This window comes from Ambystoma mexicanum, chromosome 10 (assembly GCF_040938575.1).
Source record: "Ambystoma mexicanum isolate Mex_15411 chromosome 10, UKY_AmexF1_1, whole genome shotgun sequence".
Lineage (NCBI taxonomy): Eukaryota > Metazoa > Chordata > Amphibia > Caudata > Ambystomatidae > Ambystoma > Ambystoma mexicanum.
Window position 1 is genome coordinate 422611271 of NC_090932.1, and position 144179 is coordinate 422755449.

Consider the following 144179-nt stretch of genomic DNA (forward strand, 5'->3'; position numbering starts at 1 on the left):
CCACAATTAGCAGTGAAGGACTACAGGTCATTGGGGGCTAGACTATTTGTATGCCATTGTAGCAACATGGTCATGAAAACAAAATGCTGTTAAAGCACTGTATTAAGTGGATCCATATCACTGAAGCTGACCGAGCCGCCTTTGAGGTGTGGGGGCTTTTTTACCTCTGTGTAGCTGAGGCGGTGAGCAGACATGGCGCTGCAGTCCGCACAACCATTGGCAACCGAGATGGCACTTATGGGGGTGATTAAGGAGCTCTGCTCTCTTCAGCGGCATAACCATAATGATGACGTCGAGGAGGCCCTGTGTGATGATGTGATGGCTGGCGAACATCAGAATTCTAGGTACCTCTTTATTAGGGAACCCCGACCCTCCAAAGAAATTATTGTCTTCTGTTGGATACACATTTCTTAACATTGGGGCCGATTTACAGAGGCATTTTACAATGGCGCATTCCCATTTAAAAACACTTTGTAAATCAGTCCCATTGTGTTCGTTTCTACGCTTTGAAGTATTCCAAAGTCTCTCAAAGTGCTTGGAAGCACACATAAGTCAAAATATTAGTGGTTTAAAAAGTATAAAAACAAATTACTCCATATTTTGGTAGCAAATGTTTCCAATGATTATACAGTTCCTAGTTGCAAGCAGAGTATTAAAGTGCCATCCACCGTTTTTTTCTGTAGGCAGGACATGAAAGGCAAGAGCAATTTGCCCCAGGGTGGAATTAAGCAGAGGTGTCAAGGGTGGGGTCCTCTTCCCATTTATTTCTAGGCCTGCTTTGGACTACAACTATCGATTCTGATTTTCTGGGCAAACCTCAGTGAAGTAGACCTTAAACCAGAAGGAGTGTTTGGGCAGGGGGATGAGAGTTTGTATGTCATCAAATGATCCTGGTTCTAAGGTATCTCTATTTTGTATATCTTCTCATGTCATGCTGGGAATATCACTGGACATCTATACCCCTCAATCTCGAATATATCATTTGGGGCATGCTACCTTTGCAGTGCTGTTATTTTATTTATTTATGGGACATGAATATGGCACCTATACACACGTGTCTCTAGGCACAAGACACGCAGGGGGGGCAGAGGGGCCTGGGATAATGTTTGTGCCCTCCCCATCTTTGACTTGCAAAAGAATAAAACAAACACAGCCTTGACGGGGAATAAGGCAAAGAGAGCAGGCTGCGAGAGTTCAAGAAACGGTTTTATCTGATGAATAATATTCAAGAGATATCTGAGAGCGCTGCACAAGTTATCATTACATTACGTTTTTATAGGGTAAATGACGCAACTAACAGAGGATACTATGTTGGTCCCGGATTGTCCAGTTCACTCGATGTCTCAGGTAGGATGGCATCTCTTCATCCGGGTTGGTCGCTTGGTTGGCAGGAGGATTGATGTCAGTCATCTGTGCTCCGCATGGGTGAAGGTCAGGTCGCTGGGGTGCAGGATGGTCACTATCTAAGCTAACATAATATATTCTCAAAAAATGCATGCACTAAATAATAATTGTTCAAAAGACGTTCAGTAGTTTATCATGTCTCTATAAAAGTCACACATATATCTATACTATCAATAACATAGGATTATACAATTCTTAGGTTAAGGGTCTTGACCGCTATAATACACTGGTTGAAGCAAAGGTCTGCACTCATAAGAATCTCTGGTATGTGGCATTTGTTAGTGGTTGGCAACAATACATTGCAGCAGGGGTCTAATGTTAGTTGGGGATCTGCTGGGTGGGCATCATGGCATGGCCAGTGGTCTGGTACATGAAAGGAATATCTTGCAGGGACACAGGGTCACAATGGCAGTAGGTTTCCACTAGCGAGGGTGCAGGAGGGGCAACGACATGTTTGTGGAGATGGAAGAGATATGTGCTTAGCTCATGCTGGTTCACATGCAGGACAGTGATCTCAGAGGAAGAGCGATGTGTTACATTTATTATGTGTTGCAAGCATCTCCGGCTTCAGCGTGAGAATGGACCCGCAAAGTTTTCCAGTCAGAGTGAAAACAAGGGTGGGGGCCCTGTGCCCTGCGCGCTCGGCCGTGCTGCTGCAAGAAAAGGGAGGAGAAGCTTGTTTGTACTATCGCAGTGAGGCCTAGTCACCAAGATGGAGTCAAAAGGGGGTACAAAAATGTATGCCCTGTGTCCTGCTCAGTGGTCCCATCTACGCAAAAGTCAACCAAAGTTAACATTGCATAAGGGCAAGGGGCGGACCCTCTACTGGAGGCACTTGGTCCGAATTTTGTACTGAGAAGTAGAGGACGCGAGGGGCCTGATGGCCCCTCGCTCCCACACAATATCATAAGAAAACAACAACAGGAAAACAAAAACGTTTATATTGGCCTTGTGACAATCCTTCAGGAAATAAGTGCAAGGGGGTGTCAATAATTTCTATCATCTCTGAATACTTTTCTTGATTTTCTCGACTTCATCATGATGTTTTTTAATGATCTCATCTAGTGTTCTGAAGTTCTTCCTAGTGGCTTCAGGTGCCACCATCCAAGTAATGTATTGCTCTACTAATTCATTTTCTTTTCTATGGTGTTCCCCCTCTGCATGTTCCACTCGGAGTTGGGGATAATTGTTTTGGAGATATTATTTAGGCTATCCTCCCATTGCTCAACTAGATCTGAATCTAGTTGTTAAAGTTTCTCTCAGTAGTTGTACCTTGTCTAAATAATAATGCATGGTTGCTCTCTCATAATATTTGTTTATTTCTTTATGTGATGGCCATACTAGTCTTACAAATGTCTGTGTCAATGTTTCCTGACTTGCGATATTGGTTCTGAAAGCATTACTTGTACTTCCTCTGGGTGAAAATCTAGATTTTAGCAAGGTGTTCCAAATCAAAATTAATTGGCACCTCATGACAATGTGAACTTTACAGATTAAATAATCATTTTGTTCACATCTGCACATAAATTGATATTACTGAAGTTAATGATTATTCCCGAGGTTATGAATAAGTGCACACCTATGCCATCACAGTCTATGACCGAAATGTCAAATGTGCAACTAATTTAATCAGTTTGACAATAATGAGGTCATTTCAGGCTTAATGACTCAAGAATATAGCAGGTAGGTATAAAGTAGTTCAAATGGGAAGAACAGTTGTTGGCTAAAAGAATAAATCCACCTTATGTGTTATTTTACCAGATGATGCATTAATTAGGACATTTCAGGACAAGGTGAGGGAACAAATCTGTGTGATGAAAATTAAGAAAAATCACAATGGGCTCTGACAGCGTTAATGAGAGGCAACAGCTTGCAAATGTAACTAGAGAAGAACCAATTGCAATTAAGCCTTATTAAGCCTTATGATCAAGGTACTGGTGTTGTGATCTTTGGCAAATGGAGGGAATGTGTCCCTGCTCCCCAAGGGCGAGCCTCTCCCTTTGAGGCTAGGAAGGTGAGCCTGCTCTACAAGACCATCCCTAGGCATCTGGGCCAGTGGGACTTCACTAAGATAGACTTGGGCTTAGGGAACAATGACTCCCGTTTTGATGAGGATCTCCCTACGCCATTCCTGTGATGTCATACATGTCACAATCTGATATGGAAAGCATGAACACATTCGGAACATTGGCTGATTATGAGAATAAAGTATGTCCTTGTCATCAGGAGAAAGGCTTTGTCACTTTACAAAAAAAACCTCCAATTAACTGAAATAAGGAGATTAAACAGAGAGGACATGCCGAATGAGGAAGAATAAGAGTAATGCATACGCCAGCAGAGGAGATCCCCTATAAGCGTAACATTTGATGGAGGCAGAGTCGAGCAGAGCTAAGGAGCTCTAGAACAGACCCCAGAAAACCAGCATGTGAAGGCGGAGGGTAGAGAGAAGGCAAACTCAGGTATCAGGTGTGACCACAGCAAATTCGTGATGGGCAGGCTGCCTGATCAATGATGCCAACACCACCGATTGAGAGTGGAGAAACCAGTCCCGGTAGCAAAAGGAATACTGAAATGTCCAGTGGAATGAGAAATGGATGTCGGCGAGAGGGAGCCGACACAGAAGTGGAAGGAAGAGAATGTTTCAGAGCGACTGCAGGACCTGGAGATGTTCCCCCATAAGGATAAAGGTAACGGGAAGAATGGGAGGATTGGGAGGCCTCATGCGAAAGTGAAAGTGATGAAACCCTGAATATAAAATTGGAGGAAAGTTGTACCAGTACTGCTGACCAAACACTAAATGTAAAATTGATGAATTTGAACTCTAATAATCTGAGAAGGAGAACCTTGAATACACCAGGGAATAAGTACATTAACTATGGGGTAACACTTACATGGGAAGAGAGAAATTCCACAAAGTGAAGGCAAGATAAGCCTATGAGTTAAACACATTTGAGATACCGCTGCTGAGAAGGGGAAACACTAGTTATCCCAAAGTGATACCCCATCCAAGAGTGTAGAACTTTATAGGATACCCAATGCCGAACAGTCTGGATCAAAGGATCAAACAAAGTTCAAGAAAGGACTTCTGGAGGACAGTCCACAAAGATAGGGGAAAAGCCAAAACCCCTATGAGAGAGTTACATGATTTGATACAGAAGGTGACTAGACACTATCTAAACATTGGCTATTTAGAGGATCTCTATAAAGAAAAACAGCACACCATGAGGAGAAGGGAGTCATTCTCCTGACCATAGTCTGTTAGATTAGTGGTAGAGTCAGTTAGGGTTAGACTTTTGGACACCAAACTTTTTCTTTTGGACATTTCGTCATGACTGATGAGCACCTTAGTTATTCATATAGGTATGGAGCACCCCATAGTATTAGGGAAAGATAGCCCTTATTCCTATTATTGAACAAACACATATTGGAAATGTCATCACAGTGCCTGTGTCCTTCTTCTGACCCGCCACAAATCCTTAGTAAAATAGATTGCAGATAGAAGGCAGAAAGAGCCAGTTATCAGAACCTACAATTTATGAGAGACTAGATGTCAGTTCCACAACTCAATTTAAGAAAAACAAATTGACATATTCTCAAAAGAGCGGCAACATCAGATATGTGGTTAATCGTTTAATGTTCTGCCAGGAACAAGAAACCAATTGAAAGTGTATTTGACCAGGATATGGGATGCAAACCATAGCAGTCATGCCTAAACAACAACCCCTTATCCTGACTGCGCATTAATTAAGCCTGTGAATCGAAAGGCTGTGGGTAAATATAAAAAGGTAGCAAACATAATGCATGACACCCTCTAAACTTAACAGACTATTCAATCTACCTTAATTATGTAATATAACTACAAAGAAAGTCAGGTATAACGATGATGTACGTTTTCCTATGACAATGCTGATGTGTGGATACCTAGGCTTATTGTCTTGTTTTTTAGTTGAAGTTATAATCTGGCTGTTGATGCTTTTCCCCTGTACAAGGAAAATCATGATTAAAGCTTTTAAAAAATACAGATTCTAAAAAAGAAAATGTAATGAGCATTGTTTTCCTGTTTAGGCTAAGAAGAGAGTTCCATACATGTAGACTTTCGAGCGTTGCCCATGTTGTACTCTTTGCCCAAGGGAAATAGAACTATATTGAATCAATCAGGTGGACCATTGTTTCATCGTTGGGCTCCTTCATTCAAAATATGGATGCTTTTTCAAATATCTTTTGGTCTTTGCCACCATAGAATCAAAACACTAAAGATTTGCCAAATTCATTATCTGACATACATGGGAACCTCATGATTGCTTGAACATTAAGGATATGTTGTATTGTTCACCATCGTTTGACTGGAAGATTATGCCAACTCACCTGCCAAGAAACGAATCCCCTGGTTTTGTGATGGGCACATGATGCCCTAGGGCTCTGAAGCATTGCGTTTTTGCTCGTAGCCCCTGTACAAAGCAAATAAATAAAAAGTAAACTCCCTATATTTTGAATGACAGGGTTTCCTCTCCTTCGGAGCGCAGACACAAACATGCACACACATTGCACACAAACACGCACACACTTCTACTCATAGCAACATTTATTTCATAGAGCACTTACCTTTTGTTTGATTTTGGAAAGTACTATCTTCAAACCAAGGTGATTTCTATTGCTTCTTGTTTTCAGCCACAAGTTAAGCTAAACATTCAATTAAATTCAGTTGATTACGTGTTGATTTCATATAATGCATCCATACAATATGCACATATTTAATTGAATCCATTTAAAATCTTAAAGAAGAAAAATGTATGCATAACATTAAAATGCAAATCAGTCATTCAAATTCGACTATTAATGAAAGATAGTCAAAATCAATTTGTAGACCCAACGTGATTTAGTCACAATATTGACTCAAAACATCAATAATGCATTTTCAATTTCACATTCCAAACAGTGATACAGTATTCTATTCATATTTATAATTTATCAGTAAGTTGCACCCAAAGGTATTTGCCCCTATATTTCTCATATTTCCCATATCACCATGTGACAGAATATATCAAGATTACCACACATTGTTTGTGTTCAATTATAATTTGGACCAATGTAGCTATGATTGATTTTTTGAACACTTAGGAGGTCATTACAACCTTGGTGCTAAGTGCACCAACTTTACCACCATGGTGTAAACTACGTTTACACCATGGTGGATGGCGGATTTACCGCCCCATTCCAAGGTGAATGGGGCGGTAAATCCCCATTTCCCATTTTCCCTTCCCCATTCCCATTTTTGCCCCATAGGGCATAATTGGAGTGGGGAAGGCACTAATTACGCCGCCGTAAATTACGGCGGCGTAATTAGCACCATGGCGGGTTAGCGCCATGGACTTTAACGCCTGCCAAAAGCAGGCGTTAAAGTGGGAATCCGGCGTTAAGGGTTAACGCCGTCGTTAACCCTTAACGCCGGGGTTGTAATGACCTCCTTAAAGTCACAAATTAATTATAAAAAAATATTAATTAACTGTTGATGGTTTTTTTTCTTCTTTTAAAGCTTTAAGTAGTTGGACACAACATATATGACAACATGTTGTTGGGTTGAACAGCAAGTGGCAAGCTCTTCTGACATGCTCTTCACACCTACAGTTAGAAAAAAACTGTTGCTAACCATGCATAATGCAGGGACTTATAAAAAGGACACAACAGAAAAAATGAAGGGTATCATTCTTAGTTGTGGGGCTAAAAGGGCACCAGCTTTCTAATTTGAAGAAGCGGGTGCTGGAGGTAGTATAAGCTGCCCAATCCTAGTATTACAAATAGAACTTTTACAAAAATGATTCCATTTTTGCCAGGATAATTCTCTAATCCTATCTTGGCTTTATAGAGCATATATTCACTTCATAGTGTGCTTTGTGTAGACATCATCAATATAGCGTCCGAGATCAAAGGCAGTTTTCACAATCCCTTTAATGATTTGCAAATCAAAAGAAAGTTACCCCAAATACAACTCATCCATTTTGCTCGAGAAAGGGTTCTAGTTTCTCTGAACCATGGTAATTAAGAAATACCTTGGATGCTAAACACATTGAGCGATAATCACAACAATGATGGGAGCACCAATAATTGGGCTACTTATTTTATTTCACAGAAGCCTTTTATAGATAGAACGTTCTGTTATCCAAACTATGTCATTTTGTCCTGCCCCCATAATGTTGACCCCTATGAGGTTGCTGGGATGGGCTGAGCATGGCAAACTTCCAAGACAGGAACAATCAACGCCCCCTCCCATATTGCATGGAAACATTATTGTCACACAACCATGAAGGTTCAGTGTTTAGTTCCTCTTTTTCTCCTGGGTATGCCATGAGCTATCAAAAAAATAAATAAACCTAGTGCACTAATGACCCCCCGAAAATGCATCTTTTTGTATTTTAGACCATGGAGAAAAAAGATCCAGCTGGGGTGGATCCTAGTATGGAGTGCCATGCACCTAGTTCTAAAAGCAGTAATCTCAAGTCTCTTGACATTTCAAATATGACTAAATAATTTGAAAAGGGGCTGTGAGCACTCAGGGAATGTTGATGCTAAAACAGCATCATCTGTTAATAGTAAGATTGAATATCTAATAACATTACAGACTGGAAGCATCTGCATCTAAAGTTGTGAACTATTCCACCATTTTGTTTCAATATAGTGAGAAAAGGAGCAAGACTATGAATCAACATTGCCGAACAACATTTACTACGGGCAAAGAATTGATTCTTTCTGTATCCCATCTCACCTTAGCATAACCTCCCTGGCTTTAGTTGCAATTCTTATGGATGATGGGTGTGTCCTTTTTCTTACTGCTGATCATAAGTTGCCTTTTTGTACTGCATTGAACACAGTTTTCAGATCCAGAAAGGTGACATGTAGTGGTTGATTCTACAGCAATACACACGTTTGTATCAGAAAACTATAGTGGAATGCCTGGCTAGCTGTTCCCACCACTTTGTGAAAGCCAGCTTGCAATCTATAATTATATTGCTTTCTGTGCACCCGTTATCTCATCTATTGAGTATCATTTTCCCATAAGTCTTAGTAAGGGGTTGATTAATGAAACAGGTATATCGTTGACTGAGGAACATTTGTGACATTATCCCATCATGTACAATTACTTCAGAGCTCTATGAATCTGGAAATGCTAAATCATGATGGAATTTTCAGAATAATCTATGAATAAATGAGACCTATATATGAGCATCTTCTTTAAATAGATTGATTGGTAGTGGACCAACCCCATGGGATTTCCAAGGTCTTTGATTCTCCAAGGCTCTACTTATCTCACGCTGGGTAAAGTTCAAATGATCCTTAGACTGATCCTTTATTTAATAGTCATGCATATCCTTGGGAGTGGTGTATTGTTTTCTATAGATCTTTAAAACCATTTTGCAACAGGTTCACTGATTTGTGTTGGTTATTACAGCTAGTAGTTGGTCCTTCGCACTGGTGATCAGACTATTCCCCTTTCTTCTTAGTGATAGTGTTTGTACGCACCCTTAAGAGTACAGGTCTGTATACCACCTGTAATTCCCAGTCTCTTGCGGGTTTTCAACAATATCACATTATTTCACTGCATTCTTTATCAAATCAAGTTTTCTCAGTTTTAACCTATTTCTTCAAGATTGCATTTTATTTAGTAATATAAGCTCTCACGTTTGCAACGAGGCATCATGTACTGTTTCAAAGTCACTTGCACTATCCTTGGCATTAAATATAGTAGTGAGGAGTGGGGCTAAGTCATGATAAAGAGGCCAAAGTACCTTTTCATGATTGAGAGATGATCACACTCGTGTATGGCTATTGTTGGAAGATATTGGGGTGTGTTAGAAGGAAATCAACTTCCCTACAAAAGCTATTTGATATCTAATATAAATCATTAATATATTTAAGTTAACCTTTGTGACAAAGTCACATTAGACACTCCTCTGAATGGGAATAGAGTGAGCTAAAGGCTAATTATGCTTGCCATGACGTAGCACTTAAGGACGCCCCTGGGTCGCTGTCCTTCTTCTGGCATGCGCCCAAAGATATATTCAATGTAAAGACTCCAGTACGGAGGATTACCTTCTCTGGAAGTGAGCTTGTTTTCCCCCCTCTCTGGTGCATAGGTGAGGTGCTAGAACATCCTCAGACCCAGACAGGACTTCCCATGACCCAGTCACGCTGCAGGAGAATCTATTTCCCTCTACTGCAGTATTGAGCAGCGTCCAACTCCATTGATTTAAATGAGACCATTGGACCCGCTCCCCAGAGGCAAGAGGCAAGGTACGCCAAGCACCAGTCAGATGCAAATGAACACACATCCGAGCATGCCCTCATGCATTAATTGGACCTTCCCTCATTGAACCAGAGCAGCAAGGTGGGGAACCTCACTCCCACAATAAGCAGCAGGGCTTGTACATACACAATTGTATGAAGATGTCATACTGGAAATCTCCATTCGACATTTCCATGAGAAAAGAAGCAATTTGGTCCCTGAAATTTGAAACACTATTTCCCTAAATCCTAGCAAACAAACAACAAAAGTAAATGGCAACTCTGTCCTCTTATTCTTTGTGTGCATTAGAATTTTGGTATGTATATTTATCTCTCTATTTTTCATTCCTAATAACCCAACATGTTTGCTGTCCTTGAGGCCTGGAGTTCAACAACCCAGCTTAACCACGTTAATGAACACCATGCCACACAAGCGCCTATTTCAATCAATCAATCAATCAATAAAAATAACTTTATTTTGGGATACAGTCCCATAAAATACAACAAATAACTACTTTACAACCAACACATTAAGAATCACAAAATATAAAATATATAAAAGTGTAATCAGCTAAAACAGATCGTCCTAAAAAAAGATGCGTACAACCAAGACAAAATTGAGTGCAATGTAACACACGTGTACATTAGTAAATGCAAAATGAAAAAAAACAAAATACAATTGCATTTGATTTGATTTTTTCTTTGATTTTTGGGGGATTTGTAACGCAAACAGAACAGAATAAACTGTATAATGGCGCAGATGACACTCAAAGGAGATATAACAAGTCATACCAATCCATCATCCTATAGGCAAATGTCTATTTGACCGTAAGGTTACAATGCTTCTTTCATATATTTTAAAGGACTCCATGGGCCTCATTACGACCAAGGCGGTAAGTTACCGCCTGGGTCGTACCTTTAACACCATGGCGTAAACTACGTTTACGCCATGGTGGTTGGCGGACTTACCGCCCCATTCTGAGGTTGGCGGGGCGGTAAGTCCCCAATCCCCATTTACCCTTCCCCATTCCCATTTTTGCCCCATAGGGCATAATGGGAGTGGGGAAGGCGTTAATTACGCCACCGTAAATTACGGTGGCGTAATTAACATCAAGGTCCCTTAGCGCCATGGATTTTAACACCTGCTAAAAGCAGGTGTTAAAAGCTCCATGGCGCTAAGGGACCTCGGAATCAGGCGGTAAGGGTCGGCGCTGTTTACGCTGCCGTAAACCCCTTACCGCCTGAGTCGTAATGAGGCCCCATGTAAGGCTGGGGCAGCTAATTTGAACTTGCTCTTTCTGAGTAGTGGGGCTCTTGCACTTTCAGAAAAATTAGAAATGCCTGGCATTTAACTTTAAGTTAGTAAGGGTAATCCTGCGATGGACCAGGAGCTCTCTCTCCCTAGAGAAATGTTTGACCTTGGCTTCACTTCACCGATGACGCCCAAGAAGGAAGAAGTGTGTTACTGAGGTTAGTCTTTTCTAGAGGAGAATTGCCAGCACGTCATTGCTGCACTGTCCTCCTGAGTTGGGGCAGCCAGACCCAGGGGTATCAGAGTGCTGTGTAATATAATAACATATTCAATAAATACAAAATGAAAGGGAAGGGAGACGATGCCTAGAGGGAGGTAACACGTTCCCGACACGCTTGGAGAGAATAGCGAGAAGGGGTGAAATGGGAAACATCAGTATGCTGAAGAGGCACAGATTTGCAGCCAAAAGGCAAACAGAGTGAAATGTTAATGGATATTTCCCCGCTCCCATCGCGCAGAGAAACAAAGCCTGATTGTGTCTTGACACTTCTGAGTGGGCACCATCTCCTACAGCAAAGCATTTGTCCATGTTTATTCTCAGTCGGGGATATCATGTTTTTGACCAATGTTGGAATGATGGGTTCTCACCTGAAGTTAGCCTGGGTGACTCAGATCACTGGGTACCTCTTGATCAAAGTGACTAGAGAGATTCTGCAACACAAATGCTCTTCACTGACTATTCCCAACCAGGGGTACACGTATGCCTATGTTCATGTCGTACGCCTTTAGAAGGGAGAGTTGACTTATACTACTAATATGCAAAGGGAACCCTTGATGGCAGACCTTCCTGAGTGTGCACCTTACTATAGGTCAGAGTATTTGTGTTTGTTCATTATCAGTAAAGAGGCAATCATAGATTTATTCTACTTATTACAAAAGTGTAAGCACCATATTTGTAGTTATGTATAGTGTTCACAGTGCCAGCAGGCTGGGTCAGAACCTTTAATTATTATTGTAACAACCTTTTTTTTCATTCAAGAAGTACACGCATACGTTGAAGCCCCACAATTAAAAATATAATGCTTAAAATAATTGTACAGCTTCCCTAAAAATCTTTTGTGCATACCATTTTAAATGTATTAAAATTCTAAAAGGTTTTCCAGTTTCCGATCATAACAAATGCTTGAGAGAAAAAAAGACAAACTGCATCGTCATTGTAGGTAAATCATCAGTCGCCTAGAAAAAGTATATTCTTAATACTACAATTTCAAGTTATTCTTGTATATTATTCGGTGAATGAAACCGGAATGTCCTTAAATGATTGTACATTCCTATGCCTTAAACACTACAGTGTTCTCATTAAACACCTTCACACTTGGAGCAAGAATCCAGTCTTCCACAGAAAGTTTACTGCTGGTCTTTCAGGCAGATTCAAAATGTCCTCCTTTGAAAATGTGAATTAGGAGGTATTGCCTGACAAGGCGGTCTGATCCTGTCAGGTAAACTTACCATCAGTCATTGGAAAAGCACTGCTCTTGGCTATATGGTCTGTTTTCAGACATAAACAACACTTACCGTGGATTCCAGGCAAGAGGAGGGCTGTTCCTGTTGCAAATGTCTGTTTCTTTTTTTCATTTTATTAGTGAATAAAAACGACTTCAGCACTTGTGTTTTGCATTCCGGGGCCCGGATGAGAGGACTGTAGAAGTAACAGGGAATGTCGAAGCAGTGGCACCGGGGTCACCATGCCCTACCTAGGAGAGTCACATCATTGGTTTTTCCCCCTCACCACACCAGGAAAAAATTGTGCTTTTGGAGGGGAGTTGGTTCCTGGTTACCTTAAACAGACTACAGCTACCACAATTCCTTGAGACCTATTGAGACAAATTTCAAACACCTGAAAAGACAGCCTCCCTGATGATTGTTAGAGACTTGAAAGCGCTTGGAGGAGAACATCAACTTGAAATGCAGCAGGTATCTAACACTGGGAACCAGAGTGCGCGCCTCACCCACCCTCTGTTTTTCTACAAAATTGGTTCAGAAGTCCCAGGCTTTAGAGGCAGTGGTTAGAAGCAGCGGCACCGGGGTCACCATGCCCTACCTAGGAGAGCCACATCATTGGTTTTCCTCCCTACCAACACCAGGAAAAAATTGTGCTTTTGGAGGGGAGTTGGTTCCTGGTTACCTTAAACAGACTACAGCTACCACAATTCCTTGAGACCTATTGAGACAAATTTGAAACACCTGAAAAGACAGCCTCCCTGATGATTGTTAGAGACATGAAAGCGCTTGGAGGAGAACAGCAACTTGAAATGCAGCAGGTATCTAACACTGGGAACCAGAGTGCCCGCCTCACCCACCCTCTGTTTTTCTACAAAATTGGTTCAGAAGTCCCGGGCTTTAGAGGCAGAGGTTAGAATCTATTTAGGGATTGTCTGTCCCCAGAGGAGGTCACCCCAGTGGGATCCCACTTTCCCTGTCCCGTAGGCTTATCTGGCTCACCTGCCCAGTCCCACAGGGGATGGCTCCCCCTTGGGGAAAGGGGACGATTACCCTGGATTTGTCAAATTAAGCATTTCTGAGGTTGCTCAGAACGCAGGCTTGTGTCATTGATTGTCATTGTATCACCAAACCAAAAACAACATGCATAGGAGACAAGCTCAACATGCAGGTTGGTCGATTTGCAGCATGAGGAGCGTGTGCCACCAGATACATGGAGCTAGGTCTGCTGGTGTGCTTGTCAAGACTGCTTTGTTGATGATACATGCAGTCTTGACTAGTATCCAGGCCTGGAGAGGAAGTCAATATAGTATGCATTGGACAGTGTCATTCGGTCACATTTCCAGGAACCAATACTAAGACATGCTGCAGCATGGTGGACTGCTTTTAGAGGAGCGAAGGGCAAGGAGGGCGAGAAGGATGCAATAGTCGATAATGTCAAATGGAGCTGATAGGTCATGGAGGGTGAGGAGGCATGAGTCACCCTTATGCATAATTTGGAGAGCATCATCCACCACCTTGTTGGCGGCTGTCTTGACGCTACACTTGATGTGGAACCCTGACTGATTTAGGAGGTGAAGTTGTTTGATTAGGGCAAGTAGTTGTATCGCGACTACTTTTTCAAAGATTTTACCAATAAATGGGAGGTACGTAATGGGCCATCAGTTGTACATATAAATACAGATCTTGTATTTACTTTTTCAAAAGAGGTTGTAGGAGACCAGCCTTGAGCATGTCCAGGAAGGGCCCTTCTGCGAGTGAGGCATTAATGATGCTGTGGAGCGCGTTGAGCGCAGCATCCTTAAATTGTTTAAATTGTTTAATGATGGAAGTCGGGATGGTGTCATCAGAGTAATGAGTAGGTTTGAGGGAGGCAATCATTTTTAGGAGATCCGGGGGAGAGAAGTGGTAAATTCAGTCCAGAGGGGCAGTGTGTGTGCCGGGGTGAGAGAGGGGCTAATGCTGTGGGAGGTTTATTCTATGGTCTCTTGGATTTTGTCTATTTTTTTCGATAGAAAAAGTGTTGATTCTGTTGCATTTACTATTTCAAAGATGGCTTTGCTCCTGTTAGATACTACCACAATGGTGGTTAAGTAGTAAGCAGCTCTGGCATCAGAAATCATAATCCTATGGGTGGGGCAGAGATATTTAAGGTTGGTGTGGAGCTACTTTTTTTGCCACCATTTCTCTAGGGATCTGATTAAACGTTTGTTGGAGGTGAGCTCTGGGTTGTACCAAGATGGTTTTTGTCTTAGCATGGCGGGTGTTTAGGTGGGTATGAGTATGAGTGTCCGCCAGTTTCAAAGCAGAGTTATTGGATAATTGTAGGAGGCCTGAGACATTCACTGTGATGGGAGAGTCAGCAAAGTGTGTTTGCAGCTCATCGACTGGTAAGGCTTTTCAGTGAGTGGCGGTGAGTGAGGGGGCATTTAGCCTGACCTTTGTGGGCCATAGTGGGTGACCGATAGTGGACAGGGCATGGTCAGACCAGTTGCGTGGGATAGGGTCTGCTCAGGTGATGAGGGGTGATGATGTGCTTCCAATGCAATTTACCGGAAAGGTTTATTTCAACAAGACACTTCCTCTATTGGAGGGCTTTTTTACGGCAACATTCTCTTTAACACACCAGAGACATAGTTGAGACATGGTACTATGCTTTCAATTTTCTATAGATTAACCATTTACTTTTACATGACTCCTAATGCATGCTCCTGTTAAAGACATTCCATTTTAACAAACTTTTCAATTAAAAAATGTATATTATGAAGACAACTTTGGCATTTAAACCAGAAAAGATAAATAGACATTTAAATTACTATTAAGTACAATTTCTATTTCATCACCAAAATTCCAAAATGTGCATTGTTACTACCACTATATGATAATAGCCTTTCAGAGCTAGGATGGGGTCATTATCACTTCACTAATGGCCCTTCTACAATTTATGGCCCGGGGCCATATCAATATTCGGCACACGCTGTGCTTTTCTTGATAGTACTTGACACAGTCTTGGGAAAAGATCTATCTTTTGATGTTAGGGTATCTAATCTGAATGTGTTTACTGTTTCCTTTAAAGATGTTACCTTGTTGGTGTCTTTAAGACATTTTACATTGTAATGCATGTGACACAGTATCAAGGGTTTAGTGTGCTTTTAAAATTCTATTCTATATGCAAGAGGTTCCACCCACACTCTGCTCTTGTACCATCACCCTCAAAAGATGCACCCCCACACTTCATGAATTAGCTTTAACTTCTTTGAGACATGAGTGGGACAAGGCATTACACACCTACGAAATTAAGTAAAATAACCATTTATTTGTTTTAATACCCCCAATAATGTCAGCTTTCAACATGCTATGTCATCATTATATCTCGGCATGGTAGATTTTCATGTTCCTGTATCTCTAATACTTTAACACAAAGGCATTTAAAACCACCTGTAGCCCATGTTAGCTTGCACACATTCTTCAAAAGGATTATTTGACAATGGTAAGATTTCATTTTTATTAAGAATTCACTTTATCTCCCCATACGTTCTCATATTCATCGATAAGGCTTACAAGTAGATTTACACTGGACTATGCATTTGGAATCAGGTCCATCATATCTACAAAGGCAACATGATTTCTGTTTGCCTCCTCCCCACCTTTAATTGTTTTTGTAAATGGATCCTGTTTTATTGCTGTCAACAGGGTTTCACATCCTAAACTAAATAAAATCTGGTCAAAATCAACCACTGCCCAGTTACTTGCTCTCATTAATTCTTCTCTGTCATTGTAGCCAGATGTTTGTAGATTCAGAACCATGGCCCTAAACAATCTTTAAAAAAAACTGTTTTCACAAATAAAACTTCCTTAAAGTGTGTACTGGATACTGTGGATTTCCACAAACTGTCTATTTTGTGCTACTAAATTCTTCTAAAAATCTTTGTATAAAGACACAGAGCTAGCAAATGAATGTGTTTACTATTTAGAAATACCTCTTTTATAAATCTAGTTTGAGAATAATGTATCAAATTCCTGATGGCTAGCGAGATATCATATTCCATGATAAAATGGAACCTGACCTATCAGAATGATCCCTGTCTGCTTTGGGATTAGGGTAAGTAGTGTTGTGTGCACTGTTCCACTGATGTTTCCCCTTACTCAAATGGTGGACTGGTGTATGTATATGCACTTTTAGCTGTTGGGGACACCATTTACTCATGTGGATGCACTGTGTGATGCTGGCAGCAAGGCCTCTGATAGGAACAGTAGCCAGGATGAGATGAAACTTACGCAAAACATAATTCATGAAGTACTTAAACGCTGCTGGAGCGTTACACAGCCCAAAGGGCATCACTAGATATTCAAAAAGACTGAATTTGGTGCAGAAAGCTGTCTTCCACTCATCCCCGCTTTTGACACGCACCAGATGGTAGCCCCCCTAAGGTTTAGTTTCGTACAGATACAAGCGTCTTTATCCTGGTCCAGAAGCAATAGGATAAGTGGTAATGGGTAACAGTTCTTGATTGTGATTTGGTTCGATGAACGATAGTCAATGCAAGTTCTTAGTTCACCTCCTTCTTTGGCACAAAGAAGAGGGGCGATGCCGCAGGGGATCTAGAGGGTCGACAAAAACCATTAGCCTAGTATTGGTTCAGATATGTTTTAAGATGGGGGTTCTACTGCTCGGTAAGGGCATATACCCGACTGCATGGTACTTGAGAGCCATGTATGAGGTCTATTTGACAGTCATAAGGGCAGTGTGGAGGAAATGTATTTGCCTGCACCTTATGGAACACATCTTGGTACTCTGAAATACTCAGGGGGTAACGTTCCCACCATACCTAACATGGACGCTGTCTTCTTTCTTCCTGACACAACCAAAGGGTCTTTCACAGATGTGGAGTCAGTGTTATAGCATGCATGCCTGCAAATGCCAATAAAGAAATTTGAAAATAAATAGCATGCATGCCTGAAACTCTTGGAAAAACTCAAAGTCCTGGCGCACAAGTCAATGCGGGATTGTGAGACTCCAGCCAGGGCATTCCTAAGATGAGCTAAAACTGGGGGCTCCTATCAGATCATTTGAAATATTTTTACAACGCCATCCTGACAGAGTAGCACTAGCTCCTCCAAGCATTGGGTCACTGGGCCCGACAGCAGTTGTGAACAATCCACAGCAGTGATAGTTTCCGCAAAAGGCTTAGGCCGAGAAGGGATCCCAATCCCACAGGCCATGTCATGGTCCATGTAGTTGCCCACTGCTCCTCTATTCACGTATGCTTCCAAAGTATACATCTGTGAGGATTGTTGGTGGCAAATGAGTACCACGGGAATGACCAAATGTGAGGCCAAGGTTGTCTTTTTCTTGCTCAGCAAGCTGACCTCTAAACCTTTTGGGCATTGGAGTTTACCAGCTGGTATTCCCTAGTGGCTAGATTCGAGTCCATAGAACCTACAGTCTTTCCAGGGGGTTTCAGAGGGCAGTCACGGAGAAAGTGGCCTACTTTCCTGCAATACAAACATAATTGTAATTGTCTTCTCTTTTACCTTTCGTCCTTGTTGAGGGAACCTTGGACGTCTCCCAGTTGCATAGGTTCCAGATGGTTATCAGTGGGACCTGCAGACTTTCCTTTGGGCGAATGTAGAAGGATCGTCCCTCAGAGCGGTTGCGATCTGACCTTCAGTGCTGTAACCGATGATCCAGCTGCAAAACCAAGTCGATATATTTGGAAACATCCCTCAGGCAGGTTCACTACTTGAGCCAGGACACCTTTCAGTTCTCTCCAGAGGCCACAGTAGAACAGCATAGTTTGCATTTTCCTCTGGCCAGTTTGACTTTGCCATCGGCCTGTTGAAAGTTGTGATGTGAGCCAGTAGATCCTGGTTTTGCTGCCCCAATGAGAGCAGTTAATTGTTGAGAGCCTACCCTGCTGCTGATGACCAAACAGCTTTTCCAACTCCCGCTGGAACTCTTGATAGTTGCACAGAAGAGGGTCATCTTGGTTTACCAGCGGGATGGAACAATTGGCCATGTGTCCCCCTAGATATGACAGAACGAAAGCCACCTGAAACTGATCAGTATGGAATACCCAAGGTCTGCAAAGGAAATGGAGCCGGCACTGATTCATAAAAACAGTGAATTTATGGGGATCCCCTGTGAAGCGTTCGGCGGAGCTAATGGAACTGTCCCGGGAACCACTACTTGAACTGGAGGCAGAGGTGCGACAGGGGACCTGGTGCTGAAGTTAGGCTTTCCCTGCTTGTGCCTGAAGCAACTGCCTGGCTAACTCCTCTGTGCGATCCTTATTCACTATCAACTCCCACTGTAAAGAGTGCACTTCCGCCCTAAATTCACCCAGGAGTTGTGACAACTGGTCCATTTCCAAAGAGTCCATGATGCTCGGGCAGAGTAAAACCGCAAACTTCATGTTCTGTTACGCTTACCTTGGACTCTGCCGGAGCACCTGGTCTCGCAGCACACTTGCTGGGAAATGTAGTGCAGTGTTGTGTCAACTGAACCTCTGGGTCTCATGCAGCTGCAGCTGCAGTGGCTTGGGAATTGGGATTATACCTAGGACAAGATCATATGTGTCAAGAGTGTGTGGATGACTACTCATACATTGCAGTACCAGCTCACCTCCCCAAGTAAACTACCCTCACCTTTGATTCTGTTTTATGGTGCTCTCCTTCCTGCTGTCTAACGCAGGGGACTGTAGTTTCCGTTTCCGTTTGTGTGTTTCTACAGTTACTTCACTGGAGATGCCCAGTTCAGCTGTGGCTTGTGCTTCCTTCTCCTTTCTAGTGTTTAAACCAGGTCCTTTCTTCTTATTTTTCAGTTTACATGCTTGCCTTTATTGCACTGTGATGAGAGAAGTATGAAGCATAATTGTCTTTGATGTTCTTCTGCTTCTGAATGATCTGACTGGCTGTTTATATTTCTGCGGTCTTTCGCGATTGCATTAAAGTACTCAAAATGTCTTTAGGACTTGCTAACGTGGAATCAATGCTGCTGATCACCTTAATGTCTCTGGATTGTATGCGCGATTCTACCAATCACAATGATGTCTGTAGAATGCATGCAAAATGCTTTCTGTCACTTTATTGTTTTTAGAATATATGCGCAATGCTTTTGATCGCTTTGATGTCTTTAGATTATATGTTCGATGCTTCCAATCTCATTCATTTCTTTGAATATGCGCGCTATGCTGCCGAACATAAGTACAGCTGACCTTGTATTTTCCTTTCTTTCATCTTTCGTAGATCCGGAACCGAGTTCCCTGGAGCCAGAGACGTAAGCAGGCTTGGAGCTACATTCACTGCAAAGCTGAACAGGGCTGCTGGCGACATCAAACAGGTAAGTCTGTAGAATGGTTTTCCATACACTGGGTGGATGAAGCCTGGAGCCGACGATAAGCATTCTGCTGCAGAATGCAGTAAAACATGAAGTGAGGCTGCATACATGGGTGTGGCTTAAATAGGAGGCCCACCCATGAGAGCTAGACAGCCTCTCAACCGTAACATTAATGGCCCAACTATCAGCCCTGTTGGTAGGCCAATAGTGTCCTCAGTGGTGGCCATCTTGGAGGGGCCCTCTTATGTAAAAGACTGGGCTGATGGATCTCTAGAGCACCAAATATGCCATAGAGAGGTCCAGCCTAAATGTTTCTTAACCTTTTTCAACCTGGCTGTTGTTTGCATGTGAGACTTGTGTATGCACGTGTGTATATTCCCACAAGCCACCCTGGTAACCATGACACTATGTGAAAAAAGTAGTGGTGGAAAGAAGTAACTTGAAATTATTCTGAATATTTGCAATAGTAGAAGGTGACCGTGTAGAACCATGCTCATTCTGTTTGTTAAAATGATAGGTGTTGTTGAATTGGAAGGGCACACAGAGGTGCACTTTGCAATTTGGACAGCAGAGGGCAACCCAACTCTCTTAAATTGCATCAGCTGAGTACAGAAATATGTCTAAGCCTTTCACATTTTTAGATAATCTGCAGTTTCTATTGGCAAAAACAATTTCACTAAAACAGTGGGCTATCTTTACTCTCCCTGAAAACTTGGAAATACTAACAGTTTTGTTTAACTTAATCAGATGTAAAACTAATTTTGAATGGCTCTGCACTCTTAGCAATGCTGGCAGTCTTACAGCACAACCCACTTTTCAGAACAAACACTTTTTATTTATATCTGAAACCTTTTTTCTTTCGCCATTATGCAAGCCAAAATCACTTTTCTCTCATGAGCCACTTTCGCATATTTAGTAAAAGGTCTGCTTGTAAATTAATGTCTCCACTCTGTTTAATTTTGGGAGGACACTGTTCTGTCCCAGCACATAAATCCCAGATATTCAGTTGATCATGTGGAACCCCTTTGCTTAAAGGCAGAGTTCAGGGGAATGTTTTTAATGCACTGCTCCCTTTATGGAATTTCGGGTTTGGCAAAAATAAATAGGAGTACTTGAGTATTTTACAGACTATATTAAAATACAAACTGGAAGCAAAGGTTGTGAATTTTAACAAAATCACTCAGTGTAATTTGACTATGTGGGAATTAATTAAATTATTGTTAAGTAATAAATACTAAGGATCTACTTTGTGTGCCCACCCAATCAATACTGGGAAAAGTATTCCCCAACAGACTTGGTTTGGTTGGACAAGTTTATGTATATAAACATCTTGGTTTGCATTCGGGGAAATCGACATCAGGTCTCAGGTCATCTTTCATGTACAGCACAGGGACCAGCAGAATCCAAAATCAGTCATGGATATTCCCCAGGCTAAAAACCCTCTGGTTTGACTCTCCTTGATCACACGTTGCAGCCTTTGTCACCTCTCCTGGTTTCCTCCAGCAATCTTATCAGCAGTTCCAAACCAGATAATTTCAGGCAGTCTCCTTGATTTTCATTGTGCATCTGCGTATAACACCTCAACCACATCCCAAAAATGGCTAAATTATGAGATGCCAGTTTATTGGCTCTTGATAGGGATTGGACAACTATTTTCCATCCCCTTATTCAATGCCAAACCTCTTTTCTGTGATTGGCCATTTCAGTTGCCAAGCCCTAGTTTTGGGAGGGATAAGGCCACCCACTTGAATTTACATTTTTACATATTTCAATTTTGCACCTAAACCCTGCAACTTGGCAAATGTTTTTGTTTTACAATTAATGATAACAATGTATATTTGCCTGAAACGCACCGCCCATCCTGGACCTAAGGAAATAAGTCCCATGACTGCATCAGTTTGCAGGTTTCGAACTAGGGTTTTTCTTGATTTATTCAAACATTATAACAGTTATCAACCCAATCCTTTCTCTACAGATATCTAATTCAATAAGCTACCATCTCCTAAAATCACTCCTTCGTAAAACTTTCAGGGAATCAAAAACACAGTGTCCACGGTCAAATTGTTATGAGAGTTACATCAGCTGATAGGCCTGTTCATATGTTTTTATTTTTAAATGATACTTGAACCATTGAGTTGTGATTTGTGGTTCATGAGAAAATGAAAAAGATATGATTTTTCATCTACACTAATGGCAATCTCTAATCATATATGCATATTTTAACTTCAATTACACATTCAGTTTCATTTCCTCACTTCAAATGAGATCTGGACATCAGCTTTTTTTGTTTGTTTTGCCTGCAATTAATCCATTAGAATTATTTCTCCCACGGTTAATGGATCATTTGCTGCTTATCTTGGAGAGCAGTCCCCAACCCACCATAAATTACTCCTTGGTCACTGCTGTGGCTTCAAAAGATGACATAGATAGATAGATAAGGAGAAGGTCCCTGTTTCAGTGTTCTGAACAGCAACTGATGCATGTTCTCCTGAACCGAAACTGAAGCTCTTTCTCTGAAACAAAAACTGATGAGAATTCTCCTGAACAGAAACTGTTCATTTTACATATTACATTTCTTTACACAGGTTTTTTAATACTTGACCTCAAATCATAAAACGATTTCTCCTGTATCATGCCATCAGTGTTGATCTTTAAATTGCACTTTATATTAAACTGGCACAGGCATTAGAGTTTCACTGGTAAACAATTCTTTTCAATCCAAGAGGCACATGCCTTTATTTTCCCATGCTGCTTTTTGTGTGTGAAAAGTGTCTTTAATGTGTTCATACTGTAGGGAAAGGTAGGCTTCTGATTTTAGTTCTTTGTCATTTACACATATGGCACGCTTAATTTTAGTCTTCCTTCATACAGTTTTGTTCATAACATTTGTGACAATCCACCCATTGCCTTAAATATGCCTTTCATTTACTTCTGCAGAGTTGTTTCATTTCCCATGTTCCTGGTTTCAAGCTGCAGAATGCGTTTGGCAGTCATTCCTGTGTCTTTTCAACGCTCTTCATTTTAGGCACAACATAGCCCAATACAGTTTCCTTTTTGTCTGGGGGCTGCCTTTGAATCCCACACATACAATTGTTGTTTATTCTTACATCGTAGCCGGTGTGAAAGGGCAGGGGAGATTTGTTTCTCTAATCAAATTCTTCAATGGAGCATGCCCAGCTCTCTTTTCCTCTTCTGGGAATGGGCGGTCTAGTCTCCACCTCCTGATTTCTTGTGCTCCAGGGGTACAGATGGGAGTCTTCTACGTTTTAGTTTTCTTGGTTCCTTTCCAGAATCCCTGGGTTCCTCCCAAGTCTCCACTTCTTCCGGCCCTCAGGCTGAAAGAAATGATCTTAATATTTCTAAAGAGAGGAGTAAAAAGTGTTGTTAAGTGTTTTTGGTTAGACATTTTTTCCCACACATTGATTGTATTTCACACTTCCATGAACACTTTTCCATTTTCTAATAAACTAATTTAATTAATATGCATATTTAAATTAATTACTCAGCTGTTATGTATATTTTAGTTTCTATCAGATGGTCCCTCGGCTTTAACTTCAGCGGACGCCTCAATCACTCGTAAATCTAGTCTGGGATGCCAACTTTTTCAATGATTGATTTGATCCATTTCTCTTCTGTCTGTTCTCCTTTTGGGATGTGGATCAGGTGATATTTTGTCTACAATTTCAAAAATACCGCGCCAAGGCGGAAGACATTTCCATTCCTTGGTCTGGTTTGTCTGCAAATTGTACATATGAACATTGTCACCTACCTCATACTCCTTGTTTGTGGTCTTTAGGGTGTAGTATTTATCATTCATTCCGCAGACTTTTCTAAGTTGCGATGCGCATAAGCAAAAACATGCTGGTGATTTTTTGTCAGGTTGTCAATGTACTCATGAGTGGTGGACGTATTTATGAGCATCTGCACTTGAGTTCTATAAAGCAGATGGTGAGATAACATTATTTTTCATCTGGTCATAATAAACTCAAATGCACACATTTTAGTTGCAAAAGATGTTGCAGCCCAATTAAAAACAAAGAGGTGATGGCTGGAAGGTTTAGATTGAATCTTAACCACTGGCATTGCTCGGGTCAACCCTCCAGACCATCGTTCTTCGCCTGCCAAGCCATTACAGAAGGGGAAAGACCATGTGCAAATCAGGCTTGGCCCCACCCCAAAAGGGGAAGTCCAGCCCGAACTCCTAGGTCACATCCCTTCTGCACGAGACCACAAGCATCCCCAAACATGTTTCACCCTTGTTGGGGCTCATCAGTGAGGAGTAGCTTGGGTCTCTAAGCCCAGCAGGCACGGGACCCACGTCTGGGCATACCCATCCCATCAGCACAAGAAGTAATCAAATGTCCCAACTGGGTCCATAGTAAGCCACAAACTGCTTGAGTATGTTCACAATTGTTTTATTACATCTATTAACCCCTCTTCTTGATGCCGAGCATTGGGCAATGTGGAGTTTTCTATGTACCCCTAGCTTCTCCGACATCTTGGTCATTACTTCACTGGTAAAATGACTATCCCGGTCCAACTCAATCCTTTGCGGGAGGCCAAAATGAAAGTGGAAGTGGTTGATCATTAGTGTGGCAGCCATCTCTGCCTTACAATTCAGGGTAGGAGGGCATTCTACCCACTTGGTAAACAAGCATGCTACAGTCAACATGTACTTGGGTCCTATAGAGGAGCAAATCTCTGTACGATGAAATCGACTTGAAAATGTGACCAAGGATGTGACATTCCTCTTTATTGTAAGGGAGCTCTCTGTGCTCTCTGTGTGGTGGAATTCGGATTAAAGCGGACAAAGCTTTGCTTGCATAATAGATAACCTTGTTGACCTTGTTGCGCTTTTGGTACAATACTGCTGTTAGGCAGGTATCTAGAAACCTGGTATCCTAAAGGAACTCAATATTCTTGGTGGGATAAGCCAAACAATGAACTTGAGAAAGGATTCTTTTCAGTTGTGCAACTGCCTCAGATTGTTCTGGTACTCACTCCCACTTGTCTACGGCCTTCAATAAATGGACTAATGGTCAAGAGACCTCTATGTAGTCTTCAATGAACTTTCGACTATAATTAGTGAGTCTGAAAAAGCATATCAATTCTCACAGAGCAGTAGGGTCTTTGAATGTCATTAAGGCTTTCACTTTCTTTGTCTGGGGGTTGAGACCCTCTGGAGTGATTTCATGTCCTAGAAAGGTCACTCTGGTCTTACAACACAGTGCCTTCTGAAAGGACAGTTTTGCTCCTGGATTTCTGCAACTGAGCCAGAACATAGCAAATTTTTGCAATTATGTTCTTCCTCTGTTGAGCTCTTGATCAATGCATCCTCTATGTAGGCCAGGTTTCCTCTTTCGCCCGAATCGAGCATGGCCTTATGCAGGAAGATATTGAACTCATTTGTGGAGTTTGTATATCCAAAGGGTGTTCTGGTCCACGTGTGTAGCAGCACCCCAAAGGTAAAGGCAAATATGTATTGGTCTTCCTGGTACCATCCAGTAAATGTTGGTCAAATCAATGGCTGTGTACACTTTTGACCCTTGGATCTGTGCCAGTCCTTGATCGATGCAGGAAAGTGGCCATTTTGACATGTGGAACTATTTGTTCAACCCCTCAGGACCACATAAAATCTACATTGCCCAATTGGTTTTAGTATACCTAGTACCGGGTTATTAAAGGTACTGTGCATTGTTTGATTTATCCCACGAAATTCCAAGTTCTTGATAATCTCTGTGAGTGACTGCATGGAAACAAGAGGTAACTAGTATTGTTTCACAAATACTGGAGCCATCTTTGGGTTAGTGGGTATTGTGATTGAATGGATAGATCTACAGAAAAGATAGTTTGGAAGTCCGGGAACCCCTGTTTCAGCTTCTGTCTTTGCTCCTCAGTCTCACTGGCATCAGCAAAATTGATCCATTCCTCGACCATCTGTCCATCCTCCAGTTGAGTGAGCAGATATCTTTTTATGTCATTCACTTGGACACAAAGTTCCATGGATTTGGGGTAGTTGTTAACTCTAAATACCACCTTGTCCTTCTTGATATCACAAGTTACCTCTTCCATCCCATAAGGGCATGAAGAGTACATCAAGACATCCCCCCATGAGGAGTACAAATCTTTTCTGGAGGAATACCATCACTGATGTCGAAACACTAGTGAGGAATTGGCCCACTAATGATTTCATTACTTTATGAAACAGAATAATGTTGGGCATCAACCGCTATTCCAATAGAGGTGTCCGCACCCAAAGTGATGCTTTGAGGGTTGCTGCTATCCACGAATATTCCAATGGTGATGCGCTCTAGATCCACTAAGGGGTTGGATGGAAATATAGACCTTGCTGATGGAGGTAAGAGTTCAAGTTTATATAGGCACCCTTATATCTGAGGTTTGTCTTTGCTTAATTTTAAGGGGATTGGTGAATTGTCACATCTCTCCTGGGATGGTGACCTCTTGCTCACTTGGAATTCAACAAAATATGGCAGCAATTGAGCTGACTGCAATATTTTTTCATGGTTTTGAAAGCCCACGGGGTTACCCCCCAGTCTTGACCATGCTTTGTTTTTCATCAAATCTAGACCAAATTTGGAAGCAAATGTAGACCACATTTGGATGCACCAAATCAGCTGCCACCACCAAGCTGGGAGGCAAAGCCGGCCCAACTCAAAGGTCTCGCCTGTCTTTGCCTGTGATGTGGTAAGCACTGCTGGGAATCATCCCATCCTTTTTCTACTAAGTGCACTTACAATGTCCACAACTCTGCCCGACCAGAAGTGGCCTGCAAACCTGACCACCATGGAGACCGACACTCCATACACCCTCTACAGTGCCCAGGAGGGCCTGCCGTGATGCTGTGATCCGATTGGTTTTTGGAAGCACCAAATAAACTGCCCCGACTGAGCCGGGAGGCAAAGCCGGCCCAACTCAAAGGCCTGGCTTCAAGAACAGTATTGCATGTCTTTGCCTGCCCTTGCATGGACTTCAATGGCCTGCTCCCTACCTTCAATGATCGTTGCCCCCCCGATGTAAGCAACGGCCTGCCCCTCCAATCACCTGTTCCAACCAGACCACTCATGATGCAATCAGCACTTCCTCAACACAAGGTAAGAAGAGATACTCCTCTTTAACACAAGATGACTGTGTATTTGATGTTCTGCTCAGCTGTAATGCTCTCACCTATCATGAAAATCAATTCCCTGGGCCAATAAACACCCTTCTGTCCCACAAACGACCCAGATGCAAATGTCTTGTTTGTGAGCATATCAGGCCCTCTCTCTGCAGTAATGCCCGGGCACGTTACTATCCTCCTCTCAGTTCCAACCATACGCAGCCCTCACCCCCCTCCTTGCCTCCAATCCACATATATGCCACCCAGCTGGCTGCCACAGAGATACCTCCTTCGTCTTCTCATGAGCTCCCCGTCCTCTTCACCTCACACAGCCTGCTAGCACATCAAGCCAACCTTGTACCTCCAAGCTCAAGCTGTCCTCGTGACACAGCCACCCCTTCAACGATGACAAATTCTCACTTTGCCCATCTTCTGCCCCCACCCACCCCATTCCCCCTGCATTTCACCCCTTCATCACCACCTCATCCAGCCAACACAGTTTGACTGAAGACACTCCCCTCTCCAGACACACACTGTCAGCCAACATCAACTAGAACAACCCAAATACTCACATCACCCTCCCACCTTGGTTTGATTGGTTTCATGGTAACACACTTGCACCTGTACACACCAGTACCTCCACTCACAAGCCCAAGATAACTAACACTGCCAATCCCATGCCCAAGCTCACCAGCACCATAACTCATGCACCCAAGCCCATCAGTGCCCCCACTCATGCACCCAAGATCACCATTGCTGCCACTCATATGCCCAAGCCCACCATTGCCGCCAATCCCATGCCTAAGCCCATCAGTGCCTCCTCTCATGCACCCGAATCCATCAGCACCTCCTCTCAGGAGCACAAGCCCAACAGACCCTCCTCTCAGGTGCCCAAGCCCTCCAGGGTCTCCTCTCATGCAACCAAGCCCACCAGTGCATCCTATCATGTGCCCGAGGCCACAAGTGCCACCATTATTGTTCCCAGGCACATCAGTGCCACCACTTATGCGCACAAGCCCACCAGCGCCTTCTCTCATGTGCACAACATCTCCTGCACCATCACTCATACACCTGGTGCCCACCAGTACCTCCTTTCATGCACCCAAACCCACCAGTGCCACCAATCTAATTCCCAAGGCCACCAGCGCCTCCTCTCACACACCCAAGGTCACCAGTGCTGTCACTCATGTGCTCAAGAACACAGTGCCATCACTCATGCGCCCAAGATCACCATTGTCTCCTCTCATTTGCCCAAGGCCACCAGCACCTCCTCTCATATGCCCAAGATCACCATTGTCTCCCCTTAAGCACCCAAGTCCACCAGCAGCTCTTCCCATGCTCCCAAGCCAGGCATTGCTGTCACTCATGTGCCCAAGATCACCATCACCACCACTCACGCATCCAAGCCCACCAGTGCTGCCACTCATGCACCTAAGCTCACAAGTGCTGCCCAATATCACCATCAGCTCCTCTCATGTGCCTAAGCCCACCATCACCTCCTCTCATGTACCCAATCGCACCAGTGCCTCTTCTCATGTGCTCAGATTCACCAGCACCTCCTCTCATGCGCCCACATCCCACCAGTGCCTCTTCTCATGTGCTCAGGTCCACCAGCACCTCCTCTCATGCGCCCAAATCCACCAGTGCAAACACCTTTGCACCTAAGCTTACCTTCAAACACCTCCCCGAGCACCAGCTTTCAAAACACTTTACTGCACCTCTGCATCCAAACACACCACCCCCACTCCAAATCCATCTACAGCTCTCCCTGCTTCAACCAAAAAAAGCCTCAACCCCCAGACCCCCACCCCTTTGAAATGCACTCTGATCAATGCCAGATCGGTCACTGAACATGCACTGGACATCCAGGAGCTAATAACCTCCAACAGCATCGACATAGGGGCAACTACTGAAACAATGCCTCTGCCCTTCTGCCAGCCCTGCACTTTCTAATGCCACCCCCCCTAGGCAATTCTCTACTCAGAGAAGACAGAACAGACAGCAGAGGTGGAGGGGTAGCATTCATATAAATGAATACTATGCCAGTCTGCCAAATCTCCATCTCCCCTCTTCAATCCTGCGAAACATTAGATATCAAACTCACAGGCTCTCCTGATCATTCCATATCATTGTACCTTCTGTACTGTCCCACAGGTTTGCGTTCCACCTTCGAAGAGAATTTTCTCCAAGGTATAAATGTCACCCTCAAACCTAACACCCAGCTCATAATCCTGGGAGGCTTCAACTTGGGCTATGACAACCCTTCAGACACCACCGCCACATACTTGGCCAAAGCCTGCTCCTCCCCCTAGGCTGCACCCACTGGATTGTAGATCCCACACACTCCCATGGTCGCACACTCGATTGGCTACTTGACCATAACTGTAACACTTCAATCACTTCCAATGTCCCCCACCCATGGACAGACCACCACACTGTTTCTTTTGTGCCAATAATCCCACAGGAGAATACCACCCAAGCACCTCGCCTACCCCCCACTCTCTCACAAAGCACTTAACCTCACAAAGGAACAACTTCTCACAATACTAATGACCAATGCACCTACAGACCACAATGTTGATTCCTTAGCGGAACAGTACAACTCCCTAGTCTCAAATGCAGTGGAATCCCTGTCACCCCTTAAGCCTTGCAAAGAAAAGAATGCCAACCATAATAATACATGGTTCACCGTACATCTCTAATCCTTATGAGCAAATAAAAGAGCTGCTGAAGCTACATGGCAGAAGAATCCAAATGCATCTAACAAGGCACTATTCTCAAAACAATCCAACGTATATAAACAATCTGTCTTCACCATCAAGGCAGCCTCCTCCTACAACAGCAGGATTTCAGAAGCCTCCTCAAGCTCACATGAACTGTTTATCATTCTGCATGAACTCAAAACCCCTACCACACTGCCTTCAACCATCACCAAAGATGACATTTTGTATAGCAACATCCAAAACGCCTGTAGCATAACAATAATACAACTACGATTGAATATCCACACCAAAGTGCTCAACTTAGCCATCAGCCCACCACAAACCCACCCAAAGGGCCACCTAAGATGTCTCCTGCACACCTACAACCTTTCCAGTACTCTCCCATCGCTGAATCCGACCTAGCCTACCTAGTGAATGGCCTCAAACCTTCAAGGTGCAAACGGGACACCTGCCCCGACTTCTTGGTTAAAGAATGCCTTACACCGCTCACCCCTCTCATCACCGCCATTGTTAAGGCCTCTTTCTCCTCCAATTCTGTCCATGCCTGCCTCAACGAATCCCAGATCACCCCCTTGCTAGAAAAACAGCCCTTGACCCCACTATACTAATCTAATTATCGACCCATCATCACCGTCCCAATCTAATTGAAAATCCTAGATAGAATTGCCTATACCCAAATACAGGCTTTCCTGGAAACGCATTGCATCCTCAGCCCCTGCCAATCTGGCTTTCGCCCAGGTCATGGCATAGAAACGGTCCTCCTTGACCTCAAGAATCAACTGGATGATGCCAATGATGCTCGAAATCTCTCACTCCTGATGCTACTTGATCTTTCTGCAGCCTTTCACTTAGTGGACCAAAACATCCTCTGCCACCACCTAACATCAGTGGAATTCTTTTCCCCAGAAGCAGCACGCTGGGTCACTTCCTTCCTCGAAAACAGAACCTCACAAGTCTTTGCTGGTAAAGCAACAGCTCTGCCTACTCCCATGCCATGCAGAGTCCAACAAGGCTCCTGCCTCTCCCCTACACTCTACAATATCTGTTCAAACCTCTGTTTGACCACCTACATTCCATTGTATCCCCTTAACCAACTACGTGGATGACGCGCAAATGCTCACCCCCCTGACAGGCTCTTACATCCAGGACTGTACCGCAGTGAATGCAATCTATGATACCATCCAAACCTGTATGGCCCAACATAGCCTATGTCTCAATGACGAGAAGACCAAACTGCTTCTATCTGGCCCTTCAACCCATCTATCAAACCTCGATTCAGCATACTGACACTTACACAAAGATGGTTACCTACATTCCTCTCTCTGCGTTCATCAAAACATTGGACAGCTGCCTTGATGCTACTGCCCCCTCTCCCCTTGATTGAATTTTCCTTCATGTGCCCCCTGTGACTACTATGCACCCCACCTCACTCCTGCTTCTCCATACACCACCATCTGCCCCTGATGCCCTAACCAGGCTTGGCCCCACGTCACCTCTTTACTATTCTCAACCACCCTCTAAACAAAACCTGTACATCAGTACAAGCACTGCACCAGCATATGCACTCACTTCATGCTATTTGCATGGTAAAGTAACTTATCAAACTCTCACATATGGGCCAAAAATGCGGCCCACCTTGACCAAAAGAACTGGCCCACACTACCATTTTGTGTTTTTGGTTCAATCATTGTCCTATCGCCCTACAGGCCAGTCCCAGCCTGGTTGGTCTTAGAACACTGCAAGGAGTACATGGTCAGACGAGGCACTGAACTACCCATAGAGGAGGTACAACAGTTGTTGGGAGATCACACCATTACTGTGATGGATATCATTGGCATAGAGGAAATAGAAGAAGTAATGGCTCGGTTTGAAGATGGGTAGAAAGGATGCAGCAATTATGTGATTTGCAAAGTGTGTGCGAGTGAATACAATGTTGCCAATGATACAACAAAGTACAACATCTTAAGTCAACACCCAATCAGCCAGTCACCAACTGCTATGGCCATGCAACCTCACCAGTGCATTCTTGCGAAAGACAGGTCCCACCGGTTTCCCCAGAGAGAGCTTGGGACAACTTCTGCCAAATGGCATTATGAATGGCGATCACTCAAGGCGTGATGTACATCACGTGAACCGTGAACTGGAAACAAGTCTAAATGCCTCCAGCCATGTACACATGAAGTAGCATGGACCAGCTGACATGTTGCCTTCTTAGAAAAGCTAATTCTATCCATATAAATAGTATATATTCATGCCAGCATGAACATCCCATACTGCTGTAAAGACTTATTTGTTATGGGCACATGGAATGTGAGTAACGAAACCCTGTATATATTTTCATGCCTCTGCTCCAATGCACCCAATGTTCACCAGCGCCACATCGTCAAAAAATATGTGGAACTATTTCACCTCTTACATGCATGTTTTAATTCATGCATAAACACTCCAGAAATTAGAAAGGGATTCCTCATGTATCTAACAGAGGTATAGTATATGTGTGCATGCACGGTGTGGTGAGTATGGGGACTTGGAATGGGAAACTGAACGCACAGAAATAATACCATGACTTACTTAACAAAAGTATACATTCCCTCTGAGCTGGTGTACTATGTGTCCCCAGCAAGCATTCACTCTCCTGTGTGGACACATCAACATGATTGCAGAGATCCGCCCATAACCTCACAACATTATGGCCTCAAACAACCATATGTAAAGATTGATGTGACTGTGTTGCAGCGTGAAATGGGTTGGGGAAAACGTAAAAATTGGCTCAATAATCTCCAGTAAACATGCCTACGGAAACACAAGTTCGATGACTATAGCAAACCGTGGCATAGATCACTGGGGCAGACAGGGAAGGAGATCAAAACAACATAGCAGCAGTTCAAGTGCAAATGCCAGTTTCTCCTAAAATCGAAGAAGGTTTGTCCAGTCAGGAATTCTAGCGCTCCAAAAATGTAACAATTGTGTCCACAATTCAAACAGTTGTTAACTGTGAAAGAAAGATTTTCATGCAGCCAATTTGTTGTGAAAAAAAACAAAGCATTTTATTATGGCCTTATTTAACTGATTTGTGTTTGTCTTGTGCTCAGGACAGTTCCCCTGGACACGTGTTTCCCCACAGTGCGTATGGTTCTTCAGGAGGGTTTGTAAAATTGATTATGAATCTCAAAGTGATGTACAAAAAACAATTGTTTAAAGAATGAAAATATGGGAAATGAATAAACAAATAGATAAAATTAATAACCGAGTTAGAGGCAGAGTGCAATTAAACAATGGGCCATATTACATCGATCATTAATTGCTTTGTAATTGGTGCTCATTCTAATAAGAGATGACCATATCTCAATTTATCAGCCGTTGCAAATGGATTGGATGCAGGAAATAACGTGATTCATCAACTTACTATTTATATATGGTTGTGAGTAACTCGATTCCTTCAATTTTATGTATATGTTGGTAGAAGTTCTCCTAGATGTTATAGATTCACGAAATCCAAATGCATCTAGAAACACAATATCGTGTTGGAATTATTACCAGCATATTAATCTGGCATATATAGTCGCATTTGAAGTAACAGTATTTACTGACGATTCTACAATTCATTTCCACAGTTACGTGTAGATGTTGATTCCGGCTATATATAATGATCAAATATGCAGGCCTTATGTTTACCGAAATGTAACCAAAGATTGTATTTAGAAAATGAATAATCCTATGTGTTTCAAATCTAGGATGCGGTTGCTCACCTTGTTTAGCAGATTACAGAATTCAAATAAAAGTTCCTTTCGGTGCAGTCTGAATTGTTTATTCGGAGAACCTCAGTCATTCAAAATGGCCGCTTTAAATAATACGGCATAACATTCATCACATGATAATTCCGCATCGGCGCAAGGATCTCCATGTTGTAACGGTAACGGATGCGTGTACAAACCGTTGGGTGCGTGTTGTACCCAATTTGGACCTTTTTTTATACCAAAGAGTAATGTGATTGAATCGCTATATTTTCTCACGTTGAATACAATCAATATTTGTTCTAGCATTTACTACCTGTTATAAGCCATGTATATATCCAAAAACACTTACGTAATTTGCTGCAATGGTATGACACTCTACATACCATGAGTGCACATTATACTCAATTTGGGATTCTGTTGCTCGGGAGACAAAAATAAATTTACAGAGATTGCTTTGGTTGCCAACAATTGATGTGATCAATATGCATTCTAACAATCTGTGCCTCTTATAGGCTATGAGCATATCCAAGATACATACGTGATTTGCTGCAACATTACATCACTCTACATGTTCATGATTCAACGCTGAATAATGATTTTAAATGTCCAAAATACAACTCAAAGTTCAAAATACTTTTTCTCATGGATCTTCAAGAAAGTACCCTTAGGAAACAGTCATTTTCACTACGACAAATAACTTTCAATTTTCTGATTTGCACTATTCACCACTGTACTGTTGGTTACCAGTCATGATATTGTTTTAAAGAAAGTGTCCCAATTCTGTGTTGGAATTGAGACCCGAGTTACAACAGTCTGTGGAACAAATCCAGTATGCCTCTCTTTGTCTCAAGGTTTTTCCTCTGTTGCCTCCTCTGGAAGCTGTTTCTATTTTCTCCAGTCCATAGAATTTTATCTTGTCCATTTGTGTTTCTGTGTGTTCCATAAGGAAATGATGCCCCAATGGGTATCTGAAGTCTTTATTAATATTTTTTTTTGTATTTATTTAATAATGTGAGACAGTTTCAATATAAACTTTACACATATGTACAATAATAAAAGAATAGAATATTAAGCAAACAATAGAGGGGGAATAAAATAATAAGAAGAATTAAACTGTATAAAAAGAAACAAAAATCAGGAAGGATCAGGCAAAATTGAGAAGGCAAAGACCTCTTTTGAAACTGATTATTCTTGATGTGAAATTTCCAGGGATAAAGAGTCAATCTACATAGCAATATTATCATTATGACGCTACTGCAACGAAAAACAAAACAAACGGGCAATAGGTACCCTTAGTGGTCCTATCCATGCATCATATACATACACTTCTTTATATATTTTTTTCCCCTTCTGGGATCAAGCCTTCTCTTCCCTCAATCATTGTAGCTGTAAATACATTAAGTTAATTTCATAGGTTCAGGCATCATACCCCAGTAACCCTCAAAGATGATAATGAACTCTACAGATCATAAGGTAGGGGGCATAGCCTGTTAGCCCAGTATACTGTGATGAAATTGAGATGTTGGATGGGCTAGATGGTAATAGCCAGGGATTTCTCAATATTCAGCCATATGCTATACATAGCTATGTGGGTTGTTATGGAAGTCGAGTTCAGGCTATGGTACCAGAACCATGGTTCTTCTATGTGCTCCAGATTATGGAACACTTCCCCATAGCGCAGTTCATAGGTTTTGAGCATGGTCGGACAGGCTGTTGGAAGGTGTATAGCTGTTTCATTAATGGAGACGTTCTTGCAGATACAACAATGTCTTTTTTTTAATTTTTTTATTTTTTATTTTCATTTAGTTTATACAAACTTTAGAAAATCTTTTTATATCAAAACTTATACATTATACAATATACAATGTCCAATTGCCTCCTCAGCTCTATCCGAGGCTCAAATTTTTCTCTTAAAATTTCTCTATTTATAATGCTTCGTCCTCATTTCTCAATGTCTCGTTTATCAAACATTTGATCGACGCTGCAGTCTCTTGGAGAATCCATACTCAGTGGTTCTTTTGTATACGAATTATGTCTGTGTTTGTTCCTCCATTTTTCCCCACATGATTTCTATTTGTTTCAAGAACAGTGTGAGTGCCACCGCCAGTTTTTTGTTGTTACTGCAGTGTAGCCTTCCCCACCATTCTTCCTCACTATACGTGGAGACTAATTTTCTTTCCGTTGCCAGGTATTTTGTTCTTAATTAAAGAGTTCGCTGCAATAAAGTATCAAATGTTTTAGTGATTCTGACTCTATTCGACAGAAACGGCATGTTGTCTCTTCGTTTGGCCATTTCCTGTTATAGATTTGGGCTTCTTTAGTTTCATATAGATTCAATCTGAATCGCAGATATGCCCTCCTTAGGACTTTACATGGAAACAATTCAAGGTATTGGGTTAGCTGCATTCTCCCTTTTGCTTCTCCAGGATGGTTCTTCATACATTTGTGTGAATTTCTTTTTTCTATTGTTTTAATCCAGTCAAGATCCATTAGTTTTTTTTTCACTCCATTTGGGTTGTTGACAAGCTGTTTCTCGTCTACTTCTATCTCTTTCAGAATCCTTTTACAGTTTGATCTCCATTGCTGGAGGATCGAGTGGGGCTGTATACTGTTCCGTTCTGCCAAGATTTCGAATTGGGGGACACAATGTCTTTCATGCAAGAGTAGATGGTTATCTATCCATTTGTTGGCTAGTACAGGTAAGCAGTCAAGACACAGCAAAAGAAGGAAGTGTCTAAGTTTACTGGAGGGGCTCAGATTAAAGTACAGCTGTGGTTTCAGATAGGTGTAAAGTCTATGCTGTACGAATTGATACTTCGTAAGTTTGCTCAGATGATCGTAGTTCTCGAGCCAGTCACATAGATCTATTCATTTAGAAAGAGCCTTCTTCGATGCATCACTTGTGTCCCTCAATGCTGGAATCCAACCAATCTCCTTATACAGGTTTTCCATACAGGCTTTTAGGTGATAGAGAGTCGCCTCCTTAGAAATTTCTCATTGCAATGATCTTACTAAGGGGTTCAGTGGTTGGTTGGTCATCCTAGAGTAGTTCTCAGCTCTTCTTTTAAGTACAGCAGCTTTAAGGGAAGCTAGCCCCAGTTCCAGTCTTAGTATCACCATTGGGATACATTGGGGGAGGCCCAATATCCGTCTCCAGAATTTTCCTTCTATGACTTGGAGCCAACTTAAGTTGATGTGTAGTAGTGCCTCTAATCCATAAGTAAACATAGGGACCAAGATCTGCTAATAGAGCTGGCACACACCCCACATATTATAGCCACAATATTTTATTGCAAAGCGATGTATTAATGCAGTTAGTTGTGCAGCTCTGGTGATTGAAGTTTGTATGCACTTAGTGTATTCTCCTGCAACATCCGCCTCCACCACCAGATATTTATTAATAATTGTCCTGATGTGTTCTGCAATTCTTGTCTTGAGGGTACGGATAGTGCTTCCCACATATATTTTGGATCATTGACATTTCAGAATGAATACTATGAATTTTGATTTGCAGTTTATGAAATCTTTGAGTCTGTATTCATAACCATTAGGTAGTTTTATCTTTGTGAGACCATTCTCAGAATATTGGCACATTCCACACATTCCACATTTGAAGTTGCCAGTCAGTTTATTGGTATTCCAAAGTTGTGTCAATCCTCTCGATTTCCTATGAGGTTCAAAAAAGTGATGGACTTATGATTTGTTTGAGAGTTTTGGCCGTTCAATAGGTAATTTCGGGTTGCTCCTCTAGATGCGGCACAAGATCAGAATACATTTTTTGAAGGTGCTAATGTTTGTGCAGTATGTGCAGTATACCAAATATTTGGTTTCCGAATTGTAAGTTGTAAGAAATCTTATTTTGTGATTGGTATTCATATCGCTTGTCTTGATTTTGTTTTAAAGTAGATCAGTTCTTGATCTTTCTTTAGTTCTTGCTTGTGCTTTCTTCAGCAATGTCATTGAATAGCCTCTTTGTAAAAATGTGGGCATTTCTGATGCTGCTGTACAATTACGTTTGATTCTCAAGTATTCACCATATGGGATATTGTTTATGGTGTGTGCTGGATGGTTACTTCTATCATGTAGTATGCTGTTGCCTGATGATGGTTTCACATATAGTGTGGATTGTATTTGGTTGTCTTTAATGTACCATTCTAAGTCCAAGAATTGAATTCTTTCATTAATTTTGTCCATGGTTAGTGTCAAATTGAATGAAATGTTGTTTAAATACTTATGATATTCTTTCAATGCCTTTTTGTTTCCTTTCCAGATTACCAAAATGTCATCTATGTACCTTAGCCAATAGATCATTTGATTGTGTACAGTAAATGAGCTTTGTTTCCATGTGTGTTGCAATTCAAATGCACCCATATAATGATTGGCATAGGATGGGGTGAACTTTGCGCCCATGGCAGTTCCTTGCTTCTGTCTATAGAGTTGTTGATTGAATAAAAATATATTGTTGGTCAATGTGAATTAAAGCATCTTGCATATCACTTCATTCTGATGTAGGTATGATATTGATCTGGTTTGTAAAAAGGTTTGTGCTGTTTGTATACCTTTTTCGTGTAGAATACTAGTATATAGTGCAGTGACATCAAAAGTCACTAGTATGAAATCAGATTCCCAGTTGGTGAGTGTTAGTTGCTGAATTACATCCTTGGTGTCTTTAATATGTGATGATAAACCTTGGACTGATGGCTGTATGTACTCAGATATGGATTCAGTTTAGATGCTGTTTATTATTGGCCTGCTTTTGGATAAAGTGTCAAATTGTTTATTTATTTTCGGGAGAACATAGATGCTTGATGTGATAGGATGTTGTTTCATGAAATCGTATTCTTCTTCAGAAATGAGCTCTTCATCTTGCCACTGTTTGCTTATCATTGTCCATTAATACTGCACAAGTAGGTTCTCTTAAAATCGGTTTTAAATACAATTGTTTCAGATTTCTGAGATATTTACAGAACAGAAAAAAGAGAAAGAGTATTTCTCTGTCATTTCCACACACAGGACAGGTATCAGATGCTGAAGGGCCCCACGCATGTGTAAGCGTTGCTACTGGAAAAATGCCCAAACGTAAGTAGAGAGATCTCTGGAAGGGTGGGCTAATTTCATCTAAATATTGCTTAAACCCAAACTCTAGGATATTTGCAGCATATACACGGCAAAGGTTATTTTTAGAGGTGTCATTCCATGGCTCTGTGCCTTGCAGATAGTTTACCTTTAATAAAAACAGAGCGGGAACTGCCCCTTAGGTTATACCGCTTCTCCCTTAACCCCAAGTCATTAAGCGATAATTGAATATTGGCCATCCATTTGAGGCTTTTGCCTCTATTTATGGACATACAGTGCAGCAATGCCTCCCTGGACTTTTCCAACCCTTGCCAAACCCTTAACCAGAGAAAAACTGGATTAAACATGGCCCGAGAGACAATGGGTATAGTATCACGTTCCAGGTGAGTAGCTGCAGTGGGAGCACTATTGTGGAGAAGTAGAAGTTGTTTTAAAAATGTGTTTTCTTTAATGTTTAATTGACTCATCTTTACGTGGCCCCAAAGCTCCGACCCATATAATACAGCTAGAAGAACTTGTTTATCATAAAGGTCCAGGGCAGTGGACATGGCTCTACTACCATAACTAAGGTAAAACTTGTTTATCATAAAGGCCAAGGGCAGGGGACACGGCTCCATTACCATAACTAAGGTAAAAATACCTTGTGGCACAACATAGCTTTTCTAGGTTTATTGCTGCCTTGTCGACTGGAGCCCCCCATCATGGGTACTCCTGCAACCTTACCCCAAGATAGTCATGTTTATGTTTATGTTTATTGTGTTTATATAGCGCTTTACGCCAATGCGCTTTACATTATAACAACACGGATACAATAAAAGCAGTAGAAGCAAATACAAAATATGAATCAAACCAGTAGAACAATTTGCAAGTGAAGATAAGCGAGGGAAGAGGGGGTGGAGAAGGGGAAGGAAGTGGGAAACAGGAAGTGGAATAAGCTGAGGGAGAGAGAGGACAAGAGGGCACTTAAGAGGAATGGAGCAGCGAGAGAGAGGTAAGAGGAAGAGGGTAAAAAAGGGGGGAAAGGGGAAGGTGGAAGGAGGGGATAAGAGTATCAGGGGAGTGGAGAAGAAGAGATTTCCTGGAGACACGAAAGGAGGAATAGGGGGGATGGAACGGATAGAGAGAGGAAGGGAGTTCCAGTGGAGGGGGGGCAAGGAGCTGAAAGGAGAGAACAAGAGGAGGAACCTGGGGACTGGGGAACAGAGAGAAGGAAGAGGTCTGCAGATCGGGTAGAGCGGGAGAGAGTGTAGAATGAGATAGTTATAGTGAGACACTTGTTTTATTAGCACACCCCCAACTTTCAGGCAAACCAATTTGTGTTTAAAAGGAGAAGGGCTAAAGACCATTGATTAATTTTACCAACATTCATTTTTAAACAGAGAATAAAGGATTTGGACAAGAAAATGGTAAGTGTTTTTTCTAGGTCCTGAGGGTTAGTCGACATTAAAACCGCATCATCAGCATAAACAAACGCACTGGGTTATTGCAAGAAGACAATTTCGGGCAACCCTGAGCCCCTCTCAATAAACCATCAATTATTTCCTGAATATACATTTCTAAAAGGAGTGGGGCAAGGACACAACCTTGTCAAATGCCCCTGAGAATTTCAAATTGATCAGAAGTCTCTACCGAGTTCATAATGGACACAGGCAGTTGAGTTTGAGTACAGCTGGGCTAAAAAATGGATCAAATTCGGAGGCACCCCTCATCTTGACAGAATTTGCCACAGAATTCCCTTTGAGACAGAATCGAAAGCATTATTAAGGCAAGAAAAAGCACATATAAATTCATTTTCAGGAGGGCTGTGTACTTTTGAATGAGCAAAGAAAAAATTCAACACTGGCCAATCATGCTCCTATTTTTTTCTAAAACCTGTCTGTATGTCTGATATGATGTCGTTAGTATCCACCCACCCTTGAAGATTGTTTAGAATGACCTTACCAAATAGCTTCCCCATGGCATCTAACAAGGAGATTGGGTGGTTATGTGCGGCATTGTCCCTAAATCCCTTTTAAAGATTGGGGCAATTACCACTTTTGACCCATGGTCAGGAGTGAATCCCCACAGAAAGGATGGCATTACAAACTTTAGTTAGGACTGGCTCCCAGATTTTGCTCTGATTTTTAAATATATCTATAGGTATTGAGTCTAGGCCCGGTTGCTTGCCACCCTTGGATTAAGCCAATGACTTATCTACCCAGTTAACAGTGATGATCAGGGGGCCTAAATCCCTCAAATGAGAGGGAACACCAGGAAGTGTTCTTTTAAAAAATACTATAAGATACCCAAGGGCAAACCAACAGGTTTAGCATTACCAACTCAGATGGAGGGTTGTACACTAGAAATTACTTTCCAAACTACAAATCAGGCCTGTTGACCTTTATATGCTTACATTGGGAGTTACAGGAGCCAACTGGAACACCATTGTATTCTTATAGTAGATTTAAATAACAGCCAGATCTATACTACGCTTCTTTGTGTACAAAAGCGTGTTTTAGGCATAATGAGCAAACAGTCCAATAATATGAAAAATTGGAATAAACATCTAATCAGTAATGCATGAATGTACACATTCATAAATATGCCTACAAACCAATTGATTATCTTAGATAACTGCTCTTTAATCACCGGAATGGGCAGCTATAACAATCCACTACACCACACCAATATGGCAAATCGCTAGATAAGCCTTCCTAGGACCAATCGGCGATAGGCAAAGAACATGTGATCACTCGAGTCATGTATAAATGACTTGCGCTTTGTTTTTCTTCCTAGTCCGTCTTGGATCGGCTTCCTGAATGTATCAGAGATGAGGATGGGTATCTTAACCGTCACCATATTGTAAGTAGAGGGGATGGGGTTAAGTGGAAATCTTATTTTGCATCAAAGGGAAGATCAGGCACAAAGATACACATGTGCTCTACATTGGGGCACAATAATATGTTATAAATCAAGTGTGAAGTATAAGTAACCTGGAAAAAGACTGCACCAAATCTTTGCAGAGTAAATTTATTGCTCAAAAAGAGATTGTCCTTATAACTGATGACACGTGTTTCGGTCTTCCAAGGACCTTTTTCAAATCAGAGCTGTTGATTTGTCTTAACATCATATAGTCATAAAACAAATGAAAACATAACAAAATAATCACATTGGTAGACATGTGTATATATAAAAAATAAAACGACTAAGTGAGATTGAATATGCATCCAAAAGAAGAGTGTAAGTACATGAAACAAATAAGTACATGGATGTCAAAAATAAAAAAAACAGACAAAAATGGGGTGGGGAATAAGGGGGCGGAGAAAGCAGGGGTGAGATTAGGAGAGAGGTAGATACAAAGCAATTGTTAGTTATGATGCATTTAAAGAAGTATAAGCATTATTATATTCATTCATGTCAAAAAATGTATGAAAAACGTATTATCTTGTAGTCATGTAAAGTGCCCCTGTCACATAATGTGAAAAATAAGCTTCCATATATTGAACGGGTAAGTCCCTGTAATTGTAAAATAGATTCATAAACAAATTGTTGTATTACTTAATTATAGAATCTTGATAGTAAAAAAGCACTTTGTACTAGGTTTCAAACTCGAAAATAAGTGTAGTGCACATTTAACTTGTGCCAAGATGCACGTATTCTTAGGTTTCATAGTCTGTTAAGTAAAAGTTGCACGTTCGCGTGTGAGAGAGTACACGTAATAATGTGTAATAATGTGTTTCCACATCTAATGACTCGAAATGCACTTGGCGTGAGGAAAAATACACGTATTATTGCAGTGGCTGGTCTAATCGGTAAAAAACGCACATACGCGTGCGCGAAAATTACACGTAATCATAAGCTAACGAGATCCAAATAAGTTATAGCGACCGGTAAGTATAAACGCACGTTCGCGTGCGCAGACTAATGGGTTTCCAAATGTAGTCCATAAAAGCGCATCTTAGCTAATCGCGTGAAAGAGTAATCGCGTGAAAGCGTATTAGTGGGTTGCCAAGTACCATTGGCTGGAAGCGCACAATCGCGTACGCGATATTACATATTATAGCGAGTAAGAGACTCTATGCAAGTGACAAACGCACGTTCGCGTGCGCGAAACTACACGTATCTTAGGATGCGGCAGGCCATGAAAAGTCAGACGCTCTCTTACCTGCTGTTCACAATAAAAGGGTCCGATCGCAAAGTTGCTAAGAATCTTGAGGGGACGCCATTAAGCGTCCTCTCTGTAATTATATCTGTTGCTAAGGTAGCAGGAACCACGATCTGTCCTTCCTCCATGTTTATTCGCGTGCTCACTGGCGGCCATATTGTAATGGAGTCGAAGTGACATAAACAAGTATAGTGGGTTACAAAAAGTGAAATAGTAAGTTTAAATAGAGATCTGCAAATTAAGTATGTTAATGTATTCGGAATGTAAGGGAAAGGGGAATTGAAATAAATTATTTGGTGTGGACATATCAATTGTTGTTATTCTACTCTAAGTCCTAATAATAATAAGCGGAGAGGCCTCAATGCATAGTGTGAATGAGATAGTAAGCATATTTACAAACAAAGTAGGCACAGCTGAATTATTAGACCAATTCTTATAAAAAGGACACCATTTCATTATCTGTGTTGAGGCCAAGTAATGTGGAGTTAAATTTACAAATTATTTTCGCCTCTGTTTGTCTGAGTTTCTTTTCTCTGTAACCTCCACGTCTTCCAAGGGGCACTCTTTGAAGACCAATGAACTGGATATCTGCTTTATTATCCATTTGATGTTTCTCTTGCCAATGACAAGCAAGAGGAAGTCTAGGGTCCTGGCTTCCAATTTTAGCAAGATGTTCACGCACCCTGGTCCTGAGTTCCCTGATGGTGCTCCCAATGTAGACCAGATTGCATACACATATTATCGCGTAAACCACATATTTCGTCCTACAGTTTATGGGTTGTTTGATTTTTAGAGTCTTGTTATTGCTGCTCTTGAAACAATATGTTTTTTCATGTGCATGTTTGCACATGGTGCAGGTCCCACATTTCCTAAAACCATTAGTGGATTGTAACTAATTGGATGTTCCCTCTGTTAGATCTGGTAAATCCAAAGGACTTAGTTTGTTCTTTAGTGTATGTGCTCTCTTAAAAATGATCGTGGGTTTGTCGTCAATAAACTTCGAAATGTGGTCATCCAATTTCAAAAGATGCCGGTGTTTGGCCAAAATCTTTCTAACATGTTTGTGATTGTTGCCAAATTTTGTGATGAAACCTATAGTGGGTGACTCCAAAGTCTTGTTCCTTATAGCCAGAGTTTGTTCCTGCGTTAATTGCAAACTTTTATCCAAAGCCTTGGTAACGCATTTCTTTGAATATCCTCTTGACAGAAATCTTGATTGTAAAAGCCTGCATTCTTTCTCAAAGTGTTCTTTGGTCTGACAGATTCTTCTTGCTCTTATAAATTCTCCTGATGGTATGTTGAGAATCGTTGTTCGATGATGGCAACTGGTAGCATGTAAGGTAGGTTGACCTCCGTAGGTTTACGAAATGTGCATGTTCTGATCTGGTTCTGTTCAATATATATTGTGAGGTCCAAAAAATCAATACTGTTTGCATCGCAGACACCAGTAAATTGAATACCCATTTCGTTAACATTGATTCTGTTTAGGAAGGCTGTGAACTCCAATTCTGTGCCTTTCCATAGTATCAACACATCGTCAATATACCTTGACCAATATACAAGTTCCTTCTGATAAGCTTTATCCTGGTAGATAACTGTATCCTCAAAAAGGCCCATAAAAAGGTTTGCTAGGGACTCCACTAATACGTGTATTTTTCCTCATGCCAAGTGCATTTCGAGTCATTAGATGTGGAAACACATTATTACACATTATTACGTGTATTCTCTCGCACGCGAATGTGCAACTTTTACTTAACAGACTATGAAACCTAAGAATACGTGCATTTTGGCACACGTTAAATGGGCACTACACTTATTTTCGAGTTTGAAACCTAGTACAAAGTGTATTTTTACTATCAAGATTCTATAATTAAGTAATACAACAATTTGTTTATGAATCTATTTTACAATTTCAGGGACTTACCCGTTCAATATATGGAAGCTTATTTTTCACATTATGTGACAGGGGCACTTTACATGACTACAAGGTAATACTTTTTTCAAACATTTTTTGACATGAACAAACATAAATGAATATAACAATGCTTATACTTCTTTAAATGCATCATAACTAACAATTGCTTTGTATCTACCTCTCTCCTAATTCCACCCCTGCTTTTTCCGCCCCCTTATTCCCCACCCTATTTTTGTCTGTTTTTTTATTTTTGACATCCATGTACTTATTTGTTTCATGTACTTTTATTTTTGATATATACACATGTCTATCAATGTGATTATTTTGTTATGTTTTCATTTTTTTATGACTATATGAGGTTAAGACAAATCAATAGCCCTGATTTGAAAAAGGTCCTTGGAGGACCGAAACACGTGTCATCAGTTATAAGGGCAATCTCTTTTTGAGCAATAAATTTACTCTGCAAAGATTTGGCGCAGTCTTTTTCCAGGTTACTTATACTTCACACTATCTTTCAAGGGGTCTTGTACTTGGCTAAACCCTATACCTGGTGAGACGCGACTCAATGGACTCAATGTATTGATTGAATCAACTTCTTTTTTCAGTACTATAAGATGTCGCCAAGTTAGACCAAACCTTCCAAGCCAAGAATTTCTTTTTTTTTTGGGGATGTTATAAATCAATGCTGCATTTCAGTACTAGAATAGAATGTTAATAGTTATCAAGAGGGTTAGTCAAAGAGGGACAATAAAATTTACAAAACTGAGCCATAACAAGGCTTTTCAGCAGCAGCATAAACTAGACGTGGTGATCTCATCTTAACTCATAACCAGAAAACAGCAAAATTGAGCACCCCGTTTTTTAAAAATACAATCATGTACCACCATTGTGTGCATATAATAGGAAACGTTATATTCAAATGTTATATTCCAAGCTACGGAACTGCTTTCGCAGATACTCAATGAACAAGGGTTATAAACTAGACGCAGTGATCCCATCTTAAAAAAATTGCAAAAGGGAGCACTGTGTGTTATAAAATGCAATCATGTGCCCCAGTTCTATGCCTATACCAGGAAACTTTGAGTTCCAAACTACGGAACTGCCTTAGTAGATAGTCAAGAAACAAGGTCTAGTAAGTCATTAACAAAATGAGAGGAACTAATAATCGACCTAGCAGTTAAGCAAGTGTTTTTGAAAATGTACAATGCAAGGAATTTTGTATTTTCTAACAATGACATAGCACGCTGACCAGAGTAGTTAGATCACCAGCAATGTGCAAAAGAGAGTTCTGACTACAGAACTACAAACTAACATCACTTTAATTATGTCCATACAAATATAGATTTGAAGCAGATTACTGCAGGATACTAACAATGCCAGCACAGAACATTACAAGAACATTCCAAATTTAAAAGATACAAGATGATTCTAATACTTAATCACACTAAGCAGGTGTAACAGTAAAGCGAAGAGAAGCGTATATATATATATATATATATTAATGGCAATGTGTAACTTTAACAGGTCATTGAACTTCAACTAGACTTAAAATAATAAGCACGGAAATGCTAAGAACATACCAGTTCTATTCAATGAAGGACTAGCGGGTAATTTTGCAATCCATCTAGTATAACCACTTGCTAAGCACAATCCAACCAATGAGGCAGAAACAAACTCTGGGCGCCAATAGAGCTGCATGAGAACAAAGATTCACCATTTGGATACACTATACCTGAACCTGATCTGACAAACCTTAATAAATTGGTCACCTACAATTTAACCTCACACAAATTTGACCTGATTCACCTTCCACCTGCAAAGCATGCAGACCTGTTGGGATTGCCCTATGCCTATCCTTTTATTACAACATTGAAAAAGGACCCTTTATGGTTCACAAAGGATCCCTAGATGAAAACTAAAAATACTAACATTAATTATGATTTCTCTCTTTAATGTTTGTCTTTTTTATAATGTTTGTGTTATCATTCCTATTCCTTTCCACACATTTTCATTACCATTTTAAGGATGAAAACTGACCAAATTATGAACCCCTATTTTTGTATAACTTATATAATTGACTAATATCCATCACTGTATGTAAATGCTGATTCCTCTAACTGCTTGGACTCCCCCTACCTGTATCCTTGGAGATTTATTATTTTTAAACCGCCTTGAGAAAGCACAATTGAACCCGCCTTGAGAAACATTTTGGCCATAAGAGTTGGCGGCACTGAACTAACATGTCAGGATGACAAGGCCACAAATCTACTAACCCACTGCAATTTGTAATGTAACAAAGCGCAATTTGCATACAAATCTGAACAATATATAAACTGCATAACATACTTTATGGTAACCAGTGATTTTACTGAAGATTATTTATTCAAGGTATTTTTTACCAAAACATTTACAGATTAAAAAAAATAAAATATATATATATATATATATAGTAAATATATATTACATGGCCACGCTAGTGGCCATGTAGTTATGGTTAAGTTGCTGTTTCCATAGGAAGAGCACTTTTTGGGTGGCTTATAACTTCGCTCTCCCTGGACAGATCCTCACCAAACTTTGCAAAAACAGTATTTGGGTCACTCTGAATTGTTTTGCATAGTTTGGTGAGGATTCGTCCAGGGGGGGCAAAGTTATAGGGGGGGTCCCAAAACTTTTTTTTTCCCCATAGACTGAATGGGAAAAAAATGTTGCTCGCGCCTACAGCCCAAACCGCTGGACGGATTTCCACCAAATTTGGACCAGGAGCAGCGGCTTGGTCCCGAAAGCGTGCTTTTGCAAATTTGGTGAAAATCCGTCCAGTAGTTTTTTTTTTAAATGACCAAAAAGTAGGTAAAAAAATATTAGTGATATCTGTGTTCGGTTCGCGGACACACTTCCCTGTTCGCTCCGTGGACAGTGTCCAGATTGGCCAATTGTCTTGCGTGATGTTCGCGGACATGCATCGTGTTCGCTGATTGGACGGCGTGGAGCGTGAAGCGCGTCACATTTTTCAGTAGCGCCCGCCATCTTGGATTCGCAGACATCCGCGGACAGCGCAGTGAAACTTTGTTCAAAATGTGTATTTTGTAGAGTGTGTTGGTGTGTAGGAGTGTTTGGGGAGGGTGGGAGTGTATGAGATAGAATGAAAGTTGTGTTTTTTATGTGTTAGACTTTTTTTTGTGTTCGATTTGTTTGCGGACATCACGGGTGTTCTGAAATGTTCTAAATAAACTGACTGGGGGTGTTCTAAGGACTCAATATGTGTACGTTTTGTCCACAAGCAAAGTGAAACTGTTCTAAGAACACTTGCAGTGTCTGGGGAGTGTTCGTAGGGGGTGTCCTGAGGACGCTGTCCGTATTGTTCTCTGTCAAGTTGAATGTGTTCTAAGAACACCCGCGGTGCCCTGAAATGTTCGCAAATAAACAAAATGGGGGTGTTCTGAAGACGTTTTTGAGAACACTCCCGGTGTCCTGAAATGTTCGTAGGGGGTGTCCTGAGGACGCTGTCCGTATTGTTCTCTGTCAAGTTGAATGTGTTCTAAGAACACCCGCGGTGTCCTAAAATGTTCGCAAATAAACAAAATGGGGGTGTTCTGAAGACGCTTCTAAGAACACTTGCGGTGTCCGGGGAGTGTTCGTAGGGGTGTCCTGAGGACGCTGTCCGTATTGTTCTCTGTCAAGTTGAATGTGTCCTAGAACACTCGCGGTGTCCTGAAATGTTCGCAAATAAACAAAATGGGGGTGTTCTGAAGACGCTTCTAAGAACACTCGCGGTGTCCGGGGAGTGTTCGTAGGGGGTGTCCTGAGGACGCTGTCCGTATTGTTCTCTGTCAAGTTGAATGTGTCCTAAGAACACTCGCGGTGTCCTGAAATGTTCGCAAATAAACAAGATGGTGGTGTTCTGAAGACGCTTCTAAGAACACTCCCGGTGTCCTGGAATGTTCGTAGGGGGTGTCCTGAGGACGCTGTCTGTATTGTTCTCTGTCAAGTTGAATGTGTTCTAAGAACACCTGCGGTGTCCTGAAATGTTCGCAAATAAACAAGATGGTGGTGTTCTGAAGACGCTTCTAAGAACACTCCCGGTGTCCTGGAATGTTCGTAGGGGGTGTCCTGAGGACGCCGTCCGTATTGTTCTCTGTCAAGTTGAATGTGTCCTAAGAACACTTGCGGTTTCCTGAAATGTTCGCAAATAAACAAGATGGTGGTGTTCTGAAGACGCTTCTAAGAACACTTGCGGTGTCCGGGGAGTGTTCGTAGGGGGTGTCCTGAGGACGCAGTCTGTATTGTTCTCTGTCAAGTTGAATGTGTTCTAAGAACACCCGCGGTGTCCTGAAATGTTCGCAAATAAACAAAATGGGGGTGTTCTGAAGACGTTTTTGAGAACACTCCAGGTGCCCTGGAATGTTCGTAGGGGGTGTCCTTAGGACGCTGTCCGTATTGTTCGTTGTTAAGTTGAAAGTGTTCTAAGAACTATCGCGTTGTTCTGAAATGTTCGTAGGGGGTGTCCTGAAAACAGTGTCCGTATTGTTCGCTGGCAAGTTCAAAGTGTTCTAAGAACACTCACATTGTTTGCCGACATTAAAAGTTTCCCATAGATCATAGTTGAAATGTTTGACTCTATGGATGTGATATGCTGCGGTGGTTGTTGCCAGGGCACACAGTCTTGGGTGCATGGCCATTTGGCCATGCACCCAAGACTGTATGCCCTGGCAACAACCACCGCAGCATATCACATTCATATTTGCTTATAACTTTGAGTGAAAAACAAATGTATAAGGAACAAATGTATTAGATACTATGGATGTGATATGCTGCTATGGTTGTCCTTATTATTGTATACTTACTGTTTGGTCTAGTAATGGGAGTCCATGTTTTTCTTCTTCATTTCTGTGATAAAAGAAAATAGCATGTTAGTATTAGTATTTTGTAATGACTTATTACATTGTATAAGCAATATACTTTTATTTTTTTTCGACCCTCATATTTAGTAGAGTACAAATTAGAGTACTGTGCAATTTGCTCAGTTTCTGTATTTGTTGCTAAAATCATTGGGTCTGTGGGAGAAAAAAAAATCCATGTTGGATTAAAAAAAAATGTTTCTGTTATGCTACAGTTTATTTGTTTGTTTGTTTTCAGTGTTCACTTGTTGTTTCTGGCTAATGCTTTATACTTTGCTTTGTTGTATTTTTTTTGGAGCAGTAACAGATTCTACATTTGTTTTGATATTATAAAATTTTGGAGCAGTTAGATACCAATTGGCGTATTCTAACTGTCAATTTTTTAAATATATTTTAGTGGTTTTGATTTATCTATTTGGATATTGTTAAATTTTGGGACAGTTAGATACCAATTGGCGTATTCTAACTGTGTATTTCTTGGCCTAATTTAGTGGTATTCATTTATCTGATTAGTTGTTGTAGAATCTTTGAGCTGTTAGATAGCTTTTGGAGTATTCTAACAGTTTATATTATTTTAACACAAATTTATAATTTTGGGACAGTTAGATACCAATTGGCGTATTCTAACTGTGTATTTTTTGGTCTAATTTAGTGGTATTCATTTATCTGATAACTTGTTGTAGAATCTTTGAGCAGTTAGATAGCTTTTGGAGTATTCTAACAGTTTATATTTTTTTAACACAAATTTACTTAAATGTTTAAATACAGTTTATTTATCAAATTTTGGTTTTAAGAACATCAAATAAGCGTTTGTAAGATTTGCTGGTAATCTCTGCTTTAGAGTAATGGTACTATCATTACATTCAAACCATCCACATTTCTTTTTTATATATGCCGTGTAGTGCCCTGAATTGGTTGTGGCTCCTGCGTGGTAGATTATACCTATTGTTGTGAAGGTTTTCTTACCAAGTGATATTTGACTACGTGTGAATCCAGTCAGCTTGCAGTTGTTTTTGGTACCATCTGCATTGTAACGTAGAAGCATTAGTATTACGTATTTACTATGTGTTTGTATTACTAACGTGCAGCGATTATCTGAATTGCAGGTAGAGCATAATCTACCATGGTTTGCATTTTGTACAAGTTGCTGAAATGGAATGGATTCACAATTTGGTATTGATATATATATGAAGCGTTCATTGGGAATTTCTTCTTGTGTCACATTGTTGCACAGAGTGCATGTATGTTTCCACATGTATGAAATCTGGAAGATTTCATTTATAGGTATGTTTTTGTTTTCCAGTACTAATAGTAAGTACATTAGAAATTCTTGCAGATCTTCCTGTGAGTTTATAGTGAATTTCACCATTCCAGCACAGTAGTCCAATTGTCGTCTTATTCCAAAAACACTATGGCCCTCATTACGACCCTGGCGGAAAGTAACTGACCTGACCGCCATAGCGTAAATAGCGTTTCCGCCATTGCACGATGGAGTAAAGTGCGGCTAATTCTGACCCATCGGGCACGAGCATTACGCCATGGCGGAAGTGCAAAGTCCGCGATGGCGGAAATGTCCCCAAAACGCCCCTCACCGCCGTCGTACGGCGCCCTAGGTGCAATTCCGCCACCCATCATAGCGGTCACCGTAATGAGCGGTAATCGCAAAATACGGTGACCGTAAATATACGGGGGGGAACGGGAAACAGCACGCCGTACACCTATAAAATCAGAATCCCAACACAACCATTAAAAATCCGACCCTGAGACACATCCCAACCCGTTAGCCACCCTAGTTAAAACAATCAAAATGGGAAAAGTTGCTAAAAAAGCGTGCGACCGCAAGCGGCAGGTCCACTTCTCCCATGAGGAACTCACCGTGCTCACAGAGACCCTCCAGGCGAATGCTGCCGTCGTCTTCTCGACGCAAATGACCAGGACGGCACTTGCGAACAAGAAGGCCATATGGGCCCTGGTGGCACAGCGGGTAAGTGCGGTGGGGACCGCACCCCGCAACCCACAGCAATGCAGAAAGCGATGGGACGACTTGCGGATACGCGTACGGAGCATACTATCAGCCAACCGTAACATTGCCACAGCTACCGGGGGAGGATCGGAATCACCCATCAAGTTGACCCCCTGGGAAGAAATCTGTGCCTCCACCATTGGAATGGAGAGTATAGAGGGAGTCGGAGGGATGGAGAAAGGAGTGCAGACAACCGAAGAATCAGGTAGGTGGGCCAAATAAAACAATGCTAAATCCACAATGTCCAATCATGTGAAGTACCATGTGTCCACATAGTGCAACAGAAACACATGTCCAGGAGAACGTCCACATACATTGGCCTGATAGCGCACTTTAAAAGTCACATTAAATACATAAATAATTAAAAATCCTAAAAACACCCTCTACACGTGCAGCATGCACACCCTAACTGCAGGCTGCAAAACAACTGCATCCTCAATCCACACAAAAATGAAACCACCTCCAAGGCCCTGACCCAAATCACCCTCAGGTACCACCCCAATGCATGTGATACATTGCCATTCCAATTTCCACAGACCCATAAATATCCCTCGCCCTCCTTTACTCCACCACAGGGTCCAATTCAAACGACGAGCTTCAGGACACCCCTACCAGCACACCTGCAAAGAGGGCCAAGACCAACGGCCAAAGACCCTCCACCTCAGCTGCACGGATCAAGACACGGCAGCAGCACAAATCAAGTGGCAGCACACAAGAGGGGACTTCAACAGGCACCCCAGCAGCCAGCATGCCCACAACAGCAGCACCACAGGTCCCCCCAATGGATGCCACAGAAGGCACTGCTTCTGGTGGCAGCAGCACCATAGGTGACACTGCATTAATGCCAGCATGCTCCGACACAGAAAACGGTGCTGTCCATGTAGGACCCATCCATGACCTGTCTCAATCCCCCTGTTTGTTTCATCCCGTACACCATGAGGATACCACGCAGGGGCACCCACAAGATGACGACTGGCCATCCCCCACAAGCCCTGTGGCAAGGCAACATGAGGTGATCAGCCCCTCTGTGACACCACCGCAAATGGGCATGGCCCAGCAGAGGCAACAGTCCCTCGACCAGGTGATCGTGCAACAGCAGCAACTGGCCACGCTCCTCAAGGAGCATGCTGATGAATGTGGGGGTTCTAAGGCAGCCATAGAAACATCTACTGAGACACTTAGGGCACAAATGGAGCGAAGTACAGAGACACTAAGGGTACAAATGGAGAGAAGTACAGAGACACTAAGGGTACAAATGGAGAGAAGTACAGAGACACTAAGGGTACAAATGGAGAGAAGCACCGAGAGCCTGAGGGGGGAACTGCATGCGACGTCCAAAGACGTATGTGGTGAACTTGCCGCTGTGCGCCGTGTGCTCACTGAGCTCTCACAAACCCTTAGGGACATGCATGGACGTGAGCAGGCAGAGACATCATCCGTTGCAAGTTCCGTCCAGGGCAGCCCCCAACGTAGATCTGGGAGGAACCTGCGCTCCACAGGCAGGGGTGCCCCTGATACCCGGAGAGGGGGCTTGCAATAGCGTCTGCCCACTGACAATGAGCATCTTTGGACACTGGTGTTCGGGGGGGAGGTAGGAGGGTGGAGGGGGGGTGTTGGGCTTTCTTGGGTGGCGGGTCGATGGGGTGTGTAATATAATTTCACATATGCTATAAACATTTCATAATCATCCAATGAGATGTGTGGACATTGATCTTTGTGTACGAGGCCTTTATAGGCGTACAGTCCACTTTGTGCATGTTCCAGACACACACAGTGCCACAAGTCACGTGTCCATGTATCAGCCACCAGGCGTGAGTGCTAGAAGCATGAATCTATGATATTCTGTCGAATTTCACGGGCCTCCTGTGCCTCGCGGACTCCTTGAGGTGCTGCCACATCCCCACCCTCATCATGACCATCTTCAGGTGCTTGCAGTTCTGCGTCAGGGGGCATGGGCACATTTCTACGTACGCACATGTTGTGTAGCATGACACATGCCATGACCATCTTTGCAACCTTCTCATGGCGGTACAGGAGTGCCCCGCCAGACCTGCTGAGGCAGCGGAAACGAGCCTTCAGTAGGCCGAATGCCTGTTCTATGACTACACGGGTACGTGAGTGGGCATGGTTGTAGTCCTCCTCATGCTGGTTCTGTGGGTTCCGGAGTGGTGTAAGGAGCCATCTCTTCAGTGGATACCCGGCATCACCTGTATGTGGACAATAAAGGATGTTTGTGGAATGACATTGCTACGTACGCATCCCCCCCCTTCCAGCCAGGTCATTGGCGCATCACATACCCCACATTATCATGCATGAAATGAGACTCACCGAGTAGCCAGGATCTGTTCCCTGCGTGTCGCTCCATGTAGCGTGGTATTGTAGAGTTCCTCAAGACCATAGAATCATGGGTTGATCCAGGAAATCGGGCACAACAATGTGTAAAGATCCTGTTGGAGTCACACACCATTTGTACATTAAGAGAATGATATTGTTTCCGGTTGCGGTACTGGACCTCCATGGCATGTGGGACAACCAATTCCACATGGGTGCAGTCGATGGCACCAATGCAACCCGGTATGCCGGCAAGTGCATGGAATCCCACTTTTGTGTTTGTAATCTCCTGCTCCGAGCGTGGTAAAGAGATGTAGTCGTCTGCGTGCTTCAGGAGGGCATCGAGCACTTGCAATAGTGTCCGTGACAACAGTGGCTGTGAAATGCCATGCAACTGTCCGACTGTGTGCTGGTAGGTGCCTGTGGCCAGGAAGTGGAGTACAGACACCACCTTCAGTAGGGGTGGGATGGCGGTTGGGCTATCTATCATGCTGACAAGGTCAGCGTGTGTCATGTTCACAATGGCGGTTATGGTGTCCCGGTCCAAACGGTAGAGGGTGTGGATCTGCTCAGCAGTGAGGTTGAACGGATGAGCTCGGAGGCGTGGGATTGCGGGCTGCCTGCGTGGTGGTAGTGGCTGTGCTGGTGGGCCTTGCTGGCCCTGCCTTGCCCTCCTCCTCCTCCTGCGTCTCCTCTGTGCGGCCGGTTGTTGTAGTAGTTGGTGTTCGTCTTCTTCTTGAAGTTGGAGTACTTGCAGTGCTATCAGGTCCCCCAGGGCCAACATCGCTAGTCCTGCCGGTAGCATTTTGGAGTGGGTGTGGTTGTGGGAGGGGGTTGGGTGTGCAATTTATGTGTTTTCAGGCTGTATAGCCTCCACCTGTGGTGATTCATTCCACCTGTGCCAGCTGCAATCCCCTTTGGGCGAGCACGTCCCGCACACAACGCTGCAATGTGACGCATGGCATCTTGCTATTACAATCATGTATTTAATCCCGATGGCAGTGAAATATTGGTTCATATGTTCATTCTGCTATGGTCCTATTGTTTCACATACTATCTTTGCAGTCGCGAACAAACTTGTGAAGGGTCAGTGGAATGTAGTACTCGATTAACGGTGGACCCTCATGCAGCACTGTACCGAGGTTCACCGACGGGCGGGGCGTCCCATTTGTGAGTGAAGCCAGTTGCCATTTTCACACACTGCCGCACTACATGGATGAATTTGTGATTTCAAGCGGTCACAGATGCCTTTTCGACGTGATGTTGCAAATGAGGAGTTCGAAGGACAGCGCTTTCGGTTTTCAGCTAGCGGCGAGGAGACGCCCACAGGTCTGACTGCAAATATAACGTTCTATTGTTTAATGTCCTTGGGACAGGGGCCATGGCGAGAATGCAATGATTGATATGAATAGTATGGGATGCGCAATAGCGTAGTGGACGATAAGGCAGGACGTTCCCAAATACATGTTACTTCACAACACTAGAATTCCGGGCTGGAGCACAGTGGATTTTGCAGACTGCATTACGCACAGACTCAATGGAAATTTCAAATGTTATGTGAGTAAATAATCAGGCGTTTTTATACCGGGATGAGGGAATGATGTATGGATGCATGGACAGATGATTTAATTGAGAGTTTGCCATGTACATGGCTTTTTGGAATCTATCCCCTTCCCCTGCGCTATGTGATGCAGAGCTGCCATAGTGGGACCATCGTCTATCTGCCCTTGTTGAACCCTCCCTGTCTTGACGTGCCTTCAAACACTTGTGTCTATGCACGTTACTAATCCCATCTAATGGATTCTGTTTTAACAGACGCATGCACACAAACACTCGTTTGTAATAGTGTTTTCACCTCGATTTATATAGTTATGATTCGCAAGTGATTTTTGGGTGGAAATAATCCTTTTGAGTGGGCTAGCATGCATATGGCTGTAGATTTAGTGTGATCATTGAAGTGAGTAATACAAATGAAGTTCTGATGCCCATACTATTCTTTTTCATTTCATTTGGGTGACAGGTATCTCCTCCCCTTTTGCCGCTGCCATCTGTATGCCACTCCTGCAGATGGCTTTTACTCCCGACACCTGCTGCTTCGAGTTAATCAGTGGAGCACCATTACGATCTTATGGGACGATCTCCAATGGGCCACATGCCCTTACGCAGTACTAGTGGCTAGGAGCAACATATCAACCTTTCAGCTGGACTAGTGCCTACCTAATGGGACGGCCCTGCGGTTCTAGGCGCTTCCATGTTGCCTTTTTGAACGTGAATGTAGCCCCTGTGTACCATGAAGGAACAGGGCGTCACACAAGAAGAAGCTGGTCATTTATTGCGGATGCAGCCCACAGTAATGAAAAATATTTTGGAGTTTATGACCTAATAGCTGTATGGGCTTGGTGAATTTGATGTGCATTAAAATTTTATTCTGATATTAACCGTGTAGCGTTATTCTTTGCAAGTAATGTAGCATATTCCTATTTGTGGAGCGATGTATTGTGAGAAGATCTGCATTGGGTTCCGGCTTCTGAGTATAGTTGCGTGGTACTGTACTGGCCGCGTTTGCCTACGAAGCCCAGTAAGGTCAGGGATAGGGGCTGCCATTATGACTGTTTTAATGATGTCATGCTCAGGGGCGGGGGATTAGCTTTTGTGTAACAGATGCCGGTCAGCCAGGTGGATTGGTGGAATGATGTGATTATCAGAAAATGGCTGGTCACAGGTGCCTGTGTTTGCGTGCGTTTCTTGGAGGGAGACTGAGGTCATGTCCATTGGAATAGCTTCTGTATTCGTGCCATCTGTGCCCTGCAGCTCCCATTGGCCCCTCTTGAGATGAGCCTGGCTGCTCAGTCACTCTGCCAACTTGTGTGGTACATGCTTATGCTGATGGTTGGTTTGTTTACTGGCAAGAGTACAGGGCTGGTGCAGTCTCCCTCAGGATACTGCTTTGAATGTTGCCTTACACTGGTGTCAAGCGATGGGGGCCTGTTGTTGTTTTGTCTCATATGTCAGTTCATATTGCTGTACTTGAACCTTCACATGCCTGTGCTGCATCAGTACGGCAATGGTGACATGCCAAATATGGATGGCCACTCACAAGGCACTTGGAGCCCCTACATTCATTTGTTCGTTGGCATGCATGGGTGACTTGTACATTTCACTGGTTGCATTGTGTAACTTCATTGCACCTACGAGGAGTTGTGCAATGTGGGCAGGGAGTGGTGTACAGGCACTCAGTAGGGCCATTTACGGTTGGTTCACGATGCCGTAATTCTCACCATGGCGGAATGGTACTTTCCGCCATGCTTGATGGCGTTAAGTAAATGTCCGCTAGGGTCAGAATTCGCGTACCGTTGCGCCATGGTGGTAATTACGGTTTTGCATGGCGCGCGTGCGCGTACTTGGTGCAGTTAGCGTTGGCGTTCACTACGGTGTCGCTAATGGCATCGTACTTTACGGTGACGGGTCATAATCGCACCGAGCGGTATTCGATGGCGGTAGTACATTTCCGCCATCGTTTTTCGATTTCCGCCAGGGTCGTAATGAGGGCCTATATGTGTTGTCAGGATTGTTTGCTGCATTTCTGTGAAGTACTAACATTTGCAAACACAAAGGGTCTGTACTGTGTAAGTAAATGTTGTCAACAATTGGTGGTAATTGAAATAGAATATTCATTGCTACATTTGCATAGCAACTTACACCAACTATATTTGACAATTTAAATGGTCCAGGTAGTTCTGTATCTAACTGCTTTTTTTGGAGTTTGTCTTCCTTCTTTAAAGAAGTACCTGGTTTACTTTCTCTAATTGATTCTTTTTTGTTTGTGGTACTTGATGAAGTATTAGTTTCTTTTACTCTCTTTGGAGGATTTGCAGTGACATCCTGTTGCATTTCTGTTTGATTTAGTTTTCTTTTACAACGTTTTAGTTTTTGTGGAACAGAATATGTGTTTAGATGGGGAGTGTATAGTGAGCGAAGTCTATTATATTCTAAAATGCAAGGAATATCAGCGTTTACTTTACTTGCATCAAAGTTGATTAGAAATAGACCGTCAAGTGTACGTAAGCGTGATAGTGCTACGTAGCTCATGCCTTCTTTAAAGACTGTGTTACCAATATCTATCATTGCTTTGTCTAGGGTAAGACCTTGTGATTTATGAATCGTGACTGCGTAAGCAAGAGTTAGAGAAAATTGTTCTCTGCGTACATACATATCTTTGAAGAGAAGGAATCTAGCTGTTGAGCGTCCTATCCGTTTTACTCCTGAAAGTTTGTCAAAGAATATATTGACAAACTGAATTTTGTTGTCACGTGGGTATGTTTGAAAGCCAACAACTGTACCCAGTGCTCCATTAACTAGTCCTTGGTCCACGTCAAGGTTACGTTTAAGCATTGCACTGCAATTTAAGGATAATTTTAACATCTTTTCTAAGCCTGCTGTGTTTGAGATTGATTTTTCTAAATTATTTAGTCTTGTTTTGGCTTGGTCACACATGGGTAGTGTCATACCATGCACATCTAGTTTGTCTGTGGCGCTAATTTCCATTATTGGTTGCATTTCTTTACTTAACATTATTTCATTGAATTTGAGACAGCTTGCAAGAGTTGGCATTAAGGCCATACAATTGACATTTTTGTGGGCTAATTGTTCCATAACATCTGTAGCACATGCATTATCGCCATTATGTGCATTAATGTGCCGCGTTTTCAATGTTGCTTCTGCTTCTTTAGAAAGTATACCAACTTTCAAACTTTTTAAAATGTTGCCATAAGTTAGATCTGCAGATTGGCGCATGTTTTCTGTTAATTCTCTGTATTGGAAATGTTGCCAAAGGTTGACATTTCCAATGCTGCCAACAGTTTTACGGCAGAGTTTGTGCCCTAATGTTTTAAAAATAGGTTCACCTTTTACTGGTGTTAATTGAAGCAGATCTCCAAAAACAATAATGTGTTTTCCTGCAAAGAGCTCTTCATAGTCTGTTTTGAGTACTTCTTGTAATCTGAAGTGAATCAAAGCTAACATCAGGTTGGAGACCATGCTCACTTCATATATTCGTAGCATTTTCATTTGTTTCAATACTCTGCGTAATTCCATTGCAGCTTCTGCAGAAAGTTTGTAATAGTATAATTTGTTCTGGTATTCTACTGGTAATAGTAGTAATCAGTGTAATGTAACACCACCTATGTTGTAGGAAGCTAAACCTGTGGGGGCAGTGACAACAGCTGACAGTTTGTTGTTTGTCAATTGTTGAAGGAACTTACTAATGATTTTGATGAGGAATGTTTTGCCAGAACCAGCTTCACCACTGACGTACAGTAGTATAGGTTTATAATTATGGCAGGAACATTCTTCATTTTCATGTTTTACACCATGAGCAATTTGTTTTGTTACTTCTTGAAAAATGCTACTTTGCTCATTGTTTAGTTTTGATTGTAGTATAGTTAAGTCTTCCTTATCTTCATACTGACACATGGTGTTTTCTACTTCTATCATAGCTAATTCTGCCTCATTTGTTATTAGTGGTTCTCCCAGTGGTTCTTGGCTTCCTGTTACAGAAGGTTGACTACTGTCAGGAGTATCCTTATCTAGTTGGGCTTGGAGTTCTTCTTCATGTTGCTGTTCACTGTGCAACATTGTTTTGTACTGTGTAAAGTTTACATCAGTTATAGTGCTTTCATTTGCTTTGAAAGCATCCTCATATGAGTCATAGTTATCTGGTAATTGTTCTTCTTTTCTCCATGGTTTGAAGAGTTGTAGCAGGGACATGTAATATACTTCTTTATGTTGAGGAGTCTTCAATGACAATTTGATATGATTAATTACATTTGGTTTAGTGAGTTTAACTAAGCTGCCTTCACAGTCTGTCACTCTATATTTACCTTTTTTTTCATCAGGTTTCATATTATTTTTGTATGTGTAGTTTTGGGCTATTTGGTATAGACGCATGTTTTCCAAAGTATTACTTCTGTTTGGGTAGTATGTGTCCAATAAATTGTTTTTTAAAATGTCTTGGCTGTTGGGATCATGTTTCGCTATTGTTTCTATATCTTCATATGATTTTAGAACTCTTTTTCTAGATTTAGCTGGACCAAGACTTAGCCATACTATCTTTTCAGATTTACCATACAATGAAGTACCAGTTAAACGATCAGCTGCTTCATAAGATCCACATTCTCTACGGGTGAGCATTTTTATGCCCAAGCTGTATAATTTCTGAGATACTGTTTTATCTGATGACAGGTCATTCCAGAGGTCTTGGAGCTCTGTCTTTTCTGCTTTAGTTAAGTATGCTGTGACATATCGTGCAACTGCAGTAGAATTATCTGCAATGTACTGCACATCTATGTTTGCATTCCATAAGTGGGCAATGATTGCATTATAATCATTGATATATTTTTCTTCTTATTTTCTTTTTATGTAATATGTATTTTTAGGTGACTTACCTTTAACACTATGTCTAACTGAAGACATGAGGTTGTTTACTTGACCTGCATTTGTAACTGGACTAGGGAAACCAAATCGGCATTTGGTGTAGTATTTGCCTTTGTTTTTGTATTTGCGACGACAATATTTTACACATTTGTGTCTTTGAAATTGTAAAATTTGTGCATGAAGATCACTATTTGTGGCTTCTGATGGAATTTCACAAGTGACATATTTTTCAATAAACTGTAAAACAGTGGCATCACTGTCTTGACCAAATTTAGGAGCATCTTTAATCCATAAAAGCATGTGGATATCTGGTGCTCCTCTGGCTTGGTATTCTTTTCTCCAAAAGAAGTGTTGCACTTCTCCAAGGGGAGGAACAGTTTTATTACAAATAAAATCTAGCATAGCAATGAAGCGATGGTGAAAATATCTTGAAACATTAACAGGATCCAAAGAACAAAGTTCTCCAGGTGTTAGAATATCTATGTTTGTTTTGTTTTTATTTGATATGCGTAGGAAATCATGTAAATCTTCCCATGCATATTCTGCACAACTTAATGTAACAAACCAAGTGGGTGGGCCAAGGTTTCTGATCATACAACGTACATCTCCATGACGTCGAAACGAATACTCTTTAGTACCACGCATATTTGCTAATAGATTTGTAATATTTGATTGTAAAACCTCATCCTTTTGTTGCACTTTCTCTAATAATTGTGTAGCTGTCATATTTTGAAAGTGTGATCCTGATTTTAATATGTGTGCAACTCCGTAACATAAAGTTGCTAGTTCACTTTCAAAGAGTAGGTGGAATATGTATTCCACATTTTGTCTAAATCTGGGATCTTCAGAATACATCCGTAATGAGCGGTATTCTGAAGCTGATATTTGAATAGGTCTATCATCATACCTTCCTCCTTTGTCAGTAGGAAAGAGTAGAGGAAAAGCATGTGCTTCTATACTTTTTTCCCATATACTGATTGGCGATCCTTTTGTTTGACGCATTTGGTAAGTTTCCAGTACATCTTGTACGGTGTCATTACAGTGCAAAGGATGAATTGTATAATGGTCTAAAGTATTTGATATTGTAGCAGGATCTAGTAGCTCAAATTGACCAGCTTCTTGTGTTTCTTGAATTATTTCAGTTGTATCTTTCAAGTTTTCTTCAATATTAATTTCTTTGTAATATTCATTATTCTCTTTAAGATATTGGAAGGCTTGTCTAACTTTATATACATCTACCAGCTGTTGCCATATTTTTTTGTCTTTTGTAGGTACTCCATTTACTAATATAATTAAAGATTGCTGCATTGGACGTTGCACTCCTAGAGTATGCACATTTTCTTTTAGATTTAATGGTAAATAAACTACTTTTCCACTAATGCCTTTTACCAATTCAGAAGGAGGTAATTTTGGTGTTTTTGGTTGAAGGCGTATTATTGCTTGAAATGGGTGTACTGTTTGAATTATGATGCTCTCATATAAATTAAGTTGTTGTAGAGGTTTCTGGGTATAATTCCAAATTATTTGTGATAGAACGTGAAGGAGTTTGGTTGTTGTCAAGTTTTGTAGTGCAATAACTGCAAAGTATTAAGGGCTCAGTTATTTCATATTTGTTTTCTGCTACAAGGTAGAGAGCTAATTCAAACCATTTAGAATCTTCATTGTCTTCTATTTTGTATGATAGGTCCACAGTTTTTGTGTTACTTTTATAAAAAATTCTACGGCAACATACACATACATGGTTTGGTACTTCAGCTGATATACTTTTAAATGTTAGTATTTATTTTTTGTATGTGTTTAGCAAAAGGTTGTCATGTGTAGAATTGTTGCTTAATTGGTTTAAAGCTATTTCATCTGTAAATGGCTTTCACTTCCAAAATATTTTTTCTGGATATAGTGAATTTCTTCAAGTAGGTCTTTTGCTGTACCATGTAGAAGGATGTTATTTAACTTTGCTAGTGCTAAAGCAGGACTTTTAGCATAGTACAGTTTATAGACTAGATTTCTTATAGTTGAATGATGTGTTGATATCCTTTTGATATCATGGAAAGTGGTTTTACAAGTAGGTCCTGTAATGCAGGCCAATGAATGTCCTTGTAGTCCTGTGTACTTGCGCACTGGACAGGTATCTATATTTTGCAGTAATTTAATTTTGATTTTGTCTTTGCTTTTTACATATTTATTGAGGAATTGGCGTAAAGATTTGAAACATTGTTTGGGAATGTTACACATTGACGTGCATGGCCATTTGTACACTAGACGTTCTGATTCAGTTGAATGGAGGGGTAATTCTAGGTTTTCAGGGCATATTGCTGTAAGAAGTACTTCTTGTTCCATTATGGTATTATTCACTTTTTCATAACCTCGACCACTGCTATGTATGGCAATTGTATTTGTTTGCTTTTGTTTGTACGCTTCTTCATTAAAATAAGGTTCTGTGCTTGTAGTGTAATTCCATTCACCTCCGCTGATACTTAAGAAGTTCTTTCTGTTGATATTTCGCTTATTGAGAAGTCTTTTTTGTAATTTAGTTATTAGTTTTGTTAGTGGTTTCATTTTGTTTAACAGTAAAATAAATACATTTCTTTTGAGAAGAATTGCACTGTCCATCAATGCTTCTAAGATTAATTTCCTACGATAGGTTTTAAGCTTTGAACCTGATTTCTTTCCTGTTTTATAAGATTTTGAAGGACTTTGTGACGGTATATTTTGGCTAAAATACTTTTCTTGGTATGCTTACTTTGCACTATATTAAAATCTGAAGAAGTAGTTTTATTTGTACTGATAGCTGATTTTCTGTTAATTGTTTTTTGGTTTGTTTTACATTTTGATAGAGGAAGCGAAGTTGTTGTACTTGAAACTTCTTGTGTTTCACTAAATGATTTTATTAGCTGTTTTGTTTCAACTTTTTTTACAAATTCTGCTAGAGATGGATGTTTATGTTGGACACCTTTATTTTCATTTGCTCTACGTTTGCGTTGCTTTCTACGGACTTGACTTTTGGTAGGCATTCTTTAGGGTCTGTTGAAAAAAATAAAGAAGATATGGGTTGGGGTGTTCTGGAATGTATGTGTGCTGTGTGCATGAGTGTTTGAGTAAGATGATAAAGATGTATGTAATGGTGTGTGATTGTGCATTGGGAACTAAAACTAGTAGGGGTAGGTATTCTTGAATTTATGTGTTACTAAACTGGGGTTCAGATGACAAAAAAAAGTAAGCTAGTGGTGTGGAAAAGTACAAATAGTAAATCTAATGTATACAATTAAAACAGTTGTTTGTTCTATAATATGAAAATTGTAGTGGTTCAGTTGGGTAATTTGTGTGTCCAAAAATAGAAATTTGGCTGTAAATCGCTGTTTAAGACATGGACATTTTTGGACAAAATGGTACAAAATCTCTATTTTTAGAAACCGAAATAGCTCGTATTAACGTTATAGTATATTTGATTAATAATACAAATATTATGGTGATATTTTACTTACTTTTTTTTTTTAAATTACAGGTAACTTCTTAGTTTTTCTTTCTTCTTCGAATTCGGCTGCTTCTTTTCAGGAAACTGGTCTTCACTGCAATTGTAAAAGCTTCAAATTAGTAACTTGTTTGTATATAGCACTGTTTTTAATTTAGATATTGATTTTTTTAATTGAAATCCTCAGTGCCTTCTGTAAAACCATTACACTAATTTATTTACATAAGATACATTGCATCAGTTCAGTACATATGATATGTTCTTAATGAACAAATTGTATTGAATGACTAACTGTAGCAAAAAAATAATGTCTTTACTATGTCTTGTGAAATTTATAATATATTAGTGAATTCCACTATTTCTGTAAGTAAACTGTTCTAGGTAATAGCGCCTCAATGTCATGTCTAATTTAAAGTAATTAAGTAAATAAATAAATAAAAACAAAAAATATGAAATTGTATAAGTATTTTTTATAAAGGTTTAAACATAGATTGTGTTTGCATGCAATTTTGTTTTAATATATGTAGTCTATATATTTCATTTAAAAACTGTTAGTTTAACATGATTTGAGTGTGTGTGTATAAAGAAAGTAAATAGTATAAAGGTTTATAAGTGATAGTTGATTTTAGGAAATTGAAAAAAGTACAGTAAATTCATTTTACAGATTTTACAAGGTCACACGTGAAATTAACATTTCAGGTCTGTTTGAAAATGTGCTCATCTACTATACAGAAAATATGCATACCTGAAGTTTGTGTTCATGCATATGGATATGCATGGAGCTGCAAGTAGAACTCTTGAAGACTTGTACAGTATTTCTGGTAGATGCTGCTTGCCAATGATATGACACTTGTACTCAGAGAGATTCAGAGTACATTTGCAGTGCTGATCTATGATGATGCAGTTAGATGTAGAGGTCTTGAATGTGATTGGTGCATGGTCATGTGATTTTTGAGGTCCATCCAATGAGGGAATGGCAGAGAGAGTGCAGTGGAAATGGTAGAAGGGCTGTTCATGTTACGATATGTCCGCGGACATGGCGGTAGTTCGCGGACATCGGGAGTTACATCCAGGGATTTTTGGGTTCAGAAGTCATGCAAATGAGAATAAGCGCTGAAAGGGATTGGTCAGGAAAGTTTGGTGGGTGTGTTGTGCCAGGAGAGATTTTCTCAGATACTCTTTTTGCTGAGAGAACAAAAGATAGCTATGGCTGTGTGTTTCAGAAAACAGATTGTTTGGATTTTAGGAGATTTGTGGATACATTGGTTGAAGGTGCATGCAGAAAGCTGTGGAGTAGCTGTAGTTCTTGGATTCCCACATGTGGAAGTACAATGGCATGGAGTACGTGGAATGAAGTGGTTGGACTTGCTACCTCTCTGTGCTACTTTGGAGACAGAGCAACATCCAGACATAATTGTAATTAATTGTGGAGGGAACAGTTTAGGACATGTGACTGGAATTTCTTTGCAATTTGCTATGAAAGAAGGACTTAGGAAGGTTATGGACATGTTTCCTAATTCTCAAGTGATATTTTCACAGATTGCGCAGACAAATGTGGCTTCGTTCTTCTTCATTTGGTCCACAAATGGAAAAAGCAAGGCGCAATGTTAATACGGCTGTTTGTGCCTTTCTAAGAGATTTTGGCATGTCTTCTTTTCACAATGAAAATATTATGTTTTGTAGTACATACATTTTTCGCAGAGATGGAGTCCATCTTACTTATGCTGGCAATCAGATTTTTCTGAGAAATGTACAAAATGCATTGCGACCTTTTTTGGAATTACAACGATTTTGAAGTAGATGTTAAGCATTTACAATTTTTGACTTACAAACACCACCCAAAGGCTCTTTTCAGAGCCACCACTTCTTTCCAGAGAAAATTACAATGTTTGTGATGGAGTAGCAACCCAATTTTTTTAATGTTCGCGAACTGTCCGCGGACTTCTAAAAAATACAAAGAGCCCTGCTTCATTTATTTTCACTTCTATTTTTTAACGGGGAAAGGCGGCTCTGAAAAGAGCCTTATTTTTTTTGATTTTTGTAATTTTGTATTTTTTTTGGTTTTTCAGACACGACACACTAGGAGAGGAGGGTAAAGCAGGGTAAAGGAGCGACACCAACCACAGGGATAAGAAAGGGCGAGCTGAGAGAGGAAGATGTAGAGTGGGTTTTATTTGGGTAGTGAGCAGGTCTTCTCGTGCTCTGAGACGATAGTCTCAAAAGCACTCCGAAGTCGCTCCCCCCTGCAGAGTACTGTGTCACAGTACATACATACAACTGTGACCCTCGAAAGGTAAGGGTCATCAGCATTCTGTATGGCCTGTGAGGCAGCTTGAGGAAGACGCTGTCCCACAGAGGTGGTCCTTGTGGTGACAGGATCAGAAACAGAGGATGAAGTAGAGGAAATCAACCTGCTACATTCTTCGCAAGGTACAACCCTGCGAATAGCCCCAGAGTGAAATGACCTCAGGTGTCGCTTCATAGTAGTGGTCCCAAAGCTGTACTTACCGTGCTTCCCTGCTGAGTATCATTTTGCACTCATTGCAGGTAACACGGTTTGCACGAGCCTTAGGAACATTACCATGAATGGTAAATAACCGCCACACCCAAGACTCACGCCTAGTGCGGGTAGTAGGGTTTTCCTCTAACTCATTCTCATCATCCTCTTCTTCCTCCTCTGCATCCTCCTGTTCCCCTCTTCAGGCCCTTGGGGAGGTGGTGGTGGTGGAGGGGGTGGGGGTGGTGCTGAAGTAGGTGCAGCACCAAGTGGCAGTTCAGCAGCCAAGGATGCCATCTCGATGATGCTGTAGTCTGCAGGTGCCAGCTAAAATCACTGTGTTCTGAAGAATAGCCAGAAACACAATGGGAATAAGCTCTTGGGCACATGCGTACTGTCCGCGGACAGATCGAACACAAAAAAAGGATCAGAAAGTTTCAAAAGGTATATAGAAACTCAAGATTGCTATGTGGGACTTGTGCCATGGTGAGATTTTATTGAAAAATATTATGGATTAACTGAAAATGTACTTTTAAATTGTTCGGGGACACGAACAGTGTCCGCATTTCAGGACACACGATGAGCGTGGGCGCGGTCATATGATCCGTTCGTGAACTAGTCCGCGAAGGAAGCGTCTGTCCGCAGGACACCAAGTGCACGGAAATTGGTTAGCGCATGCGCATTGATGTCCTACGGACACTGTTCGGGTTCTGAAGTAATTAAAAGTGTGTCACACGTGAAACGAACATTTCAGGACACCGCGTGTGTTCTTAGAACAGTTTAAACTTGGTAGCGAACAGTAAGGACAGATATAGTGTTCTTCAGGACACGTGTAATTTCGTTTATGTACGAACATTTCAGGACACCAATTGTGTTCTTAGAACAGTTTCAATTGGGTAGCGAACACTACGAACAGGTATAGTGTTCTTCAGGACACCTCCATTTTCGTTTACGTACGAACATTTCAGGACACCAACAGCGTTCTTAGAACAGTTTGAACTTGCTAGCGAACAGTACCAGACAGGTATAGTGTTCTTTAGGACACTTTAATTTTTGTTTGTTCGCGAACAATTCAGGACACCGCGTGTGTTCTTAGTACAGTTTCATGTTGCTAGCGAACACTACGAACAGTTGTACTGTTGTTCAGGACACATCATTTTCGTTTATTTACGAACATTTCAGGACACCAATTGTGTTCTTAGGACAGTTTTAAGTTGATAGCGAACATTACGGACAGATATAGTGTTCTTTAGAGCACTTTAATTTTTGTTTCTTTACAAACATTTCACGACACCACATGTGTTTTTAGAACAGTTTCAACTTGCTAGCGAACAGTACGAACAGGTGTGGTGTTCTTCAGGACACCTCCATTTTCGTTTATGTACTAACATTTCAGAACACTCGCACTGTCCGCGGACACTTTTATTGTTTTTAATTAAAAAAAAACGGAAACTATTCACAATACAATATAAAAATTAAACTTTATTTAACATATATTAATAATTTATGACAGAGAATGCGAGGCAGAAACAGAAACAAAAACAGGAGAATTTGGGGTTTCAACATGATTGGTATTAGGTGAAGAAGGGATGGAAGTCTCATCAAAACGTTTTGGATCATGGAGAGGGTTTGGGGATAATTGACTGGGATATGGTGAGGAGGGACAAGTACATGTGGGGCAATGGTACGAGGTTTTTGGTTGAAATGATTTTCTACAAAAGTTTTTAAATTATTAAAATTAGCCAACAATACATCCATTTTTTCTTCTATATTGTGAAGACTGTTATCCATAACAGGGTTTTCTGAAGTTTTTTCTATTTTGGTATGCTCTGTACAAAAAAATAATATATATGTTAAATGTATATAAAAAAAATAAAAAATAAATGGTTTATATTATAAAGTGTTTACCATTAGTTTCACTATCTTGTGACATTTCTTCATGTGGGAAATTGTCCTCAAGCCATTCCAGAGTACTAGACATTTCTGTGAGAAAAAAAAAAAGATAATATATTTTTTAATCTAATACAGAAGTTTATAAATAAATGAGTAAAATGAAGTACACTTACTATTTCTGGTAGGATAAGTCCTATGTATTCAGTGGGTCTGGTCTTGTTCTCAGTTCTGTTGTGTCTGTGAGGTAATTATGTTGGAAGCCAATTTATCTTCTTGTGGTATATTCCATTTCAGAACATATTGTATTTAAATGAATGGTTACTGTGTTACATATATGGGTTACATTTCTTATGTATTACTATATATAATGTGTTTGTGTGCTGCTTTTTGAATTTGTTAAATGTTCCTATATTATGATATAACAATCAAACATACCCCCCCACGCCCCCCACAGTTTTTAGGTAGTGGTACTGTTCTCCGAACATGTCCGCGAACATTAAATAAGTTTGCGGACATCAAGTTCATAAGAAGAGATCTAGTCAGTTCCATATGACATGTATATAAAGTCAAAGTCATTATTGTTAAGTTGTGCTACTAAAAAACTATGAAATTCAGTGAAAGAACTTTGTTAAAGGGACGTTATGGTTAAGTTGCGCTACTAAAAACCTAAGAAATTCAGTGAAAAAAACTTTGTTAAAGGGACGTTATGGTTAAGTTGCGCTACTAAAAACCTATGAAATTCAGTGAAAAAACTTTGTTAAAGGGACGTTATGGTTCCAAGTAAAACCGAAAAACCCTTGAAATTCGCCAGTTATGGTAAGCTAAGCAACCATAACTCGCGCCACCACCGTGCACTGCTAAGACTAACACCCAGGACATCAAAGATGACATCAAAAAAAATATATATAGTAGGGTAAGGGGTTAAAACAAGTGGAAAGGGGTTAATACATGGGAAAACAGGGTGCTTGGGGGTCAGCCAACCAATATATATTTTTTTTAAATCTGCATTTTTTTCAGTTAAAATGTTTTGGTAAAAAATACCTCAGATAAAAAATCTTTGGTAAAATCACATATAACCATGACTTATTTGTGAGTTGCGCTGATAACAGGGGCACTTTTCCAAATACTTTACTAAAAGGCCCAGGTTGTGTGCCTTCCCAGTTGTTAACCACATTCCATTCCAATCAGTGGGACACAAAAGAAGCAGACAACTGTAAAATATAGGGAGGCGCTTCCAAGCACAGCCTAACAACCACCCGATCTCACATCATCAAATTGTGGATTGTGAATTCATTGAGCAATTTGTGAACCTTTCAGTACCAGACTAAGATAGTGTTTCGTTCTTTAACCCAGTTTGCAATGCTTGCCACGATATGGTCTTTGGCAATGTCGTGCTTACTACTATTCTACAGGAACAAATTGGCAGTAACAAAAGTATTTAATACTTTTGTTGCAGTGATGTGAAGATGATGATGCACACATTAATACCAACATTTTGAAGTTTGTACAGTCCGATTTTTGTATCACAAAAAACATTTGAAACTTTTGGAATTATATTCCACAACTCTATAAGCATTCACAGTGGTCATGATACCTGTTGCCTGTGAAGAGAAGCAAAGTGGTTTGCCTGCAATGATTCTTTGTTTTATTTCAAGCTAAATTGCCTAGGTAGTTTAGGAGTGCTTGTTTACATTTATTGAAATCAAAATGTACTGTGTAGTTTGTGTTTTAAAGAAAGACTACATTACTACACACAATGAACATGGATTTAGACGCTAATGAGCATTTTCTCAATTATATTTTTTTAGATTATAATTAGGCAGTCATTTATAAGCATATTAAAATGTATGCATAATAATTGTAATTATATTGAATATGTACACATAAGCATGCTGCATTTTTTTGTTTCTCTTTCTTATGTAAAATGTGATGTACAAATCCAAAATGTACTTATGTTTACTACTGATATTAAGGTCGTGTACTGCTGTCCCTGCTACATTATTTTGGAAAAAAAGTTGAATTTGATGGAAAAATATTAAGTTGAGATTATAGATACACTGCATCATGTTTGTATTGGAAACTTCAATAGGATTTCCATCTTGTTGGTATAGAAGACAGTTATGTTAATTTTTAAATGACGGCCCATCTGTGGATGTACACAATATTAAATTAGTGAGTGTATAGCTATTTCTCATTAGATTATTTTGTAGATGAGCACTTGGATTTAGAAAGAATACTTTTGGAAACAAAAGTATATTGTTAGTGCACATTGTTTCTTTCAAACATATTACTAGCTTAATATATGAATACAAGAAATATCTAAACTGTCATTAGACATAGTATTGTATCTTTGTATACAGTAGATACTTTATGCTTTAGCATTCTGCTTAATTTTTATAGTAGCATGTCATTGCATTGAATAATTCCAGAAAGAAATGTAGTCAGCGCCTGTGTCTTCATGGAATTCCATAAAATGTACAACACAATTTAATTTAAGTGTCAACAACTCCATTTAAAGGATTGGAAAATAATTATAAAATGTAACTGCTAACATCTACACATTTTCAAGAACGTAAGTTATTCTTTGATTGATTTAAAAAACATATTTTGCACTATATTAGTTAGATCCAAATTAATGTTGTTATAAATAATACATGCAATAGAAATATGAAAAAATAATGATACATTCATATGTAAAATAATACTAATACTACTTAGGACATCTTATTATTTCAGAAAAGAAGCCCAATGTGAATCATGTTTTTATTTTCTAATTTCGGTTTAGTAGAAATATTATTACAAAAGCACATTTAAAAAACACATTTATTTTTGCAAATTGAGAAATATGTAAGTTATTGTGTCCCTTTTTCCTAGTATCTTATTTGGTGTACCATATGTTTCACTACATTCTTTTTTGCTGATTTGAAAGTTGCAGTATACTGACACAGTTTTGTGGAATATTCACACATTTTTCTAATTAAATCAGGCTTACTGTTAAGTGATATGTAGTATGGTGCATTAAAATACAAAAGATACATTTTTTGTGGAGTTTCTTTGCTCTCTAGTGAGTTGATATTTCTCCACTGCCCATGTAATGATATTACTCAAATGTAGGTGGTTGGATACACAAACCATACATTTCTTGTTTTATGTAATGCTATGGTGAACAAAACATGCGTTATTCGATTTTTTTCTATAAGCATTTCTAATACTGCCTGCTCTGCTCATTTTCATCTTTATAATCTTCGGCCTGCTCATCCTTTTCTTTCATTTCAGGCTAGTAAACTTCTGATATATTCTATTTTCTCATCATAACTATTGAACAGTTCTTTTGTTAGGTCTTCCCAAGTCTCATCTTCCCCATCTATGTTCTGTTTTAAATGTTGCTATCAGTCTTCTCTTTCTGCTGCTATTTTGATCTTCTGTTATTTCATCTCTTCGTTTTGCTTCCTTACTTCCTTTTGATCTTTATCGTAGCTTTAATTTCCTTTGTTTTGTCTATAAAGCACTTTATGGCCTCACTCCTTCTTATCTTTGTTCTCGTCTCATGTTACTCTCCTCCTTGTCCTCTTCGCTCACAATCTCATTTTCTCCATTCTGTTACTAAGCTGCCTTGTCCTTCTTCTCGACTTCATTATTTTTCACTCCTTTCACCTATGCATTGGAATGCTCTTCCGCTATATCTATTCATGTTTCTACTACTTACCATATCTTTCCTTCTCAACTGAAAACCCACCTCCTTATTTATTTTTCCTCTGCTTAGTTTCTGATTGTTGATTCTGCCACCATTGTCATTTTTATTCTAGCAATGTAACTATTTAGTAAAGTGCATTTGGAACAGTGCTTAATACATTAAATCAATACAAACATGGTTAAATATTAGTGACCTTTCTAAAATGTATTTGCTTTACAATGGGAACAGACTTGTATGTAAGTCAGCATTTTACTTGCTAGGAAGGATGAGTAGTGAACTCCTGAAGGTAAGAGTTTTCGTGTATCACTGTTCACTGTTCATATGGTGTTTATTACTTTGTAGAAGGAATGTTGAGTATTGTGTTAATATTATATTTAGTGGGGCACAAAACATGTATTATATGTCAGGTACAGAGCTTTTAAATCATAGACATAGTGGTGTTAGGAACAAACTTGTCAGAATTACAAGTACATATAAAGTACAGCAAAACAATACCCTTGAAATGCAGTGAATGAACTTTAGCTAAGGAACAGTTAAGGGGAATAACCCCAGTACAACAAAACCCTTGACATGCAAACAAAATGTTTTTGTTGATACACAATTAATGTGAAACAATCTGCAGAATTGAAACCCTTGAAATTCAGTCAAAAAACTTTAGTTGAAGTGCAGATTTAATACAACAAAACTGCTGAAATTCGGCAATTTTTAGAAACTATGCTACCTTTACTTTAAGGCCCCCATTGTGCAGCCCATAAGTACAGAGTAAGTCTGATGTGTAAGGATATCATGGTTGTAAATTGACATTTTTAAATGCAAGCTCCAATCACGCTTTGCACCTGAACCCACTCTTATAAACAGAAACATGCTATTTAAATGTACATTTCTCTTTCTTGCATCCTTGATCTGCTATACCAGTGATGTAATTCCTGATGCCATATGTGATGAAATATTTGATATCATTAAAGACTTAATTTTGAATGTCATCAGGGTACTTACAGGCTGCACAATGGGTGCCTCATAGTTTAGGTTTGTGTAGCTTCCAGCACCTGCTGCATTTCTGGGGTTTGTTGCATTCAATTTGCACCTTATAGTCACTTCAACTAAAAATTTTTCACTGAATATATTTATATACTCTCTATGTGAGATGCATGCTCTTGGCTAATCTCTTTGTGGGATAGCCTTCGGTCAATTAGAGGGATGCTGTTATTTACATGTCATATACAGCACAAGGTAAAATATCTGCTCGCTGTTAGAGAGTAAAGGTGAATGGGGGTGTAAAAGATAGCCTGGGAGGGCACAGGCCATATTTACTTTATTTATTAATTGCTTGTTAGGTGCCTATACAGTAAGTACATTCTGTTTCAAAGTGCCCAAAGGGCAGCTAGGAGGGAACATGGGAATGAGACGCATTAACACACATAAACATATTAAATACAGAGGAGAGAAATAAAGGATGAACCTACTATGCCTTGTGATTATTCAAAACGTGCAAGTGCAGATGGGAGGGGGCAGTGGGGTAGGTGCTGGGGTGCCCATGCTCGTGGGTGAGCAACAAGTGAAGTGCAAGGTATGATGAGTGCAAGCCTCCAGGATGGAGCATGTGCAATGGCAAATACTGAGGAGAGACAGAAGTTGGGGGCAATTCAGTGTGGGAGGTCAGGGCCCCAAAGATGCATAAGGGCTCTCAACATCAATCAAGCAATGAGAGAGTAGCAGAGGAGATCTGGGGAGGGGGTGGTAAAAAGGAAAGTCTTGAGGAGTTTCCAACGTTCCTTTTAACTGTCTCCTTAGCAAAGAAACAGGTAGCAGCAATATCCCTTGAAAACATCAGGGATACAAAGAGTTGTGGATTCTATGCACAATTAGAATGTACGCTTTGTTTCAGTGTTTAAACATTTGTCAAGGCTGAATTATTAGGACCTTCTCTGAATTTTAGGGATTAACTATTTAGATATTTTGGACTGTATCATACATTGCCTTTCAGCTGCATCAGAACATCTGGAGAACATAGTACAGGGGAGAAATAGTAAGAGTAGCCATGATTTAAAAATGATGCATTGGCCCTATTCATGCTTGGAAGGATATGCATGTTGCAATCATTCACTTATAGTTGTCCTTCTGGACAATGACAGTTTGCTTAAGAGGACGCAGGATACGAGAAACACACAGAGTGCCTGGACAGCTGCAGTGGTGGGCAGGCAACAGGGTCAATGTTAGGACCACACTAAGTAGCTGGAAAGCATACATCTTAAAGAGAGCAGTAGAAATTATGGAAGCTGACCTTTGCGAGTCCGGTGTGTCATCAGCAGAAAAGCATAGCAGTTTACCTCAGATCAAATGAGTGGTGAGAGAGCATTTCATAGGGTACCTGCATTTAGTGTTGCCGATGTATTAGGGTCCTCCAGGACTCATGATAAGTAAGCTACCAGCAGTAATACAAAAAGCAGCGCTCAGGAGGCAAAAAGTAATGCTGTTTATTACAGCTGTCCAGCACAAATGAAACAGCACAGTGGAACAGAACTGATTTATGAGAGCTGACAAACTGTCTCACAATGGACAGTAGTTGTATACTGCTAATACGGTGTTTGTATAATTAGAAACAATTGAGCCTCAGACTTCATGTCTTCTCGGTTCCCAAGAGGCTTACTGGTTAAACTGCATCATACTAATATATTTAGACATACATTAGTTAGACATGATTGGAGCTAACAGATCTTCCCTCTTTCAGGCAATCTCCTCCAGTCCTCCAGGTGTGGTGCCACATTGCTTCCTGCTCCTCCCCACAAACATTTTGCAATTAGTAATAACATAAGTGTGCTGACCTCTGGGGCTTAATTCATCTGCCATTGGTCAGCACCAGAAAGGAAGAAACATGAGATACCCTGACCTAGTGGCAAGGGAGACATTCACACAACATCTGCAAGATAGTAACTTTACAAACACTGTTTTGGACACTCTGTGGGCTTGTTAATCCAGGGACACCAACAACGTACTGTCTGACTGGCTCTTCTTGGAGCACCCCTCCATTCCACCTCCTCGTTCCCATGACTGCTGGCCAAGGGGTAATTTAAAACCGCTTGGGTACCATGCGAGTGCCTCTCTGGTTCATGTTGATTTCCCCAGCGCCCCCCATTAGCCGTGGAACTGGCTCACTGACCTTTGTTACATCACTTGGTGCTGTATCCAGCAACTGTGGTCTGCTGGAGACGAGCAGCGTGAATTCATCTTCCCCCTCTTTCAGCTGTGGTGCATGGGCCATGTGTTCAAAGCAGGCCTATGAGGGGTAGCCCACCTGCGGTGCCCCTATGGAGAATGCTTATCTGCAGCTTTGCCTTTCTCACATTTGTGCAGCTCTTTTTCTTGTGTTCATGGTATGTTATATAAAAAGTGTCACCCGCTACCCTTGTTCCCCTTCACGCCTAGCCTTTGGGGCTGGATACAGCTCCCTGCACCCCCCTAATATCCTCCTAGAGGGTTTCCCTGTCCATCACCCTTATTCCTGCAATTGAAAGGTGCACCCCCCTGTTTGGCACTGAATCAGCACCTTCTTTACAACGATATGGGGTAGCTTCATAATGGCTGACTTTAAACATCTCATTGGGTGACAGCAGTGAACGTCTCTGAAGACTTATCTCAGTGTTTGGCCATGGAGAGCCATGTGGACTGGGTGAATGGTATTAGATTGAGTTATTTCTCTTAATGATATCCTTTAATCCCACAGTGACATGGCCTTGGTAACACGTACCAAAGAGGTTATGAGCAGCATGATTTTGGACACGTTATAGCTTTAATGGAATGCCTGAATCAGGAACATGTGTGGATAACTTTGCATCAGTCTAGGCTGAAAGGGAGTTGAGGACAATCACCCAGGGACTGAAGAAAAGCTCCCTTTTAATTGCATCACCAACATTAAGGTACTTGGTTGAAACAAGTGGGCATGCGGTGAGTGACAGATCCCTTATCCAGTCTTAGATAAATATGGGTGCCAGCAGCTTGTATGAGTTAGCCGCTGGAGTGGGTTTTTGATGACACTGGCAAAAGAGTCTCTGTAGATATTTAAGAGGAGCAGTGAAAGGCTTAATTCTCTTCAATATCTACTGCACATTTGATGGTGGAGGATCTGGTAAGAGTATATGCCATCTTGATTTTGCCGTCATGCGTTCAGAAGAAAAGGCTTATATGAGCTGAGGCTATTGCTGGAAAGGTCAAAAGGAAGTCCATCATCCCTTTGTGGTCAATGGTCTCAGCAGGGCCGGCCTTAAGGCAGGGCCACATGGGTGTCAGCCGAGGGCACCATTAGTCCCCTGCCGTGGCAGCTTGGGGGGCTCCACCGAGGTGGCGTGGTTAGAATAGGCTCTTGTGCTGGCGCTTTTGCCTCAGCACCCGATTGAGGTGATTACCTCCCTGGTCCAGTGGGGCAGAGGGGTTGTTTTCATTAGAATAGGGTGCTGATGCTTTCACATCGGCACCCTATTCAAGTGATTAGCTCCCTGCTCCGGCACGGGAACGGGGAGTTAAAAATAAAGTTGCCTCCCCCACCCCTGGCATTGAGCAGGGGTACGGGTGGGTTGGGGTGCCATATTTTTCTTAAACTGCCTGGGGCGCTGCTGCCAATAAGGCCGGCATTGGGTGTCAGAAGTCACTGAGTGATCAGATTGAAGGGGTGCATATAATTCGCTTTGGTCTTATAATGAGCAGCCACTGGCGTAACAGGGGCCCCGCAGCGCCGGTGGTGCGGGGGACCCCGCCAGCACATGTCCTGGGAGGGGCCCCCACTTGTAGAAAAAAAAAGAAAAATATTTTTTTTTCTTTTTGAATTCACTGTGCATTTATAAAGAAATTATTTCTGTAACAGAAATAATTTCTTTATGAAGTCAAAGTGACTTCAAAAAGAAACAATGGGCCTCATTACGGCTTCAGCGGCAACCGTCCCATTGCTACCAGCAGGTTGCCACCGGACCCGTAATGATTTACCGGCGCCTGACTTCCCGGTAACACAGGGGGATTACAACCCCGGTGGTCTGGGAAGTCAGGCGCCGACAATAGGTAAGCCCCATTTCCATAAAGTCCTATCAGACTCTATGGGAATGGGGACCACAGAAGCACAGGCACCGTTAATAATGGTGCCGGTGCTTCCGTGAAAACTATGCGGGCGGGTGCCATTCTGCTCAGCAGGTCTGACCTGCCGGGAAGGACGGCAACCGCCCGCAGAGCTGTAATATGCTGGCCCGGAAACAACGGTGCCGGGAAGCTTACCAGCACCGTTGTTTACAGTCCGGCATAGTTGTAATGAGGCCCAATTTCTTTTTTAAGTGTTAGGGCTCCCCTCAACCCCATGATGTGTGCGTGTGTGAGTGTATGTTGAAAGGGTGCACACTTTAATATATGGGTGGCTGCCTGGGTGTGCCTGTATGGTGAAAGGTTGCACACTTATATGTATAGGTGGCTGCCTGTGCGAGTGTATGGTGAAAGGGTGCACACTTTAATATATGGGTGGCTGCCTGGGTGTGCCTGTATGGTGAAAGGTTGCACACTTATATGTATAGGTGGCTGCCTGTGTGAGTGTATGGTGAAAGGCTGCACACTTAAATGTATGGGTGCCTGGTTGTGTGTGCCTGTATGGTGAAAGGGTGCACATGTAAATGTATGGGTGGCTGCCTGGGTGTGCCTGTATGGTGAAAGGGTGCACACTTAAATGTATGGATGGCTGCCTGGGCGTGCCAGTATGGTGAAATGGTGCACACTTAAATGTATGGATGGCTGCCTGGGTGTGCCAGTATGGTGAAAGAATTCACACTTAAATGTATGGATGGCTGGGTGTGTGTGTGTGTATATGGTGAATGGTGTGTGTGCTTGCGTTCAGGGGCGCAACAAAATCTACATTTCGGGGGCTAACCCTTCAAATGTTGGGAGGGGTGCCAACTTCATGGGCGGTGGAGGAGGGGCAAACCTATTTGTTTGGGTCATCTAATTTCTTTATGAATTTTTTATGAGACTATTCTAGTGCAACTTCAATGTTACAAGCAATTAACTCTCTCATTTAAGGTTTAAAGCACCCACTTATGGACTGCTGTGAGAATGAGTGGTCTCCTGTTCCCTCTCTACCCTTCCAATCACTCCCCTGGCATGCAAGTCTTAAACCCACATCACAATTTCAATTGCCTAAAAAATGTGGCATTTGAATGCAGGTACTAACAGTGAATTGCTTTATGTTAGTAATTGGTGGGTTCTTGTTAACAGAGACACCCAGATGGTGTTTAACATATGTGTCCTTTTCTGTCTGGCAACTGCTTTGAAGGTCAGCCAGGTCTAGTCAACATAGCCAAACATTTCAGGCGGGGGAGTGTTGAATCCCATTCAACTCAATGGTGTTGCACCGATACTTGTGTTTAATGCCTGGATTACTTATTGGTAATCTTCATTACTCCTAGCCCTATTCTTCCTCGTCATAGTGTGTATGAGACAGTACTTCCAGTGTGTATAAGGCACTCTGCCTCATACACAAGTACTGGGATGTGGTAGAGGTACATGGAGGTAATGCTTGATTTAGCTACCTGTAATCTTCATTACTCCTAGTCCCACTCTTCCGCATCCCAGTACTTACCTATGAGGCAAGGAGCCTCAACCGTAAGCTCTGGGGCAAGGAAGAGGGACATGGAGGTAATTCTGGGCCAAGGAGCTGATTTTGGAGGTTGGGGTGTGAGGGAGAGGGGATATGTGGGGGGTGCAGGATTGTATGATATGATATGATATGGCATTTGTAACGCGGCTATACACAAGTGTTTCAAGGCGCGACGAGGCAGGGAAGGGGGAACAAGGGGAGACAGACAACGATCCTACTAGGCCAGGTGTCATTCAGATCGCGCAAGTGCAAGGGCAGGGGGGGCGGGAAAAGTGCAAGGGGGAAAGGGAGAGGGGAAAGTGCAGTACAGGGTTAGTAATGAACAGGATAAATAATAAGGGCCAGCTGGTGGCAAGTGCAAGATAAGTGCAGACAAGTGCTGGGAAAGGGGGCTGTAGGGATACAGAGACAGTCTTGCAGTGCAGGGGTTGCCAGGAAGGCAGTGCAGGGGAGAGTGGCTGGGCCAAGGACCGAGATTGGTGAGTGGCCCAGTTGCTGATTCAGTACAGTTTCAGTGATTTAGCAGGGGAGAGAGAGAGAGAAAGCAGAAGCAAAGAGGAAGGTTTTGAGGTGCTTCCGGAACCGGAGATGGTTCTCCTCAAGTTTCAGGGAGGCAGGAAGGCTGTTCCAGAGGGAGGCCCCTGCTGCGGAGAGAGATCTCCCCCCAACTCGTTGCTTGGAGAAGCGGCTGACCCTGAGGGAGTTGGAGGCGGAAGAGCGAAGTGCTCGAGAAGGAAGATATTTAGGAAGGGAGAGTTGAAGGTAATTTGGCCTCAGGCCCCAGAAGGCCATGAGGACAATGCAGAGGGTTTTGAACTTAATCCTCGCAGCCAGAGGGAGCCAGTGAAGCGATTTCAGTCCTGGAGAGATACGGTCCCTGGGCTTGAGGCCAAGGACAAGTCTCGCAGTCCAGTTCTGGGTGAGTTGCAGAGGGCGGAGAGTAGAGGCAGGCAGATTTAGATAGAGGCTGTTACAGTAGTCCAGCTTCGAGAGAACCAGGGCTCTGGAGACAGTGAGCTTCTGGGGGAAGGAGAGGAAAGGAAGGATACCTCTGAGGAGGTGCAGCTGGTTGTGTGACTTCTTAGAAACGTCAGAAATGTGAGGAGCGAAGGAGAGTGTGGAGTCGAAGATGACCCCAAGGTTTTTTGCCTTGCAGGTAGGAGCAGGAAGAGGGCCAAGAGAGGCCGGCCAGAGAGCTGCAGGGAAGGAGGGAGTGGGTGTGCCAATGAGTAGAATCTCGGTCTTACTGGCATTAAGGCAGAGGTCGTTGGCGGCACACCATTCCTGGATAGCAGAAAGACAGTCAGAGATGAGGGAAGGAGAAGAGGAGGCCGAGGGTAGCCTGAAAATGAGCTGGGTATCATCCGCATAGCACTGAAAGGTGGGGCAGAGAGCAAGAGAGCAACGATGCGGTGGGCGAGAAGTGCCAGATACTGGTTGAACAGCCAGGGAGAGAGGTTAGAACCCTGGGGGACACCACAGCTAGAGAAAAAGATGTCAGACAGGAAAGACCCCAGTTGGACCTGGGAGGGTCGATTTGAGAGGAAAGAGGTCAGCCAAGCCAGAGCCTGACCAGTGATAGCCAGGTTATCACGGAGACGGTTAAGCAGGATGGTATGGTTGACAGTATCAAAGGCAGAAGAGAGATCAAGCAAAATGAGAACACATGGAATGTTAGAGTCAAGGTTCGAGAGCAGGTCCTCACGGATGTTCAGGAGAGCAGTTTCCGTGCTTCTGGCAGCTCTGAAGCCAGACTGATGGTCATGAAGGCTACCAACAGATTCAGCATGGAGATTAAGCTGGGAGATGGCAAGTTTCTCCAGGAGCTTGTCCAGGAAAGGAGTGATAGAGATAGGGCGACAGTTAGCTGGGCAGGACGGGTCGGAAGAGGGTTTTTTAAGAAGGGGGTGCACAAGGGAGTGCTTGAGAGGGGATGGGACGACTCCAGAGGCGAAGGAGTGATTTCAGAAGTCAGCAAGGGCAGGAGCCAAGGAGTCGATGTGGTCCTTAATAGTTTTGGAGGAGCATGGGGTGGACCTGTGTTGACGAGACTTTCATAGATCGGACTTGTCTCGAAACCTCATCTGCAGAAAAAAGGGGAAAGGCAGAGAAGGAGAGAGGAGGGGTGGCTGCAGAAGGGCCAGAGAATGGGCAGGGAATAGAGGGGGGGAGATGATGGGAGGAGAGTGAGGACAAGATGTCCTGAGTTTTTGAAATTAAGTGAGAGGCCAGTGCCGTACAGAGGGCCTGGGAGGGGACAGGAGAGGTAGAGACTGCAGCAGGGTTGGCCAGCTCCTTGCAGATTTTAAAGAGTTCAGCCGAGTTGTTAGATGCCGCAGTGATGCGGGCTTGGATAAGGGCTCTCTTCTTGGTGAGAACGGAGAGCCGGTATTGCCTTTGGAGCAGGCGACAGGCCAGTTTGTCAGAGGATGAACATGAAGCACGCCATTTCCTCTCTGCCACCCTGCACAAGCGTTTAAGGGTGACGAGATCCGAGTCATACCAGGAGTTACATTTGGCTTTGGGCTTCTGGCGGATTCTCATAACAGGGGCAAGGATATCAAGAGTATCAGATATAGCAGAGTAGAGAGTGGAGAGGGCTGTCTCAGGGTGGGAGTCAGCCGAGGAGGGAAGAGGGGACGAGAAGGTGGCAGCGAAAGCCTTAAATGACACACGCTTCATGGGTCGGATGACCGAGAAGGAAGATGGCAGTGATGAGGGTGGCTTTGCCTGAGGGGTAGGGAGGGTGAGGTGAGAGGAGAGGAGAAAGTGATCACTCCAGGAGAGAGGGGTGGAGAGAGGGACAGAGAGGGGAAGGTCAGAAGAGATCAGGGCATCAAGAGTGTGCCCAGCAGAATGGGTTGGCCCAGACGGGAGAATAGAGAGTTAGAGAAAGTCGCAGAGGTCGCGAAAGAGTCCATAGGGGGGACAGGAGGCATCCAGGTGGATGTTGAAGTCTCCAAGAAAAAAGAGTTGAGTGGTTGAGGACAGGAGTGAGGAGGAGAGGTCCACCCACTCGGAGAGGAAGGAGGAAATTTGACCAGGTGGCCGATAGATAGTAGCCACTTTAAGGGAATGGCTAGGAGAGAGAGAGAATCGGCAGAAAAGACATTCAAAAGAGGAGTAGGTCTGCGTGGGAATAGCAGTGGCAGGAATCCACTCAGGGAAGATAAGGGCCACACCCCCCCAGCACGGTTGGGCCCGGGCTCGGAGAGGATCTTGTAGCCGTCAGGTAGGAGTGTGTCAAAGCTGGTGACAGAGCTGGCCGTGAACCATGTCTCAGTGAGACCGAGTACGTCAAGGTCCAGTTCCTCAAGAAGGCGGCAGATATCAGAGGAATGTTTGACAGCAGAGCGAGAGTTAAGAGTGGCAATGTGGAGGAGGTTGCCATCTTTGAAGGACTTCCAGGGAGGGGTACAGATCAGAGGTACGCCCTGCGGAGGAGAAGAAGGAGCACGGGACGGGGCAGGGAGGGAGGGTAGAGGCAAGGTAGCCGAGGACAGAGGAGGGGGGACAGCAGGCGAGGAAAGGAAGTTGATGAGGCGCGGGAAGCGTCTATCAAAGAGGTGAAGATTGGCCTGAGGGCCTTGGACCAAGACGGTCCCATTAGCATAGACATTAATGATGGCCTTAAAGGAGTGGAAGGAGGCCAAGAGGATGTCCCAGCGGGTGCCACCATTAATGGGAGAAGAGGAGAAAGGAGAGAGCACAGAGACCATATGAAGGGTCCATAGGTCAGGTGAAGGCACGAAGAAGAGGATGTCAGTGAGAGTTTCCTTAGAGGAGGCACTGGTGTAGGTGTCAGCGATAGGGAGGCCTGGGTTGGAGACCAGGATGTCCTTTTTAAACTTTTTCCTACCAGATTTAGTGAGGAGAGCAGGATAGTCAATGGAGAAGCAGTTAGAAAAGATAGGTGAGATAGAGAGCACCATGGGATAGGAGGGAGTGGGGGGGGTAGGACAAGCACGAGCGGGCAGGAAGAGAGCAGCAAGCCCTAGTTTACCACAAATTCAGAGCACAGTGAACACAGTAATGCATATCAGGTACCCAGTGGAGAGGCCACCTAAGTTTGAAAATCCTGCGGGGGGGAGAAAAAATCCTAGTTTACCATAGATTCAGAACACAGTGAACACAGTAATGCATATCAGGTACCCAGTGGAGAGGCCACCTAAGTTTGAAAATACTGCGGGGGGGAGAAAAACCCTAGTTTACCACAGATTCAGAACACAGTGAACACAGTAATGCATATCAGGTACCCAGTGGAGAGGCCACCTAAGTTTGTGAGTGTTAACAGGATTAATAGGTTAACAGGTGGAGCTGACCAAGGTGGACCAGCGCCAAGCGTCCCCTGCAGACACCTGCAGACACACAGGGAGCCGCAACTGTAGGAGTCGCCCTTGGCCTTGGGGCCCTTAGCCGCAGGGGGCTGCCGGGCAGAGGGCTGCCCAGGAGGGGGTGGTTATAGGCAGAGGGAGGAGAGGAAGGGGAGGGGGGTGTTGGCGGGCAGGGAGGCGGGAAGGGAGAGGAGGTCCAGGAAATGGGAGGGGGGAGCAGGCACAACAACGCGCTCAGAGCGCGAAGGCAAATATTCAATTTTACAAACAAAAACAACTCACGGAGGCCTGCAAGGGCCAGGCAGGGCTTCCTTGGCCTGCAGTTCCCTCAGGGCTACCGGCGACCGCTCTCCCAGGCTCCGCTAAACAAAGATGCGAGCAGGGGGAGCGGCCGTCAAGTAGGCCAGAAGGGAACCAGCCAGACAGCCAATCAGAGGGGGGGGGTGGGCGGGCAGGGAGGCGGGAAGGGAGAGGAGGTCCAGGAAATGGGAGGGGGGAGCAGGCACAACAACGCGCTCAGAGCGCAAAGGCAAATATTCAATTTTACAAACAAAAACAACTCACGGAGGCCCGCAAGGGCCAGGCAGGGCTTCCTTGGCCTGCAGTTCCCTCAGGGCTACCGGGGACCGCTCTCCCACGCTCCGCTGAACAAAGAAGCGAGCAGGGGGAGTGGCCGTCGAGTAGGCCAGAAGGGAAACAGCCAATCAGAGGGGGGGGTGGGCGGGCAGGGAGGCGGGAAGGGAGAGGAGGTCCAGGAAATGGGAGGGGGGAGCAGGCACAACAACGCGCTCAGAGCGCAAAGGCAAATATTCAATTTTACAAACAAAAACAACTCACGGAGGCCCGCAAGGGCCAGGCAGGGCTTCCTTGGCCTGCAGTTCCCTCAGGGCTACTGGCGACCGCTCTCCCACGCTCCACTGAACAAAGAAGCGAGCAGGGGGAGCGGCCGTCGAGTAGGCCAGAAGGGAACCAGCCAGACAGCTAATCATAGGGGGGGGTGGGCTGGCAGGGAGGCGGGAAGGGAGAGGAGGTCCAGGAAATGGAAGGGGGGAGCAAGCACAACAACGCGCTCAGAGCGCGAAGGCAAAATATTCAATTTTACAAACAAAAACAACTCACGGAGGCCCGCAAGGGCCAGGCAGGGCTTCCTTGGCCTGCAGTTCCCTCAGGGCTACCGGCGACCGCTCTCCCACGCTCCGCTGAACAAACAGTATGACAAATTATAATGGCTGTCCATGTCCAGGGTAAGCAGGCATGATATGTGGTATTAGTGGCTAGAGAGGCATTTTGGTGCAGCCAGTCTAGTCATTCCTCAGTTTGGTATGACTTTTTTTAATGGGGCATTTATGATAAAGCAGTCCTGCTAAGTGAATTACCTGGTTAGACTGCCATTTGGGTGCTGCCAGTCTAGCCATTTCTTACTGCGGCATTTTATATTTTTCTGGGCATCTGTGATCAAATAATATGATATAAGTCATTTATAAATGTATAACGCACCTGCACACAAGTGTTTCTAGGCGTGACAAGACAAGGATGGAAGATAGAGGGAGGACAAGACAAACAATCTTACTAGGCCTTGTGTCATTCAGATCGTGCAAGTGCGATAACGAGAAGCGCAAGGGGAAAGGGACGGGGCAAGTGCAAGGGAGGGGGGAGGGAAAAACAGGGCACCAATGCTCTAATTAAGTGCTGTCAGGGCAGCACAGCTCTGGGTAATGCAAGGAGAACAAGGGACTGTAGTGTTACATTTACAGCCCCTAAGTGCATGGTAGGACCAGAGGCAGTGCAAGGGTGACTAATCAAGAAAGAGTCTCGACTCAGTGAGACTCTGAGGGTAGCCAAGCAACCAGTCGGAACAGCAGACAGGTAGGTCAGGTAGGCCAGCAGGGGAGGGATAGAGAGAACGCAGAGGAGAAGAGGACAGTTTTGGAAAGCTTGAGAGGGACAGGGAGGCTATTACAGAGGGAGGCACCTGAAGAGGAGGAGATCTACCCCCCATTCTCTTCCTGGAGAAGCGTCTAACCCTTAGAGAGTTGTAGGTAGCTGAGCAAAGGGCTTGAGAAGGAAGATATTTTGGAAGAGAGCATTGGATGTAGAGTGGGCCCCAGGCCCAGAAAGCCTTGTGGACAATGCAAAGGGTCTTGAACTTGATACTTGCAGCAACTGGGAGGCAGTGGGGAGATTTCAGGGCTGGAGAGATATGATCCCTGTGCTTGAGGCCAAGGATAAGTCTAGCAGTCCTGTTCTGGATTAGTTGCAGGGGCTGGATAGTAGAGGAAGGCAGATTGAGAAAGAGGCTGTTGCAGTAGTCCAGCCTAGAGAGAACCAGGGCTCTGCAGACAGTGAGCTTCTGGGGGAAAGTGAGAAAGGGAAGAGTCCCTTTGAGGAGGAGCAGCTGGTAGTGGGACTTCTTGGCAACGTCCGAGATGTGAGGAGAGAAAGAGAGAGTGGAGTCAAAGATGACACCAGTGTTTGTTTGCCTCACAGTAAGGCGAAGGAAGAGGGCCTAAGGCGGGCGGCCAGAGTGAGAGAGGGAAAGCAGGGGCAGGAGTCCAATGAGAAGGATCTCCATCTTACTGACATTAAGGCAGAGATCGTTGGAGGCACACCAATCCTGAATCGCGGATAGACAGTCGGGAATGAGCGAGAGATGAGAGGAGTATGAGGGGAGCCTGAAGGAAAGTGGAGTGTCATCTGCATAACACAAAGTTAGAGGGAAATGTAGAGATCAGGTGGGTCAAAGGGGCCACATAGAGGTTGAAAAACCAGAGTGAGAGGATGGAGCGGGAAGAACGGGACCAAGTTGGACCTGGGAGGGGCAGTCCAAGAGGAAGGAGGTCAGCCACTCAAGGGCCTGATCTGTGATGCCCAGGTTCTCATGGAGTCGATTGATCAGGATTGATCAGGATGGCATGGTGGACCGTGTCGAAAGCACAGGAAAGATCAAGGAGGATGAGGACAGAAGGAATGCTGGAATCAAGGTTAGAGAGCAGAACTTCACAGGTGTTCAGGACAGCGGTTTCCATGTCTCTGGCAGCTCTGAAGCCAGAATGATGGTCATGGAGACAACCAACAGATTCCGTGTGGAGAGTAAGCTGGGAGATGGCCAGCTTTTCCAACAGTTTGCAGAGTAAAGGGGTGATGGAGATTGGGCGATAGTTTGCCGGGCAGGCAGGATCGGCAGAAAGCTTCTTGAGAAGTGGGTGCATAAGGGAGTGCTTAACGGGAGAGGGGAAAGAGTGATTACAGAAATCGATCAAGGCTGGAGCGAGGGTGTCAATATGGTTCTTGATGGTTCTGGTGGAGCAGGAGAGCACCTGTTTGGATGACAATTTCATAGATCGGACTCATCTGGAAACCTCGTCAGGTGTTCTCCGAGAGAAAGAGGAGAAAGGAGGAAGAGAGGTAGAGATGGCCAAAGGGGGGCGAGAGAGGAAGAGGGAGAGGAAGAGGAGATGAAGGACAGGATGTCCTGAGTTTTAGCATAGAAGTAAGATGATAGAGCCATACAGAGAGCCTGGGAGGGAACAGGAGACGTAAAGACTGCAACAGGATTGACCAGTTCTTTTCAGATTTTAAAGAGTTTGGCCGTGTTGTCAGAGGCCACAGAGACACAGGCTTGAATGTGTGTTCTATTCTCGATGAGTGTTATTGCTTCGACTGCCATTTTGGTGCAACCAGTCTAGATATGTCTAAATGTGGCCTGGCAATTTTTACTAGATTGTTATTACATGTCTACACTGGTCTACATTGTGCAGCCAGTTGGACATGTTTTCATTGTGGCATGGAATTTTTAATAGCAAAGAATTAATGTTCCTGTGCACTGTTGGTGACTTGGATCTATTGGATTGGTGTTACCCTACAAAACAATTGCTAACACTCTGGCTTTTTAGCCAATTTTTCTTCGACAGTGTGCTGTATTTTATATTAAAATACATATTTATATCTTTCTCCTAGTGTAGTGTGCGGCATATCCGTTCAGCAGCACTTTTGTGCGTATTGCGCAAGTGTGATAATCTAGGCCGGCCTAGAGTGTGGCGCGACCCTTGATTTGTTGCTGAGTTAGTGGCCCCCTCAGCATGGCTCGCAGGGGGGCCCCCACATCTTGTGTTACGCCACTGTGAGCAGCATTGGGCTTCTTTGGCCTCCACATATCCCTGTGCATGGATTTCCTCTTCAATCTGTGCCTTTGCAATGGCAGCACATTGTTTTATATTTAGGATTGTTCTGCGGTCTACACAATTATGAAACGTTAATGTTTTATAAGCCATCCCGATAGTTGGCACAGGATAGGGCTACAAACACGCCTTTTTAGGTGAAAGGGGCACAGGCACCAGGATGAACCAATTTAGCCCTTAACACACATCTATTCGGGCAACTATGCAAGGCCAGGGGTCCCCAAATTGGCGACTCGCTTGCAACGTCATTAACTACTATACCCACCCTCGTGTTATAATGACTTTTCTTAATAATAGATGTTTCTGCTAACATTAGTTGATATTCTGAACACTAACATTATCTTCCAATGCAATCTTTTTTTAGCCTGTTAATATGCATCACGGTTACTTGTTTTCTTTGAGATATGCGAGAAAAAGTTTTTAAAAAGTGCAATGTTTTTTGTGGACGCATGAAGAAAACGAAAAAAAATGGCATTTTTGTTCCCGCTTTCGGTACCGCATGACACTCATACATTTACACCTATTTATCACTTTAATGGCACTTTTAAGAAGTCTTTGAATCTGTAATGCAAGGTAATGTTCTGTACATTCTAAAAAAATAGGGAAAAGGCAATCTATGTTGATTTCATATTTTTTGTGAAAAAGGATTACAGCGCCACGGAGTGAAAGCAAAGAAAGGCGCAACAAATGGATGTTCATGGCAGTCACACACACGCAGCCTTGCCTTAGCTGGAAATTAAGAATGTGTTGTATTATGTTGTTCCAGTTCACATAATTGCATTCGGCTTGTACTGCTAACATTTCATTGCAAACGTCGTTATGATTTAATTAAACAGCAAACAATGTACTCTCTCTTCCTTTAATATTAAATGCGCAAAGCTCTTAATGTGGACTGTAATCCTCTCAGCGCAGAAAAAGAAAGGCATTTTAAAAGAGTAGCACATGGGGGCACATATTTTTGGATGTAAGGTTTTCTTTTGTTTGTTGATCCCTTGCCTATTTCTTCGTCAAAATCACCACATGTCAACAATACATAGAGACACGTTGCTTATAGCATTAGGAGTAATAAGGTGCAGAAAACATTTTGTTGAAATTACGATTAAGTGCGTTGCGCCTCAAATGTTTGTGTGCAAAGCAGTATCTGATCTCATACAGCCAAACAAATATGTTGGGAGCAGGCTTTTGAGGGCAGTTTTCAGTAGCTATGTTTTTAACAGTGGAACCAATCTCCCAGCAGCAGGAGCTATGCATTTTCTTATTCCTAGCTCCTGCATTCCTTTTCTGAATTCGTGCTGCCTTGAACCATAGGGTACTCTGTCACCTGACTTGTGCCACTCTTGGTCTTAGTTGCTGTAAGTGTCATCACATCTGCCCCAGTGCATTTCTTTGCACATCACTTGGCTTCTATAATGTAGGTAGCAATTTGTTCCCCCTTCCTTTGTTTTATCTAGAATGTAGTCCCTAGGTTACTTATTGAAACACTGTGTTGATTGTTGTTTCCCCAGAAGCCATCCAGTGTATGTTCCGGAAAGACGCATATAGGTTTTTCTTAGGTACCTATACACCTTATATGTGTCTCTTGGTGTCTCTCCTGCATGGCTTTGCAGGGCGAGAACCTGTTAAAATAACCTGCACGGAAGCATTCTGCTTCCTTTTGTTTCTGTGTATAGTCTCATATCAAATCTGTGTACACCCCTAGTAGGGTTCCAGATTGTTCATCTAGTGCATAGTTCCCCTCCCTTCTTGTTCACCATCTCTGTCTGCCTTTTTCTCCTGTTTGATGTATCTTAGTTGTCTCACTAGTCCTTTTTTCTTGCTCTTCCTCCTGCTGTTTTTGATTTGCCTAACCGTTTCCATCAGCAGAGCAGTTTCCAATCCAGCCAGGTAGATCCCTTCAAGGCCTTCTGACAATTGTAGTTGACTTGACGAGGGACAGATGGTGCCCACACCATCAGCTCATTCCTTGGACCAATTTTGATGGAGAGTGAAGTCGTATTTTGCAGTCGGGTCATCTAAAGAACAGATATCTGTTCTTCATTGCTATTGATTGATTGATTGATATTTTATTTATATCGCGCTCGTACACAAGTGTTTCAGAGCGCGACAAGGCAAGGGAGGGGAACAGGGGAGAACAAAACAGCGATCTTACAAGGCCCAGTGACATTGAGAACCCGCAAGTGCACGGGAGAGGGGGGAGGGGAAAAGTGCATGGAAGGGGGGAGAGGTGGAAAGTGCGAAGCAGAGGAGAAACAGATAAATAACAATAAATAAATAATAAAGGCAACAAACAGTGGTAATGCAGCCAATGATGATAACAGTAAACACAGAACAGTAAAAAGTGGTGGTAATGGAATTATCATCATATTTCCGGCTCCGCCAAACTGTGAGTTGGGCCTTGGAGAGGAGGATTTACCTCCAGCGTCATGCTAGAGGTAGATTCTCCAACTTTCTGCCAAAATATCAGCAAAATCAGAGAAATTAATGTTGGGATGGACATACAGCATCCCAACCAGGCAACAGGTTCAGGCTGAGAAAAAGTAGGTATAAATCAGAGAGCTCTGTGTCGGTTTGATTCTACAGAAATGTCAGAGACCGTTTTGCATGTAATAAACCTTGTTTTCCCTTGCAAAGAGTTACCATGCTTATTTGGCTCTTTTGGGTTATTTCTTCACCAGGATTTTGTGTCATGTCCAAATTCATTATCACCAATGGAATTACCACCAGTTGTAATTCTATTGAAATCCCCATGGATTCCCACGTACTCCAAACAATGGAGACTAACTCTGCATACCACCACTTGCAATCTGGCGGTAAATCTGCTTGACCAATTAGTGGTAACAGTAATTCCATTTGGTGGTAGTCCAGCATACTTACCACTGGAATGCAGCCAAACTCGTAATGAGGGCCATTATATTTGGATAGCAAATTTTCTATGATGGCTACAATGTTGACGACTGATCTATATTGTACCATTTCAATTTGGAGTGATTTGTTCAGATGTATGTTAAAAATAAAGTCTATGTGTGAAAGGTTATGTTCGTCTCAAGATTTATTTTAATGTTGATGACGCACTGCCATCGTCCTCTGCTGTCACTTCATTTCCCCTTTTAATTTGATGACACAGATGTGATTCCAAACTCTCCATGAGGTTGGGGCTGTCCATGCCATGCATCCTGGGTTGCAGGGTCCATCTGCAGTGACCAGTCCCTGTACATGACTTGAAGAGGTTTGCAAGTGCAGTGTTGCGAGAAGGCCTGCCTGCACTTTGGTGCGGGGCCCTGTTCCAAGATTGTTTAGGCCGTTAACAGTTTTGTATCGGAAGAGCTTGTGAGAACACATAGATGTAAGTGCACCTTTGCGGAAGAAAACAATAGGGGGAGAGTGTGTATGTGTGAAGGAACTTGTTGGTGAGTGGGTGGAGTGTGAATGGCCACGTGGTGATATATAATAGTTTTATATACAGTGACGTCACAATATATACTATAATGAACAAGATGAAGAGAGAGTAAACTGAAACTTCTCTGACTGTGGAGAAAAGGCAGCACTGCAGAATTAAGTAAGAGGTGAGGCCAAATATATGGAAGACCTGGGATCCCTCCACTTGGAAAAAGGGAGTGTGAGGAGCTGAATACCCTCATTCTCAGTCAAGAGAATAGAGGAAGGGTCCACACCATTTGTAAATAAATCTGATTTTATTGTGAGGGACTGGGATCTTTTTACCCAGTATAAGGGGGTGTAAGGAGGTTACATTTTTGTTTTGAAGAAGATACTGAGGACAGGTTGAAACCCTTGCGTATATTATTGTGGTAGTATTGATTTGTGATTTAAGAAGTGGGGTTTGTATGTTGTGTGGTGTGAGGGGTGTGTGATGTGAAGAGTGTGTGGCAAGTGTGTGGGGTAAAGAAGGGGAGGGGGTGAGGAGATCGGCACCGCTGGATCAGTGTTTAAAAGCAAAATATTGTTCCAGGTGCAAATTAAACATAACTAGGAGTTCCCTCACCCCGATTGAATATATGTGTACAGCACACCCAGTGTATTGGAAGACAATCTTGAATTACCACAAAGAGTGGGTCACTAATAGAGGAGGCATGTATAAGCCATGGCCCAAAGAAGGAACAAACAACAAATATATGCTGTGCCACATGTATTTTTATTTAGCCGCAAAGTATATGGGGAAGAAGTTGAGAAATAGAAAAGCGTTTTTGGATATGTGGAGAATGGTTGAGGATTTGGAAGATGTCCCTGAGGACTTTAAAAGGGGGGAAATTGTAATACAACTGTCATGGATCAACATTGCCCCTGGTGCAGCCCTCAAGTCCAACCCCACAGGGGTGTTACCCTATGCAAGCAGCAGCAAGATATAATATCCCAGAAATATGTGCGCAACGCAGCCCTGCAGGAGAGGGCACCAGCACCCTATAAAAATGTCCTGCATTCCCCAGTAGCAGATATAACGTGTACCCCATTAGTAATGGGAACAGTATATAGGGCACACAGAGATTTAGAAATGGCACTACGGCGGACAGAGGCAGAGCTTGCGTGAGTAAAGAGGGAAAGGGGAGAAGGGCCAAGAGCGCCGATAGGCAATGAAGAATAGAGAGCGGGTAATATGTCATTTAGAATTTATAGGACAGCGATTTGGGACGTGCATGATGAAACAAGGGATGAGGGTTACAAGGACAAGCAACACAAAGAGGGATTGGCCAGGGCGGACAGTGTAGTTTGCAGTCTAGCAGATCTAAAGCTGATGTCAGAGCAGCAGAGAAATAGTAGGATACAGTTGAGGAAGAGGGAGTAGAAATGCCACCCAGAGGAACACAGAGAGTAGAGAGTGTGAGGGGTCCAGGCAGAGCACAGTACATGCCGTGGCCACACATGGATAGAAATAACTTGAAGAAGGCATTGCAATCGCTCGCAGCATTAGCGGATAACTGGATATACACACTCAGAAATAAGCAGCAGGCATCACATTAGCAGTAGGGGACATGAAAGGTTTGCTGCATTATTTGGAGACTAAGTGGATGTTATTTAGAAATAAGCGGGGTATCCAGGGATACAAATGGCAGATGACAACCATGATGGGGCACATTTTAACGACTGTAGGGCTAGAGTATGGGCTGCCCTAAGAGCAGCATACACCAATATACAAGACAAACATTCGATAATGGCACAGACCAAAGGAGAGGATGAAGACCTGCTACAATATATCACAGATTCAAGCGATGTGGAGGACAGAGACAGGTGAACCACAGGATAAGACAATAGCAATGTTTAATCATATTGCACAAGGGGAGCATACACCAAGTAAGAAGTAACGCAAATTTATTGGACCCAAAACAGCTGAGAAGCTCGGGTCACACAGCCCTATGGAACTGTACTGAATAAAATGAGCTGTCAACATCGCCGACTGCAGCAGAACATTTTATACCTAATTTGTCAAATTACCATACAACATTTTAGTTACATTTTTAAGCTAGGTCACATGAGCTGATTTGTGGGACTACATCAGTAACCTATATCCAAATATTTGTTGAATGACCCCAATTGGGTAGAAAGCTTCTTTAGCAAAAGATCATAACACAACTTTAGCAAAAGATCATAACACAATTCATGATGTTACAAACCTTCCCTCACCACCCCTCAATTACGTGATTGTGCTGATCAGTCAGAGACACATGTTTGCCATTGGTTGGCAATGTCTAATACATCAAATAGCTTAATATGGCAAGGGGTGAGACATTTACGACAAATCTGACCAATCAGGAGCCCCGCACATATCAGCAAGGACACTGTATAATGTTGCACCCTAGGGACACCAAAACCTCTCTCTGATGATTGGCTCCTCGTCCCACACCCCATAGCCCTTACCCCAACACTCTGGCCCCCCCAGCTCCATTCTCATGCCTTCTTTACAAGTGTAGTCTACAAAACTATACCACACTGTGGCTGGAGTTTAATTAACTGTATTTAATTTCTATTTCTCTCCAAATTCTCCTAGTGCACCCTAGTGCCTCGCTCATTGGCCTCTAAAGTATCTCTTAAAGTGACTTTATTGTGGCTGTTTTCTCCTGGGAAGCTTCAACCATGCAACATTTCAGCACATTGTTACTGCTGAATGCTCAAAAAATATATACTGCTTGTCAAACAAGACCTGCAGCTCTGGTCTTATGAGCTGTCTGCAAGACATACTTTCCTAACGTGGCTCTTCAAACAAAATTGGCTTCTCTACTGTTCACATATTGCTCAAAACCCCCCTACCATATACCCCTTATGACATCTTGCACCCCACCCTGTGCCTGCTCTATACAACTACTCCCAAATACCCCACCACTCATTGCGTTCGACCATAGAACTTTTTTTCGCACTGCACCTGCCTCTGTGTCACCTTACGCAACAAGCGCTGTGATCAATGACGCCCCTACCCCTGCTGTCACCACCTATGTCACTCTTGACATCATCACGGTACTTGAACAATTGGTAAGTGCGCCCCCTTGGCAGTGTTGAATCTGGGCCTTTGCAACAATGTGTTAAAGAAAGGACTTCCAAAGGAGGTGCAAAAGGATCTGGATAAGGTGGTGGGGATTGAAGTTAACGGACGGACAGCAATTCAGGCAATCATAGTGCATCATTGTGTGCCAAGACAAGAGAAAGAGAAGGAAGTGGTAGAAAATGCACAGAAACATGAAGCAAAGCTATTACAGAAGAAATTGGCTATTTTAAGTATTGGAGGAGCAGTGATTACAGGCCCGCCTGTTAGGCAGGTAGAACCATGTATGCCGCCGGCAGAAATGAAAATGGTGCCAGAATGGACAGCAGGATATGAAGGCTATCCAGAACACAGAGGTTTCCAGGGAGGATATCCAAGAGGAAAAGGGATTTCCAAGGATTTCAAGGAGGTAGAGGAGGAGGATTTGGAGGAATGGGACCAGGATTTGGTGTACCAGGACCGTTTTAGTCATGTGGGGAAATGTACCATTTTGCATGAGACTGTAGGGGCAGACTACTGATGGCCCTGGTCACCTATCCGCCACAGTATTGGATGATACCTCCAATGGTGCAGTCCCTGATCAGGTGCCCCAGCAGGGCCAACAGCTCAAGTATTAATATCAGGCACATGTATCATCGCTGATGCAACCCCCAGTGCCCAACAGGATGTCAGTATATGCGCAGCAACAGACACAACAGCCAGCCACAAAAGTGTGGGAAAAAATGCCTTGCTGTTTGGCATGGTGACGCATTATCAGGGGGCAAGTGTCATGGGTGGTAACCCTTTTGTGTTCCTTGGGTAAAACACCTACCCAGATTATGAAAGCCCATAGAGAGCTTTGGCATGCCCAGTCCTATCATTTATTGCCGAACTGGAAGAGGAACCCCTGGTAGGTAGAGACAAATCACTCATGTTTTTATGGTTGAGACAATCATGCATAAAGGAAGGGTGCCTCCCCTTATCAAGTAAAGTAATAGACATGCAAGGGTTCTCTGGGACAATACATTTGGTTCCATTCACAGAAGAATATACTATCAAGGTAGGTAATAAAGAGGGGTTACCTGCACTATTGTTCTCAACTGCAACTCCAGTGAACGTCTTAGCCAGGGATCTGTTAAGCAAGTTCAACATGAAAATATCATTCTCGGAAGAAGGGGCAGTAAGATCCCTGCCACGGATGTGATATGCTAGGGTCCTGGAGATTACACACGCATTGTATTGTGATTGCCCACTAGAGGAATACTGCTGCACCCAGATTTGTTTTATGTATGGAGCCACAGTGTTGTTGAGTTTGGTGCAAGGTATAAGAAACAAGCCATGGAGGGTGCTGTAGGAATTTCTGTTTCTGCCCGCATTGCACCAAGATCATGATCTCGGTACCAGCATTACGCTTCATCTGTTGGGGATGTTAATTGCAGTTTACAAGATAGTGCTCATATGGATTGATGTGGAGGGTGGTAAGTGGCGTACAGTTTTGTGCATTGACCCGGCTCAACCCCTGAGCATAGTGTCAGTTGTCTGAATATGTTGATAATGACTGGAAAATGATCCTGGAGGTCTGTATCCCATGTCAATTATGGATTCAGCATAGGACTGTCCCTTGTCCAATATTACTTTCCAAATGCATGCTTACATACTTACAAGACGATATGTTACAGGTCTTAAGAACTTTATGGACAGGCATCCCCCATGATGTAGGGCTCTTGAAGAGCATAGGGGTGGTGCTCGGTAAGAATTGGTGCAGTCACACTGTGCGAGACTAAACAGCACTTATCTGCTTGGTATTAGGTAACCTAGCTTTTGGTATAGGTCAGTACTACACAAGTCGGTAGTGTGACTCAACACACAGGCCTATCTCAAGAGGGGTACATGTGAGTTGTAGAGCTGTAGCAATGAAATTCGACAATACAAGTAACCAATTAACACTTATTCCCAAGGTTTCAGTTATAGTTTTTTTAATTTAACTTCCAGTTTTAAATAAGCATTCTTAAAAAGGCAGTTTGTGTAACAATGTAAATACACTTTAAAAATACTTTTCAGAATCAGAACATGTTAGTGTATAATCTTTGGATATGCTTCATACACAATTCCTAAAATTTAAGGTGACTTCATTCACAAGGATAGTAATGGCATTTATGCATCACACTAGTTATACTTGTCAGATTCTGAGGTTGCAGAAAAGCAAGTATTATGGAAGGAAAAAGGTTAAACAGGTTCTCTGTAGATGTGAGAACACTTAAATCTTCCAATGAAATCTAGACAAGCCTTTCCCAGCAGCAAGAGTCTAAAATAAGTTACCATCTATGAGGGACAAACAATATCAAAGTCAATGGGCTAGAAAAGTCTGCAGTGTACCAGGACAGCAAAAGTCAATTGGACACAGTCTATGGAGCTGGAGCACTTCTTGGATAAAAAGTCTTGCACAAAGGTAGAGAGTTTGTAGAAATCACTTATGAAATGATATGATATGATATGATATGGCATTTATAATGCGCATATACACAAGTGTTTCAAGCGCGACATGGCATGGGAGGGGGAAGAGCGGGTAGACAGAGACAACAATCTTACTAGGCCAGGTGACATTGAAATTATGCAAGTGCAGGGGATGGGGGAAAGGGAAAGTGAGGGTAGGGGAAGGGGGCAATGCAGAACATGGGATCAACATTAAAAAATAAATAGAATAAATGAAAACTGTAGGTAAAAGTGCCGCCAGCTAGTGGCAAGTGGGGTCACAAGCTGTTAAACTCGTGCAAAGGGAGTTGGAATCAGCTCTGAAGGTAAGCCAATGCAATATCCAACTGAGAAAAGCACAGCTAAAAGACAGTGAGGTAAGTACCCCAAGTCTAAACAGTAACTCTGGTTAAAAGAAGAGTGGTCCAGCTGGATTATCTCTTGATGCAGCGATGCAGATCCTGGGTTCCTGAGCCTCAGTCTTGGGGCAAGAGGGAGGACATCTGGAGGGCTCCTGTGGCTGCAATTTGGAGGTCGTCGGCAGCTACGGGCTCATTTAAGTTCAGCAGCATTTTGTGGATTCAGCACTTAATAAACAGTACCGTTGCAGATCTCAGATACTAGTTGGGCTTCCTTCACTCCTTGGGTCCTGCACTCTGGTGAGGGGACTCGAGCTCTGGTCGTCCTGCTTCTGAAGGGTCCTTAGGAGACTCTGGGAGATTCTGGACGGATTTCAGACGTTGCACTCAACTGTGGACTTCTCGACCCCTGGCACTCGGTTCTTCCATCAGTGAAGAAGTACAGCCAGTCAGGGAAGATGGTCCAGTGGAGTTCGTCTCGGGGTAAGTTGATCCCACTAACCCAAGGGAAGAAGTCATTCCTTCCAGAGCTTCTCTGTCAAATTGAAAAAAAAGAGTTTCAGCATAGCAGCAGGGCTTCATCGGGCAATGCAAGGGGCCAGGAGGATGCAGCAAGCTTCGTTCATGGTTTCTTCATCAGGGGTTTCTCCCAGTGGTCGACTCTTCCTCTAGTCTGAAAACTCTAGCCTTTTAAGCAGGTTTCTCCCGTTCATGCACAGCCTAGGCTGTCAATCACACAGCAGGGTGGCTGTCCTGAAAAGACAGCCAGCCAGCCAATCATGACTTGTTGCATTCATGCACTCCTAGAGACAAAGGACAGGGGAATTTCAGAACCTCCCTCACATCCTGCCTTTCCAGACACACTGGAGCCAGAGGCGGGTTCAGGGCTGAATCCCGCCAAAGGTAAAATGAACAAAGGGCCCAAACCTGGCTCAACGCACAGAGTAAAACCCAAGAAAGACCGCACAAACAGAAAATGGCAAAAGAAGAAGACCAAGGTCATTTTGATAAAATGGCCACCCATGCGTGCCAATGTGCAGGTGAGAATTCAGCCTGTGGTAGAAATGCACAATGGTAGGGACATTAAACCACTGCCACCAACCATTTAAAGTAGTGAGGATAACATTTATATGAGAATGTAGGATAAGGGGCCACTAGGTAACCCTCCAGGCACTCCACATAAAATGGGGTGTGCTGGACCTACAAAAGAGAAAAGGTAAGTAAAGTCAATTTCACTTTACTATTCTAGGGAACTGTAGTTCACACAAGAAAAGGTATTCAAACCTTAGGAGAAATCTAAAGGATTTATCTGTGACACTGCACGGAAGGAGCTCTGTGACACCATACAAAAAGTAGATGCCTATGGAGTTTGACAGACTCCAAAAACAGAGGGAACACATAATCCAAATCAGGTCAAAACACATGAGAGAATGAGAAAAAGGTATCACTCACTCCAGGGTTAAAATGAAAAAGTCATAAGTCTAGCAAAAGAGCTGGGGGTCTCTAAGGTGGGAGGAATTTAGCACTGAAATGAACATTCTCCCTAACAGGTGGTATGTATCAAGTTGAAACCAGTAGCAGTGTTACCTAGAGTGCAAAAGTATCAATTTTCAAGGGAGGCAGATGAAGGAGTACATGAGCCAATTATCATGTTATGGCAGCAGAGCATTCTAGTATCCACAGAATCCCTTGTAACACTGCCATATACCCTATCAAAGAAACAAAAGGGTCAAGTTGGAGAATGATGCAGGATTTATGCACATTGAATAGCATCTGTGAAGCTGAATTCCCAGTTGTACCGAAACCTACCATGATCCTCTGCAATATACCAACTGAGTCCACAACTTTACTGTCATTGATTTGAAAACTGCATTATTTGCCATTCCTTTGCAACCTGATTCTTAATATCTCACTGTGTTTACTTATCGTGGGCAAAGGTTCTAACACACCAGACTATCTCAGGGGTACTGTGAGTCCCACAGTATTTTTAACAGAGTATTAGACATGGATTTGTGCAAAATAAATGTACAGAGTATGGTCATTCAGTATGTGGATGATCTCTTAGTTTGCAGCACAACTGAAGAAATATATAGAGCAGATTCAATGACATTGTTGCAATTGCTTTCAGGGAAAGGGTGCAAGGTTAAACAAGGATAACATGGAGCATTGTCAGAAAGAAGTGTTTAACTTGGGCAATATATATATCATCAGAAGGTAAATGGGTGATACCAGAATGTACAGAAGTGGTACAGAATACACCACGGCCCATCAGAGTGAAGGAAATGCAGCAGTTCTTAGGATTATGTAACTATTGTAGAGCATAGATTTTCGACTATTCTACTTACATAAAACCTCTCCTTCAGTGATTAAAAGAGGGTCAAAAAAGAAAAGGGTGAATTACATTCACAGGAGAAATTATCATATTTTTCCAGGAATTGAAAGATGCCATAAGCAACTATCCAGGTTGTCAACCCCTAATTATAAGAAGGAGTTTTATCTCTTGGACAAGTAATGGTGGCCATATTGGCACAGCACACCTCTTTAGGACACACAACCCTAGCATACAGCAGTGTCAGATTAAATTCAGTAATGCAGGTTTCATTTAATCAGATTCATTTTACGTGACCACCATCATACATTCAGGGTTATTCAGGTAGAAAAGAAGGGGATTTCAGAGGTCAGATGGCTCACCTGTGCAGAATGCAGCCTTATTTGAAAGATTTGTTTATGCCCTGGTCCTGACCAACAGTGCTAGAGGTGGTTAAATGCACCACTCACACCCAGGATAGAGACCTTGTTTCTCTTGGCAATGATTCAGCAGAGAAGACCGCCAAAGAAGCAGCGTATCTCAGGGACCCAGATGTCAGTGCATATTCTGAGGTGGTAAACCAACAGTTGCAGTTAATAATTCCATACACCGCTGTACCAATTAAACACATCATTGAATTACAAGGTCAGATGCCTTAGGATAAAAAAGACATTTGGGTCAAACAAGGTTGCTCACAGTCACCAACTGACTTAATTTGGAAGGAAAACATTACAGGTAAGATTGTAATGCCACAGCAGTTGCTTGTGTTTTTTGTGAGAAGCTATAGTACCCAGTGCATGTTTCCAAACATCAAATTGCTGCCAAAATCCAGGAGGACTGGTTTGTGTTCAGCTCACAAATTTATAAACATGGTTATGGCAAATTGCACAACGTGTCATCTTTACTATACTAGCAAGATGCCCAGGACATTGTGTGGCACATGGCCCCGTCCCACTGGACCTTTTTGGGAGCTTCAGATTGAATACATGGATATGGTCAACAAGTGCAATACTTATTGTTACCTTATAGTTGTAGTGTGCCTGTTCTCCTGATGGGTTGAGGCTGGACCCTGCGCATAACTTGATGCAAAGTCAGCCACCAAATCTTTTGTATGCAAGGTATCCTAGAAGAGAGGAGCTTTACACAGAATCACTGACAGATGAACAGAATGTGCCACTGCCACAGTGCTTCCGGGAAACAAAATCTGCATAAGAAACTTAATCTGTCGGTGGAGTGACAAGCAATTTCACAGGGCCCATTCACTGTTGTTTTCTCTGCCCTCTTTGCAGTTCATGTGAAAGAGTTGCGGTATTGGGTTCACCTATTTGACATTTGTAAGGCACCCAGCCCGCTGCACCTTCTCACGCGAATGACCCACTTGCTATTTAAGATGAAAGCATATGCTGCAGTCCATGTCCTTTCTATATTGCAGTTGATTGCTCTTAATGGCATGTTATAGGATTTCCATTTGTTTGCAAGTATGCCTGTTTTTTCTCTCCCTCTGCAGAGTCAATACTTCACGCATTGTGTAATATATAAATGTTATGTTATATAGGTTGTTTTCTTTTTGGAATGACTATAACATTTTTGTGTAGTTATTTTACAAGGTGGGGGCATATAAAAGTGGGGTATGGGAATGAAACAGATGTATTTTTGGGAATATCTCAATCTAGGAGGGAAACTGAAGAAGAGATAGAATACAACCATTATAAAAGGGTAGTATTTGACACCATTGCTGATGTGCACCAACCGAATGGGAACACATGTGGTATAATCACATGCGCAATGTGGGGAGGGAGAGTTCAAACGAGAGCTGCTATGTATTATCTTTGATACCTCACGCAACAGGTGCACCCAAGTTGTCCATACGTCAAGAAATGCCACCTCTTATAGCCCAGTATCTGGTGCACTCAGCTCTGTGCAGAGTATGAAGTATTTTCCAAGGGCACACTGTTCAAGTGGTAATAATGGACAGAGACAATGAAGAAAATGCCTTGAAGAAAGAACAGGATCGATGTAAAGTGAGACCATTGGTGAAGATGGAGGGAGTATTGTTTTCCAACAACAGATATATGGCAGGAGTAGTAAGCTGTGTAGCAGGGGCTTACTTGGGTTTCTGGAAGACGTGGTGGTACATGTGAACCAGAACTTTGACAGAATATGGGTTAACTATGTGCCCATACTAACATGGATAGAGTTAAGTGAAAAACCAGCCAAAGTACAGAGGCCATGAGAATGTTCTTTCTGTTTCCAAGCACCTGGCACTATACCTCTAGGAATTAACAGCCAATGTAATAAAACATTGTTCATCCCTGATTTGACTGAAGGTAAATGAAGCATTAATGGATGTGTAATTGGTGTGTGGACAATTTGCATATTTACACCTCCCACCATCATGAAGGGGCATATGCTCACTGACCACCCTACACACCCCAGTTTTAGTAGTTCCAGATTCTCATCTGTCAGTAATAATTGTGCTGGTCTGAGAACCAACTGAGCCCCATCTGCTAGGTGTGCCCATCGCTCACAAGAATTTGCTATCAGAAAGGATCAAAATGTTTATCAAAAGATTCCTCCTAGAAATTAAAGGGAATTCCAGATCAATATTGCCTATTTACTAAAATTGAGACCTTTTTTGCCTCCCTCCTGGTACCAAGCATCCAGACTGTGGCCAATACCAAATTGCTGCAAATAATCAGATATGAGATGATTCAGATGGTGAACCAGACAGAATAGGGCCTTAATTCAATTAAGAGTGAGTTACGGGTAATCCGCCATTTGACACTCCAGAAAAGATTTGTATTGGATCTGCTCATGGCTATGGAAGGGGGGCGTACGCAAGGAAATTTAACTGTCCTGATGTATGTATAATCCCCCAAATAATGCAGGTCTTTGTCTCATGTGATTTGAGGATTTGTATGTCAATGGAAGCTTGAGTGAACACTGATGATTGGTTTGATTCTCTGTTTTCGTGGGCCCCATCGTGGTTAGAAATAGCAGTAAAAATGTTGGTTTCCATTGTGGTTTTTCTACTTGTGCATTTTTGTTTGTGTCAGATGATCCTCAGCTGCTGCAAGAAGACATTGCTGCAGAGCATCATGATGATGGTATAGATAATGGCAGGCAGAGCTCCTCCTCTCACAAAACACAAGTACACCTAAGCTGATAGATGGGATGGGTTTGTTAGACCAAGGATGGTCAAAATAGAATGGGCTTTGAAACCTACGGGAACTTTAACCACACCCTGACCAGACCCAGAGAATTATATTGAGTTGTAGGTTTACTTTGCAGGAGATGGAGGGTGTTTTTCCATGACGGCTCCACCCTAGAGAATATGCCCAAGGGGCAGGGAGAGTTTGCATCATGTGTGTAACACTTGGGTACATAAGGATGATGAGTATAGGAGGAAGGAGGCAGAAGGGTTAGTTAAGGGGTTATTAACTAAAGGGGGGAATGCTGGACCGCGCATACAGCATCCCATGCAGGCAAAAAGGTTCAGACTGAGAAAAACATTAGCACAAAAGATTGTGGGACATGTCTGAGGTTTGCACAGTAAAATGTGTGTGCATTGTCTTTAGTTAGGTTTGACACATATTAGATGTTCACATATAGCAACACAGAAAGAGCAACATATGTATTAGTGTCACGGTTGCAGATGTTATAGCTAGGGCAGCATTATAATCCCTCTGTTTAGTAGTCATATTCTTAGTTATGGTTTGTAGTGAGGTGTGCAGGAAAAGCTGAAACAGGTAGAAGAAGGAGTCAGATAGGTATTGTAGTAGGAGCGAGGTCAGCGTGTAACACAGCTGTAGTATTGCTATATTGGGAGTTTGGGCCTGGGCACAATATAATAGAATACCTGCCTGGATGTGGAGCTGTGGCTCTGTATAGCTCAGCTCTGAAAAACAAATCCCCTCTTCCATTCCCTAGGAGAGAAGCCAAGGTCAGAGCCACCCACACTGAACAGATAAACGTTAATTGTATCCATCTGCAGAGCTGGAATATGGTGGGAATGGAATGGGTGCTGTGAGGATAGTTGGTAGGGATGCACCCTTTGAAGGACAAATTCATGAGAGTAGAGCATGAGGTTTTGTTTTATCAATGGGCACGAAGGAGATTTACAGCACTACTGCTCTCCGCAAGGAGCGGTCATCCCACATGAATTGCAAGTAGACACACAACCAAAAGCAAATAAATTGTCAAAATTCAGACTCAAGAGTGGTGTCCCAGTCACGTCATCACTGGGCACTTGGGCTCTAAAGGAGATATGGGTGAAGCTGTGCCTGGAACGCTCTGTGATTTGGGAAAGAAGGAACAGAGTTGATGCCAATACATTAAGTACAAGGTTGGGGAGGCCATTTGTGTGCGCCAAGGTGTTGGGTTTTTTGAGAAGGCCTATTGTCTATTGAAGCAGAGTTGATTTCAACAGTTGTCTTTGATTACATCTGGGTGAGAGGGGTGCACCTCACGTAATGCTTTCTTTGTATCTATGTTCCAGTAAGGTGGAACCCATCTTTTCCTGTTTTGGAGCTCACAATGATGATGTACTAAACAATGTGTATACAAGAGTGGGCTTAGATTAGATGTGGCCAATTGGTCCAGGGACTACAGGGCAACATTAGCATTGTATGTAGGCGGTAGGCAATGAGGGTGGAGGGATCATGTTGTAACTCATAATTATGTTATTATTCTTAATGATGGTTTATCAGCCTATAAAAGATGTAATCCTTCGAAAAATCAGAGAGCTCTGTGTCAGTTTGGTTCTAAGGAACCTTCGTAGATCTTTTTGCATGTATTAAACCTTGTTTTCCGTTCTAAACAGGTGCAGTGCTTATTTGGCTTTTTGGATTATTTCATCGTCCAGGTTTGGGTCATTTCCCCTTTCATTACCACTAACGGAATTACAGTGGTGGTAATTCTGCCAAAATCCCTATGCATTCCCATGGCTCCCAAAAAATGGGGACTAACTCTGCCTACCACCACTTGCAATATGTTGGAAAATCCACCGGACCATGTGGTGATAACAGTACTTCCATTTGGCAGTATTCTGGTAGATTTACTGCCCGAATACTGCCACACTCATAAAGAGGGCTATTATATGTATGATATGATATGATATTTTATTTGTATCGTACCCAATCACAAGTGTTTCAGGACACAACAAGGCGAGGGAGGGGTGCAAGGGAGGACATAACAAAAATCTTGCTAGGCCCAAGATGACATTGAGAACGCGCAAGTGCAGGGGGAAAGGAATGGGGAAAGTGCAAAGGGGCAGGGGAGAAGTGGAAAGTGCTAAACACATGCTAAAAAAAACGAAGGGTAGTGCGGCCAGCAGGTTTCAAGTGCAAGAATTAAGTGCAGACTAAGGGTGTCGATAAGTGCAGGTAATCAGGCTGAAGGGTTGCAGATACAGACCCAAATGCAAAGGATGCCAGGAGGCACTGTGGGTATGCAGCTGTTTGGCCAGGGATCTGGGCCTGAGATCAGAGGACAAGCAGGTGTCGAGTGCAGGAACAGACAGATCAGCAGGGGAGAAGAAGAGAGAAGGCAGAAGCAAAGAGGAAGGTCTTGAGGTACTTTCCGAACCAGGGGTGCTTCTCCTCATTTGGATAACAACGTTTCTATGATGTTTACAATGGTAAGGCTGATAATTTACCAGCCCAATTTGGAGTGATTTGTTCTTAAGTATGCTGAAAATAACATCCAAAGTTGAAAGGTTATATTTGTCTCAAGATGTTTGGTTGGGTTGATGATGCACTGCCATCGGCCTCTGTTGCCACTTCGGGATTAAATTGACATTGTTTCCATACACCAATGCCTGGGGGCAGGGCAACAAACACAATGCTGTTGGTGAACACAAATGGGAAGACCATGAATTAGGACTAAAGGCATCTCAAGGCATTTCATATTAAAAATAGAAAAAATGTAGTTGGAATATGACACTTTAAAGAGTGCAGGCACTGACCATGATGTACAAAGAAGAGGGACTGCCATTGTTGTCATATTTTGAAGATAAAGTTGAACTATAGAAAAATGTCTTACTCAAAAAGGTTGTCTAGGATACCTGATTGTCAGCTATTTTGGAACAAGAATAACCTATACATTCACAATACACAGTCCCCTTGTATCATGCTCATGGGATACGAAAAATCGAAGCACCCTAAATGCATAGATGTCAAACGTGTCGTTCTCATCTACAGATCACCCTATAACATGTCTAAAGCAGTCACTAATACTTTGTCAGATGACCATTACTTTACCATGTAATGTAATGTAAAATTACCATTACTTTACCATTTGTCTCAGGAGGATAGCTCAGTGGCAACATGCTCACCTTGGAGGCAAGACTACACAAGCACCACAGGTTCGATACCCGGGTCCATGCTTAGAAACCTCTGGGTATTAAGGGCGTTATAAATAACCCATCATATAATACCATATCATATCCTGATAGACAATGTAGTCACAAAGCCACTGGCTGCAAACCATTGCACCATAAACCCCAAATTAATAAAGGGCACATCATGTAGATAGACAGACTTTGGATGCTATATTCTCTAATGATCTGTACAGAGGGTAGACCCCCCTCAAACCGAATGTATAGATAACTTGTCAGGATGATCAATAGATCCGAGTGTGCAAATATTAGACTTGTAGGGCTTAAAAGAGCAAGAAAACCCATTTTAAGGGTGGCGTGTAGTTAGTTTTTGGGGTCAGAATGTCTTGCGCAATAGAAAATATGTCTAGTAGTACAGCCTTATCATAGTTAATAAAATTCTAGATTCAAATCTGAGCAGGAAACAAGTTCTGATCAAGAATAGGTTGGTCCACCATTTAGTGATAACTGGGCATAGTGAGGCCATTTCTAAGATGGTGGACTTTTGCTAGTCATGTTGATGTCAGTGGATACATTTTTCATAGAAGTTCATGATGAGTTCACAGGTCTAGAATGAGTTAGGTGAAACTTGTTTAGACTAGTCCCGAGTGGCAGTTAAGGCAACCAACCAGGCATTGGAAAAGGGGTTGTCTTTAAGTAGCAAGGCCAACTAGGATGTTTTATGTTAATTACTAAGTTACCTCACTTTTTAAGACTGTATATAAGGGACTGAAATCAGGAGGGAGCCGAGAGTTGCTGAGTTTTCTGCTGTGTGCTGTATGCTGCCTGCCTTTCTTTACCGTGGAACAATAAAGATGTCTTTTGAAATCCAGCCTGAGTCTTTGCCTGCTTTCATACTTGGTCTCAAGAATGCCTTTCATGTTCCAGGGGTGCCAAAGCCTCGAGATGGTGATGGGACCTTCTCTTCACATGGCAATCCAAACCAGGATTCCTGAGAGGATTTTCTCCAAGACATGAATCTGGAATAAAGGTACATGCTAGCAGTACTGGGAGAGAGAGAGATGGGGGCAAACTGCAGACGCCCGCCAATCATTGAGGAGAGGGGGCTAGCATGGGAGGGCGCCTTTGGTAGATTGGGGAGCTATTAGTCTTCCAGAAAAATTGTTTAATTCTTTATTTTTGGAGGTCTTATATATATGTATTGATTGATTATTTAATTATTTTTGGGGTCATTAGAAAATGTTTTTTATTTTTTTATTTTTTTAGGTAATCAATGGTTTAGAGTGTAATATAGTAATTTAGAAGAAGCAACGTTGGGTTGGGGTAAACAACTCGAGACGATGAGCATCGAGTTATTAAGTAATTGACTTGAGGAGAGGAGCCAAGCAATTGAGAAACTGTGAGATGGAGAGCATCACAGTAGAGTAAGCCCAGTGTCCTGCGTCATAGCACGTATCAGAAGGAGTGATATCTAGAGCCTTAATAATGGGTGACGTAGACAACAGATACATTTAAAGACTGTCTAAAGAGATTGACTCAAACTCTGTAGGAGTATTGGTTTAGGGGCAAGGAATAGTCTCGTGCATCCTAGACTAAGATTTATGTGGCCGGTCAGTCTGTCAAGTTTGTCAAATTGTATTGTGTGTTATGCATTTTATGTAGTTTTTATGATAAAAAGTCAAGAAAAAATATGTTTATTTAGTTGAGGAACAATTGGCACTAATCCAAAATATAAAGTAATCAATAGAAGAAAAACATATATATATATAAGAGCAAGCTAACAATGAGAGTGTACTTGTGTGCATATTTAAATTATGGTAAATAAAATAAATAGGCGCAAAAATGTAAGCAACATTGAGAAAACACAGTCACTTTGAACCTATGTAGCAGCCAGGTCATGGCAGATACAGAGTTAATTCTTATATTCATGAACAGAACACATTCCTGCCTAGCGAAGAAATGCTGAATGATCAAATGTTGCACTTCGCTTGTCAGGAACAAAGAGCACAGAAAGAATGCTGTGAGAAAAAACTGATTTGTGTTTTCCAAGTGCAAAGGCTCTTTAAACCTCTGTAGTAGGAAGATGTTAGGAGTCAAAGGGCTAATCTCTTGTATTTATGTAGTTAACACCTTTACAAACTTAAAATACTTCATACGATAGAAAACCACACTTGTTTTAGTGCTAACAAAGCCGAGATAAGAGTTGACAACAGTTGAAAAATGACTGACGCTGTTTACAGCCAAGAGGAGAGGGTTGTAATTTTGCCAAATACATTCCTTTCTTGTTTAAAAAAGTACAGATAATAAAATCGCAGCACATGAATATGTTGCAGAATAAATATATTTTGTAAAAAACTCAAATGCGTAGTTTGGCAGCCAGCCAAAAGAAACGTGCGCAGTAGATACCTGTTTTTGAAGCTCGCTCTGAAAAGAGCTGTAGTGTTCCACTTAAAAGACTTTGAGGCCTATTCATGGAATTAATGTGCGCTGAAATTTTCAGCGCAAGCGTGGGAAAGCGTGTAAATCGCAGTGCCAGTGCGAAAATCGCAGCGAAACCCGCTCACAGCGATTCATGGAAGTCCGTGCGCGTGTAAATCCCAGGATGTGCGCCAAAATTCTGCGTGGCGCATGCTGGCGCCCACATCTTCAAACAGCGTGTGCTACGCGCACAGCGAAATCGCACATAGCGTGGCGCACACAACAAAAGTAGGAGGAACAGGGGGCGTGACACACGGAATGGGGAACAACTCGTGAAAATGTGGGCACCACGGGGGAAGTACAGAAGGCAAGTGCACGGAACGCCCACACGCACGTTCAAAACACGTATTCATGGAATCGAACGGGGCTAAGGCGTGCGCCAAAAAAGAAGCGCTAATCGGAACCACGTACGCCAGCAGGAAGCAGGTGTACGTGGACCCGTGCAGCATAAAAGTGCGCGCAAACAACAAACAAGCACAGACGCCAGGATGAATATACCATTCCTAGCAGCAGTGGTGTGGGATACCTCAGGAGGAGGATAGTCAGGCCCAGAATTTTTACACCCAGAACCAGCCTTTTTGGGATGCCGATGACCAGGTGTATGGGAGGTGCAGGTTTCCACCTGACATAATACTCGACCTGGTCAGTGAGTGGGAGGATGACCTCACATCACCCACCCTGTGCTCCCAAGCAATCAGCCCCCTGCATAAGGTCCTCAATGTACTGCACTTCTTGGCCACTGGATCATTTCAGCGGACAAGTGCCATAATGGGAGGGGTGTCACAGGCCACGCAGTCACGTTGCCTACACCAGGTCTTGGCCATCATGACTGCACGCCCATCAGTCCGCAGGCACATATACCTGCCAAGAACACCTGCAGAAAGGCAGGCTGTCGTCCAGGATTTTTATGGGGTGGCACACTTCCCCAAAGTGCTAGGTGCCATTGACTGCACCCATGTGGCTCTACGTCCTCCCAGGGCATCTAAGCACATCTATAGAAACCGCAAGCACTGGCATTCCATCAACATCCAGATAGTATGTGATGCCAAGGGAATCATCACCTCAGTATATGCCAACTATCCAGGGTCCACCCACGACAGTTTTATTTACAGAATGTCAACCCTAAACCGGGACCTAAAAGCTGGGCGGCATGGCAATACATGGCTGCTCGGTGAGTATAAATGCCACAGCACATGCGTGCATGTCAGATACTGAGTAATGTCACAACCCCACTAATGATACCCATCATCACCTCCCCAGGGGACAGTGCCTACCCTCTGAGCACCCACATGATGACGCCAATTCGGAACCCCACCACGCCACCCAAGGTAAGATACAACACAGCCCACATTCCAACCCGGGGCATAGTGGAGCGCACATTCGGAGTGCTCAAGTCACGCTTTCGCTCCCTTGACCGTTCTGGCGGGCAGCTGTTATACGCTCCCCCAGTAGTGTGCAGGATCATAGTGGCAGCATGTGTCCTGCACAACGTTGCAACATGCCGGGGTCTGCCCGTGGACATGGTGGTGCCCCCACATCCCCAACCACATGCACGGCCGCTGCTCTTGGGAGGGAAAAGGGCACGGGGTGAGGCAGCCATATGCAGCTGGTGGCTAATTACTTCACCTACAATCACACCCCTGTGGAGTGCACACAGCCCTGGCACATACCAGCTGACAATCAATGATGATGACATAAGGGACAGTCAACTGTCACAACCATACCAGCCTGACATAGGTCACCTGGAAGTGTTACATTGTGTGCATCCCTACCTACACAAACACCACCAATGCTGTGTCATCAAAAGACACACTTCTATGCTGCTAACATCATTACCCCCTTGCAAAATACAACATGACAACAGTGCCATGTCACCCAACCCCTCCACAGCACCACCACCGAACACACCATGGCATGTCATGCTATGTGAGAGCAAACAAAGCAATCCCCAAAACATGACACAAGTGTCAAAGTACTGTGTCCCTAATGGAAACTGCCCACTCACAATATGCTCCCAGTAATGTAGAACTAACAACAAACATGACCAAATACTTACCAACAATACAATGCAGCTACACAACCTCAAACATAGCATAAACATGACAGTACTAAGTCAAAGTAGTGGTAGTCTTACAACCTGATTATGCCAGCACTTCGGCCACTTCCAACTGTACAGTGCTGCTGCCACGCAAATGTCTAAGTGCACTTCTTACAACATGAACTCCATCTCCAAAGTAGACGGCCTTGTGAAGACATGAGGAATTAACCTGCAAATTAGGAGAAAGACATAGATGCACAAGCACATAGAAATACATCATGCAGTGTACAATTCAACAACAATATCCTCTAGGAATGTATACACAGTATTGACTACGGACTGCCCACACAGCTCATGGGAGTCCTACGTCACCGTGTAAGTCACTGTCACTTGGGCACACCGTTTGCAAGCCCATGAAAACGGGAAGCAGGAGGGGTGTGTGTCTCACAAACCCAAGCATCTAACCCAAACTCAGGACCAGCCTGCATATGCCCAGCCGGAATACAGTGGATGCCCATGGGAGCCACACAAGGCAACACACTGTAAAAATCAAAAATGGCCTTGTGGGGCCTGGGGGGGGGCACCCAGGAGGTCCGAGGACAGGGTGCGCACCAACAGCCACCTGTGTGGATGTTGGGAAAAAAAAACACCTCCATGGGCTCATGGCCTGCACCGCTATGCCATTGTGGGAGAACTGCTGCTGTCGCTCTCATCACCCTCTGCTGCTGCCACAGGAGGTGGTGCTGCCACAGGAGGAGGTGCTGCCACAGGAGGTGGTGGTGCTATGGGAGGCAGCCCACGCAAAGCCCTGGTATGGTCCTCCATGGCAGCAAGCATGCGGGTGTGGAAGGTCTCGTTCTGGAGGATTATAGTGCGGAGATCCCCATGCAGCACCTGACGTGATGCCCGGCTCTCCTCCCGAGTTGCCTGCATCTCAGCTGAGAGCGAACGTGTGAGCCGCTCCAGCTGCTGTTCTGTCCTCAAGTTAGTGGAAACCCCAAGGGCAACAAGAGTCTCCCTGAGGTGGTGGAGTTCTACCCTCAGGGCTTCCCTGTGGCCCTGGGACTCTATTGATATCGATTGGCGTAGAGTCTCCAGTGCCGCCCGTCTGTCCCTGTTGGACACCAACATGTCCTCCCTGTGTGATTGGCAAATGGAGTCTGTTGCCTGCTGTAGTTGCTCCATCTGCCTTTCAGGGGGGACAATGGAAGTGGCCACCCTCTCCATTGCTTGAGCCATCATCTCAACTGATGCTGCCTGTTGGCTTGCCATATCGTACATGGATTGTTCCCATGCGGTATTGCCTGGTGGCGTACGTCCACCGCGTTGCCGGGCACCACACCTGTTTGGGGCAAGGCGATCTGCACCTTGCTGTGCCAGCACTGCCTGAGGCTGCAGGACTGCATTCCCCCTCTGATCTGCTGGCCCAGAAACAGGATCAGATGTTGTGGAGTGTGACCATGCATCCGTAACCGCCAAAGGCGGACTTACCAACACTGACATCCCCATAGAGGGTTCTACCCCTGGTGCAGGTGGGTTGGACAGAACAGAATCCCTGCCAGAAACACTTACCTGCAACGGCATATAGGTCTCATCATCCGAATCAGCACCTGAATAGAGGTCTGGGGAGGTGCACTCAGAGGCACCCCTCGACAGAATGTTCTGCAGCAAGATTGGGTTCTCACCCACCAGCACACCACGTCCCCCACTGGTGCCCGGTTGTGCCTGAGATTCCTCCTGGGTCTGCACCATCTCCTCAACCTCAACAGCATCAAGTGCGTCATCCCCTGCAAAAACATGAGAGACAAAAAATGGAAACAGGCATTAGCACCATAGCACACAAATAGGCCTGACAAGCTACAGAACCAGTACATGATTTACACATGTCCCACATGACTATAACCCTCCCATGCATGCACTGTCACTGAGTTTGAAGGGGAGGCAAAAGGCAGACACTGATGACACCAAGATGGAAGAGCAACACATTTGCTGCATGCTGGGTAGCACTGCCATCACACATTGGCCTGTGAGTGGCATGTCCAGTACACATACATGACACATGCCATCACACATATGGCATGTACCATAGCCATGGTACATTCCACAAGTACATCCATAAGTCAGTGAATGAATACTGTCAGCCATCCATGTGAGATGGACATGATGAGATGAAAAATGCTACATAGTGTGACAAAATAGGCATGTGCGACACACTCCAACACATCCAGTGTACAAAAAAACAGTGATTGCAGGCCGATGTACACATCAATGGTTGTGCACTTCAACATGACAGGAAAGAACTATCATGTTCCACATTCAAACAGGCCCCATAAATTCCTGTGATCAGGCCAATACTCAATTAGCCTGAATGGTCAAATCATTCACCTAACAAGGTAACACATGTGGGCCAATGTGGGGTTCATCAATGACAGAAGCATTTCACAAATGTGACAATAGGGCTGAGGAATGCGTAGCAAAAGTGGTAGAATTGAAACAATCAGCCTGAACGAACACTGAAAAATACAAACAATGTTGTTGCAAGATGCCACTTCAAGGGCAACTGCCGTAATGTTGTGCAAAATTACTAATGTGGGCAGAAGGGATACTGTCACACCCAAATCCAAGGCCGCTGAATGTTTTGGATGAAGCACATGGGTGACCCATACCACTCAGGCACACACACCCTCACCTGGCACTCAATCAGAACCCGTCACCCAAACAACATACACATGCATTACACACACATGCATGGGCACTCACCGGACAATGCGTCATAATCAGGTAGTCATCCCACACCTTGGATCTGTTCCTCTGTGACGAAGGCCCCAGCAACAGACTCATGTTCAGTGAGTTTGTTGTCCTCTTGTGGAGACCCACCGCCAGTCACCAGAGTAGCGGCATGATTTGAAGCCAGCTTGTTCTTTGCTCTGCGTTTCAGGTCATTCCACCGCTTGTAGCAATCAGCTGTGTGCCTCACAAATCCAAGGGCACTGATGCGGTCGGCGATGGTCTGCCAGTGTACCTTACGTTGACCAGGTGTGGTCTTGCACCCTGCAGTCACCAGCATTTCGTGGCTATGTGCCGACACATAGGCCACAAGTGCATCAAGTTCCGGATCATTAAAGCAAGGCTTCCTTGAGGTACCGGAGTGTGTAGCCGTGTCTGGGATCTCAGCCTGTCGTGCCAGAGTACCCTTCTTCCTCTTCTTTAAAGGTGGAGCAGAGCCAGAATGGCTTATGCCGCTCTGGTCAGTAGGGGCAGAATCACCGGTGGACTGGGTAGCAGGAGTGTGGGAATGCACAATGACCATAGGTCTTGATGCAGGCATTGGTTGCAGGGTAATTTTGGCAGGGGGAACGTCAGTTTAATGGACCGGTACTGACACTGTCCTGGCTGGGAGAGTCAGAGCTTGGGCGGATGGAGCTGCAGCTGCCCCTGCAGCCTCCCCACCCTGCATACTTGGGGCAGCACATGACATAGCTGCCCCAGATCCACGTGGATTGGTGACAACAACTTGAACCGCCACACGTGGCCTAGACTTGCTGACCTGGAAGTCAGCCAGGGAGTCATCCTGTGCCAGGTCAGGTGCCACAATGGGCTGGTCCAACAGGGGCTGAGCTTGGATGGTGTCAGCCACGTTTCCCTCAACCATGGGGGGGGCATGGGTGTTCCTGATTGTTCCTCCACACATGGGGGTATAGGGGCATCCTGCAAATCCCGGCCACATCCCTTACCGTGCCCACCACGCCCACCTTTTGAGGGTCGACCACCTTTGCCTCCCTTACCGCATGGTCGCCTCCCAAACATGGCACTGATGTTGTTGTGCGTATGGGAGTTGCAGTAAACTATTGTCCTGGGCAATTGGGGGTCAAAGGGGTAGGATACCAGATGGAATTCGTACCCTAGTGCTCTAACAAGGCTGTCTGTGACCCCTGGGGGAAGATGACGGGTCACGCAATGCACAGACAGCCCAAAATCAAAAATTAACGTGCACGCAACCCCTCGTAGACCACGTGCGTGAAAAAAAATGAACCCGCACTACGCTGTGGCACCCAGAAACACAAAAATAAGCAAACGCGTAATACACGCAGCCTACAATGACCTCTGAAGGGGAACGCGACACACGGGGCAAGCACAGTTGCTAAGTACGTGCGGAACTCACCGTCTGCCTGGAAAAAGAACGTGAAAAATACGCGCGTGTGCACGTTGGCAACACCCCCGCCAAAAGAAGAATTGTACGCTGTCTGAGGAGACAGGACAAAAGGAGAAGTGAACTCTGTTTGAGGAAACAGGCCCAACAAAAAATCAGAAAAGAGCTAACAGAGGTAACAGGGAGTACGAACTAGAAACGCTGTGAAGTAATCGCGTGTGAAACGACAAGGAGTATAGGTTTCACCCAGTCGCTCTCCACGAAAAGCACGTATAAGGAAATGGCGTCCTACATTTAGCTTTTAAACCGGCCCACACGTACACGTCAGATACGCGTGTACGCGAGCGCTTTCCTCCAATTACACGCAATGACACTCGGACGTGCAGCTTTTCCACGTGTGCTCTGTCATCAAGTACTATGAGGAAAACGCCTGCGCGCGTAATGTAACTTACGCGCTTACGCGCTAAGGGCCTTTGGTCCAATGGAATCGCGTGCGTGTGCTGATGCACTTACGCGCTAATGCCCTTTCCTCGAATTACACGCTAATGTGCAATTTTTCACGTGCCAAATCACTCCGTATCAAGCTGGCCACGCGAAAACACACAGAAGACCACGCTCCTGCCCAGAAGGCCGAATTACTGCCCACCAGAGCCCTGAGCACGCTCCCACCTGCCATCTGCTGCTGCCTGACTGCCTGCTGCCCACGTGCCCTGCCATGTGCTGCCTGCACGTCAGCCAGGGGTGCTGTTGCTGTGACCACCCCTGCTGGAACCGAAGACTCCCGACTGGGATTCCATCGCTCCACAGCCCAGCCCCAGGACCCAGTTGCCCACCCACTCCTGCCTCTGGGGTTGCCATGTCCAGCACTACACCATCTGGCAGCACTGGCAACCCCCAGCCAGAGAGGCAGAGGGCCACCAGCTTCAGTGCCACCGAAGTTGGTGTCCTGTTGGAGCAAGTCCTGGGGCAGTATGATGCCCTCTTTGGAAGTTCGCGCACCGACAAGGAAGGGCGGACCAGGATCTGGATGGAAATCGTGACTGCCATCAACGCGGAGGGGGTGGCAGTCCGCGATTTACAACATGTCAAGAAGCGCTGGGAGGACTTCAGGTCCAGGACCCTCAACAAGGCCTGGTGCCTCGCTAAGGCAGCGGATGCCAAGGGGCGCCGGGGCCAGCTGTCAGACCATCAAATGAGGGTCCTGGAACGCATATGCCCAGCACTCTACGTCCAGATCCTTGAGAGGCAGACCCGGCTGGAGTCGAGCGGTAAGTGTACATGCATGTTGATGGTATGCTGTGCGTGTCGTGTTGTGCCAGTAGTGTGCAGGTTGCACATGTGTTTATGTAGGGCCATGTAGGGATGTGTATTAACATGGGCGTGTGGCTGCCACATGTGAGTCCTCTCAGGTGTGAGACACATTGATGGTGTATGTGTTGGTAAGCATGCTGGGCATTTGCAGGTGTGGGAGCACACAGGTTTCAATCTCTCTGTATGTACATTGGCATGGTTGTGGCACGGATGGTGGTTCATAATTCATGTATCTGCACTGTGTACATGTGCATGTATGTGTATTTGACAAGTGTGCAAATGTGATGCATCATGGATGCACGTGACACTGATATGGAGAAGGATGAATGGCAGATGTGACATGTATGGTGATCTCTTCACTGAAACAGTTGCAGGAGATGTAGACATGCATGTGAGTGTGGTGGCGTGTGTGCATGTCTAGTGCACTCCCTGTGTTTCATGTGATGTCTGGCTCACCTTTGGCTGCTCATGCTGTTGTATGTGTATGGATGGTGCTGGCCGTTGTGATATGGCTGTGGAATAGCTCATGAGTGTGAGTTTAAATGACATGTGTGTTGGGGATTGTAATGCCATGTCTGAAGTTTGACACTGCCACTCATGTGGAACTGTCATGTGTGTATCAGTCCATTGTACAGTGCCCTGATGCCTGTCTCCTATCTCTCCCTGTCTGCAGCGTCAACTGATGAAGAGGGCGGAGAGGATGCTGTGGAGCACAGCGGCAGGGATCGCACCGCCAGCCGGAGACGCAAGGCCGGGCTCCCCTCCCAGGTTGATCTCGTCAGGGAGTGAGGAGTCCGGTGCCGTGTCCCAGGCCGCAGCTGCCGAGGATAGGTCCAAGAGGCGGAGGTCAGAGTTGGACTCCTCGGCAGCAGAAGGGGCAGCTGAGACCCCAGAGGGTCCAATGGAGGAAGATGGCACAGAGTCATCCAGGTTGGTGGGGGGTTTGGTGGAGGAGGAGGCTGTGCAAGGGAAAGAGACAGGGTCTGGAGGTGGGGATTCCACTGGTGCTAGTGGTGCAGTGCAGGGGCAGGGACAGGAGGCAGCACAGGCCAGCGCGGAGGTGCCTGTGTGCAATCCTGTCCCCGATCCTGTGACTGCATCATCCCGCACCAGCAGGGATGCCTATGTCCAGACCCATTTTCAGGGAGGGGATCTGCTTACAACAACTGGCCTTCCTCTCCCTGCGGACGTGGCTATCCGGGACCGGGTTGAGCCTGTTCTGGGTGAGGTGGCGTTGCGTCAACGTGCCATGCGAGCTGACCTGCAGTCTTTTCATGAGGAGACTGCACGTCTTCTCGGATGGCTCGTTGACCGCATTGACCTACTGGGACAGCTCACCAGGCCGGATTCCTCAGTTTTCTGGACCTTGTTCCGACCCCCTCCTCAACTGAAACCCCTATGCCCCAGTCATCCTCTTTGCCATCTTCCCACCCATGTATCACCTGAGTACCCTGTGGAGCTGCCTCTGACCCTGCGGCCAGGCTGGTGGAGGGCACATCCCTGCCACAGTCGGGAGTCGGACGTCCAGCAGGGGTGGCCCCCTCAACAACTGCACCCCAGCCGGAGGAGGATGTGCAGGCAGCAAGAGCCAGGGCACAGGCAGAGGCACAGCAGCAGCAGCAACAAGGTGGGAGTCATCATGGCTCGGGGCCTTCGACATCGGAGGGGCAGGCATTGGCCAGAGGGCAGGAGGACCCAGGACTGGAAGTGTATTCCATGTGGCAGCGGTTAGGCCATGCTATAGATGAGGAGTGGCAGCGGGCAGAAGAGGCACGTCTCACGATGGTCAGGGCGGAGAACTCCATGAGGAGGGCCCTGAGGCGGCCCGAGTGCCTCGAGTCAATTCTCAGGGAGTTGGAGGAGAACATGTCGTCGTCCCTGCGAACCCTCGGGCCATGGAAGAGGACCGCCTCCAGGACATTGAGCAGGAGTTCGATGATGCCCTGGCCCGGGACATCCAAAAGTGAGCCATCAGATTAGCCCGCTGCCCTTGTAAATAGTTTTTAGTGTTAGGTTTCCTTTACGTTTTCCTTTTATTTGTGGTCAATGGACAATGCCACCCAAATTTGTATATAGTTATATATTTAGGTAGTTAGTTAGGTAGGTTTCATTTGTTTGGTTGGATCATGGACCCTTTACATCCTTGGACAATGGATTGTATATAGTTACATCATGTATTCATTTTTTTTTTGCATTATGGACATTTGGCAATGGATTTATATTTTCCGGACAATGGATTGTAAATAGTTGGACTATGGATTGATTTCTCTTTTTTTTTATTATGAACATGAAACTATGGATTTTTTACATTTCCTTTGGATTTGCGTTGTTGGAAGGTGACTTTGGACTGTTTTTCTTTCAAATTTATATGGATTGGTTATCATGTTCATTCAATCTACTTTTTCACATGCTTTTCATTTCATGTTTCATATTTTGGTATGCTTTCATTTCATTTTTGATTTAATGTACATAATACATTTTCATTTTTTAGTTCCATGTGTGGGATTCGCTGATTGGGTTGATGCATGTGAAAATGTAGCTTTACACAAGCAATGCCAACCAGTGTGTGTGTGTGACGGACATGTGTTGATGTACATAGTTCACTTTTGGTTTGTGTCATGAGATCAGCATTTCACTGCTGGGGGGTGGGGTGCAGGGGGACATGAGTGGGACATGAGTGGGGGCCTGCTGGCAGGTGCCCTGCACTGCTGGGGGGTGGGGGTGCAGGGGGACATGAGTGGGACATGAGTGGGGGCCTGCTGGCAGGTGCCCTGCACTGCTGGGGGGTGGGGGTGCAGGGGGATATGAGTGGGGGCCTGCTGGTAGGTGCCCTGCACTGCTGGGGGGTGGGGTGCAGGGGGACATGAGTGGGACATGAGTAGGGGCCTGCTGGCAGGTGCCCTGCACTGTGGGCAGTGGGGGTGCAGGGGGACATGAGTGGGGGCCTGCTGGTAGGTGCCCTGCACTGCTGGGGGGTGTGGGTGCAGGGGGACATGAGTGGGGGCCTGCTGGCAGGTGCCCTGCACTGCTGATGGGTGGAGGTGCAGGGGGACATGAGTGGGACATGGGTGGGGGCCTGCTGGCAGGTGCCCCTCAGTGCTGGGGGGTGGGGGTGCAGGGGGTCATGCGTTGGTGATCAGTAGTGCAAGGTGACATGTGGCTTGGCTGGGGGGCATGCGCATGGTGGATGGGCTGCCTGCGGGACATGACCAGGGGTTCAGGGTAGTCCCCTATGGTGTGGGCTGCCTGCAGGCTTCGTGGAGGGTGTAGAGGGAACACCTGGGAGGACCCACACTGCAAATTCACGTGTACGACTCCCCTGCACCCCCGAAATACACGTACCCTGATGAAATCGCGTGTGAGACTTCCGCAAACCCCAGTAATACACGTACCCCGCTCGCACAGGGCCCTTTCGCTTGTGAAACTTCACGCAAACCCCAGGAATATTGGCCCTGTGCGAACGGGGTATGTGTATTACGGGGTTCACGGGAAGTCTCACACGCGATTTCAGCAGGGTACGTGTATAACTGGGGTTCGCTGGAAGTTTCACATGCGAAAGGGCCCTGTGCGAGCGGGGTACGTGTATTACGGGGTTCACGGGAAGTCTCACACACGATTTCAGCAGGGTATGTGTATAACTGGAGTTCGCGGGAAGTTTCACACGCGAAAGGGCCCTGTGCGATCCGGGTACGTGTATTGCGGGGTTCGTGGGAAGTCTCACACGTGATTTCAGCAGGGTACGTGTATTTCGGGGGTGCAGGGGAGTCCTACACGTGAATTGGCAGTGTGGGTCCTCCCAGGTGTTCCCTCTACACCCTCCACAGACCCTGCAGGCAGCCCACACCACAGGGGACTACCCTGCACCCCTGGTCATGTGCCGCAGGCAGCCCATCCACCATGGGCATGCCCCCCAGCCAAGCCACATGTCTCCTTGCACTACTGATCACCAACTCATGTCCCCTTGCACCCCCACCCCCCAGCAGTGCAGGGCACCTGCCAGCAGGCCCCTACTCATGTCCCACTCATGGCCCCTTGCACCCCCACCCCCCAGCAGTGCAGGGCACCTGCCAGCAGGCCACCACTCATGTCCCCTTGCACCCCCACCCCCCAGCAGTGCAGGGCACCTTCCAGCAGGCCCCACTCATGTCCCACTCATGTCCCCTTGCACCCCACCCTCCAGCAGTGCAGGGCACCTGCCAGCAGGCCCCCACTCATGTCCCACTCATGTCCCCTTGCACCCCCACCCCCCAGCAGTGCAGGGCACCTGCTAGCAGGCCACCACTCATGTCCCCTTGCAGCCCCACCCCCCGCAGTGCAGGGCACCTGCCAGCAGGCTCCCACTCATGTCCCACTCATGTCCCCTTGCACCCCCACCCCCAAGCAGTGCAGGGTACCTGCCAGCAGGCCCCCACTCATGTCCCCTTGCACCCCACCCCCCAGCAGTGCAGGGCACCTGCCAGCAGGCCACCACTCATGTCCCCTTGCACCCCTACCCCCAGCAGTGCAGGGCACCTGCCAACAGGCCCCCACTCATGTCCCACTCATGTCCCCTTGCACCCCCACCCCCCAGCAGTGCAGGGCACCTGCCAGCAGGCCCCCACTCATGTCCCACTCATGTCTCCTTGCACCCCCACCGCCCAGCAGTGCAGGGCACCTGCCAGCAGGCCCCCATCCATGTCCCACTCATGTCCCCTTGCACCCCCATCCCCCAGCAGTGCAGGGCACCTGCCAGCAGGCCACCACTCATGTCCCCTTGCAGCCCCACCCCCCGCAGTGCAGGGCACCTGCCAGCAGGCTCCCACTCATGTCCCACTCATGTCCCCTTGCACCCCCACCCCCCAGCAGTGCAGGGTACCTGCCAGCAGGCTCCCACTCATGTCCCACTCATGTCCCCTTGCACCCCCACCCCCCAGCAGTGCAGGGCACCTGCCAGCAGGCCACCACTCATGTCCCCTTGCACCCCCACCCCCAGCAGTGCAGGGCACCTGCCAGCAGGCCCCCACTCATGTCCCACTCATGTCCCCTTGCACCCCCACCCCCCAGCAGTACAGGGCACCTGCCAGCAGGCCCCCACTCATGTCCCACTCATGTCTCCTTGCACCCCCACCCCCCAGCAGTGCAGGGCACCTGCCAGCAGGCCACCACTCATGTCCCCTTGCACCCCACGCCCCAGCAGTGAAATGCCGATCTCATGACACAGACCAAAAGTCAACTATGTACATCAACACATGTCCGTCACACACATACACTGGTTGGCATTGCTTGTGCAAACCCACATTTTCACATGCATCAACCCAATGAGCGAATCCCACACATGGAACTAAAAAATGAAAATGCATTCTGTACACGAAATCAAAAATGAAATGAAAGCATACCAAAATATGAAACATGAAATGAAAAGCATGTGAAAAAGATGATTGAATGAAAATGATAACCAATCCAAAAAAATTTGAAAGAAAAACAGTCCAAAGTCACCCTCCAACAACGCAAATCCAAAGGAAATGTAAATAATAATCTCCATTACTTCATGTTCATAATTCAGAAAATAAGATAAATCAATCCATAGTCCAACTATTTACAATGCATTGTCCGGAAAAAATAAGTCCATTGCTCCATGTCCATAATGCAAAAAAAATAAAAATGAATACATGATGAAACTATATACAATCCATTGTCCAGGATGTAAAGGGTCCATGATCCCAACCAAACAAATGAAACCTACCTAACAAACTACCTAAAAATATAACTATATACAAATTTGTTTGGCATTGTCCATTGACCTCAAATAAAAGGAAAAGGAAAAGAAAACCTAACTCTAAAAATTATTTACAGGGGAAGCCGGCTAGTCCGGCGGCTCACTTTTGGATGTCCCGGGCCAGGGCATTATCGAACTCCTGCTCAATGTCCTGGAGGCAGTCCTCTTCCATGGCCCCGAGGGTTCGCAGGGACGATGACATGTTCTCCTCCAACTCCTTGCGAGTTGCCTCGAGGCACTCGGCCCGCCTCAGGGCCCTCCGCATGGAGTTCTCCGCCCTGACCATCGTGAGCCGTGCCTCTTCTGCCCACTGCCGCTCCGCATCTATAGCATGGCCTAACCGCTGCCACACGGAAGACACCTCCAGTCCTGGGTCCTCCTGCCCTCTGGCCGATGCCTGCCCCTCCGATGTTGATGGCCCCGTGCCATCATTGCTCCCACCTAGAGCCTGCTCCTGCTGCTGCTATCAATGTGCCGTGTCTGATGGTGCCTACACATCCTCCATCAGCTAGTCTCCAGTTGTGGTGTCCACCCCTGCTGGGCCGCCTAGTCCTAACTGTGGCAGGGATGGGAGCTTCACCAAGCTGGCTGTGTTGGTCAGGCCAGGTCCACAGGGGGCCCTGGTGGAATCTGGGCCGGAAGTCGGTGTGGAGAACGACTGGCGCATAGTCTCCACAGAGGAGGAGAGGTCCAGCAGAGTGAGCGACACATGTAGGGACCCACCAACCAGGACGGAGCCCATACGTTCGAGGGACCCCTCGTCCGCAGGTAGTGGAGAGGCAGATGACATGGCACTCTCCCCTACATGCGGACGGGCCTGGGACGGGGCCTCCCTGCTGGTGCATGGTGGTGCAGTCACAGGGTCAGGGACAGAGACATGCACAGGCCCCTCCGCGGTGACCTGTGCTGCCTCCTGACCCTGGACTGCACCACTTGCACCAGTGGTACTACCCCCACCAGGCCCCATGTGCGGCTCAGTAGCGGGCTCCTCCTCCTCTGTGGAGACCACCAACCTGGATATCTCCACACCGTCTTCCGCCATTGGAAGCCCCTGTGGGGGCTCACCCAGCCCTTCCGCCACAGCCGTTGTGGCAGACGCAGCACCAGCCCCCTCGGTCCCGGATGATGGTAATTCCTGGGAGGGTGGCTGGGCCTTGCGTCACCACCCAGTGGAGGCATCCCCGCTGCTTGGCTCCACAGCGCCGTCTCCGCCCTCTTCTTCACTTGACGCTGCATAGAACGAGACATGGAACACAAGCATCAGGGTACAGTACAAAATACCCTAGACAGGAAGCAATAACACATGAGTGGCACTGTCAAATGTCACTTCCATCCTGTCATTCCACAACACATGGGTGAATGCACACAACACACATGCAGAAACAGTCCTGGTGCCTGCAATCAACAACAACATCCATGTAGAAGGGCCCCTGTAAACCAAGATGTTGCCTTCAAAGTCACATGCAGCCATGGCGTTTCAAAGTCATACACACACTTCTCAGGCACACACACACTCATGTGCACCATACATGTACATGACATCAGCACCCATTCCTCACCCCCCCCTTCATGTCCAGGAACAGAGACAACCATGCTTTCATGTGTGCATTCCGCATAGAGCTCCCCATGTTGCATTAAAACACATGCACTAACCATGTGGTTCACATATAACTGGTCTCACATGCATGACCATGATGTCCCTGCACACACACATCCCTACATGGCCTATGTCACACATACAGGCAAGCATCAGACTACCAGCACACAGCAACATGCCCTGTCTAATACAGCAATGCTTGGCCACTTACCACTCAACTCCGGACGGGTCTGCCTCCGAAGGATCTGGGCATGGAGCGCTGGTCCTACGCGTTCCAGGACCCTCATCTGGATGTTACTCATGCGTGCCTGGCCCCCCTCTGCGAGGCGCCGGGCCTTGTGGAAGGTCCTGGACCTGATGTCCTCCCAGCGCTTCTTGACGTGCCTGATGTCGCGGGTTGCCACCCCCTCCGCATTGATGGCATCCACTACGTCGTCCCAGATCCTCTCCCGTCCTTCCTTGTTGGCGTGTGATGTTCCGAAGAGGGCATCATAATGCCCCAGGACATTCTCCACCAGGACACCAACTTCAGTGGCAGTGAAGCTGGTGGCCCTCTGCCTCTCTGGCTGGGGGTTGCCAGTGGTGCCAGATGGAGATGTGCCCGACATGGCAACCCCAGAGGCAGGAGTGGGTGGGCAACTGGGTCCTGGGGCTGGGCTTTGGAGCGATGGTATCCCAGTCGGGAGTCTTCTGTTCCAGCAGGGGTGGACACAGCAACTGGACCCCTGCAGATGGCTGATGTGCAGGCACCAAATAGCAGGGCACGTGGGCAGCAGACAGTCAGGCAGCAGCAGATGGCAGGTGGGATCGTGCTCGGGGCTCTGGGGGGCAGGAAAATGGCCTTCAGGGCAGGAGCGTGGTTTTCCGTGTGTGTACGCGTGGCCAGCTTGATACGGAGTGATTTGGCACGTGAAAAATGTGCACGTCAGCGTGTAATTCGAGGAAAGGCCATTAGCGCGTAAGCGGGTCAGCACAGGTACACGATTTCATTGGACCAAAGACCCTTAGCACGTAAACGCGTCTGTGACGTATCGTGCATGGGCGTTGCACTTTCGCGTGTCAAACTTCACGCGAACCCCCGTAATACACGTACCCTGCTGAAATTGCGTGTGAAACTTCCCACGAACCCCAGTTATACACGTACTCCACTCGCACAGGCCCTTTCGCGTGTGAGACTTCCCGTGCACCCCCGAAATACACGTACCCGGATCAAATCGCGTGTGAGACTTCACGTGAACCCCAGTTATACACGTACCCCACTCGCACAGGCCCTTTCGAGTGTGAAACTTCACCCAAACCCCGTAATACACGTACCCTGCTCCAATCGCGTGTGAAACTTCATGCGAACCCCAGTTATACACGTACCCCACTCGCACAGGCCCTTTCACGTGTGAAACTTCATGTGAACCCCAGTTATACACGTACCCCGCTCGCACAGGGCCCTTTCGCGTGTGAAACTTCCCACGAACCCCGTAATACATGTACCCTGCTGAAATCCCGTGTGAGACTTCCCACGAACCCCAGTTATACACGTACCCTGCTCGCACAGGGCCCTTTCGCATGTGAAACTTCCCGCGAACCCGTAATTCACGTACCCTGCTCCAATCGCGTGTGAAACTTCCCGCGAACCCCAGTTATACACGTACCCCACTCGCACAGGACCTTTCGCGTGTGAAACTTCCCGCGCACCCCCGAAATACACATACCCAGATTCAATCACGTGTGAGACTTCCCCCGAACCTGCGTAATACACGTACCCTGCTGAAATCGCGTGTGAAACTTCCCGCGAACCCCAGTTATACACGTACCCCACTCACACAGGCCCTTTCGCGTGTGAGACTTCCTGTGCACCCCCGTAATCCACGTACCCTGCTAAATCGCATCTGAAACTTCCCGCGAACCCGAGTTATACACGTACCCCACTCGCACAGGCCCTTTCGCGTGTGAAACTTCCCGCAAACCCCAGTTATACACATTCCCGGCTTGGCATTTGCTGTTTGGCAGCCCTATAAACTGGTCCAGGGTTAGCGCAGCCCTTTTTTCGCTGGATTGGGGATTTTGATAGTTTTTCCTTGCGCTAGGGGCGTTCTTGGGGGCGTAACTGGCGCTGCTGCAGGGTCGCTGTGCCACTCTGCGCCACGGCTGGTTTTGGAGGCTAAAATCCATGAATACGCTGTGTGCGGAAATCGATTTAGTGCATGCAGCTGGCGCAGACATTCGCACGCGCACACTGTGGACAAGCCGCCTGCGCCACTTTTGTGCGAAATTCTATGAATTACCCTGTAAGAGATAAGGTCATACATTCCAGAGTCTAATTCACAGAAATAGCTTCCAGTTTGTGCCGTAGAAATGACAATGAATAATGATGAAACAAACAGGTGTTAAAGTAAGCCCTTATTTTTTACTTGAAGTGGGTGAAGAAAGTTCCAGCATATAGCCCATGAAGTAGAGACAGGTTCACAGCATCAGACACAAGCATTGCAAACACAGCAGGCTTTGCAATCAGCAACCTGCACGAATGCAGATACGACAGAGTGCAAATTGTACACACATGAAAGTCAAAGTCAAGAATATGCAGGATGTACAGATCTAACAATAGGAGGCTTGTTCTGCCTCAAGAAGAGAGCACTGTCTCTGGACAGGATGATTTAAAACAGAGACTAGAAATCTGAGAGCCACACCAGTTGGGGACAAATCTATGGCAGACTAAGAAGGGGAAACCTTTTAAAGGAAGCAGGGCACTGGTGCATGTGATCCTGAGGGGAGAGGTGTTCTTGGGTAGACAAAGAAGTGAGACGGTCATACTTCGACCTACCTAAACCAAGGATGCCAGAGCCTCTGGCATGGTCAGGACCGACCTAAAAAGGCAACCTTTCAGTAAAGAGGGGGGACAGTACACCCCCTAGTATATAGCTCATAAGACAAGGAAGGGTTTTCTGTCCAGGATCAAATATTATATTAGACATGAGCGCTGAGAAATGCAAGCAGGTACAGCAACCAGGAAAGGTGCACAACAGATTTACTGCAAAGGGCAATTGTGGTGAGCCCCATGCACATTCAACAAATATGTAAAAACAAGATAAATATTGACACCCAGGATAGAAGTTATCATTGTGAAAGGAAGGAATCTTTTATATGAACAGGTGTATGTGTGTACCCACAGTAGAGCATCCAACAAGGAAACTTGATATATTCAGAATTGTTAGTAGCACTAGGCCTCAAGGAGTGCCGAGAATTAATATGACAAAGAGAGAGCACGTTTTGTTCTAGTGGTAGATATTGGGACTGTATTTCCATGCAGTGAAGTCAGAAAAGGTGTTGAATGATTGTTAGAAGATTCAAGGTTTTTTGAAAGTATTAACAAGGTGTCTTTGTTGATGAGTTATCAGTCTCTGAAGGGGAGTGTGTTATGGTGGATCTCTGTTATATTAGGGGCAGGCACTTGTCAAAGATTTAAGAAGGGAGTGGATGACAAGGTTTAACATGATGATTTTTTCATGAGGATCAAGGGATAGTATGTTCCACTTTTTGGAATGCACCTGTTAATGTGGGTGAACTGATCGTGAGTGGCATGCACAGGGCAAGAGGCCCCGCAACACATTTCTGGTAGAACCAGAGATTTTTATTGTTGTGATGAAAGCACAGTGCTGCAGATGGCTATGTGAGATAGTGGAAAAGTGGTGAGAATATTTGATGGGTTTTAGTCTCAGACCACAGATATTTATGAAAAAAGACATGGGATAGATGACCCCAATAAAAATAGAAGCAGTCATATTATAAGAAAACATTGCTAATCTTCAAGGAAATTGACAAAAAGGGCGGGCCATGGAGGACAGTAATGGTGCTCATGAAAGGATCTAATTTGATTGTCGTCACTGATGATGACATATCTAGATAAGTCTTAATAAAGGATGAAGTGGTGTTTCTTTAGGAACATCACACATTAAAAAGAGGAAAGAAACAAATGTTATTGCATGTGGCAATAATGGGGCAGCATTCAGTATAATTTCGGGAAGGCTAGGAGGGAGAAAAATGTTTGTTAGACTACAGGTCTTTTCGGCTTCAGTCCAGAAAAATTAATTAGGAGAAGAGGACAAAAAAATTATTAACTTTAAACAGTATAGGAATAAGAAGCTCAATTTAAAAAATGTACGTCATTTGGGTGAAATAAATAAATAAATAAAAAATGAAGGAATCGAAAAAATTAATGAAAGACATCATTGGATGAATGAATGAATGGATATTAAAATAATAAAAGCATAAAATAAGTAAACAATCCAAATTTGAAAAGAAAAAAAAATAGCACATATTAAGGTTGCTGGCCATAATTGAAAAACATAGTGTATTATTGCTAACTGGAATGATGAAGGGCCACAGGAGTATGATGGGCCAAGGTCATTTTGATTACAGTGAAAAAAACTCTACTAGAACTGCATGAAAGAACATACAAGGGTAAGTAAATTCATGTTATTTGAATGAATTTAATGGTGTTGGTTTATATTTTCTAGACAAAGATTGTTGATCTGTCTTGAACACAGGAGGGATGTCTACATGGCCTCAATAGGGTAAGGCACAGTATACTACGACAAAGGAGAGTGCTAGTGAATAGGGAGAAAAGAAAAGAGGAGAGTACTGGTTTTCGCTGCAGTGTGAGAACACGCTGTGGATCCTTATTAAAAGTAGTATGAAGACCCAGGTGAGTACAGAAACAAAAAAGGCAGTTAGGGATACAGTGTTTCAATTATGTAGCCTTCTTTCCCGAGGTAGTGCAACCAGGTGTGAGCATAGAGTAGCACATAGATGCAAGCATGGCCACCTCAGACAACGCAGGATATACAAGACGTCAAATAAATGGTGGGTAACCTTTTTTTAATTTTTGATCGTTTGCAGGATGCCAAAAAGGGTAGAGTTGGCAGACATATAGGACATTTTAGAATAGGCAAACAATGAGTGTTTTATGTTAATATGTGAAGCCACCCGGAAAGTACTGTGAAGTAGACTGTTGACTGTTGCGGTTCACTCTTGTCGGCTGCATTTAGTTCTGTGAGGCTATTGCTGTGGTTGAGCGTCGCGGAGGAGAGGACGTCTTGAAAAGCAACACAGAAGTTGCCTGACTTGGACACTGAAGTAATTCCTTTCACTTTGGAAAATAAGAACTTTAAACATAGTCCTCTGCTACACAGAGGACTCTGTCTGAGTGACTGTTATTGATACTTTGCCCTTTCTATTTCTGTGTCCCTCCCTTTTGCAGCTCTTTGGATTTGCTTAGACGTGTGAGCCACTCCTTCAACCCCGCCCCACAGTTACTTTAAATACCGCGTGCACAGCGCACCCGCGCGCGCACCCGGAAAGTACCGTGAATATACTGTTGACTGTTAACAGTGAACAGTGAGCGGTGAGTGGTCCTCTTTTCCGTTTGAGGATAGAGTTTTCTAACGAATTTCCCTGCTAATTATATTTGTTTTTTGTTTATCCCTTTTAAAACAAAGGTGTGTCAGTTTGCAAATTTGTTCGCTATTCTGTTTTTACTCGCCTGACCCGGATTAAGCTAAAGAGTGTGACATATCTAGCGAATAAATAACCTAGGGACTAAATAGCAAAGCCAATGGTTAAATTGTATTCTTTGCAAACCAATATGCCCAACATTGGACCCTTGGCTGATAAACTTTATGATTTTCACACTGCTCCTAAATGCAATATGACTGGTCCTCCTTCCCGCGGTGCAGCGCAGGGATGGTCGTTATCTCATACTAGTAATATCAGGAAATTTTATTCGGATCGCTCATCTGGAACTGTCAACTTTATCACATGCGAAAAGGAAACAAATTGTATAAATAGTAATGAAGATGTACGAGGAGCTTCGGTAAGCAGCGAAAAACATCTTGTAAAAGATAGACCTGTGCACACCTGCTGACTCCTTCTTAGCTGCTTTCTCTGAAGAAAATCTTCTGGGGGATTTTGCTCTGCCAACAATTAATAAATCTGTTGCAGAAATTGTTATTCACCCAGTACCAACACAATCTCCTGATATTATATCCCCCGAAAATAATGTGCATGAGGAAAAAAATGAAAATGGAGAATCATTTGAAGACCCATCAGTGGGTATTGCTTTGCCAACTGACGATGTCATAGTACAACCTTGTGCTGATGATGATGTTGACCATCTGTCACAATCCCCTGTGATGTTCACAGAATGTTCTCAGGATTCCTCCATTTTGACAATTTCTTTTACACAACATTCCCCTCAGCACATTGAACCCCGCAAGGATGATTCCCAATGCCCCCAAAAACCTGCATGTTCTATCTCCAGTGAACTAACCTTGCAGGCTATGAATACGGCCTTGTATACTTTAGCCAAGCTGTATGAAACCTTAGATGCAAGGCTATTAGATCAAAACTTTTTACTGAAAGAGCTGTTGGAAAGCAAAAATGCAGTCTCTATGCCTGCTGTTATCTCTGCATCTGAAAATTCAAATACACAGTTAATATGCTCCACCTTTCCATCAAGTGATATTGATGTGGCTGCGAAAATGACAGATAATGCAGAGATGCTGCAGGAAGTAAATGTGAGCAATATGAGTGAAAAAGGAAAAAAAGAATTTGCTCTGGATGTGTGATGCATGACCTGAGTCCAATTGAAATAATCGATCAAAAAGAAGTGAAGGATGAGAAAAAAAATCCAATACGAAAAATAACCGTCAAAAAGGTAAATGAGTCTGTCACTCTTCCCTCTACGGACACTGAAACTTACAACATATTTAGTGTTACTAAAAAAGGGAAAAAATAAACAGTCAATCCGCAACCTGAGATGAAAAAAACAAAGAATCAGAAGTTAACAAAAATGCAAAAGAATAAAAATTCTCGACAATTTATACAACTATTGTCTTTACCTGACAAAAGATGTCAAGAAAAAAGTGCAGCAATTATTAGAAAATACACTGCTATCAATAGGAATAAAGTTAACCAACTGCCTATCAAATTGGTAACAGGAGGTAATAGTAACTGAAGTTTCCCATCATGAGCTTAATGTGGACACACTGAGATCTTTCCCTCCTGTGCATCTGTCTCATATAAAAGATCAGAGAAGTGACCTTGGAAACCCACCGCAAAACGGCCTTTTCTAACTTTAGAAGACAGACGCAAGGAGATTATGAAGTCAATGGGCGTCTTTTTCTCACGAAACACACAGAACTCTAAGGCAATCATAGATAGATCTTCTGAAGTGGATTTAAATCACTCTGGGAGACATACATCTAAGGCTCAAGAAATGACAGCCTTCCAGAGAAATATCTATGATAGACCAAAAACTGAGACTGCCAATGCAAATACGATAGTGACACACCAGCAAAAAGAAGTAAAAGTTGCACTGAGAAATAGGCATAATAAATGTAATGATCTCACACATGTGAGTTTAATCTTACAATGTCGAGGTGGTGAGTATGGCCTATATGATCTAAATCGATCCTCTGTATTAAACATCTTGCGGTCCATTCCTATTTTACAAGGATTTAAATCCGATGACATGGCACAAATAGAGTTCATTAATGATCAGGACAGAGCCGTTGTGAAAATATGGATGTCTTCAGCAATTGTTAAATATACGATCTGGCAGGGAAGAGACAAAATATTTCATTTAGGCTTTCTGCTGCATAATACCACTGTAACACCAAATGTGGATAATACCTTTCCCCTGAATGTAGCTAATATATACCCTTCAAGCTTTAACAATGGTGTAAGTGGAAAAGTACGATTTGGTGACAAATCGTCAGACCCACTGACGATAAAATATTTCACAGCAGGCGAAAATCAGTCACGATTGGTAATGAGCACAGCGCTTCATAGAGGTTCAAATGAATGTTAGCTGCTATGTAATGAAAGTAGAATAGACTTTCACCTAGCTTCCTGGAATACCAGAGGCCATACCCATCTCATTTCATCTTCAATGTCTATCTTGGGTGTGTATGATATAATTTTGCTTCAAGAAGTATGGCTAACTTCTACACTGGTCTGGGAGAACCATCAGGTTATTTTGGAACCAGCAATCAAACTTGTTAGAGGTCGCCCTAAGGCGGGTCTTCTTACTGCCATAAAATTAAATTATGGTTGGAAAGCCGAAGCATGGGCTTCCCCTAACAGCTATATCCAGATGGTTCTAATTACCTCCAACGATTTCATCATTGCTTGCATTAACCTGTATTGGAATCATATAGACATTCTAGATAAACGCTTCTTCAAGGACTTGACTAACTGCTTAAACATGATTGATAAAGATCCATTGGTGAAATTCATTATCATTGCAGGTGATTTAAATATGGATTGCATGAACGTAAAGGGGGGAAAATTAAGAGAAACTAAAGAAAAATGGAAATCCTTGATGAAAGAAAGGGGTTTTAATATGCTAAATGGTCCAGTAGAGGGTGACGTTCGCCCAAAGGCCACATGGCAGCAAGGAAATGCTACTTCAACTATTGATTTCATATATACTAATAGTGAACTTTTTTCTATGGTATCTTCCTTTAAAGTGTTACACCAAACTAAAAGTGACCATAATTTGCTTCATTTTACTTGGTCCTTGCCTATCGAACTCATCCGAAATCTAGGTTGAAATATACGCCAAAACTAGGAGTTTCTACAAATGGTAATCGCTTCAAATGGACACCTGCAAATCTCAATGAATTACTTGCAGCTGTGTCATATCCGAAAGATATTTTAAACCAGATTTACAGTATGTTCAAGGAGACTATGTAGGAACGTTCCAGCTGTTCAAAAAACCTGCTCGGATTTCTGATAATGCTCAGAGATCTCACGTACATGTACACGATGAAGAGGTCAGAACAAAAAAAGCTGACCTTACAAGGGAGGTGCGACATTTTAATCAACTGAATCCTATTAATAAAGCATATATGATATATAAATGCAAGAATAGATACAGAAATTGGATGAAGCAGCGGAAAGCAAAGATGATAATGCAGGATGCATTTCCATGCTTCATTCAATAGCTTCAAAGAATTCCGCTTTAGTATGGGGTCTGATTAAATCTACTTATGGAGGTAAGCAATCCATAAAACAAATTAATTTAGTTCCAGAGGAAGTATGGGTGCAATACTACACCTCCCTGTATCCTGAAACCCATATCCCGGCAAGAAAACCTGAGTTGGGTTATTATGGGAAAGAAGATCTAAATTTTGACAATATGGACATTGAAATATATATAAAAAAATTGAGTAAGTCAAGAGCCCCTGGACAGATGGTCTCTTTAATGCAATGCTAAAGGAAAACCCGAAGGCGTGGGCTGCCATCTTGGGCACGGTTTTCAATCAAATAATTATCAGCAAAAGAATTCCATCTTCCTGGCAGAAGTCAATTATGGTCCCCATTTATAAAAAAGGGGATAGGCTTAATCCCAAAAACTACAGACCTATTGCACTTCTTGATGCACCAGGGAAAATCTTTGCCCGCTTGATACTGAGAGATTTTAACAAATGGTCTAAGCAGGCAGGAATAAATGACCCTTTTCAAACGGGATTCACCGCGGGTCTTGATACTTCTGTTAATCTAAAAGATCTGAATGCCATCAAACAGCATGAGTTGCAGTTTAATCAAGCAGTCTATATGGCTTTTATCAATTTTGAAACTGCTTTTGATTAAGTCTCAAGAAAACTACTTTTCAATAAATTGGCTAATAATGCATGTCCAGAGTATTTATTACATTGGATAATTCAATTCCATACAGAAACCTCAATACAAATTTGCTTGACTCTGGATGGTTCCTTATCGAGATCGATTAATACGCATAAGGGACTAAAACAGGGGTGTCTCTTGGCATCAACCCTCTTTAACTACTTCATAGCAGATGTAGTGTAGGACTTCAGGAGGGTTATGTCTGATGTTCCTCGGCTTGGGAAATATGCCATCCCGTGGATGTTTTACGCAGATGATCTGGTTCTCCTTGCTAAAACAGCGAGAGGTTTGCAAAAATTACTCGACCAATTGGGGGAATATGTCAAAACTAAAACATTGAACAATGTACCCAATAGGAAAATCAGAGCAGCTTGTTTCTCGTGGTCATTAATGACTGAAACTTTAGAAAACGTGACCCAGTACAAATATTTGGGGATGAATGTTAATACATCTAAGGCTGATATTCCCTATTGTGATGAATTGAAAAAGAAAATCAGCACCTCTATCCCACAGGCCTCCTTTATTAACTCCAAATATTGTTCCTTTTCTATGAAACCAATCATTATGTTTTATTGTCAGAAAGTAGTGCAGACGGTTCTCTACGGTGCTGAGACTAGATCGTGGAGAAACGAGCTGGCTTGGTTAAGATTGGAAGGACAATTTTGGAAAAAGGCCTTGCATGTTCCAAAGGCTACGCAGATGTGCTTGTTGAGATATGAATTAGGATTATCCTCTTTGAACTGTATGTATATGTGGAAATTATGCAATTTATATCGCAAATGTATAATGGTCCAACAAGAGAACTCTCTATTGTATGTTCTGTCTAGCTATATGAGAACAAGCGACCACAAAGTAATGAGTACATGGCGTTGTCAAGTCAAACATTTTTTGATGAAAACTGAGGTGTCAGAGGAAGTATTGATGACAAATCCCAATAGAGCTAAGCAAAAAATCATGATGTGGGACTGGATAAATATTATGAACAATGTCAAAAGACTAAACATGCAATATCACATAAGTTAACTATTAAAAAAATGAGGAAAACTGAGAGCTATCTGTTAAAATTCCCTGGTGCTGAAGCGAGAAACTCTTTTCTAAGATTTAGAATGAACTGGTGGCTTACAAGAAATATTCTGGCCAAATGGAACATCATATCTAAAAAAGAGGATTTCTGTTGTTAATGCAAAGTTCCAAGTACTTCTGAAACTTTATATCATTTAGTTGCAGAATGCCCTATGTTATTACACATGAGAATAGAGCACTTCAAGAGACATTTTGACACATATATGCCTCTAATTACGCAACTTTTTTGGCATCAGATTTTCAATACCCAATTAACAAATATAAGAATAGCAATTTTGAATTATATGAAGGCTCTAAAGTTAAAGGAAAACTTCAGAGAAACATAAACAAATATATGAGATAGTAAATGTAATGTTTTTAATGTTTGACTAAAAGCATAATTTGTAGGTTTTTTATCAGATTTAAAATAATGTGTTATAAGTTTGTATTTCTCTTTTGGATTTTATGTGCGTAAAATCGTGACTTCTTTTATGGATGGATAAATGTTGTTTATTTTCTTGTTTTATATTTTTCCTTTTATTTTATAAAAGTATTGAAAATTAGATTTTTCAATGAATATCAATAAAAAAATAAAAAAAATATGTGAAGCCACGTAGTAAGAATCAGTGCCAGATTCTAGAAAAATCAAGGGTAGGCTAGATTAGTGTAGAGGTTTAAGCAGGAGACAACATGCAGCAAAATATTTATTGTGTCTCAAATATGATGAAAACACAGCACAGAAAGGAAATGACCATGGTCCTACATGATACATGATCGAAAGGGAGATGGCGAGTACATTCAGCTGAGCATTAGAAGCACGTTCCACTAAGGAGACGAAGACCGTTCAGCTGAGCAGGAGAAAAACCAGGAACAGGTCTAAATGTTGTACAGGTTCAATAAAAAAAAGTTATTTCTTATGTGCACCAACAAGTCACAGAAAGCCTTTAAGTTAAATGGGCTGAAAGTAGCGAGAAAGGATTCTAGTAACATTTTTTGTTAACAGCAAGGAGAAACGGTTTATGTTGAAACCTGACCCCCTTGCCAGTCCCGACTGACTTTTGTCTCTATTTTGATTTCCTACAGAGAACAGAGATCCCTACCAGCAATGTCCTCTTCTACTACAGATGCGCCTAGAAGGGAGGAAAAGAGGAAAATGTCTTTCATTTAATGTTTTTTTTAATTTGTTTATTTGTTATTTTTGTCTCCTTGGTCTGAAAGTGGGGACCTTAGGAGGACATGTGCCCTCCAGTAAGGACAAATCATTTTTGGACAAAGAAGCCCATAAGACATAAGGGCAAAAATTAGACATCCAAATGTATTTATTGCCTAGAAATTAGACAAAGATGAATGTATTTATTGAAAACACACCAGGTCCCGGCACTAGACAGTAGCAATATGAGAGAAAGCAAAAATGTATCTAGATAAAGAGAGAAACAGTTAAAAAATACAATGTAGTTTGTTTAGAAGGCAGGGATGTTGGAAAGTAAAGAGATTTTTTAGAAGGAAGGAATGTTTAAAGGTAAAACTCAAAGGTGTTTTAAAGGGTTGGGTTGAGAAGAAAAATATTGATGGTGGAGACATACTTATTTATCAAATGAAACTCATTCAGTTTTGTATTACAGGTGGACAACAAAGGACCTATATACTCAGAGAATTAGCGGGATTCAAACCTATGAGCAGAGAGAAGGGTCCAGGGACCTAACCAGATACGCGTACACAGACATTTCTGCTGTTCGAATATGACAGCAGACAGTTTTCCAGCAAATACTCCCGCATCCTTGTGTCCCCGGTCCAAATCCATGTGCCCCCCCTGATTTAAAGTGTCCCCTGTGACAATTCAAGTTCTTTGTGATAAAAGAGGCATTAGCTAAAAGTGAGGAAAAGACAATGAAACGACTGGCATTTGAAAATAAAAAGGCCCAGGAACCTGCTGCAAAGCAGCCCTAAAAGAGGACGAATACAACCAGACAAAGACGATCCATGGAGTACAAACCAAGATGAGTCGGATGGAAGATATGATGATAAACAATGAATAAAGAAGAAAAAGAAAATGAACTTGTAAAAATGCAAATGGGGAAGACAATGGGAACAAGAAAATGTTGTGAAATGGGAGTGATGGAAAAAGTGTGGTGTATAAGCCACACATGAAGAGGGGCTGGTGGGTTACTTCAAAGAGTGACCATCTCTCAAATTCTCATAGTGGCTGTAAAATTATCCGAGGCATATAGTTAATTTAAAGTTAATTGGGTAATCGAGATAGACTCAAATAAAAGTAAACAAAGGTATTTTCTAGGGACGCATACATGTTTACACTAAGAGAATATAATTTGGTAGTACTCATGTTGTAGAAATGTGTTTAGGATGCCTCCCAGATTGAAATAAATTGTCTTACAAAAAAGTGTGATTACAATATAGATGTTTAGGTACACTGAAAATTGAGGAGGGTGGATATTGGGGGCAGTGGCATGTATGAGTAAGTGACTAAATACAGTCCAGAGGGGGGAGTGTTCAGGAGGTAGACCCCACCCCCTCAAGTCAAATGCATATAACTTGTCAGGGTATTAAATAGTTCTGAGTGTGCAAACATTAGACTTGTAAGGCTTAAAAGGACAAGAAAATTCATTTTAAAGGTGAGCTGTATTTTTTGGCGCAATAGAGAGTATGTCAAGTAGTATATGTTTATCATAGTTACTAAAAGTCTGAGCAGGTACCAAGTTCTGATCAAGAATAGGTTGGTCCACCATTTTGTGATAACCAGGCATAGTCAGGCAATTTTTAAGACGGTGGATAACTTTTTCATAGAAGTTCATGAAGAGTGCACAGGTCTAGAACGAGTTAGGTGAAATCTGTTTATACTAGTTCGGAGTAGCAGTTAAGGCAACCAACCAGGGATTGGAAAAAGGGTTGTCTTCAACTACCAAGGCCAATCAGGATGTTTTATGTTAATTACTAAATAACTTCACTTTTTAAGACTGTATATAAAGGACTGGAATCAAGAGGGATTTGAGAGTTGCAGAGTTTCTGCTGTGTGCTGCTTGCTGCCTGCCTTGCTGTACCCTGGAAGAATAAATATGTCTTTTGAAATCCAGCTTGAGTCTTTGCCTGCTTTCATACTTGGTCTGAATAATGTTCCAGGGGTGCCAAAGCCCAGAGATGCTGATGGGACCTTCTCTTCAGATCTTTCCACAAATATCTTCTCTCAATCTGTTTACCCTGGGGTACCACCTTGCCTTCCCATTCAACATCTTCATTGATAAACCACTGCATGCAAAATCAACTAAAGGTCCCTCTGCCTGAAGCAGACCCAGCAAAACTATCCACCTTAATCTACTTGTGCAAAAAACATTACTCTTCCAATTGTAGCATGCAACAGAAAACCAGCTCAGAATTCAGGACAAACTGGCATCCATACCTGGTTAACTAATCTCAAAATGCATTATTGCATGTTACATGTTTCAACCACATAATTCCTTACCAGCATTACAGTATTCACAATGTTTAAATCCCAACATATATGCAGAGAAATAACTCACAGACAGTGTGCTATACATCTTTGTAAAATGTGATTTATGAAGAGAGGCCATTCAATAGCTATACTGGAGAGAGTTTTGGAAAAAGTACAAACCATTTTGTATTGTACAGCATTGCAAATCACCAGAAGAAGGCAAACAATAAGAATTAAGCAATCGGCCCCAAGCAAGGGGGGCATTACCACTTCAGGTAATGCCCAGGGGCCATAGTTACAGGCCCAAGCGAAGATTTGAAAGAGTTTGCTACATCTACATCAGCGTTTATGTTGTACAAGGTTGTACAAGGTAGAGTGCCCATGCAGGTTTTGTTAAGTATGTGAGATGATTTGTCAGATGTGAATCCAACACAAACATAATTCTTACAACAGGACAATATAGGGAGGCAGCCCTAATGGGACTTTTTTTTTACTGAACCCTTGCGTCACTTAGTTAACATTTGGAGTCTTGAAAGTCATTGAAAGGTGGTTCCCGCCAAGCAGCATTATTCAAAATATAAAATTCCTGAAGGCTGTAATGAGAATATTTGTTACCAAGTGATACTCTGATAATTATTTTGGTTGAATCTTTGCCATTGTAGGTATATTTCTCTGCATAAAGGGTTGAGTAAGCCTATGAGTACCAATGGACCTTGTGGTTGGCATTTTTTCTCTATTTAATTGAAACAAAATCATACAAAGTAACACACAACACTTTTGCCATCATCACACAGTGAGTGGATGCCCCACTCTTGTGAGACAGGGGATAGTTAACATGAATTCAGTGACCCCACCCTTGATAGTGAGGAGAGACATAAAAATTCAACTGTACAGATATATCAGATTTTTACAAACAAGTAGATAAATTGGACACCAGACTTCTGGAGAGAGGCTACCCTAAGAAACTCGTTAGTCGATCAAGAAAACTGGCTCGCTTCACAGATCGAGATGCCCTCCTGACATCCGGAACTCCCTTATCTGAAAAATATAGAATGACATGTGTTTTGAAACATGGACTACAGACCTTTCAAATAAAAAAAGTTATCTGTAAACATTGGGCTATTGCAAAAGTAAGTCTATCTGAGGAACCACTGTCTAGATTTGCATTGAAAAAATCACAAAATGTATGTGACAAACTAGTACATTCTAGTTTTCAGAAACCGTCACCAAAAACTGGACTTTAGGATTTGAGATCCATCATGGGACATTATCCATGTGGCATATGCACTATCTGCAAATTTACTAAGAAAATGAAGGACTTTCTAATTGGAGAGTGTAAATGGCCATTACTCAATCTAACTAACTGCAAGACCAAGCAAGTAGTATATTGTATCTAGTGCCCCTGTGACTGCGTTATGTTGGGCAAACTACCCGAGCAGTCCACATAAGGATCTCAGAGCACCAGTCACGTATTAGGTGCAAAACCGTAACTGCCCCCCCCCCCCCCTGTGAATCACTACATGGAAAAACAACACTCTGCGGATGAAATCTTTTGGTGGGTTTTGGATGTGGTTAAAAATTCAGCAAATACATCAAGGTGTTTGCTCCAAAAGGAAGCCAGATGGATATACAGAATGGAGACACACACCAAAGGACTCAATGAAGAATTCAGTCCCCCACTGTAGAAGCACTATTTGAGAACGTGGGCTGTGCACACAGGTAGTCAGTTACCTAATGCAATCAAGCATATCAGAGCATCACCACAAGCATGACTTAGTCTACCTTACATTGTTAGAAGTACGAATTGAAAATGTGGGCTTTGAACAAAGGTAGTTATTTACCCACCACAATCAAGCAAAATAAAACATTATTACAAGCATGTCTTTGACTTGTCACTTTCAACAAATAGTCCAGGGACCAGCAGAGATGCAATAGTGATAATTCGCTATTTGGGACACCAGCTCCTAATACCTGCATGTGAAGCAGCGTAAATGAATAGATTTTTGCCTCTTCCTCAACCCTTTTTAGGAACAGCGACAGCATTAGTCAGCTCTCTGTAGGGGTTGCAAGTAGTTAAACAGAAGGTTATGAGTCACAGTCTCTGTGTTTTGCAATTTGGCACAAACCAATTAATGACTGATATATATGTGCCTTGACTCTCTCTTCAAATTGTGCATGTTCAAGGAATGTTCCTTTACGTTTAACAACATGCAGGCATCCGAAAATTAAATCTTTATCTAATTTCAACATTAGCCCCTACATGTGGAGTAGTGGAAAGTAAAGGGATTTGTGCCCATTTGCTATCTTTCTTAGGAACAGCGACAGTTTTGGATGACTGTTCCTTTCACTTTTAATTTACATGGCTGAGTGAATGCGTGCATCTAGCAACACACAGGACACCTTTAAAACTCAGCCTACTAATGCACTAGGTCAAACACAGGACACCTTTAAAACTCAGCTCAGTAATGCACTAGGTCAAAACGTAGTCTCTGATCACTTTGTGCTCTGACACATCAACTTATAAAGAAAAATACACTCACGCATGACAATGCTTCTGTGCTCTGCGCAGGTCTGAGTCTGCAGCCGGTTGCCATGGAAATCACGCGTCACCAATAACACGTGAACACAAAGTATGAGCATTGAAGGAGGCTTGTCCCATTGGGTACCAATCGGAAGGTTCTTGCACTATGAAGTGAGACAGTTACGTACTGCTATTCCGACACTTGAATGTGGCTGTCATAGAGGACAGCAGATTGGAAAGAACCCGTCCTTGAAGGAAACACAAGTGCATGTAAGTTAGCCCTTGGATTACTAATATGTTGCATTTACCAAACAAAGTGCAAATGTGGGAGATACATCCATAGGTCCTTACCTTCGCATTTTAGGTACACCATATGGTACTTTTGCGAGCGAGACTTCGCCGGCTTCAGATAAATCATCCCTGCACACATTAAGAGCAGAACTTCGACTGCTCCCAATAATACGTTTACGGAATTCCTGAATACATTGTGAACACCAGGTAGGCTCTATTAATGCCTATTTATTTAGTAAGCTGCAACTACATTGTGCATAGTGAGAGGAGTAAACAAGTCCCCCCCCTCTTTTCAATTTTTTTCAATTGTTTTAACTTTTTTCACTAGGTTATGGATCAATGTAACCTCCATCTTAATTAAAAAAAAGAACATGTCATGCTAAATCTTTCTATCAAGGGGACGGTGCACTATTGGATGCATTAGATGATTCATTTTCGTCAGGTATGAATGCACACCAAAACTCACTCCTCTCCGCAATATGACTAACATCCATGTCTTAAAAGTTAATTTTTTAATTTTTTCTGTTTTTTCCATTATTGACAAATGCGACACATTTCTTGTTACTAGCAACAGCTATGATTTAGGAAAAGTTCTAAATGTAAACTTCTTTTGTGCTCATAGAATGCGTACCGGCATGCCGTTTGGATCCTTGCTTCCCTTTGGGTCACGCTCCTCACATCTTTGAAGCTCACTACCATGGGGAAGCGCCTGCGTGGGTCTGCCCAACCATTCGATAATTTGAAGAAGAAGAAGAAGAAGCTCACTACCGGCTATGTCCTTCATTGTTAACCCAGTAATGTTCAGGGTAAGTTTATTTTAGGACAGGACAAACGAAATTCGGTCAATCTTGAACTCTTTTATGTAATAGAACATGCAACCCCTACCCAAATGTAAAAGTATGTATTTTCTTTTTTAAATATGTTCTTTATTTCAATGTTCTTGTCTGCTTCCTCCAAGGTGCTGTTCTTAGTTTGGATTCACACATAAAATCACTTGTTTTGAACACCTTAAAATTGTAAATGATTATGATCCTTTTTCACATGCGTAGGCAGACCTCTAACAAGTAAATAGTTATTGTTGTTTTTTTGACTTTTTGATTGATTATTTGTTTGATTTCCCTTATCTTGATTTCTCTAATCTGATTTGATTTGATTTGATCTACCTTTATCTCTGTCATCTCAGCTTCCCCACCCTAGCAGCCACGCACTGGAACGCTCTGCCACCTCACCTAAGACTCATTCAATCCCACCTAGCCTTCCGTAAGGCTATCAAAACCAGACTCTTTGTTTAACCTGAACCTGTATCGTCCACCGCATATATGCCTACCAATCTGTAACTAAGAGCCCTCCTGGCACCTGTCTGTAATCCTAAGTTTGCGTATCCTCTGTAACAGCGCCTCGATGCCTTACGGGCTGCAAGCGCGCTTAACAAATGCAAATAAATAAATAATGTTGGCAGATGCGTGATGGATGTCTGTATGGTATATTAGAATTGTTTCTTGTGTTAAATATGTTTTCCACAGAATTTCTATCTGTATTGAATACATTATGTCTATAATGATTAGACCAACAAGGTTTTTTCAATATTTTTTGTTTTAAAAGAAATGTTTTTTATATTTACATTTGGACTCTGAAGAATTCAGGAAAAGTTCAATAATGGTTGGATATTCACCTAAGGGATACCACCAGTAGAAAACGTAAGATTTAATTTAGTTTTATAAAATGCAGATATTTGTTTTGTATCTGAATTGAACCCCCACCTTAGCTGCACCACGAAAGGGGTACCTTCACTATTTTTGTTCATAAAATTCAGGCTGTTGCAAAAAATGAGTGTGTGAATGATTCTATTCAATCATTGGAACATATACAGTAAATTGATCACACATACCTAAGTTATGATCTGATACACAAAATACAGCACCCTTGTACTTCACACTCAAAATTGTTGTTCATCAACTTCATCTTTCACCACCACAATACAATTTAATCTCCAGCACATGAAATAATACTATATATGAAAACCACTGAAGACACAACCTGCACTCCACTGGCTAGGCTGCCCCTCCACAGGTCACCTTACTCAAATATGATATGCTGTTGACTTTCAGGATCATTCTTTGTGTTGCTTTTGCAAGCAATGGTGTCTTGCCATAGCCAACTGGGCTATGGTGCCTATTCATTTTAATGAACAAACAACAGTTTTTCTACATGAGCTACAGAGAGGATTCTCCTGTGGTCAAAGACAATAGCACCAGCAGAACTAAAGATGTTCTCTTACTGTACGCTAGCTGAGGGGTACCTTCAGATGGCAATGGCTACATGGACAAGTGCCCTTGGCTTCACAGTCTGCTTGGTGGACAATCTTGCTTCCCAATCTAGAATTTGACACTCACCATATGTGTAGTTGTAGGACCACTACTGCTAACATTTGCTCTCCCAGGCCCAGACACATTGAAGATAGTGAGTCCAACAGGCCTATGTGTGAACATTGCACACCCTACATGCAATACCCTTCACCTGATACAGTTGCAGTGGAGAGGATACTAGCACATGAAGATATACTTCTTAAGGACTGTTGGGGGTTGTTAAGTAGTCAGCCGGAGACAAACGAAGTTTTTATTTCAAAGTTGTTTATTTTCACAACTAACACTTCACAGGTCATTGAATTCAAACAAACTGATGACGGTTCCTTTCACCTCGCAGGCATTGGCACTGCGACTTGCTTTAATTGCAATTCAGCCGTTATGCTTTTAAAAGTCCCAAACAGTCTCTTATATTTCCCCGGCGTGTACAGTTTTCTCCGCTCCACCTGCTCACCTGCCGGGCAAACGAAATATAATAAAATAGCAATTGTCCACCAGTCCCACCTCGTAATACTTCTCCTCTGGTTGCCGCTTTTCTTCTCTGGAATGCTGTCTTGAGCCTCAGACCAGGTACGGCGTCAATCTATCTGTGGGTTTTCCACTTCTTCCTAGTAAGTCCACTCGTACTCTCCACTGATCTCACTCCAATCGCGTGCGGCGCCCATCGCCACGCGCTGTTCCTGCAAGAGAAGACCCCGTCTGAGTGTTTTGGAGTTGCTTTTAACCCTTGGTCCGCTCCTCCCCCATAATCAGCCTCGGGTGTTCCCATCAACGGTTTTATCACACCTGACCCTGATTCCCCACCTCCTCCCTGCTCTGCCTGCTGTGGGTTAACCCTGTTCTTTGTGTCTATTCTGGTGGGTCTGATACGATAAGGAAACCCGGTTTTCCCTTTCCTTATTTTCCTTTCTTCTCCCATCGGTGGGCCCCCTCCCGGATGCGGTATTCCATGGTGCATTCTGGCATTTGTAGTCTTTTTCTTGTTTTCCTTTCCCTTTAAGGCCAGCATTGGCACCCGGCTGATCTCTTTCGCAGCCCCCTCCTTTCTCCCGTGATCCAGGGCGGCCGCTACTGCTTCCACATCACAGGGGTGCTTAGTATTTTCCTGCCCTTCAAGCCTATTCTTTTCAAGAAGGTGATGTCTCAAGTGAACTCTTCAACATTTCAACTAAGTATTCTGTAAGTGTCATCCTGCTGCCCACCGACTGAAATGTAGATACTTTAACATTATATGTACACCAAAGCACACTGAATGTTTTCTCATGCATTTTATACTTGCGTGATTCTGAAAGATTAGCTGCTGTGCACAATGTCTGACTTAACTCATGTTTTCACATTCCATTACTGTTGTATACGGGTTCATTTTGAGCATGTAGATCAATGAAAGTACCTAATGCAGTGCAAAACAAGGGGTGTTCTGAGAGTCCCTCTAGCGGCACAATTACGGCCCATTGACCTGTTCTTGGGTGGATGGCCCCCGGGAGAGTCTCAACGAAATCTTTAGCTCACTGTCCCTTTCACTGCACATAAATGCTATGTGGACCCCTTGCTCACTGTGCTTAGAGAGGCACAGCTCCACCTCAGTGATGGGGCCCGACTAGGCTGAAACACGTGTCTGGGGTGGCTGTTGGTATTCTTGTTCAGAGGAGAATTTCCTACCATTTCAGTGCTGGACTGCCTACAGGTGGGACAAAGACTGATATGTATATGGACATTTCTCTCTGTGAAAAGCATAGTGAGCTAAAGCGTGGTTGAGACCTCAAGACACACAAGAACAGGTCAATGGACCGTGTTCGTACCAGTAGAGGGTTTCCCAGACCTCTTTATGCATACCTAATGGAGTGACAATGATCTTGGGCTCACCCACTGTATGGCTTTCTTAAGGGGATGCAGCAAACAGCAGACAGTAGGAATGAGCTGGCACTGAGTCAGGATAAATGAGGGCCCATCCAATCATCAGTGACAATAGCTGTAGTCCCTAACAGCATTGCTGTGCTCACACACTTGTCAAGAATATGTAATGTTGACTTCTTGTGGTTTGGAACAGACATTTTAGCTGTTGCTGTGGAAGATTTTTCAGCATCTTCAACACACTCAATGCATTTCTGGTGCTGTACAACTGGCTGAAATAAGAACACATTTATTTTGCCACAACAAGCATATTAAAGATAGGGGAGCATTTACTGACACAAGATGTCACAGCAAGGTGGAGAATATGTGCAAAGCATGGCACATGCATTGGTAGATAGCATTTGTACATCAATGATGTCTTTATGATTTGGAAGGAACCTGAAACTCATCTTTTGTCTTTTCTAACATGGCTGAACACACAAGACCCATACATTAACTCTACAGTGCCATACTACCATCGCAATATGACCTTCCTAGAACTTGTGATTCAAAAATCCACTCAGGGCCTTTTAGAAACCACTCTGTATAGAAATCCCAATGACAAGAATACTTATTGTTGAATTCTGATGGTTCCAATCCACAAAGCCTGAGGAATAACCTGCAGGTGGGAAAGTTCCTCCGCGTTCAGAGAAACTGTACTTCGTTAACTTTGTTTGATTCTGATAGTAAGGACCTGACAAAGCGACTAAAACAATGAGATTACCCACAGGCAGTTATACAAACAGCATGGAAGAGAGCTCGGAATACTCAAAGGAACACATGCCTAATGAAACAAGAGAAAG